This window comes from Apteryx mantelli, chromosome 14 (genome assembly GCF_036417845.1).
Source record: "Apteryx mantelli isolate bAptMan1 chromosome 14, bAptMan1.hap1, whole genome shotgun sequence".
NCBI lineage: Eukaryota > Metazoa > Chordata > Aves > Apterygiformes > Apterygidae > Apteryx > Apteryx mantelli.
In genome coordinates, this window is record NC_089991.1 from 6,712,857 (window position 1) to 6,833,727 (window position 120,871).

Below are 120,871 nucleotides of genomic sequence, written 5' to 3' on the forward strand. Positions count from 1 at the left end.
TGCTCTTTTCTCGGAAGGGTTTCTCTCCAGAGATCTCATTATAAAAAAATGTGTTTTCCATGGAAAGCATACCAGAGCGCATGGACATTGCCCTGAGCAGAGATGTGGGCTTGTCTTCCCTCCTGCAGTTCAAAGTTTGAAAGAGCAAAAGTCAGCGTTCTCCTGCTGGTCATCTGCATTTACTGCCTGCTATCTGTCAGTGCAAGTGTCACTAATGTCCTGCGACTTCTGGCTTGCTTTATTTTCCACTCACCACTTGCCAGTTTTCCAGAGGAGAATGAGATCTGAAAAGATCTACTACTAATGCTTGAAACGCAAGGACAACTCAGGCGGTGTGGCAATGTGTTAGAGAGCATTAAGAATGGAAAGTACCTGCTGAAAACGGGGGAGGCTTCTCTGCCTGAGGAACAGTCAGGGCGAGGAAAGTACCCCTACAGGGCAGTTATTCAAAGCCACCATTCGCTCATAAACTGAGGATTGCCTTTCACCTCTGAATCTGACATATTCTGAATGGGGAGCCTAAACGTCGGGCTTTTCCGGCTTAGCCACACTGCCCATTTCATGTCTTTCAGAATTTACTTCCCAAATCAGAGAACAGTGTGCTCCCCATGAGTTTATCAGTGGATCTAGACAAATCTCTTGTGGTCAAGCCTGCACACACCTAAATGGTTTTCTTTGACAATGTCGTGTTTGCTGTGTGGTCTCTGCCATCCCTCTTTCTTTCATCGCCCCTGTCCCTGGCATTCCACAGACTGGGCTAAAAATACCATGTTCTCAGCTGCCAAAGCACTTAAATCTCTGTGCATGCTTCTTCTCTTCCCTTTCTCTTTTTTTTTTTTCCGGATCATCTATCTGTCTTGTGTTGATTGCATATTCCTTTTATATAAGCTCAAACTTCTCGAAAATCTCAGTGTAGGATGTACTTTTAGCAGCTTATGTGTTTTTTTTTAACTTACAGCTATCCTCTGTGCCCCATGACAAAGCAGAACGGGCAGGAACGGGTTGCAGGGCCGCCTGCCCACCCTGTGATTCAGCAGGTTGTAAAAGGAAGGAATGTCGTCTTTTTTGGGAGAGGGTGGCAGGAGAGAGAAAGGGAGGCATGTGTGACAGGCGTGTGGGGGTATATCTGACTTCCTGGTGCTCGTGCTGATGGGAGCAATAGCCTAGTATTGTGTTATCCTGCGAGTTACGGTTAAGTAACTCACAGGCATGAATAACCTGTTTCAAAAGAGGGGCTTGAAGGCTATTTGTTGGGAAATTGGATTTTGCCTAGATTGGGGAGGGAGCCTACTAAATTATACTTCTTTGTTACCCTTTAAAGTATTCCTCTGTGGTGTTTTTAGTTTGGTATTTAAAGCACTTGGTATCTCACGTGCTATATGTTGATTGTGGCTGCTTCTCTGCTTGTCTGCCTGGCATCTTCTGTTCAGTCTCTGGGTGTAAATCAGTATACAGGGAGGTTTAGGAGCCAGGTTGGTGGCTTTCTGGAAAAAATGTGAGCGTTTGATTCCAAACTTCAGCATAAACAGGGATTTGCTGCTTTCGTTTATGCTGAGCCTTACTTCTGAACGCTGGGCTCCTGCTTGCTTTGTCCTAATGTGGTGGAAATTTCTCTGTGGGGAGACTTATGTTGCTGACTCATTGTGTCGACTCAAAACAGATTTATGTTTACAAAAAAAAAAAAAAAAATTATTTCTTTCTCCTTCCCACCCCTCTTAGCAATATTGAATTTGATATTCTTACAGAATACTTAGTATCTGCTGGAACAGGCTGCAGTCCACAGCCCATATATGAGCCTGCTTTAAACTGGCGAGTTTAGATACAGCTTTCAATTTAACTGTACTCATCTGGAACAGTTTAGATATACCTTAAAGTGGTATTACTGACAGGATAACAGGAGTCTGCTTTCCTTATCTTAGGTCCTTGTTCATCCCCACCTTACACTGTCACGTGTCAGGGGAGCAGCAGGCAGGGACTCCTCAATTTTAACCTTGTTCTGTCGGTTCCTTGTGCGTCCTGTGCAGGCCGGTTACCCTCCTCATGCCTTTCCTTCCTATCCCAAACGACTGGGACAGAATTTCCTCATTTCCCTGGGCTTCTAGAATCATTCAGACAAACAGAGGTTCAGCATTTACACAGCATTTCACTTATACAGAAACAAATTGCTAATTTTGGCAATACAGCATTGCTTAAACTTCTGATATTATGCAAGGCCTCCACACAGGAAGATGTCTGAAGGGTGCTTCATGCTTTAAACAGGTTGGAGTATGTGTTACATTTAGTGGTTTTCTTAAAACCACAGCTCACCACTGAGCAATACCAGATATTTTTTTTAAATATAAAACTCTAGTCAATATAATACAAAGAAAAACTTTAAAACCCTTTCCAATGGGTTAAAGAAATAGAAGACAGAAATAAAGATGAAATTGGTGTTTAATATTATGGAGCCTGAGCACTGGGGCAGGCAGCAGCCCATGGCCTCCCCAGCAGGACGCAGCGCGGTGCTCTCCAGGTGAGGCGCACCGGCAGACCCAGCTGCACCAGACACAGCGCTTCTCCGCTGGTGAGGAGACACTTCTGAGGGGACCAAACCCCGCTGGCGAGGTGACATTTCTGGGCCTGGGTAGCGGCAGGGCAAGAACCCTGCTCAGCCCCCTCCATCTGCAGCTCTCGGGCCAGGCAGCCCCTGGAGCAGGGGCCATGCCCAGGACCCACGGCAGAGGAGGTGTGAGGGAGCGAGCTGCGACTGACAGACCTGAGCCCGAGGGGCGGCAGCAGCAGCACCGACCTCCTTGCCGTGCCCCTCAGCAGGCGCTTTCTCGCACCGCTCTCCCTCCCCCCGTCTCCGGCATTGCCCTTTTAAGCGCCGCAGCGCCCAGGGACAAGGAATCTGTTGGGTCTCCACCCACATTTCAACGGCCTCCCTTCAGCTAGCCAATCGCTGCGCACTTCCTGCAACCCGGCCGACCAATAAAAGCGCTCCACGAAGGGAAGCGCCGTTGGGGCGGGTTTTGAGGCGGGCAGGCCGCTGAGTGGCGGCGTCCGCAGCCAATCGGAGCGCCGGACGGGCGGCGGGGCGGGCGGGCGGGCGCGCTGCCCGGCAATGGGGGAGCCGGGGCGGGGCGCAGCGGGGGTGGGGCTGGCGCGCGGTAGATAGGCGGGCGGCGGCGGCGCTGAGCCCGCGGACACGTGACGGAGGTGAAGGCAGAGGAGGGGAAGGGAGGCCCAGGGGAAAGGCCGGGGGCGCGTGGGGCTGCGGCGGTTGGCGCTGTCGGGGGGGCGCGCGGCGAGGTGAGTGCGAGCTCGCGTCTCGCGGGCTGCCTCCCCACCTCCCCAGGGACGGGGCGGCTCCATGACCGTGGGGGGAGGGGGAAGGGGAGAGCGGGCCCGCTCGCGGGGCATGCCGGGGTATTGGCGGGGTGCGGGGATGGGGGCCGCCCGCCGCGGCTGCGGGAGCCGGGCCGCCGGGGGGGGGGGGGGGGGGAGGCTGCGGGGCAGGCAGGGCCCGCCCGGGGGCGGGATGCTGGGCCTTGGGTATGGTAGGCGGCGGGGGGCCGGGCGGGGGGCCGAGCGGGCCCCCCCGGGTGGGGGGGGGGGGGCAATCGAGGACCCTGAGCGGCGGCGCCGGCGGAGCCCCGCGCGGCTCGGGGCGGGCCCGGGGCGGCGGCGACCCTGAGCAGGCCGCGGGCAGGGCTGGCTGGGAGCAGCGGGTCTTCTGGTAGCTTCTGGGCTGGGAGGCGGGTAGGGGCTGGGCAGGGCCTGGGGCAGGGCCGCAGCCGGGCGGGGGTGATGCGGCCCTCCGCTGCTTTGGGGGGGGGCAGAGAGAGGGTTTTGAGGGGGAGTGAGGAGGGGAGCGGAGGTGGATGGGTTGGCGTGTGGCTTGGGTCATATCTGGCTTGTGGCCTTAATGTGGGCAGTGAGAACAGGGAAGTAGTCTTTAGCTACCTGAAAATGCCAAAATGCCGAGCTTAAATAGGGGGCTCTGCAGCGCTGGGGGGCGGGGGGTGGTGGTGTAGACCTTAGCATGTGGCGTGATTCACGCTGTGGGAGAGGATGTAGAAGTCTCTGGAAAGGGGGAGATGAAGACGCAGAACTAGAGGCCTAACAAGTGGGGAAGATGCGATAGGTGCAAAGGAGTAAGTGAAGCCAAAGGTGAGCTACAGAAGAGGAGATTGTTTAACAGCAAAGGCTGAAAATTTTGAGGACTTAAAATGCACCCTTTGATTTAGCTCCCAAGCATTGTTTCTGTGTTGGGTGTGTGTTGCTGAGATCTTCATTCTTGTTTCTTGCCCAAATTGTGTTGTGTGCTTTCAAAAAAACAAACAAACAAAAAAAACCAAAACCCCTTTGAATTAAAGTGAGTGTAGTCTGCTGCTTTCTTGTCTGTCCTGATTCTAAAGAATGAACTTTCATGTTTGGTTTTGTGGTTGAGAACTTTCTAGGCTATAAAATGAGAGAGGTGACTTGATTGTGGAGGGAACCAGCTGTGTATTGGTGGTGGTGGTAGTAGTAGTAATGGTAAGATCCAGACTTCTCTATTAGTAGTGCAACTTAAACGTTTCTGCAGAACATCGAAGAAAAAATTTTTGGCTGAACTTATTTGGAATATGTTTGGATGTCTGAAAACTAGTCTCTAGGAGTGTAATGTTTTTCCTAAATGAAGTATGTTTACTTAACACAGTCAAATAAGCATAGCTAATAAACTAGTTTTGTGGGGCACTTTATCTACTGGGATTTGGGTTGTAGTTTAAATATCCTAAGGAATTAGGGGAGGTATAATAGAGCATAAGAAAACAGAGTAAATAAGGTATGGTACTCTACATTGGCACTGCAATTAAAATGACTTCAGAAACTCCCTTCCAAAGCCTACTGTTGGTTTGGTCATATTACATAGGCTTATCCAAAATACTGAACTAAACTAGAAGAAACTTTGAGTTAAGCTTAGTGTTTGTCTTAAGTTTCAACACTTCCAGTTCAAAAAAAAAAAAATCCAGAAAGATGAGTTATTATGAAGGGAATTGCTTCTACACTCCACATACTACATTACAAGCTGAATACAAGATGTATATTGTTCACTGGCATCTACTGTGTTTCGAAGAAGGGAAATCTAATGCAGAATACTAAGGAAGCTTGCCACTTCCATTAAAGTACCCTTTTATTTGATTGTGTCCTGGCACTTCCTCTAAATAAATAAATCCTTTACCAAGAACACATTGTAACTTGTATTTAGTCCTTCCTTTTACTTCCTTTTCTGGCCTCTAACTTTTCTGCCCCTAGTAATGATCATGACTATACCCTGTTCTCTCTGGAATTAATTCTGTTGCAGAGCAAACTAGAATTCATTTCTAGGCATAACAGTTTGAAAAATCTCAGGGCATCTCCAGATCTCTCCCCCCCCCCCCCCCAGCATAATTTCCCTAACAGCCCATCTGTTTTACGGTCCAGAAACCTTTCAGTTCTGTCTCTGTCCTCCAAGGACTTCCAGTTCTGCATGAATGATCTCTTTGCAGACAAACAGTACATGGTGTTTTCTCCTTTACTATGTCTGTGCTGATGTATGTTATTTTTAGAAACTGACATATTTGAAATGCTTATTAAAAACAAGCGTTGTTGCCGTCACCTTTCGTTACCTGGTTTGTGCTCCTTACAACCCAAACAGAAGGCAGCTCTTTCTGTGAAGCTATCCTTCTCTGCAAGAGAAGGTCTAGCTAATCCTCTCTAGGAGACTTTCATGAAGTCTTATGTAGCAGTGTATCTTAACTGCCCCCTCCTAAAAAAGGACCAGCCTCTGGCCTGTTGTAATCAAGGCAGTTCTAGTTTAGCCTTGTCTGCTGTTCACTGAGTTACCATGTTAAGGGCGAGACCTTCCCAACTCTGAAAATGTCTAACTGCAGAGCTAAGCCTTTAAATGAAAATAGTCTTGTCTGCATTATATGAATTGCTGTATACATATGAACATGAAAACTGTGTCCCTCCCAGAGAAGTGGACAGGTAACCTACTGGTTTCTGAAATGGTGGAACTTGGCCACAAATTTGGTTGTTTGGCTTGGCTGTGGATCTCCCAAGTCTGCCTAAAGACAGCTGTGCCTTTGACAAGCGAAGATGATGGTGCACATGAACTATAGCATTAAGCTGACCCTGCTGCCAAGAGCTTAATTTCCTTTATCCATGGCCACTTAGCTTGTCCTGCTTCAACTCTTTGTACCTTTGTGTGCTGGTTTGGACTAAGGGATTGATTGAGAGTGAAAATAACATGATAGAAAGACTTGTAACCATCTTGAAACAGGTGCTAGTTCACCATGTGTCTGTATAAACAGTTACCCTGGCACAGCTGAGGGACCGGGATGTGTGCAGTGAAGGGTGAGGGGAACTTGGGATGCAGAAAAGAAGGTTCCCTCTGCTCTTCAGTAATTCTGACTTCAGGAAGCCAGTGGACTATCAAGTAGGGTAGCCAAGCCTTTGCTCAGAAACAGTGAAAATCCTGTTTGAGGAGGAAAGTGGGTATCTGTCTCTCTACTTTTCTTATGTATGCTGAATTTCTTTACTTTTGTCTCTCTAGATCTTCTTCCTGTAATTCTTGCCTTGCATGATGATGCATTGTGTTTGTTTTAACTAGTATGCTTCCATTGTAAGTACCATATTGAAATCTGGTGTTTGGAACACTAGAGTTTTCTAGCAAATTTTGCTCTGCAGATACTTTAGCCAAATTCAGTTGTCATAACTTTATCAGTTGACGGCTTCTGAAATAAGATGCTGCTGAGATAGAAACCTTTGATACTCTTCCAGTTATATGGCTATGATGTAGTTCATAGTAAGTGCCCTTATTTTTAAAAGACCATTCTCTTTCATCAGGCTGTTTAATTTTTTTAAGTTAGTAAACTAGATATCTAGTGACAATGCAAATGTACAAAAACAGTTTGAAATATGTGCTGTTGAGATCTGGCTTGATGAACCACTCAAATAGATCAGTAACCAAGGAGATGATTAAACTGGTTTTGCAGGCTCTGTTTAACCTGATGAGGAAGTAGCCTTCTCAACAGCATGTTCTGGAAGTATGATAACAAAGGACTTAGCAGGTGGGTCCGTTCACTGTCTGTCCCACCCACCATATGTTAGAGACTCATGGTAATTATTTGCTTTATGGCTCAAGAGTTTTCAGTGTCATACCAATAATTAAGAAAGACTTCAGCCTTTATGCTCTATAAAAAGTTTTCTAAAAAAAAAAAAAATCTGAGGCTGCATGACTTCCTCAAAGGCTTTGAAATCCAAAGATGATGATCCCATAAAGTGAGAGTGCTGCCCTTATTGCGAGAAGCTGGTCCTGTCTCTGAATCTCACTGTAACTTGTTCTAGTTTTCACCATTGTAAAAAGTAAGTCTACGTAGGGCAGCAGTTTTGGGTGTCCATTTTTGGTGCACTGGTACATCTCCCATACTTTCCTGGAGAACATGTTTCAGCCTTCTGACATCTAGCAGTTGGTGAGCAGTACTTAAATGTAAATTACCCTTTTTATAGTGTGGAAGCTGGCTGTGGATGAACACACAGGCATAGAGCAAATAAGTGACTTGTTAGCCCTGGTGATCTTGAGCTCTTTTCCTGTTTAATACTTTGGTGTTATATCCCAGTAGTTTGCCTTTAAGCTGTGTGCCAATGTCTATAAGTGTCTGAAGGGCATATAAAAAAGGTAGATGAAGTCTTTGCGTTGCAGCAGTGTTACATGGTAGAAATGAGTTCCACTGAAGAAGAATGGAGACTTCAGAAGCTCTCGCCTGTTCTGAAAGGCTTCCATTGTTCAAAGCTTTTGGCAGCTGCCTGATCAGAAATAGAGTAACCTTCAGAAATATTACACAGTTAAACCTAGAGAACAGAAGTGCAGGCTGAGTTTCATAAATGGTTAATGATAATTGCTTGGAAATCGGGCACTTCTTCAGGGGAGAAATCTCTTCATAATAGAGAAGGTGGTGTGCTTCTGAAGGTTAGACAGCATTTTAGGTGACTAATTGAGCACATATAGTTGCTAGCAACTTAAACTTCAGGTGGAGCTTCAAATTTTTTAGTCTGTCTTGTATAATTTCTTCTGTCTCCCTCCCTCCCTCTCCTTTCAGTCTCCTCCTACTTAGGAATAACCTAATTTACTAGGGCATAATCATGTTTATATTGTGTCCCGAAGGACTGTGTGAACTGAAGTTGAAATTTTCTCTTGTAGCAGTACATCTGTTACGGGTAGAAGTAGATTTTTAAACATCAAAAAAATCTGCTTCACTAAAATTGCCCTTCTGAGAACATACTGTCTTTTATTTCTTATAATTTAGTCAGTTTGTAAATTGTTACAGACTAAGAAGCTTGGTGTGACAACCAATAGTTGCTGGAGGTGCTACCAGTTGGTGCTCAAGGTGTACAAATAGCTCATGTTGAATTTGGGACTGATTTAATATGTAGGAGGTGTCTTAAACAGCTTTCTGTAGGGATATAAACTTGTGAAAACTGCTTGCCAATGATTATAAAGAAGCAAGGACATGAAACTGGATTAGCTTCTCTTCATGCTCTTAGCTTTTTTTTTTTAAGCTTGCCTGGGAATTTGAACAGATAGTAATTTTAGCTTAAAACAAGGTTCCACAAACCTCAAACTTAGACAGTACAGTGGCTTTTTAATGGAGACCTACAGTGTAGATAGGTAGGGTTGTGCTAGGAGCTCAGCTGGAATGGAGTAGCTTCTGCCCTTGCTGTATGGGTCACTGGTGTAATTGTCTGGGTTTACTAGATTGCTTTGGAGGAATTCCAGGAGCAAGCTTGCATGTAGGAAACTGGGATATTGCAGTATCAGGCTAAGAAAATAATGATAGTCAGGCCATGGGGCTTTGCCACTTATCCACTCAAGAAGTGCTAGCACTAAGCAAAGTCCATTTGGTGCTGATAGATGTTTCCCAAGGGCCCTAGTTGGGGTGGGATTGTAAAGTAGGTAATTCTTAAGTATAAAGTTGGTGTACTGGCATGAAAGTTAGAAGGGGCAATCTAATTCTTTCACCAAACCGTACTGCTGTTTGGCTAGTGGAGAGATTACTTAAGGGATTCTTGCATGCTAAACCATTAATATCCTTTGCACAAGCTAGGGAGGAGCTATGCAAAAACTCCTTCCTCATAGAAGGAGGGGAAAGCATTGACTTATCTTAAACCCTAGTGTCTAATCTAAGATGGATTTCCTCATAACACTTCCCCAATAATGAAGTGATCATTCTACCTAAGGGATATAATTTGAAAGCAGCTGTGAAACATGGGGTAGAATCTCACTTGACCTTTCTCTGTTAAAAATGTACTTTAAGTGAGGCTCTCCTGCAAGGTAAAACAAAATTCAACTCTTCTCTTGGAAATATGTCCTTGTGTGGTCTACTCTGTAGTTGCTTCAGGCACATAGGCCAAATTCAGAGTAAGGATCACTTTTCCAAATGAAACTTCAGGCTCTGGCTTTCTATGCTGTCGTATGCTGGTGGGCATGAGCTTGTTGAGAGTGTATAGTGTATGTGCAGAAGGAACTTGCATGTCCAAGGGCTGGAAGGTGCTTGATGGTTTTCATTCTTTTGTATTGCAGTTCCCGCATTTGTAATGGGATCTATGAGTGTGTGAGGTCTGTAACTGTTTTCGGTCCTGGCTGTACACTGCATTAAAACAACAAACAGGCTCTGCTAATATGTAGCAACACTTAAAAGTTTTTATCAGCTGTTCATGCTGTGAGCTGTGTCCTTTTGGCTCCGAGCTGTTTTGGTGCGGTTGCCTGAACTGTGAGGCAGGGGGGGAGGGTTGTGGGCATGTATTTAGACCATAATCCTCGAGGCTGTCACTATTGTTAGAAAACTGGCTGCAATTGCATGTTGCTGTAGTGATAAACTGGGCATGACCTCAACACAGGTCTTTAAAATATGGTTTTGTAGTTATAAAACATCCCTTCTGCCATTAGAAGTAATTTAAAGAATAATCTAAGAACAGGAGGTCTGGTATGCAACTGAGCTTTGGTATTTTGGATAGGGTGGGTAAGAATTTGCAGCTTAAAAGCTTCTAGTTGCCTAAGCATACTTCAGAAAGTTGAAATTTTGTTTCCTAGCATGACTGTATGCCCCTATGGGCCCTGCTAGCTCTGAGCTGTTTGCAAGCCTACAGCTACAGGGCTACAGCCTTAGGCAGGAGAGTAAGGGAAGAAGAGTATGTTCAGTTTTAAACTCAGTTTAGTTATACATGTACATACCCTCAGTTGCAACTCTAATTTTTTGGAAGAAAACTTTGGAATGTAATTCAAAGGAGCAAAGGCGGGTGAAGCGTAGGTTGCTTGTGCAGGTAAGACTGTCAGCAGCCTGGTGGGAGCACTGGCAACTGCATCCACTTACAGGTACAGTAATCTCTATTATGGCAAGAAAGTCAAGTCACAGTTGAAACCCCTTTTATTTACAGAGTCCACTGTGTTTTAGGTGTGGTAATGTGCACCTTGTAGACCAGTTGAAGTGTCCCACTTCAATTGTGTAGAGCCTCTGTTACAGATTTTTTGGTCATCCCTTTAATGTAGAGATTGAGGGGAAGGGAATCAAAGTAACTGTCTACTGAGCAGCTAGGCAGGAGTCTTCTCCTGGGTCTGCTTCAGTATCTGTTTATAGACATCTGGTAGTACCAATGACTTGCTATAATTCCAGAATAAATCATGGGGAAAAGAAATGGAGGATGAAAACACCAGTGTCCCACAGGTGAAAGAAGGAAGAAAAATATTGAACAGGGCATAGAAGAATGATTGCTTTATTATGCTTGAAGGACCTTACTAACTGTGTGTAAATGCCTGAACTGAATGGAAATGTCAGCTCCTGCGTGACACTTCAAGCTCTTTACAAGCAAGAAATAGGTTTTCTGTTTAGTCTTCTGCAAGTGTAGGGGTTGTATTGCGTACATGTGTGCCTACTGTTCTGCTCATGGACTGTGGCAGTGTAAAAGCAGCAAAATTCTGACACTTTTGCAGCATCATCTGCAGAACTTGGGCACATGCCCCTCTAGTCCATTAACATCTGTTCTGCATTAAATACTTCTGCTTTGTTATATTCCTCTCCAAGAGGTTTTTAGAGCCATCTTGACCAGTCAGACATCTCTTCAATTCTCTTACTTGTTGTAAGACTGGACCTTTCTTCCCGTAGTGGGGCTAGGCAGTTCACCTGTAGTATAGGATGCTTGTTTATATACAGAGAAGCAGAGCGACTTGCTCTGTGCAGCACTGGCCTGACCTCTTTCTCCTTGTGTCTTGTGTTCAGATCATGGAGCTGAAATGGCTACTGTATGTGACACTGCTAGCTCTTGGAACTCTTGCTGTCCGGGCACACGATATGGACGATGACAATGATGTTGATGATGTGGTTGATATTGAGGATGACTTGGATGATGGCATTGAGGATGTAGAAGAGTCAAAGTCTGAAACTAGTACTCCTCCTCCAACTCCAAAGGTTTGGCATGAAAGTTCTCTTAAATCAAGTTATAGTTTGTGATGTAGGTAATGTGAGTTTGATTAGAGATATCTGTTCACATTTGTGTTGTAAATTAATTAAACTTTATCTAGGAGTAGGATTTGGAATTAAGTTTAGTTGCATCTTTTCTATTCTCTTTTGTCCTCCATCTTCCTGAAGGCTTAGATCCATGCTTGAAATCTGTGGTGTGATTATCAGGAGATAATGCTAAAGTTTCCAGCTAGATAAATCACAGAATCACAGAATCGCTGAGGTTGGAAGGGACCTCTGGAGATCATCTAGTCCAACCCCCCTGCTCAAGCAGGGTCACCTAGAGCACATTGCACAGGATTGCATCCAGGCGGGTTTTGAATATCTTCAGAGAAGGAGACTCCACAACCTCTCTGGGCAACCTGTTCCAGTGCTCTGGAATACTTCAGTTAATAAATACTTCAGTTTTAGCTGCAGACAAGAACACAATGGCTTGGCATAAGCAGCAGTATGTACATAATATTTGTATTTATGCTGCTGGAGTGTTCCAGGTAAACTCTACCTCAGTATAGAGGAGAAATGAGCTGTATATGCATTTATTTCTTTGGGGGAGAGAATATACCTTTTAAAGATGCATTAAATACCTCTTTTCTCCAATAGGTTACCTACAGGGCCCCTGTCCCAACAGGCGAAGTTTATTTTGCAGAAACCTTTGATAAAGGAACTCTAGATGGGTAAGTATAATCTGAAGGATGCTTCAGTACAACAAATAACTAAATTATTCAGTGAAAGGGAATGGAACTCCCTTCCTAGAGCCTGTGCTCTTCAAAATTGGATCAAATGGCAATGGCTGGTAGGGGGGATTAGAGCAGTGGCTGCATAATGCTGGCTGTTAAAGTGCTGAGCTCAACTAGTGTATCCTTAGGTGCTAATAACAAGGGGGCAATGTGCCATGCATGTATAATGTTTTAATCCTTCTCATCTGACTTTCTGTAATTTCTTCAGGTGATAAGTTAGGATAGAGAGGTACTAGAGATTCACTTAAAACTTTTACAAGAGCAAGGCACTCGGGCAATGATCCTACTTCATGTGGGTGAGGGAGAGATGGCAAATGCAGACAATTACTTAGGTTCAAGGAACAGAACTCCTCAGGGGATCAGTACTCTGGGACCTAGTCATAGTACATCTCTTGTAAGGGCTGTCTTTTTAAGAGCAGGTGGGAAGATTTAAAAAAAAAAAAAAAAAAAGCTTGCTTCTTCTTTTTGAGGTGGGGGGCCAGGGGGAAAACCCTGTCTTTCTGACCAGTGGATGTCTTGCTTCTAGATGGATCCTTTCCAAAGCAAAGAAAGATGATACAGATGATGAGATTGCCAAATATGATGGTGAGTGCTACCCAGGTTTTGTCTAAATGGTAGATACTTCTGATGTCTTTTGTCATTTCTAAAGAGGTGCAAGTCTTAGTGTTTTCTGTTTTCAAGATGAGATAATATTCCCTGTATAAAGAAAATAAGGGAAATGTTTATATACCTGGCTAATAATGTAAAGTGTAGTCCTGATTTAGACAAACAATCCATTTAAAGGTTTTTAAACAATTTTTAGTGAAGATGTTATGGTAATAACTTTAGAAAGCACCCTACAGGATGTGATTACAGAATGCTGACTTCCTTGTTTAAAGTTAAGTTAAACAAAGACTGTTTTGAGCAAATTTTAATAATGCTTGGTTTTCCCTCCCCCTCCTCAGGTAAATGGGAAGTCCAAGATATGAAGGACACTAAGCTTCCAGGAGACAGAGGGCTTGTACTGGTAACCCGAGCCAAACATCATGCAATTTCATCCAAACTTTCAAAGCCCTTTGTATTTGATACCAAACCCCTTATTGTACAGTAAGTAAAAGATAACTTTCAGTGTTCATTATTTCAATGGTGACATAGCAGGCTGAGGTTTTTATTCAAAAATGGAACTTTTGTTGCCTGGGGGTCTGGATGACGCAAGATATTGTTATCTATCATTATGCCATTTGGGTAACAGTAAAGTAGCAACCCAAATCCCTAAAGAGGGAAGCAGTGTCAATTTATGAACAGTATGGCTCCTTCTGAAGGAAGAGCAGTGCTGTGAAGCCTGAAAAGGAAAGTAGTCTCTGAAAACTAGACTGGGTCACCTGTCTCTAGATTTCAATTCATCTGGTTTACTATGATAACAAAGTCAGCCAACTGACTCTTGTAGTGTTAATTGTCTGAGTCCTTGTCCTTTTGGACAAGAGGCGGTCCATCTGTAAGTCAATGCACTTGGTAAACTGTCCTTTCTTTCTGAGATGGAATGGGCAGAGTGGTAAAGATGCACTTGTTTCCTCCTTCCTTTGTTTTAGTTCATCTGTCATGGAAGATGAACAGCTTGTCTAGATTTGTTGGCCATAACTGATGTAGAAGAATCTACTTGCATGCATTTTAGACTAGCAAGAGGAAAAAATCTTTCAGTGAGAACAGCTGAACTGTGGGGTATGACCCACTTTACCAGTAAAAAGAAAAGTGAGCAAAGTCACATTTGAGTTGGTCACTTTGCTTTGCATGACCATTTAGTTTTGGCTTAAAAGATGAGGCTAAAAATAAACTCAAGTGGTCACTCACTCCAGCTGCTGGCATTGAGAGAGGATCAAGCATACTTAGCCTACTCCTACAGACATGTCTTGCCTTTTTCAGACTCCTTGGTATCCCTAAATATCCTGTTGTATGCTTACAACCCTAAAGGGCTTTTGCTAGAATCTGAATGTTCTGGTTTTGGTCATCTTGCAAATTGAGTTGCCTTTGTCTGCCCTAGTGGTTATGGGGAAAATAAATGGTTTGCCTTAAACTCTATTGCAGTCTCTTACATACTGAACAGCTTTTTTTCCTCCTCCTTCTCTCTACTTCTAAATTGTAATCTTCTAGACCAGCACTCAATTCCTTTAATCTTTCCTCTCAGATTGAGTCTTCTAAATCCTTGGTTCTTCTTGTTTCTCAGGCCCTTGTGAATATCTGTTTAGTCCATAAAGTATGGTGTGTGGTTTTTATAAATTTCACTGGACTCCTGATTTAAAGGAAATGCCAACAAAACAGTATTATTCTGAATTTGTACTTGAACACTGTCATTTTGAATTATGAAAATGACCTTTTTCCTCATGTATAACACTTCTCTGTCCAAAACTAAAACTAGGTATGAAGTAAACTTCCAAAATGGAATAGAGTGTGGCGGAGCCTATGTGAAATTGCTTTCAAAAACCCCTGAACTGAACCTGGTGAGTGCTGCTACTCTGAGTATTATGCCATGAAAGAAAGCTTTTCCCTCTTGCTTTTTCCTAAAGAAACCTGTTCAGTAAAGACAGTGGTGCATACTTAGGGCCTGATCTCCAATGTACTTTGCCCTTGGTATTTTCCCACTGTGTTTTATTTGGAGGAGATAGTACTAAGGTCTTTTGGCCTCTTGTGTGAGATCTTCTGAGTTTCCTAGTAGCGAAGCAGTTCTGCCTCTTTGCTGAAGTCTGCACCACTTCTGATTTCCTTAGGTTCTAGGGCCAAGGAGGAGTAGCCAGTGTAGGTGGAGAGACCTTCATAGGAAGCCTCTGCCCAGAAGGAAAATTCCATGTGTTATCTTATAAAACAAACTAATGCCAATAACTAAAATATCCTTGCATTTATTGCCTTGACTTTGACATCTGAGGTCAGTTGTGAGGTACTGGGTATGGTTTAAAAAGAAATACCAGTTCTGTTAACATAAGCATCATCTAGGCCAGCCTTTAAGCTGCCCATAGGAGCTGTATATAACCATGTGATTTGTAAATGGCCCTTGAACGCAGTCCTTCTGCAGTGTCTTAAAAGTACAGTTAATGGGAGAGACCATACTAAGTTCCTGAGAGAAAGCGATTTGTAATCTTTCCTCTCAATCATATACCTGCCCTAAGTGTTTTAGCCTGTTCAGTCAGAGCTAAACTTGTATGGCCCATGGGTTTTCTTTAGCTGTCTTCCTAGACTTTCTATAAAGTACCTTTTATGAATTGTTACCATTCTTCTCCTTTCCCTCTGCTATCTTATTAGAGTTGTATTACCAATACAGATGCCAAATTCAATAAAATTATGTTATATAGGACACCCAAAAGACTACTTGGCTGTCTAACCAGTTTTATGTACATTGAATATCAAAGTGACATTAGCAAGAACAAATAGACTTGTTTGTAGTGTTCAAAGGTTACATTATTATGCCTAGTTAGCTCTCAAATTGAAACTAGCTTGTATAACTGTGTAAACCAAATAAGTATCAGTTCACTTTTAATGCTTATCTCCATGTGAAAGAAAATCACTGGACAAGCTAGTCATTCATAACCAGTATCATAATAGTTTTGTACTGATAGCTTTTAATCTCTTTTTCATAATATAGAGATGCACTTAAATTATGGATATCACTAATAACATATGTATCTTGTTGATAACTCTTGGACAGCCATTAATTTCCATCTGGAAAATGGAGACCAAAGGTGCAAAATCAAGAAGCTGTGTAATTCTGGCATTCGTTTTTTTTTTTTTTTAAGGCATGTAGCTGTGATGCAAGTTTTAGTGTGGGTACTCTGCTGGCTTGTGATACAAATTGCATAATTTTCTTAAATTGGAGGTTCTTATAGTGGGCAATGGCTTAGTTCAATTACTTCAAAATTACTTCAACTCAAGTTTTGCTTTGTTTTAAAGGATCAATTCCATGACAAAACCCCATATACAATCATGTTTGGCCCTGATAAATGTGGAGAGGACTATAAGTTGCACTTCATCTTCCGGCACAAGAACCCAAAGACTGGTAAATATGAGGAGAAGCATGCAAAGCGTCCTGATGCGGACCTGAAGACCTACTTTACTGATAAGAAGACCCACCTTTACACACTGGGTATGGTGACTATTAACTATGCTTGTTTATAACTACTTCTGTCCTTCTGGAATCAAAAATATGTGAAATAATCCAAATGAGCAACTGAATATGCTTGTCAACATCTCATACAACTAAAAAACACTTTAAAGCTCTGGATGCAAAAACTGGTCTTGCTATACAAAGGATACTTTTTCCTTAAAGGAAATCTTGAATCATGTAAGAAAAGTCAGGAGACCTTGAACTTAATATTATGAGCAGTTATGAATAACTTGCTATGCAGAGTATATCCAAAATCATTAGCAACATACTTAAAATACTTGAATGCTGTTTCCTAATAACTTGGGGTCTACTAGGCTTTAGACTTGGAGGGAAATAACAGTAGTGATTTAATCTCCCAAGAGACTTCCATTCTTTGGAAACAATGGCTTTGGGGCTTAATTTTTAAAGTCAGCTTTGTGCAGCTTCTATTTTTAGCTGGTTAGTTCTGTACTTAGGCTTGGATAGCTTAATCTCAGGTGGAGAGGAGGCTGTACCACCATACCAGGCAAAATTAGTTGTTCTTGAAGTATAATGTCTGGCCTACTGTAATTAGGTATGACTGAAGTCTTTCAGGGGGTACTTGGAAAGATTTCTGTAGCTAGTCTTACTACAGAGACAGCAATGGATAAAGGAGTGAGAAAGACTTAAATCTTGTGTGTCAGTAGTAGGATTATGAATGCACACAGATGTATTCTTGAGAATGGGTGCAAATGCTGTTCTTAATATTAAAGCAATACTTACTGTGTCAAAGTCAACTTGTCAGCTTGCTCTGGTAATTAATAAATCTCTCTACAAGCTTCTCTGCTTTCAGCAGACTTAAAGTAGGACTGCCGCAGCAGATCTTTTATCTCCCTAGATGAGATGTGGTATATAGTCATTATTTATACTTAGACATAAGGAGAAAGGTTCTTAATTTAAGAACAGTTTCTGGGTAGATGGTAGCTTAGATTGCTGAAATTCATGTTGCACAGTGGGGATGAGCAGTAGTTTATGAAACACCGTGTATGTGTATCTATATATATGGATGCAAAGGCTACACTGACTTTTTTCCTTCCAGTCTTGAATCCTGATAATAGTTTTGAAATACTGGTTGATCAAACGATTGTCAACAGTGGGAATTTGTTAAATGATATGTCTCCTCCTGTGAATCCACCCCGAGAGATTGAGGACCCGAATGACCAGAAGCCTGAGGACTGGGATGAGAGACCAAAAATTCCAGACCCAGATGCTGTTAAACCAGATGACTGGTAAGCTGTTGGACGTGTGGAACTGAGGGAGGCCTTAGCCTCATAATTTGGTTCTGATCAAAAAGTCCTTCTTTGACTTGTGGAAGGTACTGAGCCTCACCCTTGTAATCAAAACACAGGCAGTTTAGGCAGGTGAACCACTGTCTTGGAAGATGAAGGCAGACAGGACCCATGTTCTGTAGGAAATACTGTTTACTGCTTCTGTTACTGTGCCACAGATAAAGGTTTTTCAGAAGCATTTGAGCTAGCTGATATTTTTGTCCTTGATTAGCTCAAAAGGTAAGTTGCTGGAAGTATAAGATGCTTATAGTTTGTATAACTGGTTACAAGTGGTTGAAATATTTCACATCCTAAATCAGAAACTGATACTGGTTTTCTGTCTTTGAATCTGTGCTCAGTGAACCATAGACTTGATTTTTAAGTTCAGATGCATGTTTGCAGTGAGCATTAAAATGCAAAACTTGCTGTAATATGCCTTTTCTAGGTTGGCTTTAAAAATTTATCTTTAGGGTTATAGACATGGCTGTGCCATGAGGCAAGTCTGTGTAACATAGCATGGCAACTCCATTCTTAAGTTGTGCTGCACTTGAACATCTAAAATGAAGCTGGCTGGTAGCACAGATCAGTTGACTTGTGCAGAGTGCATAGAATCATGTAGTGAGGTTTAAACTTCTTTACATGTGTGTGTTAATATATAATATGCCATCTTCAAGGGACGAAGATGCTCCTGCAAAGGTTCCTGATGAAAATGCTGTGAAACCAGAGGGTTGGCTGGATGATGAGCCAGAATATGTAGCAGACCCTGATGCTGAGAAACCAGAGGATTGGTATGTTGACTACACTTTGTAAATGACAGCAAATACTTCACGGCTTATGCTCTGGGTTTTACAGCTATAAAAAATTGCTTGTCCATTGTTGCTCCCTAACAAAGTTGTTACTTGGGCTACCTTGCTTCAAAAGTAGAAGACAGTTGACCTAAGTAATCTTGCATTCTTGTTTTCTCTTGTGTGTATTCATCAACTCTTCTTTTGAAGATTTTAAGCTGAACAGGACAGGGATAGTCATTTTGCAGTTGTACAGTGCTTGGAAGATGGGGCCTATGTTCAGTGACCGGCTTCTTTTGAGCTTCTGTATTGTCAAGCTACTTCTTGAAATACTTATTTCCTCTGCAGGGTCCTTATCTGCTGGCCTGTGCTATGCTAAGTTTCAGTATCTCCATTTTACTGTAGGAGTGTAACTTTCTCAGAGGTCAGATGAGAAGCCCTAGTCTGTATAAAGACAAGAGACAGACTTCAAAACTGAATTTTCCTTTTCAGGGATGAGGATATGGATGGTGAATGGGAGGCACCTCAGATCGCAAATCCTAAATGTGAGTCAGCCCCTGGCTGTGGTACCTGGCAGCGACCTATGATTGACAATCCAAACTACAAAGGCAAATGGAAGCCTCCTATGATTGATAATGTGAACTATCAGGTTGGTTTTGTTGATTGTCTGTTGTTGGCCAATGCAGCATTTCTCTTCCAAAAAGCAGTATGACTTAATTTCAGCAGGTCTAATTAAGAATACAATGTGAAGGCAATGGACAGATTCAAACTGCTTTCTTATTAGGCTTCACTTTTTTGTAGCATAGATCGATTCCCAAGACATTCAGTGTTTATGGGTGCAAGTCTTCATTCATGGGTGCATGTGGAATGAATTAGTCTCTCTGGTTCAAAGCGGGATGAAAACTAAAATGCAAACTGCATGGTAGTAAGTAAGGTTGAATGTCTGTCTTTTCTAGGGTATCTGGAAACCCAGGAAGATCCCAAATCCAGATTTCTTTGAAGATTTGGAACCTTTCAAGATGACTCCCTTCAGTGCTGTGGGACTTGAGCTATGGTCAATGACCTCTGACATCTTTTTTGACAATTTTATTATCTGTACTGAAAGAGCTGTGGCTGATGATTGGGCCAGTGATGGATGGGGACTGAAAAAGGCAGCTGATGGTGCTGCTGAGGTGAGAAACAAAGGCTTAGTTGTGTGCTTCTGGCTTGAACAGTAGGAGCATTGCTTCTCTCTTCCATGGTTTCTATTAAAACATGCATGTATGTAGCAAGGCCAGAGATTATGGTAAACAACCCTATTGGAACCTCAGTAACTGTAATATGGTACTAGTTGATAAAAATGGTACTGAGTACTCACTATTTTTTTGAGGCTTTGTTCACAGCAACTGTGCTGCTAACTTAAGCCATTTTAGCTTTTGGTTTATAGACTATGGTAAGATGTCTGTGGTGGTTAGCTTTATTTTGAGGTATGAAATACAATTATGTTCAAAGTTGCATAAAGCCTATTTGAAATCACTGTAGCTGTCGACAAACTAAATTGCTACAACTTGCTGTATGGGATGAATTTTGACAGTTCACTTTATTTTATAGCCTGGTGTTGTGGGCCAGATGATGGCAGCTGCTGAAGAACGTCCCTGGCTTTGGGTAGTCTACATCCTCACTGTGGCTTTGCCAGTGTTCCTTGTTGTCCTTTTCTGCTGCTCTGGGAAGGTATGCGTTTCCTCTGATGGTAAGAAACAGAATACTTAAAGATATTTGGTTTAACATGCCTTAAATAACTGCCTGGTTTTGTTAAATTTTTTTAGAAGCAGCCAAATGCTGCAGAATACAAAAAGACAGATGCTCCTCAACCCGATGTGATGAATGAGGAGAAAGAGGAAGAAAAAGACAAAGGGGACAAAGAGGAGGAAGAGGAGGAGGAAACAAATGAGGAAAAGCTAGGTAGGCAAACAAGAAAAAATTCAAACTCTTTTAAAGATTATATCTGAAAGAATAAACCAAGAGTATTGGCAGACAGGGAATCAAGCTAATGATGAACTGAAGGTAAGTCTTAATGAAAAGAGAATGAATGAGATTCTTCCTCTTTTTAGAAGAGAAGCAGAAAAGTGATGCTGATATAGGAAGTGCTAGTCAAGAGGAGGAGGAGGAAGAAGAGGAAGAAGAAGACAGGAAACATGCATCAGAGGTAAAAACATCTAATCTTTGAAGCAAGTCTTCTGGATTTTTTTTTTTAAGTCAGTGTAAAACAAGCCTCACTGAAGTGTTAACCTGGCTCATGTGATGGAGTGTTACATGCCAGTGGAAACAGCAAGTCAGAACTTCAGAGAATTTAATTGCCCTGCAGAATCGGAATCACTTTGGCCAGATAAGCATGGCAGGAAACCCTGCTAAGGCACTGCCCTAGACCCTGTCTTGAGAGGAGTGGGATTGTGTGGTACAGACCACTTTCCAGAGGTGAAAGGCTTTATTCTGCTTTGTATGCAGTTGGGATGTGACCTTTTAAGTGTTCCACACTGACATAATGGCTAACTTAAAAAGGGGAGGAGTGTTCCTTAATCTGAAGTTAAAGGGATTCTCACAGCAGTGGAAGCTGTTTAAACACACTTAGCAAATAATGGACATCCACTGTGAAAAGTGGAGGATTCGTGTGTTGCCATGTATGGAAAGGAAGGGGTTAATAACAGCAGGAGGTCCTTTCAGAAGTTACTTTGATTTCTGTATTAGAATTTGTTGTTTGTAGATTTTTATCCCCCCCCCTTAATCTCTTTAAGAGCAATCTTGGATTAGATGTCCTTGATGCTGACACAAATGACTTTCTTGCAGGAGGAGGAGACTGTGAATAGATCACCCAGAAACAGAAAGCCAAGAAAAGATTGAAAAAAAAAAAAAAAAAAATCATAAGAACTTGATCTGTAATTTTTTCCAAACTCAGTTCTGAGAGAGGACCTTGGACACCTTACATTGAAACTTGGACAAACCTCAAGATCTCACCATCCACAGGTTTCAGTTACACTATCCAATGTAATGGAGTGTCTAGCAGTAAAATCTTTGCAATCATCTGTTTTAAAGGAACATCATTCCTGTAGAAAGAATGCATTTAATATAATGGGCTGTGGATTTTGGAATGTAACATAACTAACCTTTTCATTTTGGTTTTAAATACTCTTTTTGTTTGTTTGTTTTTAAGTAGATTGGTAGAACTTCACCAGTCTCAAACCATGGCTTAATTTAATATATTAATTAGTGAAAAATAACAATGAAAATCTTGAAAATGCTAGATGTTAAAAATGCAGTTTTATAACTAGTTTTTTTTACAAACATGTAAATTCCTAAATGCACCAGTGTCTTTATATCCCTTAAAATTTGATAATTATGCTTAAAGAAAAGTTGTCACTGTAGTTGACAACCCCTCTTCCCTCAAAGGGGGGGGGGGGGAGAACTGGGAGCAGGGTGGGATGTGTGGGAGAACTAGTAGCTAAACTTCGTAATCAACTGTGTTCTCTTGCGATGGAGGGAGAAGAGGAAGGGGTAGAAGGAAGGGGTTAGCCAGTCATATGGAATATGAACATTGCCCATGGCTAAAGCCAACTTAAGTGTTAACAAATGATCTAGGATTTGGAGTAGGTCATCTTAATGTGGCATTTAATCCTGCAGAAATTGGATTTTGTTAGTTCTTGAACTCCTCTCATAAAGCTAAAGGGTTATTGGGGTGTCTAGACTATTTTTCCTTTCCCCTCTGTTTGGCCACCGATGCTCTCCTTTCTCTGTGACTATACAGCTTTTTCTGAGTGCAGCTTTGCCTCAATTGCTGAAAAGTGCTTCATGTTCAGCTCATTGTCAAACTTCTTATAGCTAGGCCTACTCCTTTCCAGGGTCCAAACACTGGATAGGACAGTGTCCCATATCCTCTCACTGCTATCACTGTATGTCTACTCCTGTAGAAACAGGAGAGGGTCAGATACACAAGTTGAACTGAAAAATCTTTAAGAAAAAAAACAAAACAAAAATGAGATGTCAGTATTTGTAGGTGGGGAAGGAGCATGTGGAATATCTTAACTGGTATGTGAAACTGTTCAAGTCTTTTATCTGCTATTCATGTAACAAATGCATCCTAAATTATATTGTGAATGTTAGGGAGTTCCAATTCCAGCTGAATAAATTTTTAAGTGTTGAGTCTACAATATTATACTGTTTCAAACACTTTTTTTTTGTGGAATGCAGGTGATCACTACAAGAGCATACCTCTGAGGGTGAAATCTATGTAACTTCATTACACTGTACCAAATATGTTGGAGTTCGGATGTCTATATAGATAAGCTTTTGCCTTTGTTTAGAGTGAATTAAATGTCCTAAAATTACTCTTCTTGCACTGAATATAAACACTCCAGTGTTGTTTGGGCTAGGTCATAGATATCGTGTGGGGAATAATTCCCGGGGGTGGGGGAGGAAAGTGTTCTAATTTCCTTGCAAACAATCTAACCAATTACTAAAAGACTCTTGTTTTGTGGGGTTTTTTTTTTTGTAAAATACCTTTTGCTGCCTGTCCTTATGTTGTATCCCTTAGTTGTTGTGTTGGAAATACTAGAGACCACAAATGCATAGCAGGATTTCTTGCTCTTTCTGCAGTGTGCAAATAAACCATTGTAAGCAAGATACTGAAAGTAATTTCAGACTTCTGTTGGGAGCTATTGCATGTTTAGAATGCCTTTGCCTGTTGAACACCTGGTAGATACTGCTCCTTACTGCCAAAACAGCTTATACTCTGACATGGAAGATGTCATAGCTTAAGCATTGCTACTAGCTTGTTCTCAGGACTGTATTTTTATCAAGGAGCAGCTGCTATTTATGACTCTCAGTCCTTTGAGATGAAGTATATGTAAATGGTTTCAAGTCAACTAACAGTTCTGAGCACAACATAAAACTATTAATCTGATCAGTATTTTTATCTTAATATACAAATTGCCTTAAATTCCTGGACAATTCTTGTGCATACATGTTCTTTCAAAGCATCAAAAATGAACTTAAGATCTGCTATCAGCTTTTAAGTAGTATTATATTAAAGCTAACTGTAAATCTACATTTGCTTCTGCTAGATCTCCTGAAAAGGTCTCCTGTCTGCATGTTATGGCTTTTTTTGATACCTTAGTGTATGCTTTGTGAGTAATCACTACAATAAATGAAGACTTTCCAAAGCGGATAGACAACTTAAAGGTTACTTTTTATCCTGCATTCTCAATTTAACACTAGAATCACTTTTTTTATTATTATTAAAGCCTTGGAGAAAAAGTAGCTATCTCCTTCTGATTAAAGAAGGCCTGTAAAGCATGGCAGTGTTTTCCAAGTACAGAAGCTCTGCTTGGTTGCTACCTGTGAACTAGGTTCGAAACACCTTCAGGTATCTGAAGGTGTGTTTGACTGCGTGTGCGTGTGTGTGCTGCGGCTGCTGGAGAGGATGAACTCCAGAAGCTGAACTTGCTGTGTCTGAGGACCAGAGTGAGGGAGGGGTTTTAGGTGGAGACTGTTCAAGAAAGAACAAACATACAAGAGTGCTTATAGGCAGTAAGAGATCTGGAATACAGGATACTAGAAATGCTTTTCTAGTAAAAAGACAAGACTTTTTTTTTTTTGTCCTCAATGAAGGGAGTTGGTACAGATACAGCTAACCTACTAACCTGCTCTAGAAACATAATTGAATATGAACTGGCCTTCCAGCTATGATAATACTGAATTATCACAGCTTGAGAATGTGGGATGTGAAATGCACCGGGACTGTCTGTGTTTGGTCGGGATCCTCGCGGGTGCTAAGTGCTTGCAGAGGTATCGCTTGTGGTTGTCTCTTACTTTCTGTGCTCCTTCCTCGAAAGCAGTGCTCCGCTTGCCTGGTGGTAGCATGTGTGGGGCTGGTGGCAAGAGGCTCTGCACCCCCGAGCCTTCCCCAGTTAATCTGTAATTGCCAGTATTGCCTCGAGGTTTTCAAAAGAAACAAAAAAGAAGCCTTAGTGTTCCTGAACAAGGACTGTGACTTCTTTTGTGCAAAAGACCTGTCCATTTCCAAAAGGTAACTGTAGATGCAGTATGCATATATTAAAACCTGAGTAAATTAAAATGTAAAATTAATCAATAAAGAAACTTAAATCTCTTTGCCTTTTTTGTCTAATTAGCTTGAAGTGCCTCAGTCTTCATCACCTCGTTTTGTTTTGTTTTTGTTTTGAAGTGAAGGTGGGGAAACAGTGGCATTAAACCTGCCTCGGGGGGTTGGGGTAATGGGGGGCTCCCAGAACACCTCTCTCTGGGTGAGGTGGGACCAAGAGGCCGCTTCTGCCGCCATCGCGTTCGGGGCGGGGCCCTGCCCCTCCCCCTTCCCTCCGTGACTGCCGGGGGCGGGGCGTGCTGCGCCGCCGCGGCCGTCGCTCACTCCACACGCCCCGCCCTCGCCGCGCGCCAGTGGCCGCTCCCGGCCGCCCCGCCCCGCCCCTTCCCGGCCCCCTGCCTTTTAAACGCGCCGACGGCCGCGTCCTGCCAGCCGCCCTGCCTGTTCTCGCCTCCGCGCTCCGCCCGCGCTCCCCCGCCCTCCCATTGGCTGGCGGCGATGTCCCTCAGCGCTCGTGACGCGCGACGCGCCCGTGACGTCGCCCGCCACCCAGGAAGCTCCGCCTATTTATTCTCAACTCGGTTCTTGAGGGGAAAAACAATTTCAAGATGGCGGCGGCGCGGATAACAATGGGGAGTCGGGGGTTCGGGCCGGCCCGCGCCTGAGAGCGGCGGCCGCCGGGCCCCGCCGCGCCCGGGGGAGCGGAGCGGGCCGCAGGGCGAGCGGGCAAAGGCCGCTGCGCAGCGCCGGCGGAGGGGGAGCGGCGCGGCACCGGCCTCGGGGGAGAAGGAGGAAGTGGGGCGGGGGGACGCCGTGGGGAGCGGAGCGGGCCGGGCCGGCGCGCCTCAGCCGGGGCCGGGGCGGGCGGGGGAGGCCAGGTAAGGCCGGCAGCGGCGGCTGCGGGGGGGCGGCGAGGCCCGGCCAGGCCCGAGGGGAGCCCCGCGCTCGCCCTGCGCGGCGCCCCCGCCATGGCGGGGGGTGGCCCGAGGAGCCGGTGAGCGGCGGCGGCCCCCCTTGCGCTCCGGTCCATGGTGCTGCCCCCTTGCCCCATGGCGGAGTTCGTGGTGCCGCGGCACAGCGCGGTGATGGAGCGGCTCCGCCGGCGCATCGAGCTCTGCCGGCGGCACCACAGCGCCTGCGAGTCCCGCTACCAGGCTGTGTCGCCGGAGCGCCTGGAGCTGGAGCGCCAGCAAACCTTCGCCCTGCACCAGCGCTGCCTGCAGGCCAAGGCCAAGCGGGCCGGCAAGCACCGGCAGCCGCCGCCGGCGCCGCCGCCGCCTGCGCCCCCTCCGCCGGCCGCCGCCGTCGCGGGCAGCGCCGAGAGGAGCGGGGCCAACGGGCTGGACGCCGAGGCGGCGGGCGGCGAGCAGCACGGCCGCAGCAGCACGCTCATCGCGGTAAGCCGGGGCCGGGGGGCGGCGGGGGCCGGGGGCCGGCGCGGGGCTGCCACCGCCCGGCGGCGGGGGCCCGTGCCGGGGCCGCCCGGGCGGGCTGCTCTGTGCTCTCTGCTGTCATCCCTGCGCGCTGGGGGAGCGAGCGGAGAACGGTCTGTCGAGGAGGAAGCAGGGGGAGCTTGCACGTCTCTTTGCGGCTGCTACGGCCCGTGCAGCCTGCCGAGTTCCAGCTATTTCACCCAAACTGTCTCCGGAGAAGCTGTCGGGGGAACATTAGTACTGTGAGGCCTATGGGGATTTTCTGTTTTGTTTATGCCTTAGTTTAGGCGGTGGGTGTTTGGTGGGGTCGCTTTGTAAGGACACGTTTCTTACTGAAGGTGAATTTCTTTTTTTTTTTCTTCTTTTTTTAAATAATGTTTCCATTAATTCTGCTGCATATTGGAAAGAATTTTAGTGAAGTGGTGTTGGAAAGGCAGCTGCTTATTTGCCACTCTAGTGGGTGTGAACGCTACGGGAATCCCGTTCCACCCATTAAAAAACTGGCTTAACTCAAAGTCTTAATGTTTCTCTGGCTTCTCTAGCATTTCTGGTTGTCAGGATATATTCATACAGCCGTGTTTGTGTATCAAGATAGCTATTGCTTAACTTGGAGTAAGAGCCCTTTAAATATACTGTGCTGTACTAATGTGTCGGTAATGTAGGTTAGTAGGATAACCCCTTAAAGGTTACCCAGTGTCTTTCACAAAAACGGGTATTTCTGCGTGGTGACCTGCATGAAAATGATGCAGTGCTGTTGTTTTGTTGTTTTTTCCTTTCTGGGCTCTAAGTTTTTTTGTGTATGGGGCTCTAACTGTTAATAATGTGTATTTTTGTTATGCACGCACAGAGCTCTTTAACGTGTCAAATCCTGTTGCTTAAACTGCCACCATGTTTCTTCATATGCCTTTAAAATGTGATGCTGGCATCGATATGACACATTTTCAAGTTAACATATATGTCAGATCATGCTTTTATGATGGTCTGTGTGTTGGAGTTTTTGAGCATGATCAAAGTAGAACAGAAGAAGGGAGGCTGTGATTCTCTGCCGTCTTGGACCTCGCTTAGCTGCAGATTTGAAAATAGCATCAGTATAGAACTTACTGTATGCTGTTGTATGGTACATGACATGGGCACGCTGTCAGCTTTAATGGAACTAGCACTAGACAGGGGTGCATGTGGTTTATAATACATGCAACATGAAATGGAAGTGGTGTTTGGCTGAATTGTTTCTATTCTTGGTAACATACTTAGGAGAATCTAGGACATACAGATTTTTCTGAAGACTAAAATCCTGGGGATAAAGTTAGAGCACTCATATGATAGATAAAGAAAAATCTGGGAGGAAGAGTGTACAGTGATTCTGTAAAACTTTTCGGGTAGCTGTTGTTTAGTAGGCTGATCTTGAATGTAAATTTGTGTCAGAACTCAGATGACTCAAACTCATGTTTTGTTATCCAAAGACTTGATGGGATTTCTGTTTGCTTCCTTTCCGGGCTCTAAGGTTTTTTTTTGTGTATGGGACTCTAACCGTTAATAATGTGTATTTCTGTTACACACGCGCAGAGCTCTTTAACATGTCAAATCCTGTTGCTTAAACTGCCATCATGCTTCTTCGTATTGATTGATTCTCTAAAAGAAAGATGCCTCTGATTCATTGGTGGCATTTCTTTCAAATTGCTCTGGATGTGGATTTGATTTAATTAGCATCCATTATAATGAGGACTCTCAACAGCAATGTGGTTTTGAAATACAGTGCACATCTGGGGAAGCCCTTCTTGTGCAGGAAGCTGCTGCCAGCGGCCAATTTACACAACAGAAGAGGGTTTTAGTGTATGAATGACTCTTCCTCGTGCTGGCCTGCTGTTTCCTTCCTAGGATACATGACTGTAAGCTTAATTGCAGCTGCTGATTCATCATCTCGTTACTAGGGTATAAAGTTGGTTTATTTAGTAATTCAAGTTTTGAAAAAAAATGTAACATAACAACAAGAAAACTCTGCTGCTAATTACATGCCTTTAGCATAAAGGGTTCCTCTCTAAGCTAGAAGTTGATGTTTTACCACTAGCAATCGTGTAACTGTTATCAAGACGAAGCACGGGCTGTGTAGGGAAAGGACGTGGGTATGGTTTACAGTGTTCAGTAAGCTTTTGGATTACCACCAAAACTATCTTGTTTTTAAAATATCCTGGACACATTCCTTTCAAAAGAATGCTACTAGGACAATTAAACATGCATTATATCAGTAGTACTATTATAACAGCACTATTGCTGCTGTTATGAGCAAGAGTTTTCCATAAAGCTCCGTATGAATCTTCTTATAAGCTAGTGCTCTGTATTGAAAGCTAACGAAGCGTTTATTTTGGTCTTTCGAAGAGAAAGCAGCTCATGTAAATAAGGATATGCGAGCTGCCAAATTATCTAGCATCTGATGGCTTGCAGCAGAAGGCCCCGAAGCTGCACTTGCCGCAAGTGTGCGCAGTGTATGCACTCCCAGATGCTCCACTTGGCAGCTTCAGAAGGGCTGGGGGAACAGGATGAGCACCACCACTTCCTTTATAGCATATTTTATGATTTTTCACATGGCCCAAATCAAATTTTTCTTCCAGTAGTCTTTTCTCTTTTAAATCCTGCAACTGGATGGATTAGAGTTACAAACAGAAGAGACAGCTTCATCCTGTGTTTTCTTGCTCAGTAGTGCTAGAATTTGAGTGCATAGAACCCAAGAAAATACAAGTGTTGGTACAGAAGTACCTCTGGATGGTTGGTGCACCATGTAATCCTGCCCTTCATTTGATGGGAAAAAATAAAAAAATCTTCAGCTTCCTCTTTTAAAAAACAAAACCAAAGAACTTGAGGCCATTATTTAATGGAAAATGGAAAAACTGAAATATGCTTCATGTTTCTGTTTAAGATGACATTATTATGACTATGTTCAAAGCAGATGATGTTTAGTATTATGTTTTTTCCCGTGTTCTAATCTTACGTTTTTGAGAAACAGAAGTTGGAAAGAGAAAGGACTCGTCGTCTAGCACATTTTCTCCTCTTTGCCTGTTTCTGTTTTGAGAAAGCTTGTTTTCATACTTTGCTAGTTTAAATTCTGTACACCAGAAAGGTGGGCTTTCTTCTGTTTCTCTGGATAGATTGTAATGTAGTCTCCTCCTGAGCTGAGCAGAAAGTATTTTCTTGGCACATGAATGAGCAGAGTGTTAAGATCTGGATCTTCGCCCTCACTGCTCGTTTTGTGATGTGGTCTCTTGCTAGGAGAGCTGCTCGTTGTTTCTTACTGTTTTTTTCACCTGTGAACAGTTGTTGTGTAGATGGTTTGCTTTGTCTAGGACTGCCACAAAACCACAAACTATTTCTGGAACAGGCAGAGAAGATCTAGTCAGTGGCCTGTCTTGGGAATGCTTTGTGTTAAATCTGAAGAGCGTTAGTAACCCGGGATTTACTTGGGAGTGCTAGAAGTCTTTATAGTGAAAACAGCTAAGTGCTAAGTTAACCTTAGCTGAGCAAAGGCACCAAGTAAACGGTTTAAAAATGAGTTTAAGTCTGAGGAAAGTGGAGAAATGCGTGTCTTGGTTTAAAAATGCTAAGGAATAAATTTAAGGAAATGTTGCCTGGATTGTAAGGACAAGCACCAAAAACGTTCTGCTAAAAAAACTCAGATCGGTACGCTAACAGTTCAGAAGATCTGATTTTTGTGCAAGCTGTGGTACATGGGTGTTAAATTGTGAAATTATGTTTTACCACAAAAATAGCAAATTATTTCCACATTATTTATACATAACTGCAGTACGGTTGTAGTCTTGCCACCATTGTTTGTTTTTGCTGACAAGTCTGAGAGTTTGTTGCCCAACAACTCAGACAGGTTTTTCTTTGTCTCCTTTTAATTCTGTGTGAGGTATTGTTGCATGTTTGAAACATTTCCCTTACTAGATTAGTTAGATAGGCAGTGATGTTTCCTAAACTGTAAAGATCTGGGAGTGACTGCTCTGCTGCTGCTTTTCAAGTTCAAGTGAGGTGGAGGATCCGGCATTGCAGCTGAAGGCACAGCTTTTTTTTTCTTTTTTCTTTTTTGATTCAGCAGAACAATTCCTGTAGCAGAAGCTGCCCCTTGTGACTAATGCAGGCTGGGATATTTATAGACATGCATATCCACAGCCCTTCTTCACTCCAGCAGGCAGTCACCCAAATACAAAAGTCTTCTGGAATAAAAGTAAAAGTCGAAATTAAAATTAGTCCAGCAGTTTGGTTCTGACAACATGCTGGAATGCAGGAACGCAGTTGGTAATAAAATGCTTTCCTTGCAAGGAGAGCACGACTTTGGAAGCTGTATATAGGTGCTCAGTAAACGGAGAGTTCTTAGTGTGTCATGCAGGCCAAATGTCATGATTCCTATCCAATATGAATATATTGTGATTCCTGATATTCGCATTGTTGTTCCTGCTCGAGAGGTTGTCGTCTTTGTGCTTGTCCTTGGCCAGGCAGGAGAGGAGAGTCTAACCGTGTGTGTACAGGGCCTGCTGTTAGGAGCTTTGCTCCGTGGGAGCTTTCCTCTTCTAGAACACTAGCACGTCCACTGAAGAAAAAACGATATATTCTATTTTAGTTTCCCCTTCCAGGTATCTAAGCTGGAAGACATAATTGGAACTAGATTTTTATTATTATATTTGGAGATTAGTACAGCATTTGTTCCTTTGAAAATGATCAGCATTACGTTTCTCTTGGTGATATTTCACAACAAATCCTTGTAGACATAACTTGGTTCTAAGCCTGGAATGGTGAACTTAGTTCAAATAAAATGCAAAAATTTAAAGGTCTACTAAATTTTAACTTCTTTAACAGATACTTTAAGAACAACAACAAAAAATTACAAAGCCTAAAAGATGTAGTATAAAAGACAGTCTTTAAAAAGCTTTGTTTCCATAATTTTACTAGAGATTTTTCTGCAAAAATTGAACTTATGTGCAGTTTCTACAATTATTTTCTGCCTTCAATTATCGGCTTTAAACTATACCAAGTTATTGGATTTTTAGAAATGTAGTTTGAGTCAACTGTCTTCAGTTGTTTAAAATACTACAGTTTGAAAGACTTCATGCTTTCAAGAAAATAACATGAAATAATATTTCATGCTTGTTAAGTTCTAACACATTAAATTACTTTCAGATAATCATCTGAACCAACAACATTTCAAAGTATTGTGTATTTGAGGTTTATGGTTTTTGACTTCTGGAGTAATCTTTTCCTCTTTTTAAAAAAGCGGAACGACTTTGTGCCACTGTTAGTGGTAATAAGTGAACTCTTGATCAAAGGGACCCTTTCCCCTCTTCTTCCAGCGCAGTAAGAGCACTGCAAGAGAATGCTGGATTCTGAATTTTGAACTCTGCCAGTGAATTTACTAATAGGGAAAGATTTAAAACTTGATCTCCAGCTTTTCTATTTCTTGTTCTTTGGCTTCTGTGTTAGTTTGTGGCCAGTTTTTATGAAATCTGACAACTTGCCTGTGCAGCAAGACTGCAATATAGATGCATGTTGTGGTAAAACTGATGGGTTTAAGGCAGAGTTTGACTCTAGCTTATCAGAATAATTCCTGTAGCCTATCCCATGCTGTCTGTTTTTAGGAGCCTGGTGGAAGCCCTGTCATGTGACAGGGCATGTGTCCACCCCTGCGTCTTGGTCTTATGTCCCAGTCATGTAGAGCCTGCATGTGCGTTGAATCATATGATCGGACACTGCTTGTGTTGGACACCCCTTGTGTAGTGATGGAAGACACCTGCGTTTTGTTATCTGGTCACGTGTCGGTCACGCAAGGAATCCACACTTGTGGCCTGACTTGGGTTTGTACTTCTGCCAAATGAATTTATCTGTTAATCACATTGTGAAGTGTCTATTTTTGGTCAGGTGCTCAAAATGTAGCTCTGATTATGTGATACGGAGGAGATGCTGCATATGGCCCTTGAGCGCCTCTTCATGAGACTATGTCCTGTCTTGGCCCAAAGGATTGAGGCCTGTTTACGTGCTTTTTTGCATGGTTGCTATACCTATTTAAAAACTCTGGATGAATACTTTTTATGTATCAGTTTTGGGCAAGGTTAAATAGTTTTGCTGCAGAGAATTTGAAGGTTCATCTTTTGTTGGGAAGCCAAGTAGGCTGAGAGAACAGGGAAAGGCGTTTCTGTATCCCCTCTTGTGACAGTGGAAGAAATTGGCTCATGTGCTGTAAATAACATTGATCCTACTAAGAAAACTGTGAGCAGCATATCAGAGGGCCCCATGCCTAACAAAATGATGGTAGACAAAAAGCTTAAAGCTAAAAGGGTTTTCTTAGTCCAGTAGTGAATCGATTTATTTTTTCAGTGCTTCTGTTTTTTGAGTTTTGTCAGATGAGAACAGGTTTTTCTTGCCGTGAAAACTCTGTTGGGGCTGCTTGATATGTTCATGGTTTGTTGTCTGACTTGTATCTCTCAATCTCCATGCTATTCTTCCCCCAAAACTGGCTTTAGGTAGAGCCAGACACACAGTGTGAGAACTGTATTTAACAAGTTGATTTTTCTATTTAGAAATTGAGAGCTGAGATGGTATGGAAGAAATGGTACCTCCCAAGAGAAGGTTGCATTATTTGCAGTGCAGTTGTGTGAATGTATTAATTGTGAGAATTTCAGGTTCTGTCACTCGGAAAGGTAAAAATGAATAAATAAACGGTATCGGGATGTATTTCCATTGGCAGAGGAGAAGGAACTTCTAGCTTTTGGCATCTGCAAATTTTTGTAGCACTGTCTTGGGGGAAGGAAGGAGAATGGACCGCTATTACTGAGTAGTTTGTAGGCATATGTAGGTTAGTTTTAAGCTAGTTAGCTGGCTATATTGCAGGCAGTGTAACTATAGTGGCATAAACCTCAGTATAGAGGTATTGCTGCCATATCCAGGTATGCTTTTGGCTTTTGTTTTCTAATGTGAAAAATGAACTAGCATGCAAGTGCAGTTGGTAAATAGCTTCTAAAATTCAGATGTCAAGTGTACTGTTAAGAACTGGGTTCAATCTTTCCTCATATGGATAAGCAGATTGTCTTCTTGTGTATGGGTGTTATTGGCTCTCATGTATGGGTAGGATATCTTCCAAATGATCTTAGATTTGGCTGAGGTGAAGCAAGTTTGGAAGCAGTCACCCCAAATTTTTACCTCACTAGTGAAGTTATGCAAGTTTTTCTTTACTTTTCTTCCCTTTATTTTTTATTTTATTTTTGACAAATATAGTTTGAGGTGAAAGAATGACTTTGGCATCAGTTGTTCTAGACAATCAATTCAGAATCGGATATCTGAGCATTGCGATGACCACTGATGCCCGTGCAGATTTGAAAGCTCCTAGGGTGAGAGAGACAGACAGTGCGAGAGTGTGTGATGGATATTAGGGGTCTGTATCTTTATCTAGACTACAGTAAGTGCAGCTTATCAGCATGAATGGGTTAGTCTTAGACTAGTTAGCTGTATGTATTGCAAGCGCTGTAGGTGCAACAGCGAAGACCTTTGTACAGATTAATTTCTGGAATACTTGTTCAGCAACGTAGGTGGATTTTTGCAGCCCGCAATGAACTGTGTGCGATTACAGCTGTAGTTCTAGCAAAATCCTGGTTGGCTTGAGTTGTCTATGTGAATTATAATTGCAGCAGTGCCCTCAGTGAGGGCATATTCTATTTTCTTGTATAAATTTGCTTCAGCTGTGAGGAGAATATGTTCAGTGTACGAAGTAAACTTGTACGTCAGTTTTCAGGGAGCATTTTTTTCCTAATGATTTAAAGTTAAGGAGGATCCATTTCCAATCTTTGAGGGATTGACTCATCACACGACCTTGGGCAAGTTACTCATCCACCTTGAGCTTCAGTTTTCCCAGTTGGAATATTAAGCAAAGAATAGGAAACTTGCTGAAAGCCAAATGTTGCGATTGAGTTAAAGCTCCCTCGCTCTTTGTTCTTGTTTTGCCTTTTTATGAAAAAGTTAGTTTCCTGTATTCTTTCAAGTCAGTATTTGAAAAATTCTCTTTAATCTGCTACTCCAAGCTGTAGACCTAATATTCAGGTTAAAAAAGAGAGTTCCGGCCTCCTCTTCAAATGTATGCCTCCTCTTACTAAGTCCTCTGCTGATTTCACTGCTATGCTGCCATTTCCATGAAGAGTCTAAAAGATCCTGGTCTCCTGGAAGCTGCAGTCTATCCCTCAGATTAAAAATAAGATTTTGCCATTACCTGTGCAAGCATTAAACTTTTTTTTCCCCTAAGATCAGCTAACAGTAGACTGTTTAAACAAAAATTATCTGTGAAACAGCCTTCTATCCCTAAATCAAAGTGTGGTGTTGCCCAGACAAGTGCTGTAAAATTCTTCTGATAATTTGTGCTGGCTCTACATACTACCTTTTGCTCGAGTGCCGAGATCTTGAGGTTTCCCCTGTTTGTTCTTGGATGAGACGGTTTTCCCCAAGGGTTAGTGGACTGTATATGGAGACTGCAAGTAATATTAAAATAAACATACTTGTCTTGAGGTTTGTTTAATGAGCTGCTTTTCGACTATTTGAAAGAACTGTTGTGCAGCGAACCACAAGGACAGCACAAGGTGGCTTCTTGTGGGGATTCTCCTTCTGTGTCCCCCTGAGGATTGAAAAGGCGTCTCTTAGAGGCGGGGGAGCTGGTGGGAGCTCTCCCTCTTTAAACACACTGCTCCACTTGAGCAGCACCTGTGCCCTACAGGTTTGTCTGTGGTGGTGTAGCAATCCCAGGAGAAGCAAAGCAGAACTTTTTTTATAGAATGCACCTGGGGGAAGGAGAAGTTTATAGTCATTTTTGGTGTGTGTATGAATTGCGTTTTCAGGTATTTTTGAGGTCACTGGAAGGAAGTTTACACTTGAAAGACTGTTGCCGGAAACGTGAAGTTGAACAAAGGGTCCCAAACTGGCTGTAAAATTGAGATCCTATTGCTGTTCCCTCTAGTTGCTTCTAGGTGGCACTACAAGAAAAAGAATAGGAGCCTTCACTAGCAAGGAGACAAGCCGACTGGTGCTCTAGCCGTCATTGCGCATGACTAGCAGCTGGCAAATGTAGGAGGGAAAAAAAGAGGAATAAGCTAACTCTGCTGTGATAGAATTGGTGGAGCTCTGAATCACTCCTTAGATAAGCGTGAAACGGACAGCGGTCACTTGCTGACAAGCTGATCTTGCTTAGTGCCAGAAATGTGATTGTGTATGAAATTTACACAAATCTCCTCCAAAAATTATAATCACAATTAAAAGTGCTCTTTTTCTCCAAGTATTTAAACTTGTGACTGCTTTATAAAGCAGTCCTACAGCACAATTGGACTTTAAATACATTAAACAAATAAAATAGAGGTTTTTTCCTCATGCAAAATTTGAATCTTAACATTCTTCAATATTTTTGCATTTTGAAGAATAGAAGGCATATGTTCTGGTTCATAGCAATCTCTCAACTTTTTATTGTTTTCAAAGTATTTGTCAGCTTTTGTTTTTATTTGAAGGAGGTGGTTATGTTTGATCTAGTACATACTTGAAGGTTTATCTTAGCAGATTATAGTAAGAATGTCATCTTGTGTGATGACTTGTAAAACAAATCCTATCAAAGCAAAGGTCTAACCTTTTTTAATGTCCCCCCCCCCAAATGTTGTATTCAGAGTTGAACTATGTTCTGTTGAGAAATAATTATTCTAATGTATGAAATATAACTTTTACATAACTAAATAACTTCTTTGTTTTTAGCAGCTCCATGAGACTGTGAAAAGAAAGCTTGATAGTGCTGCTTCCCCTCAGAATGGAGACCAGCAGAATGGCTATGGTGATGTGTTTTCTGTGTCAAAGAAACTACGTCGTGATGATGGTCTTGGTGGAGTAAGCGGTTCTTCCAATGGAATGCCCCCTGTGTCTCCTCTGCATCATCTTGATAAGAAATCTTCCAGTGGAGATACCTTACAACTCAATGGAAAACATTCAATGGGACTAGATGGCATTAGCAAAAAGTGTCTTCCAGATTCCAACTTGCAGATGAATGGAGGTGGTGATGCTGATGACTCATTTCCTTTGAGTTTGAACAAGGAACTCAAGCAGGAGCCTGTAGATGATCTTCCTTGTATGATTGCTGGAGCAGGGGGTTCTATTTCTCAGAACAACTTGATGCCTGATCTTAATCTTAATGAGCAAGAATGGAAGGAGCTTATCGATGAGCTTAATAGATCAGTGCCTGATGAAGACATGAAGGATCTCTTTAATGAAGACTTTGAAGAGAAAAAGGATGCAGATTCTTCAAATTCAGCTGCCCAGACTCCATTGCCACAGGATATTAACATAAAGACTGAGTTTTCCCCAGCAGCCTTTGAACAGGAGCAGATGGGGTCTCCACAGGTTAGATCCACTTCTTCAGGTTCAGCATTTATTGGTGCTGCTTCTGTACCTGTAAGTGCTGCTTCTCCAGCAGTTGGTAGTTCTCAGGCTATGTTTCAGCCTTCCAGTCAGTCAATGACTGAAAATCCAAACCAGCCCATGATGCAGGCATCAAACCACTCTCAGAATGTCCAGAGGCCTCTCCCTAATGTGTTGTTACCTGGGAAGGGCACAGGAAGTGCTAAAGAAATGTCTTCTGCTCATCAGCTTCAACAGATTGCTGCCAAGCAGAAGAGAGACCAGATGTTGCAGAACCAGCAACAAGCTTCACAAGTCCACCAAACTAATCAGATGTCTAGCTGGCAACAGTCTGGGCCTTCGAGGTCGGTAGTCAATGGTTTCACCAGACTTCGGTTTCAGCAGGATCAATCCCAGTTTATGGTCTATCTGGCTCACATGAGACACAGTGCTGCTGGCAGTCTGTGAGTATGGGGTAAGCCAACAGTTGAAGTCTGTTCTGAGGCAAGGTAGCTGTAACTCCCTGTTCACATTCCAGCTTTGTAATGTGAAAGAGGGCTTGGTGTTTCCATAGTTGGAAACACCAAGCCTCTTTCACATTACAAAGTGGAATGTGAACAGGGAGTTACAGTACCTGCTCAGAACAAGACTTCCATGTTGGCTTACATACAACAACGCCAGCAGCCACCGCTGTCTCATGTGAGCGATGACCAAAACGGGATGATCCTGCTGAAACCGAAGTCTGGAAACATTGCCTACCGACCTCTCCTGCCACACAGTCAGGTGAATATGCTGATTTTTGTTACCTTTGTTCAGTAGATTTAAGGTTCTGCAAGAGGTTGTTGGATAGGTAAGGTTAGAGTACAGATTACTTAGTGATATTTCAGAACAGTTGCTGCTTGTTTTTAAAGTAGAAATTTAGACTATGCAATAAGCTGAGAAAAGAATCGAGAACTGTATTTTCTGCTGAGGTCAGTTTTTAATATCCCATTCTAAGTCATGCTGGTAACTTGTGATTTCCAGCTTAGTATACTTTGTGGGCAGCAAATTTTGTCACACTTTGTAGAAGTTACTACTTGCAAAGATAAATAGATTCTTTGTAAACTTTTGCCTAAAATAACTTGCATAAAACTGTGGTGTTAAACAACATTCTCAAAGAAGCCTTGCTTTCTTTACCTTCTTTTCAGTCCCTGACTTCTGTCAGAGTTGACTTACTATAAACAGATGTGTCTTGAGTTGCTTTTCTTTGAAGAGGGGTGAGAGCTGCATTGCTTTCTCTGGGGGATGTTCCTTGGGCCTTTTCAAATCTAAGAATTCGTACATGTTAAATCGATAGGAATTGGGGAAGCATGGGAAGGGATCTATCTTTAAGAATGAAGTTAATAGTAATGTTTGTGTGCCAAAGTAATATGCTTCAGGTTTTTTTCCATGTAAAGAGGTGTTGGTTGTGCTTGTTTGCCTTATGATATATAAAGGACTTTGCAATAGTAAATACCAATGTACACCTGGTATTGCAGGTATCCTGCAGGTGAAATCTATGCAGTGGATGGAGGGGAAGAGACTTGGAAATTTGTAATTTGTGCCTGTAGTGCACATACTGGATGACTTTTTGAGAGGGGAAGAAAGGTCTCTGTTATAAGGATTAAAACTCCTCTAGCAAAAGGTGTTGGAGCTCCTACTCTAGCTTTGTTTCCTCAGTAAGGCAAAGCAAAAAAAACAGTGACGGAAATATCTGTTAATCTGTCAGAAAGATCACACTGATGTAAAAATAAAAATGAGACTAATGTATGCTTTGTAAGACACAGATAAGTTAAATCTCCTTAAAATATATGGGAAACAAAAATCTTAATATTTTGGTGGAATACGAAGGGGAAGGGTTGTGGTGATTGTGTGTCACATCTCTCACTGAGAACCTTGAAGGTGACCTTACAAACATGTTGCCGCACTTGCACTGGAATAACAAAAATATTAATCAACACTTCTGGAGAATTTGTCAAAAGCTTGCATATAGAACAACTCAGACAACATGGCACTATCTATATTTGGCTCATGATTTCTGATGAAACTGCAAGGAGTAAAAAGCAACAGCCCAGCCCATTAGCTAAATTCTAATCTTGAAAGTGATATTTGTTAGCATAATTAGAGTTGAGGCTGAACTGCACTAAAAAAAATGACAAAAATTGCCAGTTAAATTTCAAATGGATTTGCTGGTACAGAGAGGACAATATCAAGTCTTAATTGCTTCATGTTATTTTTACTTAGTGGTAATTGATTCCCCCTCCCCCCCCCCCCCCCAATTTCTCTTCTCCTGAAAAAGCAGACACTTGTGAAGAAAAACAATAAAACTAGGTTAACTCTGTAGTAGTATTTCTGCGGAAGGTAGTAGCGATTGCGTTGTTGGAAAAGATGCGTTAGACCCTTCATTTTGGTCACTGATAAGCCTTCCTCCCCTTCGCCTGCAAATATTAAATACTGTGTTACTAACAAAAGCAACCTCAAGGGGAGAGGCATAAACACTTGCTGAATTAAATAGTGTCAGAAAAGGTAGGATTTAAATATTTTGCATAAAGATAATTTAAAACGGTGTTTGAAATCCTGCTACTGAAGTTAACTGAAGCTGGTGGATTTGAAGAGCTATTTGTAACTGGGAGTATTCCTCTTGCTGATTAGAAGCATACAAAGCTATACGCGTCTGTCTGAGTTGGAATTTGGGAATACGGTAAGTGAGATTGAAGTTAACACCTCTTTTCCTGGATGTTGTGGAGCTTGTGACATTAACTTCAAGCTCTCGCTTTTATGTCTGGCGCTTGATAAATGAGGCTTTGGCTGTCTTTGAGCTGAACTGAAAACTGTGTGACACTTTGCCTCATCCCTCAGCTTCATAAATGGAGAAGTTATTGCATAAAGATGGCAATATAGGGAACTGTTCCAATTTTTATTAAATAGTTGTGTGAATGCACAAAAAAGCAATAATTGCCATTTTTTGTTTTCTTGAGGATATAAGATGATTCCCCTCCCTGTATATACTTTATAAAGTCCATCTGCTTTATCCTGTCAAAAGATAAGAGTAATACACGTTGTGGTTTTCGCTATGAAAGTGACTTTGCTCATCTGCATAACTATGTGAGATTTGTAAAGTCTGGAGAGCTAACCTTTCTGTAACTCGTGTCACTTTTTGTATTCTGCAGGATCAAAACCCTTCTCCTAATGTTCCTCGTGTTCCCGTTTCTGTCCCGGGCCCTGGCGTCGGTGCCCAGCCTCCCACAGTGTCTATGGCAGGCAACCACAGCAGCACGCAGTATCTCAGCAATCAGCAGCAAGCAGCAGTGATGAAGCAACACCAAATGCTGATGGACCAGCAGAAGCAAAGGGAGCAGCAACAAAAGCACTTGCTCATGGAGCAACAGAAGCAGCAATTCCTAATGGGGCAGAGACAGCAACATCTTCTAGCTGAGCAGGTAAGAGGCCTCAGTCTTTTGTCTTTGCGCTGATTCACTGTGGTGGACTGAAGCAGCACTTGAAATCTTGCAGGACAGTTATCACCTTGCAAAACAGGGAATGTAAACTACAAGGCATTTTGGTGTCATAAAAGTAATTGCTGTTTTATACGCTTATATAAGAGTATCTCAAATGCATTTAACTGCTGAGGCTTAGTTTCTCTGCTATTACAAGACTCAGTTGTGAATGAAGAGTATAAAACAGGTGGAATTTCGTTGTGAGGAAATGCAAGACAGTAACTGCAGGGAGAGGAGGTATCATACCAGTGATGGTGTGATTCTTCGTGAAGGAAGACAGGCAAATGAAATCAGAGCAAAACAAAAGACAAGGTTGGGATACTGTTGATTGCTTCCATTCAGAGCTCTGGAAGCATATGAGTTTAGATGGACTCTGTAAGCTGAATATGCCTTCTGCTTTCTTCTGTGTAAGTGCCACAGCAGTAATGTTTCAGATTTTGAAATGTCTTTCATTTGTTTTTTGGGGGAAATTGATTAACCAACTAATTAACTCTGCTACCCTTTAGACTGTGCAGAAAGGTGCTTCTGTGTCTCTTGGAAACAGCCTCCTTGGGTAAACCTATCTAAGCTTTAAACCTTTTGCAAGTCTTTCTGCTGGAAATCAGCCCAGAGGGCCTTAATTCCCATTATCTGTGCTTTTCTGCGTCCTTGAAAAAAACCATGCAGGCCTGTTCCAGCTACTATATGTACAAAGAAATTACCAATGTCTAATATGGAGGAAGTGGGAAATTAATTTCCCAAAGAAGTGTGAGACCCAGGGAGAACCTGCTATTTACATCTTCGGGGGGGGGGGGGGGAGTAATGATCTGTACTGCTGAGAAGTGTTGTCTTTGAGGATAATGAAGAAAAGAGCCAATGATATAAAGAAAAGCCAATGAACTGCATATATGCCTAAGAATAAAAAAAGTACCTTGAAATACTCTGGACTCCTTCAAATAATAACGGTTGGAAATATGTCATTTCCTTAGTTTAAAGCACTGTTAGAAGCTGAGAAATTTAAACGTATTCAGCTTTTAAAGTTGGGAGTTGTCCTGGTAGGTAGGATTTTCACTATAATAATAGTGTGGAAAATAGAGATGGAGAGAGAAGGTTGGGTAATGATTGCTGGAAAAAAGTTAGCTTTTACTGAGGTAACTGTCTATCAGAAGCTTTATTTAAGAAAGGAGGAAATGACACTTTTCTCCAAACTGAAAATATATGTGAAATCTTGAATGAGGAGAGTCTGCAGCATTGTGGGGCTATAGTTATGACAAGTCCTGGCTAATCTCTTTTCTGACCATGTGTGATACTTTGGTTGGAACTAAGACTAGATTGAGCACTGTTGCTAATTTGGAGCCAGAAAAGCCCCTTCAGTTCTTGACCCAGTATAAAACATGAGATTATCACTGGCCATACATTTACTTTAATTAAAAATGCATACTACAGACTGAGCTAAAGGAATATTGTGGTGGAAAAAATACTGCGCGCTGTGAATATGCTCTCAGAGTCTGTGAAAGCCAATGCCCAAATCATCACTGAACTCAGACTTATTGTATGATTTCTGTATGATCTATTAACTCATTTATAAATCCAGCACTTTCTTTTTAGTAAATCATTCAGTTCTTTGGTGCTTTCTACGTTAGTATCAAATGATAAAAATTACCGGTACTCATACTCTCCCAAAATGTGGACAAACAGGTGCCCTTCGAAAGAAGCTGGAGAGGCAAGATGGGATGTTGGCATCCTGTTTGTATTTGTGTGGCACTGATGAATGGGTGATATGCAGCGTCTGGTTGAGCTGTGACTCGGCTTTCTTGGCTAAGTAATGCACTTAGTCTGATACTGATATCAAACCTCTGAATATCAGAGCTCTTAACAGAAATGTGGTGTATTAACAGGGTGATAAGTAACATCTCTCATAGCACTGACATTTTTTTCTCCTTCCTATTTCCTACCTCTTAGCCAGAAATACAGTATGTGTTGCTATAGTGAATATCGGTATTAAAACGTGATTTCTGTCCTAGTTCCGATGACTGCGATTAACTTGTATCTTTGTACAGTGATGCTGAGACTTGAAACCCAAATGAAGGAGCAGCTTTGCTTTGGAGCTCCTCGCGGATCAGACTTGGATACTGCATTTGTGACGTTCCTTGCTCTTGCCCTGCCCAGTCACCCTCGATCGTGTTAACATTCTAATTTGATATTTGATTCTTCAGATGCGTGTGATAGTGGAAGCAGCTTTACAAAAAGGCTTCTGAAACAGTTGGTCTCTATTTTGCAAGAGAACCATCGTTTCCAGCAACTTCAGTGCCCTTCCCTGCCGCTCTGAAGCTTTCTTTGCATTTGCTGTTCTGCAGCCTTTTCTGCTGAGCCAGACATCTTGAGTTCAGTCTTTCCTGTAGATCTGTGGCATCTCTCCCTGGCTTCTGTGGTCAGCCTCTTTCAGGTTTGACTGGTCCTGCAGGCGGCAAGGCCTTTCTGTGAAGGAGCCCGCGCTCTTCGTTCCTCTGCGTGTCTCAACAACTTCTTAGCTGTAGATGTTTTAAAAGCATGGTGGGGACATGTATCTGCTAATTTGCTACATTGTGCTAGTCTCTTTTTTTTTAAAGGCTTATTGCTTGCTCCTTTGCAAGTACTCTTGGAAGGGAATTTGTCCCCTTCTATGCCCTGTGCAGCCTTTAGATTAGCAGGCAGCTGAGCACTGTATCACTTCTTAGTTCTCCCAAAACTTAGTCTGATTGAATCTCATCTCTGGAATAAAAACCAGAAATGCTACCCCTTATGTTTCATATTGTAAAAGCAGCCTTCTGGCTGTTTAACAGCACACTAAGATCTTGATGGTGTGGTCTCATGCAGCCTTTTGCACACATGTGCTCTCTCCCTTCCTTCCCCCAAAGGCTTAAAACTTCCTTTTGCCCCCAAATATTTCTTATAGAAGGTTTGCTCGTTTTGTTTTTCTGATAGATTTATTATAACTTAGGTGCAGATTGGATACTTTGAAGAAGCCAGATTATTTTGAATCATTACTAGATTTTGTTTCAGTTGAATTAGTGAATTGTTAACAAAATGGTTTTGAACAGTGATTCCAAATCTGATAGAGCTTCTGTTACAAACTTAGTTGTGCAGTTACCCAGAATCTTCTAGGAAAACCTGTGGTGTATAAGAATGTGGGTTTGTATTTTGTTTTTTTGAAAACAAAGGCTGGAAAATATTTATATCTTCATTTTTTACTCTTCTTTGTGACACTGATATATTTGACTTGTACTTTTATTTTAGGTATCTTGTTAAAATTAAATAAATTGGTATGGGGGCAAGGAGCAAAAAGTATATGTGAATCTTTTTATATGTGCTCGCTTTTGCTCTCTTGCTTTGTACCAGTTAGTGTCTTTAGAGGATTTCTGAAAATGTCTGTTGAATATATCGCTGATTGAAAGGCTAACCTCCCTGATTTTGCAGTGTTTTGAAGAACTCAGATATGCATTGCAATAGCTTCTGCAATGCACGTTGTTGTCTTGTCTCAAAGTTTCTAGTTTTGACCTTTATCAGAGTAAACTGACTGTTTGAACCTTCAGAAAAAACAAACTTCTGAATTGACTTTTAGTGCTGCTGAAACCCCTGTAATTACCAGCTCCTCGTAAAAGTATGCAGATCTCTTGATCCTTATCTAAGGGCATGGCCCTTGGAAAAAGCTTCATTTGTTTTCTAAATCTCTTGTATTGGACCTCTCCTAGGAGAAACAGCGGCACCAGCAAGAGCAGCAGCTGCAGCGGCACCTGACTCGACCACCTCCCCAGTATCAGGATCAGCCACAGAATCCGTACCAGCAACAGGTTGGACAGTTCACAGGTAAACAGATGCGGCAATTGAATTAGTGGCAAAAATATATATATAAAAGGACTAAAAGCAAGGTTCTTCAAAGTTCCTGAACTGGATAGCTTTTAATTTAGTGCATCATCTTGCTGTGTTATTGTGCCTTAATGTTTTGAGCTATATTGCGATTCAGTTGAAAACGATCAGCCTCCTTTGTCCCTGGTACCTTGTTTAGGTCAACTTACACTGCTGATTCTTTAGTTTTGCTTTGGAAATGGGTAAAATTCTTAAGTACCTTCATTTTTCTAAAGGTCTTTTTATATTCCCCCCTTCCCTTTACAGACTGTAAATTCTCCTTAACTTTCTTGCATTTGTGTGATGTTAGGATTCATTTTTTTCTGAAACCTAGCATCACTTCTGCTTGTGTTTACCACAGACCCTCATTAACAAAAAACACATGATTTATTATTTCCTTCACCTACCAGGATGAATTTCAAACTCTTAACGTTTTACCCCTGCTGTCTTTAGAGGGGAATGCAAGCTCTAATTCTCTTCATTACATATTGGTATCCTGTGTGGGTTTTTTGTAGAACTTTGCTATGTATTTAGTGTACTAACACTGATAAATAAAAGACGTTGTTACCGTTAAGCTAAAATAGCATTATGAATGTGGAAGAACTAGAGAGCAGTAAAAAAAAAAAAAACAAAAAAAACCCTCATCTCCTTACCTGACAAATCCTTACCTAACAGGATACCCAGAAGCTGCTTCTTTCTCTTTTTTTCTGAGTAAACCAAAAGTACAGAAAATGCGCTTATTCCTGTCCTTCTATTGCCTTGCTCTTATATCCCCCCAGAAATTAACACTGAAGGTGAAAGACGCAAGTAGCAACATAACCTCATTCTTGCAGTGTTCGTGACTATGCAGTGCCTAGTAGAGCTGTAGCTGGGTTTTGTTACTTAACTGAGAAAACCTGATACCCATAGAAAGGGGATTGCGTGTTAACAGTGATAAGTATCATCCTTCAAACGCTGCACTGAAATATTTTTTTTTGCCACCAGCTTTTTTACAGAAATACAAGGGTAGGTCTGTTAGAATACATGTTGCCCTAATGAATATCAATATATTAAAATTTTTCCTGGTCATAATGATTATAACCATTCTTACATCTCACATCCTTGTATGTGTACTTCCTCTTCACTGTACCGTTCCAGTAAGACTCCTCGTTCTTTTCTGTAACACTGTTGCTTTTACAGTGTGCTTTGATAACTAATTTGAATCAGTGAAGAGCTAATGTTCTTCAATTCTCTTAAAATACAAAAATTCTGCAGTTGGAAAGAGAGAAAGTACTAGTGTAGGTAAGTTTCCCTTAGTTGACTCTAAGAGGTGTATGTTTGCAGTTAGGTGCATTTTACTTCACAGGCTTTTCTGTGTCCCCCCACCATTGGTTTCTTTAAGTACGGGGGCCCTCTTCCACAACAGGAACGCTTTTACTCAGCGTTGACAAGGGCAAAGGTCTTTTGGTTTCTTTTTGGTTTGCTGAGAAGACTTACTTTTGCAAATCATCCTGTGTGATTATCAGTCTTTGCATGTTAACACAGTGAATGATTCACCATGGAAATCCCAAAGATACTTGACAAAAAATTGCTGAAAGTTATATGAAGCAGCAGAACTTCCTGGAGTTATGAAAGTGTAGGGCTGGAAATACCACAGTGGTACAATATGAGATAGGTTGTGTATGCACAGAATAACTGACAATGTATGTGCAGTAAGGTGTTTTTAAGAGCCTGGTGTATTGTGCATGCACTTTGAAGTATGTGTGTATGCTTCTGTTCACAAAGAAATATTGGGGTCCTACTTTTAAACCTTTTTTTTCAGAATAATGCTGAACTCTCAGAAGTGACATTCAAATTTTTTAGGATGTTGTTATATCTGTGTTTGAGATCAAGTTGGAGGTGCTAACTGGGGCAGCAATTGACACTCTTTTCTTTAATTGAAGTACTGCTGTCTGTCAGTTCCATAAGTTGGTTTATATAAATGCAGCTGCACCTCCTTTCTGGAGTATAGGGTTGGCAGACCTAGACTGGCTTTGGTTGAACCAAGATAGTTAATATACAAAACATTTTTTTGTGTTTCAGGGTCATCTTCAGCCATGCCTGGGGTAAGTAATTTAGGACAGTCCAACTCGAGCAGTCCACGGATGTTTCCTCAGACCCAGAACATGATCCAGATGGGACCTGGACACAGTTCTGTTCCTCCGCTCCAGGCAGGCTCCAGTCAGCAGGATCGGGGTGTGACTCAGTATAACAGTATGCAAAACATGCAGCGCGGGGGATTGTACAACTTGGCGTCTGGTATGACGCAGATGGTTCCACAGCATGCAGCTCAAAGTGCCAACGGACAGCCACCAATGCAGAGACAAGGCAGCTTGGGCCAGGGTGCTGCTGTTCCTGCTGGGTATGGGCAGAATACTTTAGCAAACTCAAGTATTTCTCAGCAGCACAATAAAGGTGCACTGAATCCGACTTTATCTAAGCCACAGATGGCAAGAGTACCAGCTGCTATGGGGGCTCAAAATCCATCTTGGCAACACCAAGGTATCCCTAATATTAACAGCCAGACGCAAGGAAATGGTGGCTTAGGACCATTTACTGCCAGCTCCTCTTTCCACATGCAACAAACTCATCTAAAGATGGCCAACCAACAGTTTGCTCAAGGAATGCCTCAGGTAAGCCTAAGCACCAGCAGACCGATGACCTCTATGAATGCTGCTGTTTCTGGGCAGATGTTGTCGTCATCTTTAGGCGCACAGCAGCGGACAAACCCGCCTACGCAGCAGCAGGTACCCTCGCAGCAAGTCTTGCCTGGCATGAACCAAACTGTTCCAGATCTGACTGCTTTCAACCAGAATCCAAATCAGCAACTGCCCAATAGAGGTAATCTGCACTGTAGCCAAGGGTACCCTGTGAGGACAACCAGTCAAGAGCTGCCTTTTGCCTACAGCAGCCAGTCAGGCAATAATGGACTTCAGAACTTAACTGGTGACACAGATCTGATAGACTCTTTGCTGAAAAACAGGACTTCAGAGGAGTGGATGAATGATTTGGATGAGTTGTTAGGAACTCATTAAAATGGGGCTGGGGGGTACTTTTTTTTTAATTATTTCATGGAATATAAATGACACTTGGACCAAAAAACCTGTGGCATTGAGGAGACTTGCAGGCATTAGAGGTAAATGGTTGGGAAAGGGACTGGAGCTGCTTCTCAATGAGCGTTGATGTAGGGTAATGGTGCACCCAAGCAGGTCTGCAGGAATAGTGCGTTTTATCTTGATGTCTCTAGGTTGTCGCACATCTGAACAGGTCAAACAGAATCGTGCGTGTCCTAGCCAGCCTTTCAGAAATCTCACTTGCAGTGTTCTGAAACTAATTTTTTTTAATTATTTAAAAATAAAATTCCACAGAAATAGTTCAGAAAGAAAGCAAATAGTTGCACAAATTGTGGTTAGGGCTTAGTCTCCTGCAGCTATTACTTGCGATCATTATTGTTCATAGCTTGACATGCTATTACAGTACTTTCCATCGAACTTCTTACTTTTTATTTGAGAAGAGGGTGTATGCGACTGAGTACGCTTGCAAGATGTTTTCAGTTGTTTCTTTTTTCATCGCTGAAGCGTGTGCCTGTACTCTCAATAAGCAAGTGATATTTCACAGTAAATGTTTCTAGATGCTGGTGATAGATGAAAGAAAGTATTAAAACCTGGCCAGTTAGCCTAGGTAGTCTTCTTAATAGATTGTAGTCTTTTAAGCTGCAATTTGCACTCTGTTTTAGAGGGGCACAGTTCTTGGCTTATACCTTGCTGTGTTTAAAGGGGGAATTTCTTATGGGAGAACTTTTTAAACTATAGTAGGTTTAACATGAATTGTAAAGCCATTTACTTTGCACCTGTTTCTTCATAACTTATTTCCAAAGGTAGTTGTATTTAAATGAAGGCTTTGCTTCATGACAGTTCATCTTGTTGTTTCTTTGTTGTAAAAAGTAAAACTAACTTTTGAGATCAATTCATTTCCCAAAAGTTACCAGTGACATCATGAGCACAAGACTTTGTCACTTCAGGATAAAATGAGGAAAAAAGAATTTGGCTGAGAGGTGAAAAGTCCTTATCAGCAATAATAGCACAGGCAGCCTGGGAGCTTGTTGTCAGGATTGATCCAATATGGAAGTCTCCCCCCTTTAAATACCTTTTTTTTTTTTTTTTTTTTAATACTGGGTTATGAGTTTGATAATCTTTCTATTAACAGGTGGGTTTACTTCTTTAATATCCCTTGAGGCAGATGCTGGTTCTTCAGCTCGGCCCAAGGAGACCCTCTCATTCGCATGTTGGGGTCAGTCCCAGAAAGGACAAAAACACAGTGGGAGCGGTCAGCGTTCCAAAGTCCTTACTTTCTACCAAAAAATCCCCTATCCACCAACAAACCACCTTGCCTTAACGTTTATTTTAAAATGAAAATAAAGTTGAAAGCTTTTGTTTTAAATGCACAAATACCTCTTCCCTTTCTAAATCCGCTTTTTTTTTTTTGGAAAAATCCTTTAAATTTTCTAACCAAACCTAGCATTGTGATTTAAAAGCAATTTCCTTCAACACAGACTGGCTTCTTCAGGAGTTTTCTGCACTGCAGAGAAATGAGAGGATTTTTTTTTTTTTCCAGAATGGGAGAGGGGAAGTGAAGGATAACATTGAATTCGAAGAAGGAAAATATTTTACTGTATCTGCAGCTTCTTTATCAGACAATTTGCACTTTTAAAAACTGCTTTTTAACACTAATATTTTAACCCTTTCCAAATATGCATGGAACATGGTTTGTCCTACACACTTACCTAGTGTGAATTAGTTATGCTCTGTTAAACAGATTTGATATTGTATCATGTTGAACTGTTGGTGAAAAATGTGCATTGATCAGTGGATCCCACCATTGAATAGTGGATAAAACTTCACTGAAGCAGACTTAAACCCTCGTAGAGCTTTTGGAAAGATAACAAATAGTTTGTCTTTGGATGGGAAAATGGAAGTGTTAGTGACTTTGGTTGTTGACACTCTTCTGATATTTTCTAGAATAAGTAGTTGATATGCAAATAATGATGCTAATTTTTCTTATATCTGCAATCTAAGAAAAGAGCTAGTGAGTTTGGTTTACTATTAAGTTGAACCAAAAACTGGTCCAAGGTAAGTGTCATTAGAAGAGTATAGATAAACTAGCAATGGCAGGGGAAGGAGTATTTGCTGTATTTTTATTTTTAAGGGTTAACTTTGCACCAGTGTGCCTTCCCTTCCTTTTGGGGGTGCTTGGGACCTCATAATTTCAAGTGGCATCCCGCAGTGTCACTTTTTTTCTCCCCCTTACAAACACTTCAGAGAAATGACAGGGTAGCAGGACTTGGATTTTCTTTCTTCCCTGTTTAGATTGTGGTGAAATCTGCTACATACTCCAGTGGATTTTGCACGCAGACTGTATTTCTGAATACGTCAAAATACAATCCATCCAGTTGTGATTTCATAATTGGAGGGAAAGAACATCTGCTGTTTGCATTATTACTACCAAAAAGGCAGTCCAGCTAAATGTCCAGGAAAATGCAGATGTACTCTTTCCTCCACCGTTTCTGGAAGCTAAGGTGGATATTGCTCTGCTTGACCAGAGGGTTTGTTCAGGACGGTATCTAGATTTGATGACAGGGCCTTGTCTATAGTGGTCGTGGTACTGTTGAACTAAATTTAAGTGCGATTGTAGGCAAACTGGCTTGTAATGCCCATTGGTCTTTGTATGTGAACAGGATCCTAACAGTGTTTAACCTGGTAGAAAAAAAACAGCCCTTACTTCTGGTTTTGGTCCTTGTCCACATAATATGATCAGACTATTAAAAAATATGGTATCACTGTAACAATGTTGAAACAGTTCAATGGAAATGAAAATACGGTTTAGATGCGCATAGGTGCGTGGATAGGGCTGGGCTTCGCCTTTATGCCCTCTCACATGTAGCTGTCTGTATATGCACTTGGGCTTTCCATTTGCTGCAGCTTCAGAGCAATAAAACGTAGCTCCCCTGAACTTTACCTAGCCAGCCGCCCATGGCTTTATTTATAAACTGCAGTTTTGGCTGGGTAGGAAAGGTGAGAGTGTCACTGTGCAACATCCACTGCCTTCCAAAAACCACAATTCAATTGAAAAGGGTGCTCAAAATTTTGTTATACACATTTCCTTTGTGTAAATAAATGTTTACAATTTTATATTAAAGATTTGAATAAGAGTTAGATCTTCTGACTGTATATTTTTTACTTTTTATAGATTTTAAAACTATAATTCTTTATATATGTGTTTGGGGGGGTATTATGGTAAGTTTTATGCTTGTAAATGGAGAACAGTTGAATTTGCTAACCTTTATGATTTTTTTGTCATTGAAATGTATAAAGAGTCCATTAATCCCCTTATTCTTTTACTACAGTTACTGGTGCACACCAAAAAAATCCTTCACTTCTGTTTTATCATTATAAAATAAATATTTTGCTAGTGTATTAAACACATGGTGTGACTTCATACATTTGTGTAAACTGAGCAGAGTTCTGCATTGTTGTACCTAGCGAGATGGTTTCCTTCATCCCAATACAGAATTCTGGTTAGCCAGTTACTCAGATTCTTCTGCCATGTCTTACCAATTTTTATGATTTCAGGAAGTCCATTTAAACAGGCCAATACTGGATTAAAAGATAGGCTTTAAAAAGCTTTACTTCAAAACAAGGCTTAACTTTAAGCCATACCTGCTGTTTCTTGACTGTTGTCTCTTTTAATGCAATTAAAGACGTTAAGCTAGGAAATATGTCTGCAGAGGATACTGTTATTAAGCATTATTTTACTCTTATTTCTAAATTTAAAAGTGGAAAAAAAATCAACAGTTTCTCAGGACTCGCATGTGCAAAATCATAGATTAAGTAGTTCCAAAAATATGCTCAGATTCCCTCAAAATAGCAGGCCTTAAAGATTCGAATTTATTTCCATGAGATTTGCAAAAAGATAAAGATAATGTTAATTTTGAAGTAAGCAGATTGCACAAAAAAGTGAGAAATGAGACACGTACTACAGGCATAGGTTCATGTTTCTGAACAAGAGCCAAAATACATGGCAGCAAGTTACATGAAGATTTTGGATTAAAGTTGACATGTAAAGGTCACTGACTCACTATATAGGGTTGATGGGTTGAAGAAGCTGTGGAAAAATTATTCCAAAATATCTTTCAGACCTTGTTAGACTGTTGAGCCTCTGTTAAGATAGAGCTTGTGTATGTTGGTTAGAATAGAAGTAAAGCAAAAATCTTTGGCTCCATCATTGTCCAAAGGACTCTGGCTTTCGCTGCTGTAAGTTTGGATGTTAATATGTTCTTGTTATCATCAAGTAGTCATCAATTTATTACTTGATGAATTACTCCAATGAACTGAACATTTCAAAGCAATTCTCCTAACAGTGAATCACATCACTTGGAGCAGACCTAAAAATTCTTTTTTTGTGTGTAGCATTTCCTGTTTGTCAAGTGTAATTTCTAACTGATGGTATCTAGCTTTCTGAGGTTCTAAACTAGCATCTCAGATATCCAACCACAGATTTAGCAATAGTGATAAGGAAAAATTTGCGAAGTATGGCGGATGTGTTTCTTGCCAAGGTTGTATTCATCTTGCATGTTAGAGCAACTTCAGCCATCCTTCTGCGTAGTAACAATTTTAGTCAACTGCAAACACTGAAGGATCATTCCCCAAGGCCCGAACCGAAGGGTGTTATTGTATGGCTATTGTGTTTAAAGCCCCAGCTTAGAGATTTCAAACTTCTTCCACGAAGTGCACCCTGAATTGCTTGAGTGTATTTCCTTCTCCTTTACGAGTTTTGAGTTGTGTTTGGAGGGAGGAGGGGGAATGTAACTTCTAAAGCTTAGAAAGAATCAAATGCAATAATAAGTTATAATACTAATACCAGGGTGGCCACTTGTAGCCTACAGGAACTGTTGTTACTTTAACTTTTGCTTTATTGTGCCATTAAAGGTATTAAATTTTATTTAATGTTGAGCAAAATGGGAACTTCCTAAAGTGTCATCGTGTTGGAAGTACATTTGCACATACATGTTTTCCCAAAGATTTTAAGGAGTCAGTAGCAGCTTCTGAGATCAACCTCTGCTCTGAAACAAATCCCCCCCTCCTTTTTTTCTTCCTCCCTCTTGATGTGATTTTCCTGAGGCTAATACAAATCCATAATGTAAGTGATTTCTAAAGCTTGAACTGGTTGTTGAAATGGTGTAAGCCAAAGTAGACTCTCGGTGACATTCCCCCTCTGATTTTTATATTAGAGACCTCAAATGAAAATCTTGGGTCACCAATAGATTTCATGAACTAGAAATATGAATTTAGCCTCCAATCTGGGTCTGCTAGGAGACTGGAGGGACAAAAGCTGCATTGCATGAGTATTCTGCTGAGGTAGGGAGTGATTTGCTCTTTTACCCAGGTGTTTTACAAACATGTACAGTTGTATGTTTGAATTAACTGGAAAGATTACTTTCCAGAAACTTGGTAAGGTGTCACAGTGGGATTTTGAAGAGATGAAGATCTAAAATAGACATAAAACTTCTAGCATCCCACTCAAGAGAAACTGCAAGTCTCTTGCTGGTATCATGTACAAATTCTGTATCAAGATAACTGTGTTTGTGTGTGTATACATGGAGAGTCGGAGAGAAATGCAGTGGCACAAGCGGATCAAGTTTCTCAAGGGAGAAACTTAGGTTGATAATGAGTAATACCCTTTTCCTCCTTTTTTGGGTCCAAAAACTTTGAAGTCAGAGTAGCCTTTTATTTATATACCATGTTTTGGAACAAGTTTGCTAACACTTTAACCGATACATATCTTGCCTTTGTGGACTAGGGAGAAAAGTTATTCAGGGCTAAGGTACTTCCATTTTTCAAGCTTTACATTTGACAATATAATTTTAGCCTGATGTCAATTTAACATTTCTGAAGGTCAGCTTGTTTCTGCATCCTGTGCATGCCATCCATCCTGAACTAAGAACTTGTATTCTGTCTTTTAGCCAGGAAAATGCTTGTTCTGCAGAATTTGAAAACCCCAGAAAACTGCAAAAAGTGACTGAGCACTGAACAAGGACTGTACTCTATTTGGTAAACTTACAGGAGCAGTTAAGAGGCTAAACACCTGAATGCTTTAAAAAAAAAAAGAAAAAAGAAAAAAGTGTAGACTCCAGTAACAGAATTAAAGTATTGTAGCTAAAGTATAGAAGATCTTTCACATGGTCAACTATGGTACTCAGATTAAGAGGGGAAGGCCAAGTCATTAATTTCTAAATGCTGGTTTATATATATATAATATATATATATATATATTTTTTACAATCTTACACATAATTTAGATGCTTTAGAACTGATTAAAACTAGTAATAAAAGGGTTGGAAAAAAACCCATCACATTTGAATTGCCAGTAATAAGTCATTCTGACTTGGTAGAAAATCTGTAAATAAAATTGCAGGAGTTTTCAATTTTGGTGAGCACAAAAGCTCTGCTGGAAGATTGTTCTGTGGCGTGGGGAGGGTTAATGTTGTGGAGGAAACACGTGCTGCTGCAGAGCAATAAGAAGGCTGTGCTACAGAGAATGCTTTAGTGGGAGGGTGGGAGAGGGAAACAGAGAGCAGTCGTACACTCATTACACTTGACTAACTTTTTGGTCCGCAGTCAGTAGTGAGCAACATGAGAAATCAGATAGACCTGCTAGCCACCGTCACTGTTCTGGGAGTCCTGGAGCAAGGTAAATGTCCTTTATATATACTACATAGTATTAAGCTGATTGTATTAAACTTTGTGGTACTTGGTTCCTGTACTGTGCTTGTAGCCTCTGGGAATGAAAACTGCTGTTGTCCAGCATGGTAAAATAATGCAAATTGTTCAGCTCTTCCATATGGAAGTGTTACGCATGAGGAAGTTCATTATTTAATTTTAGGCTAAAATGATTTGCAAACCTCAAAGCCTGCATCCCAGAAGGAAGTGGAAGTTAAGTTTTACTTTTAAACTTAGAGCAATTCCAACAATTGAATGTTTTTAAGGTGAAATATTTTCCATGATTGAATTTTATGAGGTAATTTATAAGATTTAAAGTTGCTGCAGGTAGCCAAAATAAAGGCAAGCTCAGTGAGGACATTCTCTTAGTTAGCTGTATCGATGAAAAGTTGATGCACAAATGCATGTGTGGACATGAATAGTTTGTGACAAGAATGCATATGGAAAATAGCTTGAAGTACACAGGTATTTCTTCTCTGTGACCACTATTTATTCAATTCATATAGCTCAGTTGTGCTGAGCATGTGACAAATAAGTGTTGACAGCCCAAAGTAATTTGGAAACCAGTGCATCAATTTGGGGTGGTATGTTAGCTCAAACATCGCATTACAGAGCTGCAAGCCTTGAACTCTCTTTCGCAGGGTTCTTAGCTCATGCCCAGCTTTCTACTTAGAACGTGTTTTTGTACCATCAGAGATGCATGAAAGGTTGAAACAAGTAAATTTTTTAATTAGCATTACAAAACAAAATACCTTGATTTAAGCAGTAATGATTAAGATGAGAGTAAAATGACTGGCAGACTACGACCATCAGCAAGTGTTTGAGCTGTTTAAGCAAAGACGATGATTAAGTGAGAAGATAATCGGTGTCACTCAGGGGGTAATGAAATTAGAGATAAAAGAATCTTAGTCAGATGCCTATTTAAGCTCGATTTTTTTCTACTTTCTGTGGCATCAGTCTCTGTGTAATGAAAGGTTTCACTAACACTCCAAAACTTATTCATAAAGAGTAAAACTAATTTCTTGAGAGTTCACAGCTGGACATGTTAATTAGCTTAGAAAAAGTATTTTCTAAATGAGCCTGTGACAATATGATCTAATGTGAAACCTTTCTTTTCCATCATGGTTGTAAGAAAATTAATGCTTAAAGCTCAGTGAAAGCTTGTGCACCAACCTTGCTCTTAGGAGGGTCACTTGTGATGGTCACTCTTCACATGCTTCGCAAATAAAGACCTTCTTCCATCGCTGCTGGTGAAGAGGTCTTGTCCAGAGAACCCGTGGGAGAACTGGCCCCGTCCAAAATGACCACCCTCTCCAGTGGTCTTCAGTGTGCTGGAGACCACCTCCTGCCCTCAGTCATTTTGTGAAGGGAGTGTAGACAGATGTCTTTCTGGACACAGGGTCTGCAGGGAGGGAAACCCTCTGTCCAACTGGTACAGCTGGAAAAACTGAGCCAGCTTTTGAGCCTGCAAGCCCTTCGGGTCTGGAATAGATGCAGAAGTCTTCCAAGGAACTCAGAGCACCTGCTCTCAGATCAAGCAGATGTGTTGGTTTTGACCATTTAGCAAGAAGAAAGTGTTTCTGAGCTATCTACCTGCGGTGTGTGTTTGTGGCACCTTGGGGCGAAGCTCTCTGCCCTTCAGCACTGTGGTGCAAGTTTCTGGAGGGTGGAGGAGGTGGGTGGCTGTGCTCCTCCTGCCTGGCATGAGGGAGGGACTGGGGAAAATTGGGGTCTGGAGCAGGCATTGCTGCTGCTGAGAAGCCTCCACTGCTTCATGCACCCTGGGGAATAACCTGCGTTGTCTCCCGTGGGTTCAGGGTTGGCAGGGAAAAGTTTTTAACAACAGGGCGGGAGGGAGACCAAAGTATGTATGTAGTATCAAAGCCCGACGTGTGCATCCCTCATAAATATATTGCAGGGGTGTAATGGGAGAGGGAGGTGTGACGCATTGAATTTTAAATTTTGATTTGATAGCGTGAGTCTTTGGAATGTGCTATGTGTTCCTGGTCTAAATTGTTTTAAAATTAGCATTTTTTGAATATTCTGGGGATGAGCAGGGAGAGCTGAAATGGGCCCGTTGCGCATTTCACTTTAATTCATGCTAACGTCAACTATGCTGGAGTAAAGAATTGTTCATAAAGTACTGTAATATAGGGAATTGGATATGACCACGTGGAACTGGAAGGTTTAGTCTTGTGTTACCACAGATAGGAGCTAAAAAGCTTTTTTGACCCTAGTTACAATATTGCTCTGACTTCCAGCGTTGCCAGCTGTGGAAGTGAGCTCATTGTTGAAACAGGACCATGAAATCCCGTTTTAGTATGCCAGAGCTCAGTCTCAGCAGCAAAGTGGAAACTGTGGAGTTTAGACTCTAAATGTGCAACCACATTTTGCTTTAACTTTACGCCTCTCTGTCCATTGGACAATTCCCCATGAGAAATTTTTCAGATTTTTGAGATCTCTTGCCAAAGAGAGATCTCTTTTTGGCAAGACATAAGCATATTTAGAATGTAAGAATTAGTAAAATGGTATAAATTTTCAAATTAAAATCTTCACCTTTCTATAAGGGAAGGTTTGATCAGGAACATTTGCTTTTTTTTAATTACTGGATTTGTTTGCCTTAGAGCTCTTGAACCTCTCTACTCAAAAGTGTTTGGATGGGATTCTCTGAGCAGTCTGTATTCTTAGCCATTAGATGACAAATATCTCAACGTAAGCCTTATTTAAAACACGAATGTGCTACTCGGAGAGCAGTGTTGGAGATTGCTGAATTATCAGTAATTTCCCTCAACAATTTACTGAGAAATACCAACCAATGGAAGATTTCTTTTTTCTTACAAATCTTTTTATTGTTAAACTAAGTGGGGATGGAGGGAGTGTTGTATGCAAACAGGAAAAATATGCAAACAGAATAAAAGAGGCAAAATTTAAAATTGAAAGTTATAGAAACATTGCTGAATCCCTTCCATTGGGAATCCCTCAGTAGCCGATCTCTGAATAGCACCTTTGTCTCGGTTAAATATATATGCTTGTTTTACAGGAACTTAGTGTCTTCTAAAGTTTACCGCCCGAGGCATTTTACACTTTCATGCTCTGCAAACCACACGTAGGTGTAAAGCCATAATAGCAAACGTGGTGTCCTCTGTCTATGTTAGATTGGACAAAGTAGCCTAATCTCATGGTCTCTACTTGGGAAGCAAGGGAGCAATTACAAAATACTTAGGAATATCTCTCTTTTCTCCACTAGTAATGTGTGCGCTAATGTCACCTTGATTCAGATTTAAGATTTAATTCTGTTCAGTCTAGCAAGGCGCTGAGCTTAGCGCTGGGGAAATGCATGCTGCTGCCCTGCGTTGAACAACTGCAAGAACGCTGCTACCAGAACTGGTTCTTTTTTTCCCTTTTTAGTATGGCTTCAAAGGAAATAGAGCTTTTGCAATGTCGCTGTCTGTCAGTCCCTGCAAGGCTGGTTTGCCAGGTTCACTCAAGTGTGACAGATGCCAGTTGTAATATGGTTTGGCAAGTTTATGGACATAATCAAGTAGAGGGTGAAAGTCCTGTTGATATTCCCACCGAGAGGGAAAAACTGCAGGGAGAGCTCGGTCCTTACTAGCCATTCAACACAGCAGTTTCACCTCAAGATATGAATCATAGGAAGTTGGTTTTAAAGGTTCTGCTGAACAGATTAAACTCTTTCTCCAAAAAGTCTCCCCTGCATAGAAGACTTGTACAACGGGGTTTTTCAGCACCTCTTCCTGAGAACTGCTGCTTTTGGAGTGTCGTTCTTCGTCCTCGCGCTGCAGCGTTGCGTCAGTCCTGGAGCGCGGCGAGTCCTTCCCAGAAGGGCTCTTGCTGCTCTTGGGTGGTCGTTGTCTTGCATGTGGTCCGTCCCTAAGCACAAGGGATCTGCTGCAGCAATTGCTGGGAAATTTGCCCTGGTTAGGCAAGGCAAGATGCGGAGCATGAAGCTGATGGAGTGATTGGGTCCAAAACTACTTTCCGTGTGCTCGGCAGCAGCAGGGATGCTGTGGCAGGACGACGGCCGGTGCCTGACATTCGCTGGTTTGTGTCCCAACCCAGATCCGTGCGCAGCGCAGTAGCTTCAGCTCCATTTTTTTGGAGAGGTGCCTGGGATTGGGCGTTGTGAAAACACTGAATAATTGCACAGGAGAGATGTGCTCGTCTGATGGGAAGAGGAGGTAACGAGGCGATCGCACTTCATAATCTTTTCCCGGAGATCTGCCTGCCGCTGCTGAATTGCAGGTTTTGCATTACTTCAGACCTATCTGTCTGGTTTTACGGGGGAGATGGTGTGTTGCAGTCTGGCACATCACATGGGCAGGATGAGATCCTCAGCCACCATCGGCATGTGACACACGGAATAACCAGTATATTTGTTCCTCCTCACCTTTCTCTCCCAGCACCTCATGTTTGGGGCTGGGCTCTTCCATGCAGTGTGTAAGGCACAAGAACACATGTATATTTTCTTAAATTATTTTCTGTGTATATTTAAATGTATAATATATTGTATAATACTCATGTCACGTAACATCAGTTTATTTACATTTCTAATTCCCTCTTCCTCTACATATGCTCTAATGCTCTTCTGCAGGCATACATGGATCTGTCTTGTCTTTAATCTTGCAACATCTGTCTCTACTTTCCTTTCTCTATGCCGCTGTTCTGCTTTTAAATTCCTTGTTAGAATAAGGCAGCCGGCAGCAGAGTCCCTGCAGCCCAGCTCCTGGCCCGTCTTTCCGATGCCCCGTGAACCTGTGCCGCGTGAGGACCTTGCTGATCCGAGCGGCTTGCTTAGCTGCATGCTGCCACAATGGTTTTGTTGTAGGTAATTTAGCTGTGTACTTGTATACCAAAATCATCATTTCCAATAAAAATGTAACAGTGCACTTAAAGCATAAATACTTGCAACAGCACCAATCACCTGTGGGAATAAGGACTTTAATCAAACAGTGAAACAGCCTCCAAATCTTCATGTTAACGGATTTTCATCGTGATAAAAATGACTGTGTGTCCCTTACATATGAGTGATGTAGCAGACGCTGGACAAGTGCCTTGGCCCAAATCCGGAGCAGGCTCGCAGTCATCGCTGGCAGCGCATCCGCTCCCAGGGAACGGCTTTGAGCCTTGGGGCTGCCTGAGGGAATGGGGTGAAGAAGAAATCCCCCCCCCCCCCCAATTTCCATATAATGCCATGATTAGGAACATCCCTAATTGGCTTAATATCCCAGGGCTTCACGGCTTGGCTGATGCTGGGTGACTGGTGCGCGGGAGCTGCACGCCCGCGGGGCACCCTGCAAAGTGCTAACCACATTGCTGCTCGAGGGGGTCCTGATGCTCCAAGTACTGCGAGACTAAAAATAATAATAATAATCTTGTGATGGGGTGTGGGCTCGCTGATGTTTTCACCTGTGCTGCTGGCATTAGGGCAGGGCCCCGGGCGACGCGCGCCCTGGATGTGTCTGATCCGCTTCGAAACCGCACCGAGGGCTCAGTTGCTGCTGGTGAGATTGCGATGCAAAGCGCCGCCGCCGCTGCCACGTCCCTCCGTGCACCTCGCTTGGATAACCAAATCTGAACTTAAAGTGCAAGCATGAAATAAATAGCACACTTATTCCAGGTTGTGCATGACCTTTTTTACAGACCTGGACTGTGAACCTAGATGGTATCAGCTGTCTTCTTCTAACTCCTTGCTTGGATCCAAGCTCCATAAAGCTTGGCCAGGTGCAATGCTGCCAGACTGTTACCTTTTACGCATGTGTGTTTGTTTTTTAGCCTATTTTGCACTGCAGGTGATCTATGCCAGGCGGAAGTACAAGATCTCTCCTCCGGAGACGACGGGCCACCCTGAATTCGAGCGAATCTTCAGAGCTCAGTAAGGTTTTGACTTGGCGATTACATATCTAGATATGACTTGAGTGAAATGCTGCTGCTTCCAGGAAAGGCTGACTGAAATCACCTTTTCACTTATTCCTGCTGGTATTTGCTTTTTTTTTTTTTCTTTCTTTTTTCGACTGCAGATGTAAAAGTATGAGAGCTTGGAGCAGTGAGCAAGCGCCTTACGTGGGCTGCGATGCTGATTTTTGAGGCTGAGCATTTTGCTTTGGCTAGGATGTCTCGTTTTTGCCCAGCAATGATGATACTTGCTCTGGCATCGTGACAGACAAATTACAAATTAGTAGCCCTGCAGAAGACTCAGTAAAGGTGCTTGGTATTAATGCATTAAAATCATTGAGTAAGTTTAATATTAATGGTGGCTCCAAAGCATGAGAATAGCCAAAGTTGCATTAATAACCTGCTATTTGCTTGTATGGCTTTGCTGTTGAATTGAAGCAAAGGGCCTTGCTGGCCAAACCAACTATGAGGACTTTTTTCTTCTTTTTTCTCCCTCCCCATCGTAATGTGAAAGGCAGCACTCGGGAGCCCGTGCTGGGGGCTGCTGCTTTTTGCTCTGCTCCTATGGAGAGAGAGAGATGCTGGAGCTGAACTGGGAAGGGTTTGCAGATCCCTCGGGCTTCCAGCAAGCCCCGGGATCATCGTCCGTCTTGGTCGTGCCGATTCATCAGCAATCGAAAGAGACAGGTCGGAGCTGGTAAACTCTGAACGGAGCAGGTGTGTTTCCCTGCTGGCACGCAGGAAACGTCCGTGGAGTGGCAGAAACGCTTGCTTTGGTCCCTTTGCGATGCAGTGAAAGGCCAAGCTGCATGGGAGGCGTCAGCCTTTTCCCAGCGGGTCGCTGTTGATGCTGCTCTTAACTGAACGCGCTCAGCTGCGTTCGCGCTGGGAGACGCGGCACTGAGCGGCTCTCCGTTGCGTTCGGGGGAGGACATGACCCCAGAGGACTTGAGCTGGAGAAAGTATTTCTTTTTGTTTTGTTTTTCTCCTTCCTTTCTCCTTTCCCCTGTGGAAAAGGATGCAGATGGATCGTTTGTTTTGATATACTTGGGGGAAAGAAGACAAAGAAAAGAAGGGGGGGGGAGGAATTGATTTATTACTTACTTATGGAAACCTGGCAGCCTCACTGAGGCTCCGACTGCATTTGCAGTGTAACAGTCTTCAAACTTTTTTCCAACTCCCAATCTGGCCTGGCTCTCCAAGGCTTCGTAACTTCTTTTGTGGGGGCCAAATTTAAGATAATTCTCTAGGGAACTGTAAAATCGCAGGAGAACTTGAGAAGCAAGACTATTGTGTCTTTAACAGCGCAGCTCCCAACACGCACCAGTTCTTTCTTGCAGAAAACCTGTATTTTTGTCACTCAACAAAGAAAAAAAGGAAAGCAAGCAAGCGTGGCTGCAGACCCCATCCCCTTCTGCTGGATGAGGGCTGGTGGGACGCTCCTGCTTGGAGCACGTGACTTCTGCGTTATACCAAAATTTGGCTGGTGCTCCGCGAAGGGGAAGAGACCGCTCCTGAAATAACTTTAGGGAAACTCTCCTGGCAGCAGCGGGCACCGCGTGGGCAGCGGCTCCAGCTGCAGCACCATAGCTCTCGGATCCCCGTTTCTACTGCTGTTTGCTGCATCTGGAGCGTCAGTGTGAATTTGGGGGGAGGCAAACGCTGCCAAGGGTTTGGGGTTTTCTTTTTCCATAAAATACGGTGGGTGTTGGTTGTCCTCAGTTATAGAAAAGGCTTTTTCTCCCCAGTGTGGCACTGCCATACCCCTGACCGATCCGTTCAGTTTGCTCCAGTGTCCCCCCCTTAGCTCGGTTAACCCCACTCTCTCCGGAGCCTGGGGACGTGGTTTTAACGCTTATTTCTGGTTCTTGCTAGGGTGAACTGCTCCGAATACTTCCCGATCTTCGTCTCGCTCCTCTGGGTGGCTGGTATCTTCTTCCATCAAGGTAAGGGGGGGGGAAACCCCACACAGACCAGGGGAACCCTAATTTAAATCCCCTTGTAACGCAACAGGCTTCTCCAACTGCGGTGTCCGGGCGGAAAGCCGCATCCCAAGCAATTAGTCACCCGCGGGCTGACGGGGGGCGGATTTAGGGCGCCGGGGCCCCTTTGCAGCGGAGAAGCGAGGAAGGGCCCCGACGGCGAGGGCTGGGAGCCAAAACCCAAAGGCGACTGAAAGAAGGAACTGGGGCGGTGGGGGGGGGGAGACATTTCTGCCTTTAATAAAGAGGGAAAGGAGAAGAACTACCGAAACGCCCGGAATATCCCTGGGCTGGGGCGCGTGGCGGTGGCGGCGCGGCGAAGCGTTTCGGCTCGCGGCGCGGACTCGTGGCCGTGTCCCCACAGGTGCGGCGGCGGCCGCAGGGCTGCTCTACCTCTGTGCCCGTCTGCAGTACTTCCGCGGCTACGCGCGGGCCCCGCACGGGCGGTGAGTACGGCGGCGGCGGGGACGGCAGGCGGGCGGGTGGGTTCGCCCCGCGGCCGCCCCGCTGACCCCCTCTCCCGCGCAGGCTGGGGCCCCTCTACGCCAGCGCCCGGCTCCTGTGGCTGCTGCTGGGGCTGGCCGTCGCCGGCCTCCTCGGCCACTTCGTGTCCCTCAGCTCCGCCGTGGCGGAAACGGCGCTGGGCCGCCGGCTCCGGCTCCTCTTCGCCTGGTAGGAGAGACCCCGCGCGGCCGGCGGCGCTCCCCGCTCTGCCTCGCTCCCGGCACCGGCCCTCCTCACCGCCGTGATCCGCAGACCAGAAAACTGAACTTTTTGCCACAAGAAACCCGCCTGCGCTTGTCGGATGCTGTGGGAGCGGGCACGAGAACGCGGCGCCTTGCCGGTACTGGCTCCTGGGAGAAGAGGCGCCAGCGCGGGCAGGGCTCCGGGTGACCTTGTCCAAGACCTTCAGCCCCAAACCCTGCTTGCGTCTGTGTTTCCTCACTGACTTCTGTGACCTCGATGCGGCCCTGATGTCACCCAAAACCAAGTCGGGGTCTGGCCCTGCCCTGCCGCAGCGGCCGGGCTGCAGCGCGGCCTCCCCAGGCTCCACCGGCCTTGGAGGCAGCGGAGAGCAGCCCGCGGCCGCGCGGCTCCCTGCCGGCTCGCACGCAAGGCTTAAAAGATGCAGCGCATTTCATCCTCAAGACTATAGGTGGGGAAGCGCATTCTTCCAGGAAAACTGCAGAAAGAGTTTTCTTTTATTTTCTTCCAATAGCTGGTGTTAGTTTAAATAACTACAGTTTTCATAATTTCTTTTTTAACAACAGGTTTCTGTGGTATTAGGACAAAAACACCTGGCACCCACTAGTGCTCCAGGTGCTTTCCCCTGTACAAGCAATGCTTTTGGCCTGTGAGGTAGAGGCAAATGCTGAGGAATTGCCGCATTTCTGGTGCAGTCGGGGCTGGCACATGGGCTACGGAAACAGCAGGAAACAGCAGCACCAGGGTAGCGAACAGGAGAGGAGAAGGGGGAGGAAGGAAGGAGACGCAAAGCAAGCGGCTCCCTGCTTGTAAGGGACTTCCACTGCTGCATCAAAGGTTTAAATTTAGCTTTTATTACAGTGCACATTGTTTTATATATTTATATATATAGAGATGTACTTGAAAAATCAAATGTATCCAATAATAAAAAATACAGCACGTTAAAGTAGTATAATGCATTCCAGTGTATAGCTGAGGAGACATTGGGATTCCAGAAAATTGTTCTGAAATATTACACTAATCCCTACTATTTTCAAACTGGACTACTTTTTCTTTTTTTTTCTTTTTCCTTTTTTTCCAAAAATTCACACCAATCAATAACTGAACCAGTTATTCAAAAAGATGGAGTCTGCACTCGCTCTCACGGCATGAAGACACTGGAGACTTCACCGTGAGTTAAGGGGCTGTGTTCAATGCTGGCAGGCACAGTGTGGCTTGTTTCTTTTTTGTTTTTTGTTTTTCCCTGCCATACTCATAGCACTAACCTCCCCCCTCCGCGTTCATTGCTCCTCCACCCCCAGGAGGGTCAGTCTTTCCCCTCGCTTAACGCACGGCCGGGGGCGGCTGCGGACGGCAGCGCCCGGCTGTTTCCTTCCCCGCACAGCAGCCTGCAAAGCAGGGCTCAGGCTGTGGGACTCGGCTTTAACGGGGCCCCCGCCGGCCCCAGGGCAGCTGGCAGCAGCCTTTTCCTGGGCTGAAGGTGCTTCCAGTCTTGCTAAAGCTCGTCCCAACGCCAAACGGCCCTGCGTGTCGGCGTGCCCTGAGCGGCACGCGCCAGTGACCCACCCGCGCGGGGATTAGCGAGAGCCTGGGCCTTGCCTGGGGGAGCCAAACCAAACCTTTGCACCGGATAGCGGGGTCGGCTTGTTGGGTTTTTGTTTTTTTTTTTTCCGTTTCTTTTCTTCTGCTGTTCTTCCAGAGGAAGGTCTGTCTGGCCCCGGCAGCTGCAGCCGGTTACGCCAGCGCTGGCCTCGCTGCTGGGTCGCTGAGGCTGGTGCAGCCGGCGCGTTTCTCCTGCTGCAGCGCCGCGCGGGGACTGTGCTGCCCCCGGCTCGGCTCGGCTCGGAGCAGGCGGCAAGGCGCTGCGCTCCCGCGGCCGAGCCCCGGCTGCCGCAGACCCGGGGAGGACGTCGAGGGCGGGGAGGGAGAAGGACCGAGGAGCTACATGTGCCCGCTCTTCGTCACGGCCCTTTCACTCCGCTTTTTTGATAAAAATCTGAAGGGAGAAGGAAGTAATCAGGCTCAGGCAATTGCAGCACCGGCACGGTGTGCGATAGGGGCAGGATTTAATACAAGATAGTGGAGAAAGGCTGATTTAAAGGGCTGTTCCTGCTGTGGGGGCCTTTTCTCCCTCCCGCTGGCTTCCTCATGGGAAGGCAACGGGTCGGGCAGGAGCCTCAGCCCCTCGCCCCAGGCTAGCTGAGGGCGCCCTAGGCCCGGCTCATGCCCTTTTCCCAAGCCGGCAGCCCCAATTACCTCGCTCAGGATGATCCACACCGGGGAGTCCGTCTGGATGGCCAGCCTGATCGCCTCCAGGGGCCCAAAGGAGGGGTCGACTTCTCCTTCCGCAACGCCCTTGGAGAAGGAGCCTGGAGAGGGGGCAAAGCGGTTAAACGGGGACAGGAGCCAGGGCGCCTCGGGCAGCTGCCCGGTGAATAGTGCTGCTGGGTTTTTGGGTTTTTTTCCTCCCCAGCACTGAGGACTTTTCCCCCCCCCCCCCCCCCCCCCCCAGCTCCAAAGTCCCAGGAAGGATTTCTCAGCGCCCCAGACCAGGAATCCAGGCACTGGGATGCTCCCTTTGCTCGGGACAGGAGAGGGGCTGCGACTGCCTCCCTGAGTAACTCCAGCTGGACAGTGATTTCCCCTCCCTCCCCAGGGAAGCAAAACTCCGGTCATGTATATGAGCGATTGCTGTAAGCAGAGATGCGGTCTGAAAAGCAGAAACCTGGCATTCAATAAAGTGCAAAATGCTACACTTAGAAAAGGGGGAAAAAACAGATAAACAACAAGGAACAGGAACTATTTGGCTGGGGTCAGTGCTGTGACGGGACAGCGTGCACTGAAAGCCAAGACGCCTGCAGCACTGTCCTATATGAGACCACCAGCGTTTCAGGCTACAAAACATGGGGGGGGCAAGTAAGCCATTACAGGTGCCAATTATTATTTCCATAGTACTAGCGAGGGCTCAGCGTGTTGCTCCGTCCCATGCTGGGTGCTATTTTTGAAATAAATGTAGCTGAGAGAAACCAGATAGCATGATGAAGAATGCTTAAAAAGGCAAAAAGCTATGAATTCCAGGGACTTTCTTTTTTATTTGTCTATAAAAAAAAAGCAGTCTTAGCAGGGACACAGGGTCTTTACAATGCATCGCTGTAGGATGACGATCGATTGTTCTCGTCCAAGGGCAGGACAAGAAATAAAGCAAGCTCAAGTATCAGGAGCAATATTTTAAGCTGCAAGTGGCCTAAGTACTGAAAGAGGCTACAGGGGATCAGTGCAAAATTTCCCCCCCCTTGGTGAAGGTTTTTAAGAACAGGTCAAACAAATGTCTTTTAGGGATAATCTGAATATTTGATCCTGCCGCAGAGCAGAGACAGGCAGAAATGTAGGACTGAAAATTAACTAAAGACGACACCTACTCTAAGAAGGGAAGGAAGGCAGTGGGGCCCTATGCAGGAGAGGGCAATGATTAAAACCCATTCCGGTCTGACTTCTGGCAAGCAAAAAGAAGACTTACTTAATGACTGTGCCTCTTTTCCAAGCAAACGGAAATAATGGTCTTACTCATCTGAAGCTCAGCATCTGGAGGTGCATTATGAAGCCCAGCAGGCAGCTCGCCGCGCTGAGCGCTAACCTACCTATCTGTATGTAGCCATCTGACGTCCTGCGGTATTTGAAGGCTGTGCCTCGTCCCTCCTGCAAGGCTTCCTTATCCGACTGGAGGCTCTGCGGGAAAGAGAGCGGCTTAGCGCAAGGCCAGTGCCAAGAGCACGGGGACTCCCGCACGGGCGGGCAGGACGCAAGGGAAACGAGAGCCACCCACAACCCCCAAGCAACTGCAATAACCCCAGAGCAGCCCCCCCCCCCCCGCGAGCACCCTGGGCCATTCGGAGGAGACGCGCAGCAGCTTTTGGCTTTCCACCTCGCATTCTTCCCACTCCTCCCTGCCCCAATGCTTGATAAATCACATACGTCAAACGGCAAAACCTCCACAGTTGTATTGAAGAGTTTGTCTTCTGGGTGCTCGATGTTCCCGCTGCGGAAGAAGAACCTGCGACAGAGACCAAAGCCATTGAGACCCAAGTGCTGCTTGAGAGGGGACAAGGTGTCTTCCACCTGGGGTGAGCCATCAGACTTCTCAGTCTAACAGGCACCTTCACCTTCCCAAAAGCGCACGGGTTTTGGAAGGAGACCTTCTGAGCCAGGTTAGCAAATCGTGGATGGCTTGCATGTAAGTGCAGGAAAGCAAAGGGCTCCAGTGCACACGCCAAGGGCCAAATTATCCTCCCCTGGCAAAAGCCGCTGCTTCCTGGGGAGCCAAGCAGCAATGGAGAAGGGCAAGAAACAGATGGGCGAGTAGGAAGAACAAAAGGAAAGCATCCCTGCATGCAGCGGGCTCTCCCTGCCTCCCGCCAAGCCCCGGAGACACTGGCCTTTCGATGCGGAGTGGTTTGAAGAATCTGAATCTGATGAAGTCTCCTGCAGTGGGAGTGAAGGCCCAGAAGAAGTCCTCTCGCAGGTAAGCCTTCTCCAAGGTGAAGTGCTGGTAGGTTTTCAGGCTGGTGCTCACCTCTGCAGGAGGGTTGATGTGCTCTTTCCGCAGCGCCTGCTTTCCAAAGTCTTTGTCCTTAAGGCACACAAAGCAGAAGGGCAGAAAAGGGTCATGAGCTGCTTTCAACCCGTGAGAAACAGGGTCTCCAGCAACAAGGCAATGCAGACGAAAAGCTCTCGATTTGCACAGCACAGAGGGATGAGGGATGGAAATGATTTGGGGAAGGCACCAGACAGGGCAATTCTGGGCAACTTTTAGAAGCTGGATCCCAGGAGAACAAACCTTCAGAAGAGGCAGCAAAACTCGCAGAAGAGCCATCATTCAGTGCTCTGAACCAGCATCAAAAAAAAGGCTGTATTGTGCCAAGCGTACCACAACAGCCTGAAACCATGTCCCTACCCTAGGAGCTTTCAGTTCAAACAGAAAAAACCCTTAAACCCAGGGAAAACACTGCTGGGAGGCTGACTCTGGTGTAAAGTGACTGGACTATATGGCCTGAAGGGTCCTGCACTGGGATACGCACTGGATTCTACCATTTACCTAGCTTCAGTGGGGACCAGTTAGGCAGAACCGAGCACAGCACAGGGATGTGTGGCTGTGAGTCCATTTGCATAGCTGGGTGAGGCTTAATTTTGTTACTATTACGGTTGTTTAAACACACACACAATTTAAGCTCTTAAGCAGCAAGCTCTAGTTTGCCTAACAGCAGATCTCCAGAATAAGGAGATGAGTGGGAACGAAGTCAAACAAACCCAGGAGTTGGCCAGCCGGGGTTTTTCAGCTGGTGCTTCAAAATCATTGCCCCGTGTTTCGACACCCAGGACGCGCGGCCAGGACAGCCAGCACCCGAGCAAGGCTGCACCCGGCACCATCTGTCCGAAGCAGGACCAGGGAAGCTGGGCTGGCAAATCTTCCTTGGCCTCTTTAAAACCAGGCCAGAACCTTCCCCAATTAAAAGACCTTATTTCCTGACTGGGAACTTGTTTCCTTCCATCCATTTAAAACCTCTGGAGCAGAAGGTCCCTCCTTGGTCCGATGCCTCCCTGGAAACCCCCCGGGTGAAGCCCCCACGTCTCCCTGCCTCTCGGCAGGGGCGCTCGAACCCAGCGCCCTGCTAGGCGAGGGAAAGGCAAAGAGAGGGCAGTTTATTAAACGTCTTAAAATATTTCATTTAAGTTTGCAGGAGCTCAGGTGATGCCTCGGTTACCTGTGTCAGAAAAGCAGGTGGAGATCAGGAGCAGAGGAGCCTGTCTCCTCTCCCCGAGGGGCACGTGATCCGGTACGTGTTATCACCGTGCTGACACGTGGTAGCTACGCGCTAGTCCAGCGCAATCCAGAAAGGAATACAACTGCCGCACATAAATCCAGTGCCACAGACCTATCGGACTAACTACCGCAACTACTCTTCCCCAAAGGCGCCAGTTCCCGCGTGCACCGTGCGGCAGAAAGGCCGCGTGCTGGTCGTCAAAGCGCGCCACGCCGCAGTGCCAGGTACCTACTTTCAGCTTCTGTATCTTCCCGGCCAAGGAGGAGTGGGTTCCCACGTGCTGGAAGAGCGAGGGCTTGAAGCGGATCCTCAGGTTTGCCTTCTGCCTGTCGCAGTGTTTCTGAAACGAGAAAATCCCGCAAGGCCCCGCACTTAAACCTTGCAGTGCCCAAGCACAAGAGGAACAGACACAGGCAAGACCAGATCCCCGGGGAAAGAGAAGTGATAAACAGCCCTGACCAGCTATCAATATATCTTTAAGTTATTTTGGCTTTGATTTGGCAACAGGAGGACTTCTAATTGCGCTTTGGAGGAGTCTATCCTTGCCGCTCAGCTGGTCACCCACAGGGGTTTGGTGAGCAGCTGGACTTCACAGGTGGCAGTGCCAAAGCCCTCCTTGCCAGGCATGTCTTAGCATCCTGCTGATGAGCAAACCTCCTCTGGGCGTGCTGAGGTAGAGACACCCAGAGAATTTAGTTTCTTTTGTCCTTGGCTTATCTGGAAAGGCTTTTTCCTATTACTCAGACCTCGAGATCTCTGATATCTGAAGTTACAATAAGTTCTGGCATGATTTAGAGTCTAAACCAACAGTTACAGTCTCTTCTTTGATGGGTTGAGTGAAGTTTTCCGTTTCTTGGTAGTTTTTGTTAAGCAAATGTATGGCACTGTTAAAGTTGCTGGGCTGTCCCAAACCCATCCCAACGTATGGACCTGGAAATGCAACTCCCACCTGACCAGCCATTATCACGGTGATCTTCCATGGGGTGCAGAGGGAGAGAGAGGGAGTAAAGGACACAGGGGAAAAACGTTGAGAACATGGAGCAGAGAGGAAGTCAGAGCACGGGAAATAGCAACAAGGAGTCCTAGGGGGTTTTCTAAAGGTAATTTTTCCCCTTCCCTGTCTCACATACCGAGAACAGCCTGGCTTATGGAGCATGGGATTTATCCCAAGCATCCCACACAGGGGTCTCTAAGTGGCCAAGAAGTAACATTTTAAAAATAGTTTGTTTCTCTTAGTATGGAGGAGCAGGACAAAAATATGGGGTTAAAAACTGGAGGAAGAGGGTATTTTTCCAAGCAAAGACACACACACACGCCCCCCCTAACACCATCTGTTCTCACCCCTTCCCACCAAGGAGTGACATCCGCAGAGTCCCGCTCCCGGAGCTGCGTCACCGACTGCCCGGCACTGGACCAGGCAGCGGGCAAAGCGAGGGACCCCGAATCCCCGTGATGACCTGCCCGCACCGGCCACTGCCACCGCCTCGGGGCCGGGAAACTCCAGGCCTGTTCCCTGCACGCTGCGGAGGAGATGATCCCCTAAATCCAGCTCGTGTTACACTAGAAAACTAAAACTAGCCGTGCTCATGGGAGAGACCCTCCTCACTGTCAGCAATGACAGAAGTGACCCCACAGAGCTCGCACCAGGTCCGTCGTCTCCACGCATGGGGAACGGAGGCAGCTGGAACATTTTCCCGTTTCTCCGTCCCCACTTTGCTACTTCTGTAAAAGCAGCGCTTGCTGAAAGCAACGCTGTCTCACTCAAGCTAGGCGCGGGAATGGCTCAGTTGGTGGTAACAAGGTCATCCTTTCACACAGCTCTACCCCAGGTAAATCTAAAATTAGTGTAAAAAGTAAGAGCAGACTATATCCGGAACAGGCAAAGCGCTTACCAAAAGCTCAGGTCAAACAAACTTGCAATCAAAAAGACAAATCCTCACAGCTACCAATCTGATTCTGCACAGCGGGATTCACAAGTGAAAGTCATGTCGAAAAGGGCGCTGCACAGAGTTAATCATGCAAACGGTGCGGAAAAGGAGCCTGAAATCCGTACTGAAAGTAGGTTAATTTTTAAACGGCAACGAATTTAGGAGGTCTGCAGATTCCCCTGGGAAAACTTCGCAGGGAGTTGGTCAGGCAGGAGAAGATGAGCTAACATGGCTGCACAGCAGGAATTGCATTGAACCAATGTTCGAGGTGAAGATTTTAAAGGGGAGGGGGGCACGGACAGCAGCAGCATGCCCGGCTTCACCCCCTCGCCCTGCAGCCCCAGCTTTGCCCCTAGCTGCGAGGGCCCTGGGGCTGCCGGACAGGCCTGGGGACCTGAGCACAAGGCCCAAAGCACCGGCAGGACACGAGGGACGTCATTTGAGACTGGTCGCACCGCACGTGTGGGGTTAGAGCCGGTGCCACAGCCTCTGCCGGGGCCCAAGCCAAATTAAACCACATCCTTGCCCCAACTCTCCAGAGCCCCGAGGGTGCCCTGCTCACCCTCAACACATAAATACAGCATTTATCCCTAGAGTGACCACTTGCTCTGGCATTTGCCACCACAAAATAGCTGTGGCCACTAGGTCCGTCCTACACTACTCGTTTTGACCACGGCATCTATTCTAGGCCACCAGGACTCAACTGCTCATTCCCTGTCGGGGAGGAGAGAGAGCGCAACCATTATACAAGTAAATACAATATGTTCAGAGAGCAGACAGGAGAATATCTGGTGGTGATCTCATCTTACATTTGCTATCACAAACACTCCTCCTCTGCCCTTCCCACGCAGTTTAGTCCCTAACGCTGCTGTCGCGTAGCTGACTTAAAACACAAGCTCTGCAGGGCACGGAGACTCGTGTTGCTGCTGTTTGCAAGGCTTCATGCAAACACCCCGCGCGGCGAACAAGACTGTGGCGCCCACAACACTGCATTAAAAAAGGATCCCATTTCACCTCTCTGCACTCTGCTCGCTAAAGAGAAACTCCGACAAGATCTTTACGTGGTCGGGCTCCATTTGGGCGCACTATACAACCAGAAAGGCATGGCAGGCTTGCTCGTGGGTCATCTGAGGTGAACCCTCCGGGCAGGCTGCATGTATGCTGTGAGCGGGTACGGCGAGTACATGAGTGCAGTGGCAAAGGTTTATTCTGGGGTTAGAGTCAGTGAGCGGGGAATGGCTTCGGGGAGAGAAGCACGCTGGAACTGAAAGCAACACAGAAGAAGGGGGAATGGCTACTCTCCTCGAGGACCGCAGGAATACCCCAGGAGTGCTTGGGTGCAGAAATAATGCCTTTTCTGACAGCTGCACACTACAGCAGGCTGAACTCCCAGGTACCTTTTTTCACATGATCCACAAGGATTCCCACAGCCTGTTCCATAAAAGCAGCAAAGCTCAGTATTAAGTCGGTTGGCAGCAGAGCTCACTGAAAAGACCTTCCAAGGCCTCTGAAGATGCAGACCAAGTGTATGTTTGCACCGGCACATAAGGTTTCCTTTCATTGGAGCTCGTTTACTTACTGCATCTTTCTCAGGGTTGCAGACTTTCACCCAAAGGATGTGATCCAGAAGCCAGTCGATGGGCTTGTCCTTGTAGAACATCAGGATGAACTCCACAATCAAGCTGAGATCCAGCGACTTGAACATCTTTCCTACAGGCACAGAAAGGGAGAAGAGAGAGCAGCCTCAGTACGGAATGGATAAGGACCAGAGCTAGGAAGGAAAAGAACTGAAGGACGAGGCTGGGGAGTGTCCATCTCTCAACGTAAATGCAATAACACAGTTCTGTTTTATGTACCTGCACTGCTGGCACTGCCAGTACAGTTCTGGATTTAATGCTCATTGTACAAAGAACTGGTGTCTCGTGGGTCACAAGCATAATCAAAAGGTCTAAAACTCTTCCGTTCCACCGAGAGCAATATGTCTGAAAGACATTCAGACGGCCGCAGAACAGACCATGTCCTGCCCCCAGAACCAGACTTTTTAAGCTAGTCAAACCAGTACGCAGAATAACAGATCAAGCTGCTACTGCAACCGTGTACTGCCGTTCCCAAAATAGTTCTGGGCTGATGTAAACTTCCTTTCGCACACTGTTAGGCGATTCTAGATCCCATCCAGCCAAAAAAGCTACTGGTCACATTTAAGCTATGAGGCTGCCCGGTGGGCCATCGACCAGGTTTGTTTTTACTAAAAGTGAGTATCAGCAGTATCAGTTGTGGCTTTGAGGATCTTTATTTCTTGCGCATATAAAAGGATCATTGCAAAAATAAGGAGGGATCAAGTCCAAATATTTTACCATCTCAGGGGGACAACTTGTTGGATCAAGAGCGAAAGTGCTTACGAGTGTTTATGCCTGTGCCTGTCGGGACAGGGGTGAAAAGGGGACAATGTTACCAATAAACCCGAGCTGAGAAAACTCCAGGATCATCCACTCCTCGGAGGGCTGCTGCAGGGCAAAGTTCTTCATTGTACTGAGATAGTTTGGCTTGGCCACGATATCATCCTCCAGCTGCAAGAGGAAAGGACATTCAGCGTCAATGACACGCTCAGGTCCCCTTAATAGTCTCTCTGGGCAGAGCAATCAGGCAGGAGATCAGAAGCAAGTTTTGGCAGAGACCTCGTTTATTTTGGAAGATGCACCAAGCAGGTTCTTCTCATCCAAGCTAGCAGGTAAATGACACCTGGCTTCCTGCCCTCCCTGCATCTCCAAACCTGAGGCATCATAGGAACAGATTTTTTCAACCTATTTGGCCATTGTGAAATTCAGCAGCCATGTCTACTCCACCACGTTTCACACACGGTAGCGTACGGTGGTATCTATTCCCACCACCTCGAGGGAATGACACCTTCCCCATCACTGCAGTAAGTACCCATTGGAAGAGACTCTCCTGCAGCATTTGCCCCAGAGGTGACACCACACGGCAGTGGACTCCAGAGGGATTCATCCCTCTGCAGCCACACACTGCCCAGGGCTTCAAGCTAGCACAGTCTGTTTCTGAGGGAAGCGAGGGCCAGCGGGGACCTCCTAGGTGAGCAAGTTCAGCCCAACCAGCCAAAGCAAACCGAGTCACCCAGAAGCACAAGAAAGAGTGGAAGATTATACATTAAAAAAAAAAAAAGTATATGATTCGAAATAAAATGGGCATAAAGAGCAGCCAGTCGAAGGAAAGATGCAGGGCCAGGCAAAAAGATGGCTTCTCTGAGACCCGCTCCCCCTCCGCCTCGGCTGCGGGATGGGACACGCTCTTCGCCCTCTGACGGCACATCGGGCACCAGCTGTGCTGGACTCGCACGTGAACCCGTCTGCCCTGCGCCCCCGGCACCAAACCTACCTGCACGTAGTAAATGCCTTTGGACTGGGCGTACATCATCAAAAAGCAGTAGTCCAGGTTCTGCTTAGTCCTCCACCTGCGACAGAGAAGCGCGGTGAGAGCGCCGGTCGCTCCCGGGATGCCAGCGTGGCTCTGGCAAGCCGACGGCGGCTTGATTTAAGAAGGAAACGCGATAAAGCTCTCAGAGAAGCTGACGGCATCTCTCCCCTTTGGTTTCTCGCCGATCAGCTTAGAGCTACTGGAAAACACAAGGACTTGCAGAGTGAACGGCTTTGGGTGGGAGCGACACCCCGGCTTGGTGCTGGAAACACCATGGTGCCGGCAGCGGCACGCGTCCCCCCGCTCCGCAGCCTTCCAGCCCGGGAAACGCTGCCGTTACTTAACTCAGGGTCTGCGCGGTTTTAGGCTGAGTCTTACCTGACTCTTTCTTTGGGGTCCCCAAAGGATTCCCGCAGGTGGGAGAAATCAGGGTAGAAATGCGGAGACGGGGAAATTACCTCCAGCAGACCTGAGTGGATTTCCCTCGGGAATCTGTGGGAGAAAGGCGGCGGGAGACACGTGCCTGAGCGTCCGACGCGCCACGCTGCCGGCCGAGCCGCTGGGTGAGCGCGGGGCCGCAGAGCCAAACGCAACCCGGCTCCCGCGCGCCCACGGACGGCGGGCTGCTCCCGCGCGCCGGCCCCGCAGCACGGATTTTTCTCCCGGACGGGCGACCCGCAGGCGCTGCAGCACGCTCAGCGCCCCGAACGCCAGCGGGAGGAAACGACTCGCCGCCGTGGGAGAAACTCGACTGTTTTTCCCGCTCCCCTGAGTTGGTCCCTGTCCAGCCTCTGCTCTCCGCAGCCGGTTTGCCAGGAAAGCAGGGGACCGCCGTCGGTTTGCAGGGAAGCGGCACCGTCCTGGAGGTGGCGGAGTCCCAGCACGTGCTTTGAAGCAGGCCACACGGACGGACGTCCCGCGGTCTAGAGTGACTCCCAGGACGGCTGAGATAAAAGGCGGCGGGAGCAGCACGGCCGAAGTGGAAAAACTGAGAAACCAGCTGGATTCGCTTCTGCCCAAACAACCCACAGATCGGCCTTTGTTATTTATTGCACTTGGAAAAAAAACGGGTCAGTTTTAAAGAGAAGCCGTAAGCACCATGTACTTTCCACGGGATTAAATGGACCTGCAGACTGGTACGCCAAAAAAAAGAACTTGCTGGCATTACAGGCATTTACAGATTTTCCAAATGCATCAGTAATTAAAAGCCATTTTGCAGGGATTAGGTTATGCATCTCTGATGAGCTATTTCAAACACCGCGCTGTGCTGCAGTTAGGACAGCCAGCAGGAATTCTACCTTTTTCCTTCACGCTGATAACATCAGCATATATTTTCCATGTAACGCAGTTAAGAACCCTTTAAAGAGTCAAACTTAAAGCAAAAAAAAATCTCACTCATCTGAAAAATTTGTAGGTACGCAAGTGTTGCAAGCAAAACCCAGAGATTACTGTAAGTGCAAAGATAAGTGGGAAAAATGGTTATTTTTACTCTGCCCTTTCTGAGAGCCTCCGGTGCAAGGCTGATTTCCTCTGTTTGTCCCGGGCAGAGGGAGACAGAGCAGGGAGAATGACAACAACTTTTCATCATTTTTTTTCCCCCTTCCTTCCTCCCTCCGTGGGACGGGTAAAATTTCCAGCTAACGTTTTTGAACCTTCCCCTCCCTGGGCAGCAGCGGCTCACTGAGACGCCAGGATCCGCAGCGAAGCCGCGACCGCTTCCCCCCGCCGCGCCGCGCCGCGAGCCCAGCCTGCCGTGTCCCCGCACCACCTCCGCTCAGCTCGGGAGAAAAATAATTTAAGTGAATCTGGGGGCGGATGGGGCCGGAGGCGCTGGGGAGGGGGGGGGAGCGGGGGACAGCGAGAAATAAAATCGTTAAGTCAATTAAAGCTTCGGGCCTTCTACGGACAGGCGCTTTCTCTGGCAGCGCCCGGTAATTTCAGCAGGATACGTCAGACAATCGGGCCATTATCCGCCGAGAGCGCGTTTTCCTGCCAGCAGGCAGAAGGAGGCGAAAGCCGCCGGCCCGCGCGCGGCAAGATGGAGGGCTGCGCTCCCGCGGGCGCCGGAGCAGCGCCAGCCGCCCCGGATCGCCTCGCCTCGCCACCCCGCGTCCCGGCCCCTTTCCCACCATTGGCTCGGCGCGGAGCGGCGGATACACCACCGCTGCCGCCGCCGTTAATGCCTGGACCAGCTCGCTGCTAATCACCCGTCGCAGGCTCCTGCCTGGACGGGCTCAGGCGAAGCAACCGCAGCGCTGCGAAAGCCGCTGAGCCCCCCCGGGATGTAAACAGGAGCGACTGCGAGAAAAATGCAGCTATCGGCGAGAACAAGGGAAAAACAAACAGGCTGGAGCAGGAAGAAAAATGGGATCCGGGTTTTAGAGCAAAACGAGCCGGTGACGTCGGGCTGTGCTTATCGCCCCGTCCGGTTGCTCCGGCTTGGCAGCGCAGGCAGAGGGCTGCACTGCACGCAGACACAATTGCCAGGATTACTGTAAATCTAAATAATCCATCTTCTCGCAGCGCCAGAGGACAGAAAGAGCAAAATGAAATGGCATGGCCGTGTGCGTTAAGTACATGCAAGCACAAAGCAGCCTCTGGGAAGCTGCGGATGAAATACAGTGCAGAACGAGCAGAAACTGGAAGCAGCCATGAAAAAGCCAGGCCAGAATTTAAGAACAGAAAGAAAAACACAGCAAACAGCAAAAACACAAAAAGGGAAGCAGAAAAGCATGTGTTTGCTCTTTAATGCAGCCATTCCCTGGCCTTGCTCCATGCGCAGACCGTACCAGCAGAGTAATTTGGACGTGCTTACAAGTTTTTGATATTTTCTGCCACTCCAGTTGTGTACTGTGCATCTGTCTGAAAACAGAAGTTAAACAACGTTAGAAGGCTCGGTCTCAGTCTGCCCCAGCTTGCCCCCGAAATCACCTCGAATACGCCCCAGGCACGCTGTCAGCACCGCCGCATCGTCTTCATTTCTCTCCGTCTCCCCTTTTACCCGCTTCTCCCGCTCGAACCATCTCCCCATTCTGGCAGTTTCTCACCAGCCCCCCTCTTTGGCCAATATTAACCCAAAGCATCGCGGGTCAAAACGCACGTCGGAGATCTCGAGACACTGCGACTCTTCCCCACGTGTTCTCCTGGCACGTCTCTCTCCGCCAGGGATGTTCATTTGCCTAAAGTGTTAACTTCTGGGCCGTTTTTCCTTCTGTACACACTGGCTTTCGTCCAAATGAACACTCTTGGCAGAAAGGGATTTCCACCCCTTCTGTGAAGAGAGGGGTCTATTTATAAGCGCGCATTTACATTTCAGGTTCATTTCAACACTCTGCTTCCTAAAACAACAGTTTGCCCCTACAACCAGCCTGGCAACCTGGCACGGCTCAGAGGCCACGGTTAGCGATACTGCACAGCACTGTTTATACGCGGGATAAACACAAACTCGGGGACGGGCACGGCCCTGAAAACGTCTGCACGGTGACTGGGACAACAAAATCCAAAATAAAGGCCAGGAGATCCAGGAGCAAAACCGCGCTTGCTGCCCGGCGGCTGTGTTGCTTTGGATGGTTGCATCGATCACGGGGCAGGGACCGGGAGGCCGGGCAGGTCCGCGGACGCGGCGTCGGAGAGGTGGGAAGAGGTGCCAAGAAAACAGTGACGGGAAAAACACAGGGAGGGAGGACGGCCCTCGCTCCGGGCAGCAAACGCGCCGTTCCTCTCCACCCTCCACCGCCCTTTCCTCCTCTGCGAGAGGACCGGGCACCCAAAATATTACAGGTGCACATGTAAAGTCCGGTCCTTCAACCACAGGGCATACCATCTTTCCAATTCAGCTGGAAAAAAAAGCCCAAATTGCTCCAATGCAAACACAGGAGACAATTTTGGTCAAGCTGCTTTAAGTCTCCCATGCTTTGGCTTAGCGGCTGTGAAAGCAGACAACAAATTTGTCCTGCCTTAAAGGCAAACAGTGGCCGGGAGGAAACCTCGTCCCAGGCACGCACCACCCAGCCTGGCCTCTCCTGCAGCGCTCTGGACTGCGCCTTCTCCCGCCTAAAGAGCACATTTTCCCCTTGGATGCCAATATAAGCCAGAGACCCGAAAGTCAAATGCTACTCAAATTACTGGTAAACAGGCAGCAAAACCAGACACTATCTGTGTTCTGCTCCCAGTAACATGTCACTGAGGTTTATCTTTCTCACTGGATTTCTGGAAATTAAGACAAATGCATTTCAGGCTCAAGAAAATAATCCTGAGGGGAAAGTCATGGAGAAAAATAACCATATAAACCCATAGATAAAAGCAGATCTTGTGGATTAATGTATCGAGGCTCTTTAGCCCCTGGATTCAGCAACTGATTCTGGGCTCCAGACACTGGCACAAAGCAGCATATTGGTCTCAGCCCCAAATAAGCGGGCTGTTGGGTTTGGAGGGGTTTGGTGCTATTTTACAGGTAGGGCCGAGAAACAAAGTTACTGCAGGAGGGGTTTCGAGATCTCGCAGAGACTTGGAGATAGAGTCACACGGGCACGCTTTGGTCAACAACCGCTGGAGCATCCCGCCAGAGCCAGCACGATTCGCACCAGCAGATAAGCACACGTGCCACACGGGCAGGGGCTAACGCGACTCGTTTGCCCGCTCGCACCCCGACCTCTGCAGCCCAACCACACTTTCATTTTGGGCAGGATGCATCTAATGATCCTGGTTGGACACCAGCCCAAGGCCGGGCTTATCTGCCCTGGTAAGCAGTGGACGTGACCTTCAGACAAGCAGGCGTCCGGTTTGGCACCTAGTGCGGCGGGCAGGGGAACGGGACGGGGGCCAGCAAAAGGGGATAAACAGGCGAAGCTCTGCATTACCTCAGCGATGAGGACAACGATGACGGAGTCCTCCTTCTCCTGCTGCGTGAGCTCGGAGATGAGGGAGTTGAGGGTATCTGTAAGGTAGGAATGCACCTCCCGCTTCACGCTGGGGATTCCCATCACGACGGACACTGCTCAGAGCCAAGAGAAGATTTTAGAGAGGGGTTGTGCAGAGACAAGACATCTTGCTCAGTCCCCATGACTACTTTATGGTTTACCTGCTTGGTGCCATGCTCTGTCGTTAAAAACCAACCGTGACCAATATGTTAGTGAGTGCCTGGACTATACGGGGTTCCCTTATTCCTGTCCCACGGCCCCGGGACTGACCAACAGCATCCCCGACGCACCAGGCTGGCCGGGCACGTTCATCGGCCTCGCCTGGGACCTGGGTGCACACACGCGGTCGGACGCTTCCAGGGCACCCGGGACCTGCTGCTCACACACCGTACGTCCCCACGGACACCCGCGAGGGCCGTTAGCCAAGGCTCTCTGACATCAAGCAGCCTGGCATGAACCACTGACAGCCCGGCTGAGCCTTGATTTGGGAAATTTGTGGCATGGGAATTTCGAGGCAGAAATGGCCACAACCAGATGATAGCTGTGCCTAACTCAGGACGAGCCCAATCAGGAAAGAAGCTTGTTTTTGTGCTGTTTTATGAAAAATAGAAAGCAATCGGAGACTCTTTTCTTCCCCAAAGACTGATGCCTAAGGAAATGCCTGAAAACCCTCCCCCTCCTCGGGGCCTTTTCACCCTACGAATGGTAACTTCAAGACCAACTTTGTTCTCCAAATCCCTCCCATGGACAGAAGCACCTCAATTTAGGAGGGATAAGTCAGCTGTTTGGCTTTGGTTGGGATTTAGGGGTGGGGGGAACTTCTAGTAACCAAAGTCCTACTCCAGATTGGACTTGTCTCCTAAAACGGGTTAAACTCTCCATGAAATGCACTGCAAACTGTGCTTTTATCTGACCACCTTCCAGGTAAAATCTAAAGCACTCTGGAAACGGAAAGCAGCACAAAACACTGGACAGAAGCAGAGAACATTTTAGTGCTGGTCAGAAGCACAGAGAGCATGCCCCTGTACGCCGTGACCGCAGACGTCACATGGCTTATCCACCCCAGGTGCCACCACAACAAGGAAGCTTGCATGAAGCATGCAGCCGTTCCTCCAGTCCTGCTCACCGCCACACATCAGCCAGGCCCGGAGGAAAGGGGAGGAACGGGCACTAAGTGAGAGGAAGAGCACCAGAAGCAGCACTAATTCCCATTTACCTCCAGTGCGCCCCTGTCCTACATGCACGGCTGGCTGCAGACTGTTCTCCTTTGACAGCAAATGTGGCAAATGATGAAAGATGGTGGGAAGGTGCAGCACATTCTTGTTGGTGATATTCCACAGTTTTAACTTGGTTTCGTCTTAAAAAGGAAAAGGGAATCAATATGCAAGGAACGGTATGTAGGAAGAGACTGCAAGGCAAAAGCCTTTCTAGAGCAGTGTGGCCACCCGAGACTACTGCTGGGTTATAAAAAAAAAATCAGGCCAACCTTTAACATGCTACCACAAACCCAATTAAAGTTCAGCAGGAGCCATGAGGGCCTTAAAGAAGTCCCAAAATATTTGGGAAGGAGGGGGGAGAATGAAGATCAAATGAAGATCAAATCAGATCTTTCTGCACAGATCCAATTTTCTTCAACTGAGCAACTTAAAAGAAGTGAATAAATAAATAAATAAATAAATAGGCAAAGGGTGCTCAGCCAACCTAGCTCTTTCCTCCCCCCTCTCCTCAGATATCCATTTTCCATATGGATTCAGTACAGCCATAGGAAATGGCATGTATGACTTGCAAGAAAAAAAAGCTTGTAAGCGAGCAAGTTAGCAAATATCATCTGCAGAGGCAACTCTCAGTGCTTGATGATGCATATGCACCACTAGCTACACGGGAGTTTAAGAGTTCCCAACTCTGTTGCATTAAATAATAATTAAAAAAACTCAGGCCATCTGAACTCCCTGGTTTGCTTGCACCGGGGGAGAGAAGAGCACCGTCCTGTCTGCGCCCTACGCACACGCACGCACACGCACACCTCTCTACCTCCTCATTAGCAACAGCTTCAAAACAGCCCGAGATCCTCAACGTCTGTGTTATTCACCAGATAAGCTGCTCCAGGTCCGGTTTATATCCCGCAGGGCCTGCTTCTCGGAGATGGCTCTCTTGATCTCCTCCAGGACCAGGTTGAGTTCCTTCGAGCGCTTGAGGCTCTCCTGCTCGGCGGCGTGCAGGCGGTCTCTGAGCGCCAGGAACTCCCGCTGATAGATATCCACAACGTCACCTGCCGATGGCAAAGAGAGAGACCTTTTTACTCCTCCTTGCTCTGCGGAGTCTCAAGCCACAGGAGCGAGGCTCATCATTCATACCTTCTCCCGTAAAACGCTCACGCGCTTAGAAGGTTGTGGCCCAGCACGCGACCGGCTCCGCTAGAGAGAGCCGTTCCCCTCCGGAGACGGTCACGCTCCTCGCAGCAAGTGTCCCTGAGAGCAACAGCCCTTTCATATGGGAGACGTACGTCTCGCTCGCACGAGCGTGTTGACAACGAATGATCTAGCAGTCCCCAGCCTGTGGGCAGCTTCAGTTGCAGAACTATAATTAAAAGCCTACTTCCATTTTTCTTGAGTTTCCAGGTCATATAGAAATATGACTTGGTTATATACACATATATATGCATGTATGTAACCAAAGCATGGAGTGAAAAATAAGTTGAATGACGTACTGAGAAGAGGGGACTCAGCTGCGGGCATTAGTTTTAAGAGCAATATTCTGTATCTCTCTCCAGCTCCCGAAGCTAGGGAGCGTGAGACGCCGACCGCTGGAGCAAGCCGCCGGGAGTTTGAGTCAAGTGAAGAAGAACTGAGAGTACTGCTGTTGATGACCTGTTAAAACCAGGCTCCATTAAGGAATATACACATTTTTAATTGCCTCGCTCCCTGCTTTAGTTCCCCCGAGGTATGCAAAGGCAAGAGTTTAAGAGCACATGTCTAAGAGCATTTGAGTGGAGCCCCATGCGCCAAGCTGCTCCAAGGTGTGCAAAAACGGGAAAGAGAAGCGCTAATTAAAAAGAAAAAAAAGTAAAACCAAAAAGCATCCCATGACACTTTCACACCTCTCAGGGCAGCCAAGGAGGAGCAAGTCCGGTGTAAAAAAAAAAAAAAAAAAGAAAGAAAAAATCCTTCGCAGGTCCCAGTTTCAATGGTGTCTCCACACCAGCACCTGCAATTTCTGCTCCCAGAGGCTGGCACGGTGCCTCCATGGGAAAGGGCCCCAGGAAGGGCATGCGGTCGGAGCCGTCTCCGAGGGCGGACAAGCTCGGGAGGGCGTCTGCAAACCGGCCCCAAGCGCATGCCATCCCGGCCTTTCCTCGGCAACACACAGATCCCAGCGCCCGACCCAACGCAGGAGCCAAGGCGCCTCGGGCCCGGCTTCGGAAGAGCCTCCTAATAGATTCCAAAGCCAAAGCTTTACGCTAATCTAATCCCTCCGCAGCAAGGCAGAAGGAAGAACATCGCAGGGCAGCTCCTGCGACAAGCCGCCTGGACGCTTACAGAGCTGGAAGTGTTTGGGCACGCGCCTTAAGGCTGCATCATAAATACAATACCTAAACGAGGAACTTTTGATAGGGTAATAAAGCCGTTTTATTTCAAAGCAACATGGCATCAGCATGCCCTTTTTAAGCACTAAAGCTGCTGGGAGCCTTCAGCCGTAACTAACTGTACAGTAGCTGGGGGCGGATTCAGTTAGTCATTTATGAACCTTCCCGTGCCGTTTCTTACCCTGTTATTAATGAAACCTGCATACTCAGGCAAAAATGCACTTTTATCTCCGGTCACTCATGTGTTTACAACGAGTGCAAGGCTGCATCTCGCAGGACCATGCTCCAAGCACGGTTATCCACTGCATTTTAGACCTGTAGCCCAAACACGGCCAGGATGTCACCCTCAAAACAGGAGCAAGCTTGAAATGGTAAGAGGTTAAGAGTGACTCAAGCTTTCATAGCTGGGTGATGCTCTCGCCCATAATATCGTAACTGGGACCTGCCACTTGGGCACGAGAAAGATCCACCACCGCGCAAAAGAAAAGCTTCACTGAAATCATCGTTTTTATGAAGTTCACCTTGCTGTCGCAGCACTGAGTTAAGCAGGCTCCTCATCGACTTTCGGGGATCAGCTGGGCTCTGCAGGTCCCTAACAAGACCAAAAATGCTCTGCTGGAGCTTCCAGACACAGGGCTAAATATAAATTAGAGCCACTGAAGAAAGACACACCGACTGCATTAACAATCTCTATTTTTGTGTCTATAAAGCTAAGTAGAAAAAAAAAAGGGGGGGGGGGAGTTTTGAAGATCAAATGTACTCAACTCCAAAGCAGGGAGTTTCCAAGACAACACCACTTCCAAGTCAAGCGCTCTCCAATGCTTTCGCCCAGCGGATGTTTTCCCCGCGGGGTCTCTTCCCCCCTCCCAGGACCTTCGTGAAGATTCGCGGCTTCAAACCCAGCAAAACCCTCGCACAAGGCAGCCTGGCTGCTATTAACCTTCGGCCTTTAGGTATTTTTCCCGCAGTCCCTGGAGCAGGGGGAGGGAGCAGAGGAAGCTCCACACCGCCCATCCGACAAGGCCTTATTCAGCGAAAGGAGGGGAACAGGCAGAAATAACCGCGGCCTTTCCCTTTTCCTGCCCGATGCGTCTCGCTTTCCGCTGGCGGTGAGAATGGAAATCATTTAAAAACCACTGGAAAAAACAGGTTAACACCCAGCTGCCACGGGAATTCGCTGGAGGAGCTCGTACTTCCAACGCGCTCCAGATGTGGTAGATCTTCACCTGATGGTACCTCTCATGCAATCACAAGAATACAACTTTTAGCTGCAAAATATTCTAGCTTCTAGTTTTTACTACTTATATCTTTCAAAGTAACTAAGCTACACCTATCGACGCCGGTAAGGAGCAAACCTCTCTCCCTGTTTCTCCATGGAGCAGTGGACGGTACTGTGTTTGCGGGATGCTCGAATCACCTGGGGACCAAACAGCTGGAGACCGACGTTAGACCATGTCCCGCCCTACCCGGTGCAGGGCGAAGGCAAAGCTCGGCACTTAATGGCTTTTTCCGGAGTGCTGCGCCCGGTTCGCGTCAGGCGGGGAAGGGAAATGTCGCTGATTACTCAGTCGCTAACGACCTGCCCGCTGCAGCCCGGAGCCGCGCGCTTCCCCGCACCGCGGTGGGGACGGGCAGCCGACTGTTTGCTGCTCCGCTGGCTAACGGCAGGAAGCGAAACGGCATTTGTTTCCGGCGCTCTCGCCCCGCGGTGTCCTAGCGGCCTTGCTGTTCCTCAGTTAAAATCCCATGAAATCTGAAAGGCGGTGGCGAGCGCTCGCGGTGACGGCTCCAACGGTCGGAGGCAAAACCCGAGCCGGGCAGGGAGTTCCTCGTGGCATTGCCGTGAGCGGGGGGAGAAACCGGCTCCCGCACCTAAAAGCATATTTGGACACAGAAGTGATTTGCTGCTGACCAGGCTGAACAAATTTTTCAGCTAGTGTCAGCTCAGCCCAGACCCTCCACTTACCTTTCAAAGCAGCAATATTCTCTGTCTACATATTTATTATATTCCCTCCAAGCGCAAGGATAATAGAGCTCTTAAAACATCCTAAGACTCAAGTGTTCTAGGACAGAAACTCCTAGCTGGGACTATATTAAAAAAAGGCTCATCTCACTTCATGGTTTACTTTTCCTTGAGAGATAACACATGGCTTTGGGCTTAAAATATACCGGTTGGGCTTCGCAACACCGACCCGCTGCGATACCTCCCAGCGTTTTCGTTCGGCCACTACGGGACCCATTTAACAAAAAAAGCATTTCTCCATGGTGGCGAATCCTGCGGCTTTGCTCTTATTTAGGCGACTCTTAGTGAGAAGCACGTCTGCTCGCGGAGGCCAGGGCTGGGACGCCTGGGTGCGCTTTCAGTTTTCGAGTCAGAGCAAAACACCTGATGCCAAAACAGCAGCCAGGTGTGAAACCAGGCCCGGGCCGATAAAACCCCACCTTGAAGTCTCCCAGGGCCATCCCCATACATATTTGTCAGAAATTTTATAATTCTGCGTTCTTGGTTTTTCAAATCACACTACAACCTCCCGGGGAGCCCTCTGTGCATTTTAAATACGTCCACATTTCAGGATCAATTAGTTTTGGTTTTGTTCTTTGAAGACAACCTCTCCCAGCAGAGCGGACGGGTGGCCAAAGTCAGAGCTTTCCCTCCCCGCTCGAAAGCAAATTCAAAGGCTTTGCTAACTGCATTTGCTTCTCATTAGGAAGACTTTCGAGAGACTTTGCTTAAAAACTAAAAACAATCCCCAAACCTCTAAACTATTTGTCTTTATAAAATCTTGGCTTCAAGAGAGCAACTGTGAATTTTGACCAATCTGTTGCAAGTGTTGAAGTCAACACAAGCACACTGGTTTCCAGGGCCAAAACAGCCGAAAGAAAATTAAGTCCCTGATTCATGTGCCAAACCGAGAGCAGAAAACTAAACTTCCTACAGGAGAGTTATCTTAACAGACCATGACCCTCTGTTTTATTTAAAACGCACCTAATTAATAACCATTACACCTACAAGACTTGCACGTGGCATAAAACCGCATTTCCTGACTACGCGCTGTGCCCCGGTCCTGTAACCTGCTAACACCTAATGCGGATGCAGGTCGCACACTCACCGGCAATTCAACCGCAACTCAAGCTCTGCAACGCAGAGGACTAACTAACTCCAGATATTATTTGCTCTGGAATTACTACGTGTTTTCTTCCAGAGCGCAAAGGCCTGAGAGAACTGCAGGGTACACACACACACACACACACACACACACAAAAAAAAAGGCCCTCAGTAAAGCAGCCTACATTATCCAAAAATGCAAACGGTGAAAGACTGGAAAAGGAGCCGGCGGCGAGTAATTTGACCCCAGCTCACCCCTCGCGCCTGGTTGCAGCCGGGCTGCTTTTCTGCTGCACCCCTGCGTTGCGTTGCAAACGTCCAGCTTTGGCCCGGGCCGAAGGCGCTCTTGGAGTTAGATTACGATTAGTGATTTTATGTTTTGATGTTTAACGGTTTATACAGCCCTGGCGCGGCTTCCACACGTTACGCTCCAGATTGCCCTGACGGACCTGCAACCTTCATTAGGTATATTGCTAATGTAATTTCACAGGACCGTTAAAATATATATAAGAAGTTACTGTGCCGTGTCGGTGAATTAAATGCGGCTACTGAAATGTGAAAAAGCTTAGTCCTGTTTTAAATGGCAAGGCGACGGCTAGCGTAACAGACAGGCGTCAGGTACCCTGCAAGGTTACGCAGGCAGCAGTAAAAACTCCAAACAGACGCTCCGTGTCATCAAAAGCAAAACTTTGCCAGCTGCTAATTTGGGTGTGGAAGGAAGAAATCAGCTTTAGAGACGCACCATAAGCAAAAACGGAAAGCAACCCGAAAAGCCACAAGGAAGCAACTCTGCCGGGGCATCCGGACCTGCCGGTAACCGCTGCGACAGTCCACAAGGACAGACGGTGAGAGGATTGACTTAAGTAGGGGGGAGAGAAAAAGAGGGCGCGGGTCAGCACCCAAAATACCTCCAAAACAAAACGTCATTGCCCTTGCCAGGCAGGAGGAAGACTGAACAAGCCTTTTCCCTCAAGCAAAGTCTAAGGAAACACTAGCCGTGCTCTTACAAGTAAGATTGGAGGTATACAGCCTCTCGCTTCGTGAGCCAGCAGATTGTTTTTTCCAGTCCCAGATTCATATTTTAAAATCACATATATTTTGATCGTTTAGGATACAGGCATCCACCGAGAACTTCATTTGCATTAAGGCACCGAGCACCAAAACACGACTGGGGACAAATCAAAGGCGCTCAAGGCCCGATTTCCGGGAGTGGTCAGCATCTGCGACCAAGGCTGGAGCTCCCCAAAGGCTCCAGGAGCGACCAAGCACCGCCAGGACGCCCACGGGGCGCCGGAGAAGCAGCCAGGGCTCGCGGTGCCCCTGCTCTCCTCGCACGGCCTGCGGCTCCCTTCTGAACAAAAACCTCTCCTGGCCTTCTGCAACGCTTCCAGATCGCAGAAATTGGCTTCAATGAATTATTTATTTAGCGGGAAAGAGCGATTTGCTGTTGGTAGTCCCAGCCCAGCTGGCACGTGCGGCTCAGAGGTCTTGCACGGTCCAGAGACGTCACCTCCACCTTGGGGCAGGCTGGCAGGACGCGTCTCCATCTTGATAAAAAGAACGAACGACTGAGCAGTGACGTCGCCACATCCCAAGCAGATGCTTTAGCTATTCAGAAAACCCGATTGGACATTTACGGATTCACCGTGCGCTGAATCACCTGGATATTGTGTCAAAATAGACATTTTCTGGCCACTGCTTATAAAAATACACCTCAATTTTCTTTCTTCGTTTTACATGAGTACTGTTATAATTTGTGGTCAACACCAAACCATAAAATCACATGAAAAGTACAGTCATTAGTGCTATCATCTTTACTGGGGAAATAGTTGTAGGTGTCGAGGGAGGCAGGCAGGGAAGAAAGGAGGCAGCCGGCAGGTTTCCCAGGTCAGACCTAAACGTGCTCTGAAATAGCTGGTCAACAAAGTGATCAAAAATAGATTTGGGGATTAAAGAAAATCTAACTGGGCTGAAGGACCAATATTTCTACAAACAAAATTATTATGACAACCGTCCATTAGAAAATAACTCATTGCTTGTACAGTCAAACAGAGGCTTCAACCGAGAGCAGCTATAGCTCAGTTCCTTATGTTCTCCCACTGCCCTGTATTTAGGTTTTGTTTCAGTTTAGGCACTACCTATGGTTGGTGTACCTGAATTGGGGCCAAACAACAGATTTTGGTTAAGCCACCATCTCAAAGCATGTCGCAGCGCAGCCGCAACATCTCAACCTTCAGCAGCCCCACGCAAGGAGATGGAAATGCAATGACTCTCTTAACTGATGGTCTCCATCCAGGCAGCTCTGGCCCCCTTCAGTCACCGTTTCTTTTCACTGCGGTGGGTTTAGGATATATTCCCGTGGCACGTGTCCTCACCGGAGTTTCATGTTGTCTCAGCACGTATATCCTCCGAAGGAGAGAGGAAAATGCCCATCCACTGTGCCTCATTACTCCAAAGAAGAATCAAATGTTTACATTTCAAATCCAGTACAGAAAACATTCCACCTGGCCTTTCCAAAAATACGATTTGGGGGGTTTTAATGTCTTAAGGAATAAGATTTCAGGGATGGGGATAGGCAGCCTTCCCGCAAAGGAGATAGTGAACCACGGTGCGGCTGGTGGACGTTCAAATCTCACTTCCAAAGAGATGAGCGTGTGCAAGGGTGTGTGTGTGCACAAACATCCAGGAGGGATTCAGGCTCTGGAGTAGGAACGTAGCAATTCGGAAGTTAAAAACAAACTAGATGGTGATGTTTCACCCTTTTCTCACCTACGCCTAAGATATCTCCAGCTGAGGGAAGGGAAGGTGGCAGAAGCAGTGAGACCGCTGTCGGGTCCCTGCGGAGCAAGGTCTGGGCACTGTTGCTGCAGCCCAGCTCCATGGCTGAATCCAACCGGATGCTACAGAAAGCACAAACATCCGTGCAAATCCCCTGCTTTTTACCACGCCGCAAACAAAACTGCTGACGGATAAGGAAATCCCTGGGAGGTATAAACCGGCATCAGGTTTTGCAGAAGAAACCAGTCCCTCTGCTTTTTCTGGGATTTTATCTACCTGTTCAGGGGATTTAATGAGACTGACAAATGAGACGATGTTTCACTTTGCCACAAAAACAGGAGGAGAAGTGAGGGAAGAGGCCAAATACTGCTATTGATCAAAACAGAAAGAACACAGTATTAAGCGGTCAATTTTCATCATAGCGAAAGGTTAACTATCAAGAGGAAGCCTGAAGGTTTTGTATTAAAACTAGCATCCAATAGATTTATTAAGGATCTGGAGAAGGAGCTGAATTTGCGACGGAGCCAAATACAGCGATGGCGCAGAGATAAGTTAGTCGAAACCAGGAACGAACACAACGACCAGGCAAGAAGGCAACAGAACGGCAAATTAACGTCAAAGTTGATGGATGCAAATGAATGGGGAGGGGGTAAATCAAGCTATTTCTCACGTGGTTCTTAATTAACAATATTAACCAGGAAGGAGAGCAGAGCCCCCCAGCGCCTTCGGTGCCGGCTGCTGCTCTGCAGGTAGCAGCGAGCCCGGGAAAGGAAGGGGGACGGCAACGGGGCCGAACAAGATGTTCGGCTGCTCCGTGAACAGGATGGAGAATAAGGGTGTGAGGATTAAAACATTATTAAAATGATGCTGCCTAATCCAGGAATAGTTTTCACCTCATCCGAAAATGAGTATTATTACAGACTTAAAAGGGGCTTTAGAAAAGGGTGATGGAAATGATCAAAGGACTGAAGAAACAGTGCTCTGGGAGGAAGGAAAAAAATTTGGGATCATTTTAGCATGGGCGTAATAATAGGGCCCATGATGAAAAGCGTATAAAATGGAGTGACAGAATGAGAATATATCACAGACCTCCGTTCGCTCTGTCTCAAAACACGGAACAAGTGACCATTCATTTAAAATACTGTTAATTTGAAACTGATAAAAGGAAATGCGTCGCACGGAAAAAGCGTATTACACTGCTGCATTCACCGCCACGGAAAAACGCTGAAACCAGGAATGTAAACAGCTCTGAAGAGCTGGAAGATATTTCAAGCACGTCGGCACCAAGAGATGGGGCTGAGACCTCAAAACGTGGGATAAGTCACCTCCGCGCTGTGGCACTCTCGCTGGTCCCCAGCTCCCATCTGCCTTGGCGGGTCCCTTTTTCCCATTGGTTGGGAAGAAGCCCCGGATTTCTATGTCTCTCCTCCTGCATCTCAACTTAATTAGGAACACTGCGCCTTTCCTTCTTCAAAGCAAAGCTAATTCATTAGCAATCTAATTATTTACCTGTATAGTGTAAATCTAGATTTCTAAGCATTTTCTCTCACATGGAAAGCAAAGGCTTTGTTCTTGTTGGGCTTTTTTTAATACTCTTTATTTGATTAGGGAATAAAAACATGCTGAAAGTGAACAAAATAAAACATTACAGAAACCATGGGCCATTAAACCTGGAAATAATTGCAGCTCTACAGGATTTTTAAGGGGGACACATCACACGCGGGTACAGAATGTAACCCACAGGGTTATTTCCTCTATTTTATTTCCTCTGGTGTGGCAAAGCTGATTTAAGAGGTTCCTCGATCCCTGCCGCAAGCCTGCTGCTCTGTCCGTGGGGTGACATTAGCAACGGCAGCAGCGAGAGCAGCAACACCCCCCGCACACACCCAGGCAGACTCGGGAGCGGGGTGGAAAGAAAGGAGGGAAAAAATGGAAATGCCAAAGGATGGGAATGTATATGCATGGTCACCCTTAACGAAGCAGTCCTGTGTGCAATTTAAAAGAAGATGCATGTGCCTAATGCACTGTCCTGCCATGACACAGACAAGGCAAATGCCCTCAGATGCAGCTAAGGGGAGCAATAACAGACGCCATCCGTGATACCACCTCACAGCAGAAAATGTGTGTTGTGCTCAGGTATTGCAAATGCACTTACATTTACATTGCTTATACTGTGGCAGCCAGATAGCGTGGACGTCAAGGCACATCAGTCTCGGCGCTGGTTGTGCCATGGGTTGTTTTACTTGTCACTCGTGACTGCCAGCTTCACGGTGGATTGCAAGTGGTCACATGCAATAAAACCCAAATCACATTCACTTTGCTCTCACAACTTGCAAACCTCCTGACTGTATTTCTTTCCCTTTCTCCTTCTACAGTTCCCATAACAGGTACCAAAGCTAGCAAGTAAAAGCTCAGGAACGGGGACAACCCCAAAGAAGCTGCTGGTGCCCAGGGTGTGAAGAGGTGCTCTGTTCCACCGGCTGCTAGGAAGGTCACCTCCGGTGCTTTAAAGCAACAGGAAAACCTCAAGCCGAGCAAATGGCCTCACAAGCCAAGAGGAAACCCCTTCTTGTTTCAACCCAATTATATAAAATACGAAACAGAGACCTCGATCCACCAAAACCCAAAGCACCCATGCACCCAGCTTGGTGCCATACCACTAATGGTTCTGCTTCTCTCGCAAGTCGACCAGAGAGGAATCCTTTCAAGAAGGCAAGCTGATCTTTGCAAAGGTCAGTGTGTTAATCATCACACCCTTTCTCCAGCAGCAGCTATTGCTAATTGCCTGTGAAGGAGTCGAAATGAAATTCTTGTTAATTCTCCTCCCCACATTACTACGATCCAGCAACATCATCGCTTCCTCTCCCCGCTCAAATGAACACAAGCCACTGACACTTTGCAGCTGATGGACTAGTTTGGCCCATCTTGAGAGAGATACAGCATTAGCAGATGGAAAAAAAAAAAACAGCTCCACTCTTCAAATTTACATGTAACTTATTGATAAGCAGCAGTAAGTGCAGGGACATTGTACTTCCTCATCTCCTTTCAAGAAAGACCATTGCAGTCATCACTCCACTAACGCTACCAGCAGACTCAGAACAGCAGAAGTTCTGGAGCATGGGGAATTTGTTTAATCAATAACATATGACGCTTTTGGCAGAGCTGAGCATATGGAAGAATTTTACAACAGCAAAATAAAGTATTTCTGTATTAAAAATCAGAGAACACATATGGAAAAGTTAAAGTGATGTACTAAGTCACAGAGATATCAAGGAAATCACAGAAGTTCTGGCTGGAGTCCCTGGCTCCATTTATGTTAATAGCAGTGAACTTCAATGCAAGTCAGGTTTTACTTCTTTTTCCAAAAGAGTAACTCATTTGTAATGCATGCAACTGTACGAGAGTGAAAGGATTTTTAGAGTGTTCCCTTCACTCCACTGTCTCGCTATGTAAATTGTACATCTTGTCTACCTACAGGTACGCAGAAGCAACCCGACTACAATTTCCCTATTGTACCGATGCCTGATCAGATGCACAACAGTGCTTGTGGGTAGAAGCAGATTTTTAAACCACCTGATCATGGGATGAGCTGATCTGAATTGCACTGTGTTTTAGGAGCCTTAAGTCATTTGCAGGATGCTCAAAATAAAATGTATACGAAACCTCTTAAAAATTACTCAGCATTAATATTTGAAATATTTATTCCCCAGGGTGCAAGCTTGTAACAGGAGCACTTAATGGGGTACATTTTCTTCTCTCCAGAGAAAAAACAAGGCATTGCCATTAAAAAGCACACTCAGACCAACTATAAGTGTTGATGCTATCTTAGCTCTCGTTTCATTTTATATGCTAGGATAATCCCTGGGAAGAAAAACATACCACGAAAAGACTAAGACGACCTGCTGCTCCCTTTTCCCATTCAGCAGTCAAGAAAACATGAGGAAGGGTTATCAAATAATGCTGACGCCCCCTCCCACAAAACCACAGCGGCTAGCTTTAGAAACAGGGTGCAAAAAAACCCTTATTTCTTCCCCTTGCAGAAAACATTTCACCAGAAGTGCAAACGAGACGGAGTTCCCAACCAGCCTCTGCCAGAAACAGCACGCTAGGGTAATTTCACTTCTCGCTGCTCAAAAACACAGGGACCGAAACAGCAGTAAGGCCTGATCAGCCGTACCCGTGAGCCGATCCAGCTGAAAAATTCAGCATCCGAGCACGAGGGCTTAACTTTCGGCCCGCTCATCCCGCCGACCCGCCGGCCTTACGGCCCTCTGCGTGCCGGCGCGAAGGAAGTGGGATGTGCATCAGGGCTAGGATGTCCTTTTGGACAGCAGCCCAGACTGCGAGCAGTTTAAATGGCTTGTGAAACCACATCCATAGAGGTTTTGCTTTCCTGCAACGTCAGGTCTACACGCTGGCCTGAAGGCAATGCACCAATCCATACGGCGTGCTGCTTGCAACCTCCAAAATAGGTGTGCTTCCTACAGCCTCGGACTGCAGGACCACAGTATTCAGGCTTTATTTCATGGCCATTCCTAAAGTGCTGTTTAGTCCCTGGCTCTTGTAAGCAGAGTCCTGGGTTCAGTGCAGGATACAGATTAAATCAGAGACAGGATGCTTCTCACAAAGAAATAAAGGAAAATAAAATACAAAGCAATATGCAGTTCACACATCCCATTTCCTCAGAACACGTCTATTTAAATGCATTTGGGTTTTCAATATTTCACACACGGTTACCTTTACCGGTGGCACGTATACGGCAATGCTAATTGCTACGTGGGCTGCCGTGGCTCCGTTTTCCAGACTTTACACCGAGAGGGAAGCCATGTTACAGAGCAATTCAATTTGACCCGTTCAGCCGAATGCAAGATGGGCTTCCTGCTTCCAAGGAGGAAAAAAATCCCCATCTCCTTATGGCAGTTCAAAAGCTGCACCCAACAAGCGGTGTCAGAGCCGCGGCGAGGGCTTTCCAGGAGCAAGCAGTCGCGTCCCACGGCAGCTGCCAGCCCAGGCAGCAGCAGCGCAGCCGCCTGGGAGGTCAAAAATCAGGGAAAATCCCGCAGCCGGGACATGAGTCTCTGAACGGCACGGTGAAAACAAGCAGTGTGACTCACCCGGATGGAAACTGCCCTTCGAAACTTGCAACCCGAGCATTGAGAGCTCAATCCGAAGCCCTGTTTCCTCCGCACAAAGAGGCTCCCTGTTCGGCGGCAATGCCCGGGGGGCCGTTCCTGCACGCGTTGCGCTCTAGGTACCCCAGGCGCAGCAGAAGACCGCGTGCAAAACCATCTCTCTCCAGCCGCCTGGGCTACGCGGCGTCTCTTCTAGTATTAAAAGTTGTCGTTTGAGCAGGATTTGGGTCATCTCTTGGAGTGCCTTTGTGAGAAGTCCATAAAAGAAATTACTCTAGGTAAGTCCCCTATTAATAACTTACCTTCATATCCAGCTTCCCACTCGTAACTCAGCTTGGCTACTCAGGATCACTGCTGGGTATTGCTGTGAAAAACCCAATCCAATTTTCTTCTTCTTTAGGGATAAAACATGAGGACAGGGCAGTCAGCCTGTCAACTACAGTAGCAAGGTGGAAGAAATGGAGGCAGTAATTTTCCAGCAAACCCATTTCTCAGTGGAGGCAGTGCAGGGAGGGGAGCTCCGATTCTGTCAAGGGTTGGGACAAGCAATTCTAGACACATTGCCATTTTTGGGGAATAACTGCGATGATGACAGCAGGAAGGTTTCCCAAAGGATTTTGATATTTAGTTTTATGACCATGAAAAAAGGAAATGCATAAACTATAACGTCATGACTCTGTACATAGTTATTTACGACTATGAAGATACTTGCAGAAGACTCCCATGGCCATGTCCAAAGCCTGGTTAAAACAGTAGCATTCTGATAGCCTTATAAATCAGTATACTTGAAGAAGTATCTTAGTTTTAAATGAGGAACTGGAGGAAACCCTTCAGCTCCCAGAGTGGTGGGGTGCCAGGATGCTGAGCACCTTCGGACCCGCTGTGCAAACATACTCGGGTGATCCCACAGCTTGAGTCAGCATTTACTAACGCTAGCTTGGCACAGCCCAGGACAGGCTCCACGCAGAGCCCCTCGGGCGCGCTGCACCACCTTGCCAGTGCTGCGGGTCTTGCACGGGTGCGTTTTCTTGGACACCGCGCACGAGCGGCCAAACCACTTGCAGAGCCAAACTCGCACCAGGCGGCTGCTTCGGCATCGCTCTGCCCCAGCTACACCACCCCACCGCACCAAACCTTCCCTCTGCCAAACCAACTCCCCCCACCGATTCAGACGGCGCCATGCAGGTATAGAGGAACAGGCAGGATGCCAGGGTGCTAAAACAGCCTTGAACACCTGCAAACAGAAATAAATTCTGTACTTTAACACCAGCCAGTAGACTATAAAAGGAAGCTATAAGAGCGTATCACTATACATGAAGGGAAATTCATTGTGCTGCTAACACCCATAACCTCCCCACTGAGAATAATGAATATCAACAGGAGAACAGACATTTAAGAGTGCTTGGCTAAAATATGCACTGATTTTTTTTCTAAGCTTGCTCTGGGTACACTACATGAAATACAGAACTGCTGAGTTCTTCTTTTTCCCCCACCCTCAAGCTGATGTAAAAACCCCGTATGTTTTAATAGCAAGGGTGATTAACCGTTAGCAGAAATTACTAGGCTTATAATGAATTTGATTATTTTAAAAAATTGCGATCGTTCCTTCTGAGCAACATTCCAGTTATATACTAAGTCATACTCCAGTTTAAACAAAAAACAGCTCAAAAGAAGTCCTATGATGGGGGTCGCACACAAAGTCTGATCGCAGAGGTTCTTCCCACCTCAGAAATACCTAAACATCCGTGTTATTTATTGCCACCATCCTACGGAGACTGGCCGGTCCCATTAACGCTTTGTTCAGCTCCTCCACAGCTGGAGAGAAAGAGGAGCCACATCAGCTTTCAAGGGAGAAGGGGACGGAGAAAAGCTGGTTACGTTTTCCAGCCAGGGCAGTGATTTATGAACAGGAGCGCACTCCAGCTCCGACTTCTGCAGGAAGGAGAGCGTGTGCGCACATCTTGCTGTTCAAAGGACATCTTGTGCCTGCGAGCAAGCTGTCCAAATCGCTCTGGCTCAGGCTGCACCAGTGTGTTTAGCACTCCATTTCCAGATGTGCTTTGTATCCTAGTCAGCCAGGCTGCTTCCTAAAGCCAAGAGAGTTATATAAGCCGCGAGCTCTAATTGGATTATTTATCCCAAACCGTCGGAAGAGACTTGGCAGCGCCGTGGCTCGGGGCAGCGGGGCCGCAGCCGGCCGAGCCGAGCCGAGCCGAGCCGAGCCGAGCCGAGCCGAGCTGAGCGCCCCCCTCGCTCCCTCGGGGCCGGGGCGGACGAGTCGCTCGAGCGGTTTGGGGAGGACCGGCACCACCGCCGGCAGCAGCTGCAAACCGGGGCGTTTGAAACCCATGTTTGTATTTCGTTTTTTGTCATTATAGCTATTAAGCAAACATAAAAGCAAGGGAGCGACCTGACCCCGCAGCCCTGCGGCATTTATTGTTTCAATACCAGAAGCTGGGAATTTCGGAGGAGTCGGAGGGGGTCAGGTGCCCAAGGCTGCCAAATCCAGTCCGTCTTGGACTGCTCTGAAGATGGCATGTGAAATGATTTGAGAGTGAACTTTTTTTTTTTTTTTGGGGGGGGGGGGAAGGAACAGAAGCCAAAAAATAAATTAGAGTTCATAAAGCAAGACCGTTCTCCCCCTCTTCCTCAAATATTTTCTTGTGCCTCCTGTCCCGCTTATGAAAGGGTGCGTTAGATAGTATTTTACTAGAGGAATGCTTTTCTATTTTAACAATAATTAAAAGAAAAATGGAACAAGCAGTTAGAAGGCCCAAATACTTCCTCTGCACACTAACAAGCGTTTCCTGACTGCACAGCTCCACAAAACGGAATACATCTATCAACTTCGCTTTCCCACAATAATATTTTTCCCAAGCTTTGGCTGTTCCAGCAGCTTGTTTCCCATTTAAGGTCATAATCCTGCTTGTGGGATAACCCATCCCAGTGGGTCTTCACGGAAGTAATTATCAGGGCAAAATACTAAGAAACAAAAGTGTTGCAACTACTCTTGGGAAGAAGTCAGGAAAGGGAAGAGAAAGAAACTGAAGCGTTTCCAAATGTCGCAGCTCTCGGAGTGTGCCAGAATGGTTTGGTTCCTTTTTATTTTTAATGCAACTGGATAGTTAAGTCAGAATTTAACACAAGCATGTAAGCTCACACTCAGCTTTGAGCAGGTCACCTATTGCACTGCCTACACGTTGGTTACGTGCATGCTTGAGAATTACTTAAGCCCTTGCCGTGAGGCCCTGGATGGACTTCATATGGCTTCTCTAGAAATAATAACAACAATAAAAAAAAAAGCCAACGGGCATTCCCCTGCGCCACTGCTAAGGACATTCCCGCTCGCCTCCACCAGGCAAGCTGCCACGGGAAAATTCAAAGGACTGAAACAACCAGAAGAGGTGTTTGCACCAGACACCCAGCGCACGCCAGCACCCGGCGAGGGCAGAGCCGTCACCCTTCCGCGGGGCACAGCGAACCGCACCGCTCGCCCTGCGCTTTGGCGCCGTAAAACCCAAACCAAGAGGTGTTTATAGCGCTCCTTACACTTTACTCTTCCGCGCTGCCCGCGTTTCAGTGCCTCGGCGGGACGCGGCGCAGAGCTATCCGCGCCAGGGCTGCAAACGAGAAAGCCGGAGCGTCCTCGCCGGGCGAGCCGCGCTCCCACCCACGCTACCGGCATTAAGAGCTTCACCAAATTTGTGTAATACGCAGCATTACAGAAATGGGTTTCAAACGAGGAGAGCAGCTGGCAGGATTAAACAAGCAGAAAAGCACGCGCGCGTAAAGACCGGGGAGCTCGGAAGGGGCTAATGGAGCAAGCAGAAGACAGCCGGGCGCGCTCGCCGCGCTCCGAGGCGCCGTCCTTCGGGACGGACGGCAACGTCTCGTTACGGCAGAAACGAGCACAGCGGAGACGAATGTTCCATCGTCCCCTGGCTACGTTTTAAGTGTTAAGCCAGTACAAATTCTCAGGTCGTATTTCACAAAAAAGAGCTACTCAGAAAAAAAACAACAAAAAAAAACCCAACCCTGCTGGCAGTGCAGCACAGCAAATTGCATTTGGAAGATAATTCCTGCCTTCTTCACAGGCAGATGTTAAAATACACCAGGCTTTAGCCGAGCAGCCTCTCCCAGGACCAACGGCAGCCACAGGCTGAATTTATAACAGAAAAGTTGTTTCTTTCACCCTACCTCCCCTGTGTTGCTTAGCCCACTGCAGACAAAAGTCCTAACAAACCAGCAGCTGCCACATCTGGCTACACAGTGCCGTGGCAGCCCAGAAAGTCCATATGGAAGCACGCCAGTATCTGGGATCGTCAGTGAAACACTTGGACGGTAAAACTACATTGATGCTGCAATTACTATCATCACCAAATGACCACTCAGTTCCACTTCTCCACCGCGGCAAAACCGTCCCAACCCTCAATTTAGCAGAAACAGCGTTGTCAGGGTGTCTGGGCACTAATTCAAGCGATACAGTCCCGCGGCTGCGAAGAGAGGATTGCTGGCAATTTAAGAGCGCACTTAACACGGAGCTGAACCATCGCCGTTCCTCGGCCATTTAGCTGATGGAGGGACAAGCTCAATTCACCGCCACGGTTTCACGAAAACTCCCACAAGCCGGTACCTGAAACGGTCTTAAAGCTGCACTTTGGCGCGTTATAAATCTGGATCACCGCCGTCTCCCCTCCCACAGCACAATGTCAGGGACAGAGGCAGAACTTCACCCCCCAGAGCGTTTATCCACCTCTTGCTAGGACGGGGTAGGGAGCAAAGGAGGACGGACCTTGAACCGCTTAGAAACCAGCTTGGTCTGAGCAAGGTGGTTCTCACGGAGAAGATCCATTAGTCGCTCCCCCAACCAAAATGTACCCCCCCCCCAAAAAAAATATTGGAAACGGAGCACAAAGAAAAGTGTGGCATACCCAGAAGTGTACCGGGTATTTAAAAATAAACATGGAAACCTGTGGCCCTACAGAGCTGTTCAGCAGGGAGTTCAGCGCTCGCGTTGTCCTCGCAAGCCGGGAGGGGATGGATTTACCGAGGGGGCTTTGGCGAGGGGCTGGACTTCTCTGGGCAGAAGCAGCATTGCACACATCGGGGTCTATGAGTGGATCTCAGTCGTGTTCCTCTTGTGATCCCAAGACCTTTCTGATTCCAATGCACTTTTAATTACGGTTATTAATTTTAGGTTTAAAAACTATGAAACGGCTAATCACTTTTGCTCCTCTAACGAAAATCTAAAGGGACCTGATGTGCTTGGCAAAGTTTCCCCGCAGCAGGAATAAACCCAGTTATGACCGAAGGTGCAGCAGGACTGTGTGAGGGAAGCACTTTGGAGATGAGCAGCTTTGGCCAAACCCTGACTGCAAACTACACAAATCCTGCCGGCCAGAAGTCCTTTGAATTCAAGCCCTGCTGGCAAGGATGCACCAACAAGAAGCTGCGCCTGTGGACCACAGCTTGAGAGAGAGCTTAGGTTTTTGGGCTCGTTTATTTTAATTTGCTTACCGTATATTCACTTCATCTATAATCTCCCTTTGCCTTGCATCTCCATTTTGAATTATTTATCACCAGGTATCACATTCATTTGCATACTTTATGAGGTGCAAAATAAATGATTAGTCATCACATATTAGACTCTTCCAAACCATCTGTGCTAGGCTCAGCAGCCGTTTTCGTTTGGCTTTCTGTAATACTTAGGGGAGAAAAACCCAAGGGGAGAACTGGATTTGCTGAAAACACGTAATAAAATAGTCTACACACTTGCTGAGAGCAAAGGGTTATTACTCCCTTATAGCTGTGCTCCACAACAAACACAGACGATCCTCTTCGGTGTAATTTAACCAGTGATACAAATTGCAAGCAGCATTATTTCAAAGACCTTTATTTATTGATTAGAAACAAAGTCCTTATCCTCTTCCTGCTCCCTCCTTGAGTCGTGCTGATTGCATACAATGGAGCGCTATCACTTAAAGAGCCAATTAAGTCAACTTCTGAAAGGTAATTGAATAGCTGAAATTCTTAGTGCAATATTGTCTTGCATTATCTTGATTGCAACGAGGAAAAACAAAGCAGTCGGAGCAACAAGAATTAGAGAATGAGGCATTAGCAATAGCTAGGAATAGCAAAATGGATGGAGCTATTGCCAAAAAAAAAAGGGGGGGGGGAACAACATTTTCTTTCTTTCAGGAAACCCACCCTGGCGATGCTGGGAAGTTGGCCAGTGCAGCAAACAGCAGTTTTCTAGACCCCTCGTTTTCTCCTTGTTGGTCCTGTCCATCTCCGTGGTCTTTCCCTTCCCGCTACTCCTCCATGGTCCGACCGCAGCGCCGGCCCCGTGAAACTCCATGAACCCCAGCAAGCTGAGCAAAGCCTAGGAGGGAAACCGAGGCACGCCACGTTCCTAGAAATAATTCGGAATTTTTCTGCTCTTTTCTCGTAGGGTTTTTCTGGAGAGCAGCAAAGTGAACAGCGCTTCCAAGGGCTAACGAATCCGACGCCTTGGCATCCTGTAGTCAATTGAAAGCTTTGATCAAAGCACTTCTTGTGGCTGGGGCTTTCTTAAGATAACGGCTTGCGTATGGATTTTCTGCAGCCTGCCGGAGGAATTCATACCACAGCCGTTTCTCCAACAGACCAGCTCTTTTCTGCCTACCTGGCTATTTTCAAAAATACTTGAAGGATTTTAGATTGCCTCTGAGATTTCCATGCCCGATTTAGCTAAAACAAGACTAGAGGTTTGAAACCTGTTAGGATGAAGGGCATAAGGTTTGTTCCTTTGGAAAAAACAGGCTTAAACAACACCAAAGGAAAAAAAAAAAAGGAGAGCGTGATTGTAAGCCTGCCAATACTCAGAAGTTATATAAAATCACTCATTTAAAAGCAGTAAAAAAAACACATCACAAACAGAGAGCAGACTCCTCAAGAACCTGAATACATCAGCTGTAAGTGGTCAAAATTTACCATCACTTTCCCAGGAACTATTCAAAGTTACAGCACTCAGCCCATAAAGCCTGTGAGATTTATAAAAAGGAAGCTTTTTACGAAGTCGGAAAAGAAGTGCCGCAAAAAAACATAAAAATCTACCCCTTCCTTCTGCAACAGCAGCAGATTTTGGTGTGACCTGTAACTCCTGTCCTCCTGTCCCTTCGCTGCCCAGGTTTACACAAGGGGAGAAGCAATCTGCTCAACAGCAGAGCAAATTAACCGTTAACTGCTGCTTGCCCACAGCTGCTTTGGCAAGGGCTTTCTTACTGCACAGACCATTTGCTCAACACCAAGAGTCTTGTTGGAGGAAATATGGGTGAACGGGGCAATATCGTGCCACGCCAGCCCTGGTGCAGTTCCTCAGCACTGGGACACAGGGATGCTTCCTTGGACGCCCCCTCGGCAGCCGCTGCATGGGCTCCCTGCAAGCATGATCCCCGCCGTGAGCCCGCTGCTACCATCATCATCTTACTGCTTTGGGGCCTCTGGAGCTATCAGTCTGAACTAAAATGTCCATAAATCCATCTCGAGTTTGGCAAAAAAACATGTAACTAACCCCAGAAATACATGAGGTAACTACTTTTGCCACTCGGCAGCAGAAATAAAGCATTAGCACGTGCCACCAAGTCCGGCTCAAACTCCCGTGTTGCTTTTGTTCATCGCTCCTTGGTTTATTTTGCAAGTGTCTCTGCAATTCTTGCCGAAAGACAGGACACAATTTAAAGAACCTGAACAATTTTTTCACACTTGAACAGTCTTCACTCAAAACAAGCTAGAAGGCAGCCTAAACAGTCAGATAGACCCCATAATCCATAAAACAGGAGCTTTAAATTTGCTTAGTTGAGCAGACTGAAAGCACTCTTTAGGCAAAGAGACACCCTTCCGGTGGCCAGTCTACGCTTGTGTCTTCTTACACCTTTTCAAAAGCTCTTCTCAGTTACACGGTCAAAAAATCTTTAAGGACTATACCTAGAACAGGTCTAAAAATTGCTCGTCCTTTCCATAAGAGCTTACTCACTAGACAGAGGAGCCAAGAGAGACCAAATATTTCACATAGCAGCACTTGCACATGAATATTGCCCTTCGACACAGATCTGCCAGGAACGCAACCATATACCCACAGTATATTTCAGAAACCCTGTTAACAGAATACAAAAAAATCAATGAAGGTATGCTTCAAATAAGGAATTAGTTGGCATTCCAGCAAGCCACTTCACCTTCAAGTCATTATTTCCGTTGACACATCGTGCTGGTTCGTATTCCAGCAACACGTTCTCGTAGCTGCGCAGGCACAAGAGAGGCGTACAAATCGCGCCGGGCAAAACAACTGTCAGCAACGAAGAGGATTCGTGTCTTCCTTGTTCGCCACTGAAGAGTTACATAGATTTTAATTCCAGCCTCAAATACAATTTGGGCCGTGGCAGATGTTTCCTACAGTGCAAAGGCCTTCTTTGAAAGAGAGTTAATTCAGTTTGAAGACAGCGGCAACGAAGAAAGGGATTTAAACCAATATTTTCTGCTTACTCTCTCTAAGCTTAGTACTGCAGAGGCAAGAATGAGGGACTGCTAAATTGAACAGTTAAACCCGCCTGCTCGCACAACATTGCTTCTGACTTCAAGCAATCTCCGTAAGCCTGCATTTCTCTGCCACCAGAGATTCTCCTCTCTGCTACACCAAATTTGGTTTAAATTAAACGAAATGATTTTAACAAGGCTCTTCAGGACGCGAGAGGAGAGCATATTTCCTGTTTTCAGCTGCTTAAGTTTCACCAAAAAAAGATGCACGTACCACTGCAAAACAGCTCTTCCTCTCCTTTTGTTACCTTCTGCAGTTTTCTCCTCTTACTCCACATTAATAACGGGATCATTATTTCACCAGCTACAATCAAAACCTTCCAAAACACAAGATCCAATTGCAATCTAACATTTACATCGTTACTAATGCCAAAGAGCCCTGAAATGCTTTCAGTGAGTTCTGTGCATAAAGATCTTCACTCCACCTATCAGTAAAATGGGCTCAGAAAGTGTCAGCCGTTTAAATAGTACACAGAGAGTAGTTTAAGGGGGGAAAAAAATACTATAAATAATTGAAATCACAGAAAGAAATGCAGGCAGACCAGAAGAGAAAGAGGGTAACTCAGAGGAAGTAGGTAGCAAGAGGAGAGGAAAGGACTTCTACTGAAAACCCAACTACACAAGAGCGCATGTACAGAAAATCCACATGCTCTCACATACGCATTATGGAAGACACCAACAGACAAAATACATCCTTGACCTTTTCTACAGTGTTTGGTAACCACGGGGCATTATTTTTGCCCACCTACAAACCCTTCTCTTGCTTTCCCAGTTTCTTTCACTTTCCTCCTGCCTGCTGAATCAATAAGTCTGCCAATTATCCACATGCTCTCCCCAGGGAAGGCAGCAATCTTGGCCACTGAATTATGCTAAGTAGCAAACATGGATTTTAAATGGCCACTTCTGCCACTGATTACTGTGACACCTTGATAGAGCCACTTCTTCTACGGCATCCTTGCAAGGTAAGGCCATGTGAAAGACTTCCTGCACTCAACATATTAAAGACACACTGGAGAGGAGTCTCGAACTCAGCTGGGGCTTCTAGGTACTACAGACTTGTGATCAGGAAGAGTTATAGAAATTACTGCCTTGGGTTTGAAGCCTTTAAGAAGAATTATCTCCAGTCAGCACTCTGGATTAACAGATGAGTGCTTAAAGTTTCAGTTCCAGCAGTGAAACACTTCCTTTGATGACCATAGCTGCTATGAAGTGCTAGGGGGTCATCGTTTTGCCTGACCTTTAAAGATTATCGCAATACGTCTTGATCTGCATTTAGGAAGTTATAAAAAACAGCACAGACAACACTATTCAGGAGCCAAGCAATCTGCCACAGATTTCAAAGGAGACATGGAACATCTGTCTTTCTCAAATGAGTTGCACACTGAATACACACTTTGAAGGCTCTGCCAACATCCAGAAAAAGCCACAGTTTTTCTCTGGGTACAACTGACCTGCGCAGGGGATGGTGGAACAGTTTGTTATGCTCAGTGGAGCCTGACAATAACACTTGGCATGATCAGCTCCAAGTCCCACTTCATCTTTAGCTAGGGTTCAGCAGTGATTTGAGGAAGAGAGATTTCAGCTAGGCACCTGCAACTCAGCTAACAAGACAACTTTTAACGATTAGCATGTGATGAGATTTCTTAGTGAGTGGTTCATTCAAAGGGCATGAAGTGATATCAAGAACGAGGTAAAAATCCCAATTAAGATTTCTGCGCAATTCAAGAGCACGTAGAAGAGCTGGTGTTCTCGGAGATAAGATGGATATCTAGCCGCACACAGCAATCAATTGGTTTTTAGGAGTCAACTGCCAGACCTCACCGGCTTCCTCTAACAGAATGCAGACAGTTGTTGGGCAAAAGCCTCGGACAGGCACAACTGTTAAAACACAGCCAGGCTCCTAGACCCACAGAGCTAACAGCAGCGACCAGAACGTGTAGGAATCTGAGTTCTGAGTCTTCTATGTGAGCAATTTGGCTTAAGAGCTTCTATTCAAGAAACAGGTTACCAAATCGAGAGGTGACCACTACACTATACCTTCTAGAGGCTGCAAAGTTCATCCCTTCCTATGAATACACACCCTGTTAGGCAAGCAGCTTATCTGGGTGTGCCTAACTGCTTATCAGACTTTCTGGCCAAAACCTATGCTTGGGCATAGCAAGGCAGAGCTTCGCATGCCTCTAAGGTCACCCTCCAGCTGGACGGGCAGGTCACGGTTCTCGTTGTGTGAACAGCAAATCTCGTGTCAAAAGCAACTTCCAGCCTCTGTTCCCAAGGCAAAATTTGAGATACTGACTCCTCGGATTTCAGTGCAAGACTGGCCCTTGTAACATCTCTGCATGTCACATTGAAGAGGCTGGAAATCCAAGTCCACCTTGAACAGGGCTGCCTTTCTTCTCTGACATCTCATTAGAAGGAAGGAAGCTTGTCTGCACTTCTGAAAGATATCTGAGCCATAACTGTACTGTCATGCCAGCAAGAAAAGGAGGAGGGAACCTTGTGATTCAAGAGGGGTCTACTGCTGAGAAACTGCACTTGGGCAGTTTTCGTTTGGTGAATAATCTTTGCCCAATGGGCCAGCAACACACAGTACCTGTTCACCTTAATATTGCAAACAGCTCTTTAGACAGAATTAAAACAAAAGCACTACTAGCTGAAAAAAAGGGGGGTGGGACCAGGAAGCCTCCCACTACACCAGACCAAATAGGGGGTGGGAGGAAAAAAAGGATGAGGGAGGTTTTGAATCTGCCCTAGATAGAACATGTCACAGTTTTAACCTGCTATGGGGGGGGATAAAGGAAATAGGATAGCAGAGACCAGAAATCAGATTTATTAGGACCAAACAGGTAGATAAGAGATGGATGATCACCAAGGGATGACGTTTCTATTTTGGAGTCAAGTAACAGCTAACTTCTGAAAGCATCTAGTCAGCTTTAGCATTTCGTACACACGAAATTAGTGTCCACGCAAGAGTACTCTCATGAAACAACAGGATTTAAGGCAGCTGAGATAATTATCTAGATCCTTCTTTATCCCATTAGTGGTTTGCATTCATGTCCTGGAACACCATAAGCGGATTGTTTGAGAATTATTTGCCCTCTGCTGATTCAATCCCGATTGGAATTATCTTTATATCTCGGTACCAAGAAAAGAGATTACCTCCTTTCCAGGGCTTGCTGCAATGCCCTCTTTTCTGAGACTCTTTCTATCTTTTGTTCTGCAAGGTGATAAAAAAGAAACAGAACACAATTGCCATTGTCATGATTTTGCCCTGACCTCCTCTCCCATCCCCACACAGACGTACGGGAAGAGGGGGACACGCTCGCCCCGCTGCATCCCTTGTACGAGACAGAGGTAGGAAATGTAGCGGTGCACCTGCACAGGATGAAGCTGAACAGGCTTGGTCACCAAATTACGCAGGACGGGATCAAAAAATGATCCTGGCTTCCTTTTGTACCACTCTCCAATAATGCAAGAACAAGGATGAAACTGTTAGAGCCAATTAAACAAATCACTTCATGCACCAGAAAGAAGTGGAATTCACGGCAATGAGAGATCCCAGGGGCGTATGCTAAATGTCTCATTTCATGTTCTCCAGCAATATATGTCACTATGCAAGCTCAGATGGAGATAAAGCCAACATAATTCAAACAGCCAACACAATCCCTTGCTTCCAGGCCTAAAACAACAAGACAAAATTCTCCTCCCAGCCGCTCTAACCGCCTGCCAGGTTTTGTATTAATGGAAGAATTACATCTCCTTCCAGGACATCTCATCTCCCTTGGGCATCCACTGCAGGAAAACAGAGTCTGCATAGCAGTGAGGAAAGATCCCTGGACAACCCAAAAACTATCTTTCCTCCATATAGAAACATAAGAAAATAAGTATTCAGACCCCACATAAACAAGAATGCACGTATTTTAAAAAAAAGTATGTTTTACAGCTTTGTAATGAGATCTGTAGGAGAGTTATCTTTATAAACAAGTTATTAAAAGGGGGAGGAGGCACATAATAATAGCAGGTGCCAATTACTCAGCTCCCAGCAGAGAATTTTCAATTTCTCACCTTCCCCCAATGCAAGATGTGCCACTGTACGCCAGCACATTTATTTGCAAGTGTAACACCCTTTCAGAATACTTCTTCTCTCCCACAAAACAAAGATGCATTGCTGTTGTACCACCACTATATAGTGACAGTCCATTTCCCCACCAACCTTGCCATCAGATTTGGGACCAAAATGGCATTAAATTATTTTGAAAAGAGTGGAACAGCAGAAAATAAATAAAACAAAATTATCTTTTTATTTGGCTACAGAATCTGGCCACTCCTACTGCCAATGAGAACAGCAAATTTAGGTTTAATTGTGACTGCCAGGTTTGCATCTCTGTAAATATGTGCTTGGTTTCAGGAACAAAACCCCAGTAATTATCTTGTTATTTTAAGACACAAGCATAGCTTCAGACAGTGAATGCTCACATTGGAATTGGAGCCATCAGAGAGATCCCATCCTTTGAGGCAAGCACACCAAGGTAATGATTAATACTACAAATGTAATCTGATCCTTTAAAATCATTATTTCCAAAATCAGCAAATAATTACCAAGGCCTTCAGCAATCAATACTCAGGATAAATAGACAATTAAATTGCAAAAGAAACAGAAGAAAGTAGTTAATATTTGCCAAATACATGCCAAGCGCACTTTTTTGTGGTAACCAAATACTTCCAGTAAATAGATATTTCAGCTCACTGGAGAGGCACTTTCAGAAAGTAATAAATTAAACTAATAAAACAGACAGACAGGGTGGAACCAGACATTAATGAAACAAACTGATCTATAAGGAGCCAACTCACAATCCATGTCCTAATTACGTTCATTTACCATTCTGCTTTCTTACCCTCCCTCACCCTGGTCAGCTTTTTAGCTCAAGTGAAAACGATGTTTCATGCAACTTTACTGGAATGACAAAGCAGCAGAGAATTTCAGAGAACAAATTAAGAAGTTTGCACGCAGCTAGAATTTGCGTTTCCAATTTTTTTAAATATCTCTTGCTCCCCAAAGTCTGCAAATTAATCAGCTTTTAAATACAATTCCTTCTGCTCCTTCGATTTCCTTCAAGCTCAATCTGCAAGGTGTGGGATAAGCTCCTTCTCAGCATCGCTGTCACTCGGTGAGCTGCGTGCAGCGCCAGCAACCCACACACCCTGCCCGTGCGAACATCCCCCTCCGTGGCACACCTCGGCACTTGATGTCGAGGAGGGTTCAGCTTGGTGGGCTGCTGCAGAGGTGCACTCCCACGACCGCGCAGTATTAACAGCTCACTCTTTTTTTGCCATTTCGCTGCCTAGACCTCACCCCCAACCTCAAACACCTGCCGAGAGAGGGAATGTGCTTCTACATACCCATCCCGGCGCTGCCTTGTGGAGGAATTCGTCTTTGGTGCCACTCTGTTGATGGAGGTACTCGTTTGCATCGGCTCCATGACACGAACATGGATAAACCCTACCCTGAAAAATGTGCGGTCCAGGCACGAGACAAAAGACAAGCACAAGTAACCCGACCGATTCAGAGGGACAGGACCAACAACCCTTCGATTTCATGCAGCACACCTACTCCTTGTGTGAACCGCTCAGGTTCACCAGAAAGACATCAGAAGTACTATTGTCTATGGACGATATTTATAATCAGCCAGCACTGTGCAAGGGATGACACATCTGAACCAGTGAGGATTTATTATTACTGTGGCCACCATCTCAAGTCAATAGCTCAGCACCTCACTTGGCCCCACTCGCAATCTTCAGGGTTAGGACATGGAGGAACCTACCCAATGGACTGCCCGTTGCCTCCCTTGGTCCAAGGCTTAAGTGCACTCTGAGCAGAAGCCTCAGCTCATCTGGACCATGAGTGCCTGGAAAGCATGGCCTCCCCCCCAGCTCTTTCACAGGTCTCTGAAGGAGGATACTGCACGGGGCGAAGCCCGCTCCATCACTGCTGCAGTGGGAATTTACACTGCACTTCTGCGTCCAGCGATCAATAAAGTGCACACTCTTCCACCCTGCCCTTTTCCTGGCGTTAGCCTCAGAGGATCACCTTTGATGGCCTGCGACAACGGAGACGTCGGAGGCAACTGCTGAAGCGCTGCTGCCAGAGGTCTCGTGGCCAAGCTGATCGATCGTGCTAGCAGGGGGTTGTGAGCCTTGCGCCAGAGCTGCGCAAGAGGCACCGGCGCGCTCAGCTGAGTCTCGCAAACCACCACAGACATGCCAGAGGTGGCCTTGGCCAGGGCAGATGATGGCTCCATTGGGTCCCATGGGGCTCACACCCAGCATCCAATTCCAGGCCCGTTCACTGTGAAGACCTTTTTGTCTCCTTTTATTGCTTTCCAGACCAAACAGATGTCTGTCCTTGAATCAGGATTGCTGAAAGGAGGGGAGGGGGGGATAATTTAACAAGAAACATCAAATTTTTGCATTTACTCCAGCCAGCTCCAGTCCAAGGCACCGGACATGTGCATACTTGGACCGTGCATCATCCAGGCTGGCCATGGCTCAGGCACAAGAAGTTAACCTCCAGACTGGAGGAAAAATCTCTTCTCGACCAGTCATGAGTACACATTAGCTGGAGACAACGGACATGAGACACTGGTCTGAAGGTGGACAAGAGAGGAGACCTGGAGAAGGGACTCAGAGCAATCTTCACTCTCAACTGCAGGGGACCGGTGATACCTTCTCTCCCCAGCCACCCTGCCCTCTGCTCATCCTTCCTACAAAAACCACAGCCTGGAGTTAGGGTACCCATGTTATTTGGTAAGCATCTGGTAAAGTTCCTGGAACAGTGAATAATGCAAAACGGACAAGATTAAGAGAGGGAGAGACATGTGAGAAGTCGTCTGTCCTGCTTATTTTCCACAAAAATCAAAGGAAAGAGAAAGATCAGGAGAGGAAATAGAGGCCAGTGTAAGACAAAGAGAAATGAGATATCAAAGACAACTGTGGAGAAAACGCAATGAGATATGACACGAGAAAGGAATAGTTAAAACACGAAAGGCAAGATCAAAAAAAAGGCAAAAGATCACAGTCTGAGGCTACAGAAGAGGGAGAGGAGACCACCACACAGTTTTCACCAGCATTAATTGAATAATTCATTTGACAGGTATTTTTCTGTGGCAGTTGTTAAGTCTGAGAGAGCCTAACACCATCCAGATCCATCCGCCATACAATCAATACGGATATTTTTCTTGCTCAAATCACACGTAGTGATATGCAATGGGTACACCGCACGGCAGCTCTGCTCCTCCAAGCTCCCATCCGTTGGGGAGCGGAGGAATACAGCAGCACAGTCTTCCCTAGGAAACTTTCCCCAGCTTCTTCTGCATGAAAATCTTGTCATTAATGATGGGTTTAGTGTTTTTACAATACTTTGAACAAAACAGACTGCACAAACACGTATCCTTAGCACATGTATTTTAAGCAGGTCATACCTCAGTACTAGAAATATTTCTGTGATTACATGCAAGGGGTTTGCACAAGTTTTGTGGTGCCACAGGCCAACCATGAGCAATGACAATACATACAAGATTTATTACAGCGTACATACAAGGAGAAAGGGACAAATAAGGTCTCCAGGTTAAACCTTATTTCCAGAAAGCTCTTGCCATCACAGAGAGAGGGGGAAAAAAAAGCTATGCTATTTAAGGGAGTCTTAAAGATGTGATCGGGATGACCTTCGAGGAATACGTGTAAAGTGGACCTGGCAAGGGTCAATGCTGTAGCTCTTCCCTGGTTTGGTAACTGTCCTAATACCAACAAGTCTTAAAATACAAGTGCGACAATTATGGTGAAAAGTAAATGGACAATGCAACTGAACAAAACCCATAATGAAAATAAAAGCTAGGAGGATATTGATTTTTACACAGAAGCTCCTCTAAAACCTAACTATTTACATTTTAATGCTACTGCTGCCCACCGTAAAACGAGCAGAAACGAAAACAACTTGTACGAGTGCGTCGGGTGACTTCAAAGCACAGAGCAACCTTTGAGTAAGTATTTATACTGTGCCTAGCACAAGAGGGCAGGAATATTTAAATATTAGCAGAGTCATTCCAAGACAGGGTCACGCGGAAGAGAAGATGAAGTTACAGCGCTGTCTCTGTGCACCAGAGGCGCGTCCATGGCAATGCGCTGATCCCGGAGACAAGAACGTGACTTGACACCAGGACAGAAGCAGAAGGAGAAGCGGCCAGCGCTACAATTAACGCAGAAGGAGAGATCATTTAAAATAGAAATCCGCCCTTCCCGGATTCTCTGATTTCACAACAGAAGCCGGACACGAGCTGTTTTTAAAGTGGTGGCTCAAAAAACAAAGCAAGAAAGGTTATAACTGAATAAAAAGCCCCCCCACGCACACACACTTCAATGAAAATTAAAACGGCAAAAAAACGCACTTCCCTGTCAAAGACAACAGTCATCTCTCCAAATCAGGACATTATTGAACAGACGTTTGATGGGCAATCCCTGAAAAGCCTCTAAGAGAGTTAACCTTCGAGCCCCGGCGAAAGCCCTGTGCTTATTTTAATAGTTTTCATGATACTTTAATTCGCTCGGTAACTTCTGCCCCCCCACAACCCTTTGCAGCCCCCAAGCCCGGCCGACCTTGTAGGTCCCCGTTTGGGGAAAAACAAAAAGCCAAGATCAGAATCGCCACAACAGCAACGGCACTGAAAATCTTCATGGAAAACGTAAACCTTTATTTCCAAAAACTTTTCGGCGGGTCGCTTGGCCCCTCAGGACACCGTCAGGGAAACCTGCAGCCGCCAGCAGCCCAACTCCGAAGGGACGAACGGCTCTTCCCGGGCTCGGCTCGCGCGAGCGGCCGCAGAGCCTTCTCATTAACCCTACAGGCATTCCGGCCTCATCGCCAGGATTTTTAAATCCAACGGCTAGAAGAGAAAAGCAAGACAACGTGAGCTGCCTGGAAGAGCCGAGAGTTTCGGTGAGCTGATTTTTGTGTTAACCCTGTCGTTTCAAGCTCAGGCTTGCAAATCTCCACTTGCTTCCACTGGTGTCAACAGGGGACACGTACGTAGCCACTTACTACTTTGGAAGAAAGTTTATGTTCTTGAAACAAAGCTACGCAAAGGCTTTTTTGCAACCCAGCCCCGAGCAGGTTCACATTTTTCCATTAGTGGATATAAGCAGAGACACACCGTACTTTCCTCGTGCCGTGAGCTGGACACGCCAGCAGAAGATTGTCTTCTCTGCTCTCACCCCAAGCGGCCCCGCAGCCGTGGGTCTCGGGTCCGTACCGCGGCCTCCTGGAGATGCCTGGCCAGCACCTTCACGCGGGGGGAGATGCCTGGCCAGCACCTTCACGCGGGGTAGTGGCGCGCGGGCATGCAGCTCAGCACCGAGCCGGCCTGCCTTACGCGACACAACGGACATGTGCTAGCGTTTCCGCACGTCGTTATCGGAAACGGAGATCAGCTCTTCGGGGACTGGTTTGGTTTTTGGGAGCAGGCAGAGCCGACACAAGCCGCTGTGCTCAATTCGGGGGGAACCGAAGGCTACCTGCAGTAGCCTGCTAGCAGTTTTGCCAAATCCATCACCAAAGCAACCTCTTCGCAATTTAGGAGGCTTCAAAGCCGTCTGGAGATGACTGGCAGCTTCACTTAAGCTAGCAAGCTATAGATTTGTTTTACCTTAAACACTAAGTGAATAATCAATGAACATTCAGGATACAAGCACAAATCAATGATTTCTTTTAGATGAATCAAATAGAATCACAAATTAGAAACGGTTTTGCTACAGAACAGAAGTAAACCAAGAGCAGTGCCTGATATAATTGGGTTTATGCGTTACCTCCTCTGCCTGCTTCTCTCCTGCACCCTGCCCTAGTCGCCGTTCTCATAGGAAGCACGGCCGTCCTCCAAAGCCTTGAGACAAGAGATGCCACTATCCCTGTAACGCAGATGGGCGCTGAGGCATAAAACCAGCTGAGGGGCTTTCCCAAAATCGTGAGAGATGCAGCAAAGCAAGGACCTGACTCCAAGTCTCCTAAGCCCCAGAACGCTATTCCAGTTAGGGGAATAGCCTCGTCCTCTTCTAGTAACACAAACTCCAGCACACAGCTATAGTTGGAGCAGCGAGGGTATCTGAAAAGGTGCGCGCGAAGTACAGACCAAGAGCACAATTTAAGAGTCTAACAGAAACTACAAAGAAATAAAAACAGAAATGCTGTTGACTCCAGACAACGAAAGATTTATTCTGATAAATGCAAATCAACAGATTGCAGGGTCTCACTCACTCTTGGGATGAATTTAGTCAAATCATACGCAAGATAATTTTGCAAATGCTGCTGCATTCCAGCCACCAATTACACACGATGCACCACAAGGACCAAGTAAAGGCTCTCAGAAATGCTCACGCACATTTCTTATTCCTCTTGCGTTTTAATGACAGTCTTCTAAACTCTACAGCTCCTTAGCCCACTCCCCACCTGCACTTCCTCGGACATCAGAAGCGCACGTTGGAGCTGCTGTCCTTACTCCTACCGCTAAATGCTCCACGTGGGTGCAGGGTCAGACCTCAGCGCAGCAAGACACCCCGGCTTCAACCAGGGCTTTTATTTGTGATGCTCGACAGCACGGCAGCTGCAGCCAGTGTCCAAGGCCTCGGAAGGAAGCTGTCCAATATGGGAACTGGGTAACGGAAACGAAAAGGGAGCAGAACGCCCGGGTATTGCAGCAGAAGATGCAACCCTTATTTAGCAATATCATAAGCTTCGCCTCTGCTGCTTTGAGAGCGGATTAGTGTTCATGGGTTTTATGCACTATACAGTAAGACTGTGTAAACTCGTTCAGAGCACCTGCACCGCTAGGAAAGCACCGCTTCTTTTCGGCGATGCCGTCCCAGCCTCCCGGCTGCAAGGGGGATCAGAGCAAAGCCTGCACCACAGCTAGCGCCCTGCACCCCGGGGTCGCAAACACCCCCGTGTCCCGTCACCAGCCGCCCTCGTGAGAAATTCCCTTTGCCTCCCGCTTTCCCTGCCGCGTTCGCAAGTCAGAGGAAGACCCTCGGCTACAGCTCTCGGAAGCCGGCATTGGGAATTAAATCCTCTGCTCGACTTCAGACAGGCCCCCCCCAACATAACCCTGCAAGGCGGCGTTTTGCAGTCGTGCTTCAAGGGAAGATTAAGACAACAAAGAAGAGAGCTTTAGACGTAAGGCAGGGAGCGCTGACAAACACAGGCTTTTCTTCGCCGCCCAGCCGGTTTCCAGTTACCTACCTTTATGCACAACACTGCTCTAGCTGAATTTTGTTTTCCCCACACACACTCGCTTCTTCTGACTCAGCGCTATTACTGCCTTCGCTCCATCCACTAACTGAAGCCGCGACCACGGCTGGAATGAACAAAAACGACGTTAAGTTTTGTTCTCCCTCCCTCTTCTGCCTCCCCAAATTTGCTACTCCTTTGCTCTAAGGTCTAACCCAGGGGAGAGGGAAAGACCACACGCTCAGAAGAGTGCTGAGATACTCCCGCGGTAGGCGAACAGCGAGTCCTTAACGGAGTTGCGTATATCTATTTTGAAACACTTTCACAACTCCCACAGGAAGAACAATTCCTGGGATATGAGCATCCAAAGTACTGCACGATAAAAATTGATGCGACTGGTTTGAAGCCACTGTATATGGAGCTTCTGAAATTCCTAGGCAAATCTACATGTATAGAGATGTCTGCAACTTAAGCTTTATGATGGCACTAGACATAGAGCTGACTGGCACTGGATAACTATAAACCATTAAAATTTGAGGAAAAAAATTGCCAAAGAAGTCTGCACAGGAAACTTGGGTACGGAGCCTATTCTAAGCTATGGAGTTGCACCCCGGAGGTTAAATCTCCAACCTCAACACCCAACGTTTCCTTTGCTAAGGAGCAGTATGTCAAGAGTCTCCTAAAAAAACCCATGTTTTCCTCCTCATGCACAAGGGCTTTATCCCAATCCGAGATTCAGCCGTCCGTGAACCACAGCTGTTGGAGCTGCACAAGCACAGACGCTCATGGCAGACAGCTAGAGCCGAGCTCCTTGACGCCGCGGCTCACGCGCCAAGCAAGGAAGGGTAAACTGGATGAGCAGTTGGGGCTTCCTACAAGACAGCTGGTCTCATCTACTGTCAAGATTTAGAATTTCCTCTTCAATTCAAAAAAAAAAATCAAAATGACATAAAACACCTAAAGAAAACAACGAAAAAAATCCTGCTGCACTTATGGCTTTTAGGGTAGGCTGCAATGGAAAGCCAGGGCAAAGAGAAGGGTTGAAAAGGGATGGAGACAAGGTATGTGACCGGTCGGACAGTCAAGATGAGGTCCAACAAGGTATGTGACCGGTCGGACAGTCAAGATGAGGTCCAACAAGGTATGTGACCGGTCGGACAGTCAAGATGAGGTCCAACATTATGGAGGAGAGCTGAACAGTTTTCATCACTGGAAAGAAAAAAGAATTAACAGCAAGTAGTTTAAATTTGTCCCCTCTCATCTCATCTGCTCATGTGACTATCTAAAGTTATAAAAGCGTCTTATTTTTACTGAGCCCTCAGTAAAACATCCCTTATAATCACCACCTACTGCATGCCAGCGACTCAACTTGCCAATGCTTCCTTACGCCTTCCCAAAGGATTCATCCCCTGACTGCAGGGCACTTCCCAAAGCTGAATCCTACAGTCCCACCTGACGATCACAGGTTACAGAGGAGTTGCTTTCAAGGAGGTTGTTTGTTGAAAGTTAAATTGTACTTGAACCTAAAACCACCGAAGAGAGCAAATTAAGCTCTCGCTGCAAGACAGACGCCCACCAGTCACTGTAATTGGACTACATCAACCGTAGGATCGGGGAGCCAAACTCCGTGCTAGAATAACAAGTAATCAGGCGAAGTCCCAGCCACTCCTCCTGCCCAGCTTCTGCAGGGGTTGTGGGGCAGGGGAGAAGGGTGGAGGATGAACCCACACCGTTATGTCTCCACGCACCTCGCCAAATCCCAGCTGAGAGCCTCAATACACTGCACCGCTCTGAAATTCTTGGTGATTTTTAATGCCTTCATATATTAGCAGTTTGGTTGACCGTCTGTGTTACTTGAGCCTGCCCTTCTCCTTTCACTCCAGCAGACTGTTTCAAATCTTGTTCATAACTGGATCAAGAGAGCGGTTGTTTTTGCGGACCAAGAGGTCAAAACTTTACTAATAACCACATCAGAGCAAAACACCATTAGCAGGTACATAAACACTGAATTGGTTGTAGAGAAGCAACTCTACAGCTGGTTTGACCTGTTTTATTTTCTTTCATTTAATTGCGTTGTCCTCCCAACTGAGAGTGGGAAGACAAAGACAAGCAGGCTCTGGGATGCCTTACACGTGTTTTTAAATCATTTTATCCCCCAACTGAGGCAATTTGGGACAACTTCCCAGCCTTCGCCAGAATGCAACAACACAAACAGCTAGAGATCGCTGGGAATTGCTTCCAGTTACTCATGGGGACAGATGATGCTACAGAAGACTGGCAAACACAAAGCCTGTCTTACAAAAATAAAGGGATGGGGATGATGAGGATCCAGGAAATCACAGAATAATCAGCTTAACTCCAACTGAAGTACTTAGAAGACAACAAAGAGTTGAGCAAGACCTAACCTTTGTTTATCAAGAACAAATCACATCAAATCTATCTTATTTTCTCTTGTGACCCAGTAATAGGACTTGCAGGCAGGAGAGCAGAAGCAGATGTCTTGCCTTGCTTTTACAGAGGCCTCTGATCCTGCCTCATGTGACACCCTCAAAAAAAAAAAATTAGGGAAGCACAGTCTGGACTAAACTATCATAAGGTGGGTACAACCGTGCTGGGAAAACTGTTGGTGAATTGGTCATAGCTCTTTGAACACGGACTGGGAGAACCTTATTGAACCGGACGCCACGGGAACCTGCCCCAGATCTGATATCGTTCGGTATTTTTATTCACGACTTAGCTGATGGCACAGAAAACATGCTGATTAAATGTGAAGGCTGTACCAAGCTGAGAGGGACTGCAAGCATGCGAGAGGGCAGGATCAGAATTCAAAACAATCCTGACACTTTAGGAGCAAAAGCCTGAAGAAAAACATATGCAATTCAACAAGAACAAGTGTGAGGTAGTGCATTTTGGTAAGAATGATTAACTGGACAAATATAAGACGGAGACATGAAAAGCAAGGAAAGAGAAGAAGCATAGAAGGGATAAAAAGCATTGAACATGAGTCACCTACGGCAAAAGTAAAACACAAACACACTGGGATGCATAAACAGGATCCTTGTATATAAAAGACATGAAGTAATCCCTCACCCTCCTGAGCAGTAAGGCAGCAAATCATGTGCTGTATCCCAAGTCAAGCATCACTCTCCAAGAAAGATGATAGTGTGGAAGAGAGTCACCAGAACAACCACAGGCCAAGAATACATGACCTAAAAGGTAGGATGAAAGGAACTGGCATGGTCCAAACTACAGTAGCAAGGACTAAGAAGAGACATGGTAGTAATTTCCAAACATCTAATGAGGTCCTGCAAAGACGGAAAGAATAAACTTTTCTGCAGGTGTCCAATAAATAGAAAAACAAAAGCAATCATGAAACCAAACTGAAGGAAAAGAAATTTCATTTACATTTAAAGAAAAATCTAACGTCAGGGCTGTTAAATGTTACATAGATTGTCGGGGGAGCTTAGGCATCTCTGTCATTTGAGGTTTTTAAGAATGAATATGATAAACATCTGTCAGGAAGGGCTTAGGTATCACTGATCCTGCGTAGGGGCAGGAGATGGACTGAATGACCTCTCAAGGTCTTCTCCAGCTCTGTATTAAATGACGGCATGATACATAAATGACCATAATAGCAGGAAACCTGCTGTGCTGACACAGACTGACCCATGTTATTTGTAACCACCTGTCAGAGAAAAACATATATCCTAGGGATGCTCCTACCAAAAAGGACAGAGACAGTTGTACCCCTAGGTTATTATTTTGACACTTAAATGAGCAATGGGAAAAAGCTACTTGTTAGGAAATAAAAGCAAGTCAAAGGATAACGTGGTCCAGACATCGATTATCCTTTAAATAAAAGTTTAAGAATAATCTGTTTTCTGCAATCACTTTTTAAGCATACCTGCCTTTTGAGGTGGGCCACCCCACTTCAGGAAACAGGAATTACTGCTCAGAGTCCACGTAACACCGCACATTGGTTTTGCTTCTTTGGGGAAGCTGTAAGTGAAACAAGTGGCCAGCAGCAAGCGCAGGCAGCTCTCCAGGGCGCTCCTCCGCCTGCACGTACCTTACCCAAGGTCTAGCATTGCTCGGTGAAAGCACATATAACAAAAGCCGGTTGTGCAAACATTTTGTCCAGCTAAAATCCCAACAGCGAAGGCTAACCATTTAGACAGCTGGAGATACTCCTGCACTAAAACAACGCAAAACTCCTGTCATCCAAACCTCCGCAGGGAGGCAGCTATAATGGGATTTAAACCGTGTCAGCAACGCGGCAGGAAAACCTTTTAGCTGATGAGCACGGCAGAGGAGCCAAAGCAGCCGACCTTCAAAGCCGAGGCGCGGAGGAGCTCCCCGGAGGAGCGGCGGCCGGGGGCGCGAGCCAGGGGACCAGGCAGCCCCGGCAGCGCCCCTGCCCTGCGGCCGGGGAAGAGCTGAGCCGGAGGGTTGGTGAAACGCGGGCAGGAAGGAGGGGGCCGAGGGCCAGGCGGGCAGACGGCCTGGCTTTAGCGGCCTCCGAAACTGCAGGAACTGGAAGAGCCGAGTAACTCACGCGGGCGCGAGAGGTCTGCGCACCAACGCCCAGGACACACACAGACGCCATTGGGAAGCAACTTCTGTAATTTTTCCTCCAGGACAGGGTAAATCTGGTGCGTTACTTTAGCGAGTGACAAGATGGGGAAAAGGCACTATTATGTTGTCAGAAAAAAACAGTGGTGAGCATCTCGGGAACATCTGTGCTGGGATTCTTCTGCGGCCGAGGCAGCGCAGGGCCCCGAATCCCGGGCTCGCAGCCGCTGAACTTGATGCAAAAGCAGCATCAGTTTTGAAGTAGGGATGCTGAGAGCCCTCGCGCTGGAGGACCCGTCCCGTGTGGGAGCTGATGAGTTAGGGGCACCCGGAACCTGCCTCAAGGCGCCCGAGCTGCTTGCAGAGGGGAGGGCCCTGCCTGCAAAGGCCCCCGTGACGGCAGCAGGGCTGCGACCGCTCCGAAAACCCAACTCTCCGCTCGCCCCCCGCTCCCTCAGAAACCTCCCCAGCGCCCACGGGCCCCGAGGGCTCCTCTGAACTGCTGCGGCCGCAGCTTCTCCGCGAGGATTTAAACCGTGTGGCTCCTATTTCCCGCACAGATTTTTGCCATAAACCTGGGGGAAGGAAGGGGTGCACCATAAAAGAGAAAGCCAAGGAGCTCCCTACCCGGACAAGGCACCTGCCGGCCGCCCCCTGTCCCCAGCCCACCTGCAGCTCCGGCGGGTCCCGGCACCCTGCGCTGCTCCCCGGGGGCCGCACGGCAGCACCCAGCGCAGCGACCCCGGGCACCTGCGCCCTGCGGGGTCCGTGGGGCTGGGGTCCCACAGGGTCCTGCGGGATCCCATGGGATCCTTCCAAGTCGGGATCCCTCAGGGTCCCGTTGGGTCCCTCCAGGTCAGGATCCCACAGGGTCCTGTGTGATCCTACTGGGTCAGGGTCCCTCAGGCTCCTGCAGGGTCAGAATCCCACAGGATCCCATGGGATCCTCCCAGGTCAGGATCCCATGGGGTCAGGATCTGGTGAGGTCCCACAGAATCCTACTGGGTCAGGATCGCCCAGGCTCCCGCAGGCTCCCGCAGGGTCAGAATCCCACAGGATCGTCCCGGGTCAGGGCCCGCCGGCTCCCGCGGGGCGAGGATGCTGCGGGAGCCGCCAGGCGGGGTCCGGCGAGGTGCGGCCCCCCGGCCCGGCTGCCCCCGGGTCGCGCCGAGCTGGCCGCGGGGCGGGGGGCCGCGGCCCCGGCGCAGCCGCCGCAGAAGAGGCGGGAGGGGAGGGGAGGGCGGCGCGGTTCGGCCCGGCCCGGCCCGGCGCGGCGCGGCTCGCCCTTACCTTTGTGCCCGCCGAAGGCGCCGTACCAGGAGAGCGAGAGCAGGGCGCAGAGGCAGCCGAGCAGCAGCGTGAGCGCTGTGCCGCTGCGGAGCCTCATCGCCTCCTCGGCGGCGGGGGCGGCCGCATGTCCCGGGCGCGGCGCGGCGCGGCCTGGGCGGCCCCGGGGGCGCCGGCGAGCGCGGAGCGGGGCGCGCCGCCCGCATGCAGCAGCGCGCCGCGCCGCGCCGCTCCGCTCTGCTCTGCTCCGCTCCGCGCCGGGCCGGGCCGCGCCGCGCCGGGCCGGGCCGGGCGGGCGGGCGGGCGGGGCGGGGCGGGGCCGCGGGGCGGGGCCGGGGCGGGCGGGGCTGAGGGGCGGGGCCGGGGCGGGGCGGGGCTAAGGCGGGGGAGGTGCCGCGGGGCGACGGCGCCCCCGTGCGGGGGTCTGGGGGGCCGCGGGGCGGCTGGGAGCCGTGGGGGGGGGTGAGGGGGTGAGAGTGTGATTGGGTGAGTGTGTGAGTGTGTGTGTGAGTGTGTGTGAGTGTGTGTGAGTGTGTGTGTGTCTGTGTGAGTGTGCGAATGATTTTGTGTGTGCGTGTGGTTGTGTGTGCGCGTGGTTGTGCATGTGAGAGTGTGCGCGTGTGTGAGTGTGATTTTGTGAGAGTGTGACTGGGGGTGTGTGACTGTGCACGCACATGTGTGTGTGTGCATGTGTGTGCGCATATGTGTGTGTGGTTGTGTGTGTGTGACTGAGTGTGCGTGTGTGTGCATGGCTCTGTAGTAGCGGGTGGGTGTGCATGTGCGTGTGCACAGGTCTCTGTGCGTGTGTGTGCATGTGCACAGGTGTGCATGCATGTGTGTGTGTGCACAGGTCTGGGTGTGTGCATGTGCCTGTGTGTGCACATGCACCTCTGTGTGCAGAGGGGTGTGCGTTCGCCTGTATGTCTGTGAGTGTGTGTGCACAGGTCCCTCTCCGTGCATGGGGCGTACACCTGCCCCCCCGTGTGTCAGGCTGTGCGCACAGGCCCCAGGTGTGTGTCCTTGTGCATGCGCCTCCGTGCACGTATGGGTGCGCGTGCATGCACCCCCAGCTATAGGCGCTCTGCATGGTGCACGCGGATCCATAAGGGGGGGGTTGCACAGACCCACATGTACAAGCGCATGCGTGCACAGCCCCTACGGAGCTGTATGCACAGGGGAGCGTGCACGGCCCCTGTATTCGGCACTGCGTGCACGGCCCTGCGGACGGAGCCCGCGGCGCCGCTCTGCCCTGCTCGCTGCGGCCTTGTAGCGCGTTTGCGCTGTCATTTTTGTAATAACCTTTCGCTTTAGTTAAGGAAATGGCATCTAATGTCTATTGAGACAAAAATCGATGGCAGATGGGTATCGCCGGCGGAAGCGGCCGCCTGGGAAGCCAGCTCGCTCTTCCGAAGTGCCTGGCGTTCAGGGGTTATAGAGCTGCTGGCCAGGGCGAAGGGCAGGAAAAATCCGATTTGGAAATTAATTTGCTTGGGTTTTCTTCTGTTAAACTCACCCGCTTGCTGGGGTTTTGCAAACGCGGGGCTGCCGGCACGCCGGGGATCCTGCTAAACCGGGGGGAAACGGCAAAGGGGCCCTCCGGATCCCCCCATAAAAAGGTGATGGGAGCTCAGCATTTACTCCGCTGGGATATGGCGCGTCGCCTCCTCTCTGCTTTGACCTGTTAAAGCAGCGTCCACATAAGAGGAAAAGCCCCAAAGACACATTCCCACGGGAGGCTTCCCTGTCCCAGCTGCATCCTCCGAGCCGGTATTTTACGAGACCTTAAAATCCTGGAACGGCCCCTCCTGCATCTTTTAGGAAACCACTAAAACGAATCAGCAGAGGGAGCCCGTCGGGCGGCGCGGAAAGTTGATTAAAGCCTTGCCAGGAGCGAGCGAGGCGCCGCAGTCCCCGGGGCCATTTCCGGACGGTCCGACGCCTGGCACAGCCCCGAATTTGGGAATCGGCCCCACGTCGCTCCTGACACCGTTGCAAAGAAGGGGTCGTCCCCTGGGCAGCAAGTTGGGAGCAACGGCAACCCGCAAACCTGAGCACCGCACTGCTCTCTTCCCCCCCCTTGGAGCCACAAGTTAAGCCGGGGAAGCAGCAATAAGTCACGGGAATTAATGGAAAAAAACTCCAGAGGCAGCTGACAAGTAATAGCTACTGGTGGGAAAGGCGCACGAGATCTCTCTGCCATTACAGAGTTCAGCAAAATAACGTGACGCATTTTAGCGCGTCGGCTGTTCAGTGCTTGTTTTCAGATGTGCAAAATGCTCCTGTCGCTTGGGATGTGGGTTCATCTGCCGCGGCAGAGAAAAGAGTAACGTGAA

General features: G+C 46.2%; 4 protein-coding genes across 8 annotated transcripts; 3 read left to right on the forward strand and 1 right to left on the reverse strand.

Annotated features, from left to right (window-relative positions):
• The first annotated feature begins 3,131 nt into the window (after positions 1 to 3,131).
• Positions 3,132 to 24,595, forward strand: CANX (calnexin). Of its 3 annotated transcripts, none has more exons than XM_067304609.1 (15): positions 3,132 to 3,198; positions 11,280 to 11,468; positions 12,120 to 12,193; positions 12,783 to 12,841; positions 13,201 to 13,342; positions 14,649 to 14,730; positions 16,172 to 16,364; positions 17,443 to 17,632; positions 18,346 to 18,459; positions 18,949 to 19,105; positions 19,413 to 19,628; positions 20,047 to 20,166; positions 20,262 to 20,397; positions 20,547 to 20,641; positions 21,280 to 24,595. In XM_067304609.1, exons 2-15 carry the CDS (start codon positions 11,283 to 11,285, stop codon positions 21,331 to 21,333), a joined length of 1,818 nt encoding a protein of 605 aa, XP_067160710.1. In that variant the 5' UTR covers positions 3,132 to 3,198; positions 11,280 to 11,282; the 3' UTR covers positions 21,334 to 24,595. The 3 variants fall into 3 exon arrangements, with proteins under 3 accessions (XP_067160710.1, XP_067160711.1, XP_013808982.2); XM_067304610.1 differs by lacking the exon at positions 3,132 to 3,198 and adding an exon at positions 3,255 to 3,291; XM_013953528.2 differs by lacking the exon at positions 3,132 to 3,198 and adding an exon at positions 10,360 to 10,378.
• A 962-nt stretch (positions 24,596 to 25,557) lies between these two features.
• MAML1 (mastermind like transcriptional coactivator 1) lies at positions 25,558 to 50,247 on the forward strand. Its single transcript, XM_067304758.1, is given in 5 exon segments — positions 25,558 to 25,944; positions 35,737 to 37,155; positions 39,561 to 39,830; positions 43,598 to 43,712; positions 45,813 to 50,247. Coding segments are annotated over 5 exon segments (3,165 nt in total). The 5' UTR covers positions 25,558 to 25,575; the 3' UTR covers positions 46,805 to 50,247.
• Positions 50,248 to 53,410: 3,163 nt separating this feature from the next.
• LTC4S (leukotriene C4 synthase) lies at positions 53,411 to 63,647 on the forward strand. Of its 3 annotated transcripts, none has more exons than XM_067304761.1 (5): positions 53,411 to 53,516; positions 59,339 to 59,438; positions 61,334 to 61,404; positions 61,805 to 61,886; positions 61,969 to 63,647. In XM_067304761.1, exons 1-5 carry the CDS (start codon positions 53,459 to 53,461, stop codon positions 62,114 to 62,116), a joined length of 459 nt encoding a protein of 152 aa, XP_067160862.1. In that variant the 5' UTR covers positions 53,411 to 53,458; the 3' UTR covers positions 62,117 to 63,647. The 3 variants fall into 3 exon arrangements, 2 of the variants coding, with proteins under 2 accessions (XP_067160862.1, XP_067160861.1); XR_010885623.1 differs by lacking the exon at positions 53,411 to 53,516 and having other exon boundaries at positions 56,072 to 59,438; positions 61,969 to 62,596; positions 62,712 to 63,647; XM_067304760.1 differs by lacking the exon at positions 53,411 to 53,516 and having other exon boundaries at positions 56,072 to 59,438.
• Positions 62,979 to 118,707, reverse strand: MGAT4B (alpha-1,3-mannosyl-glycoprotein 4-beta-N-acetylglucosaminyltransferase B). The gene is made up of 15 exons (XM_067304759.1): positions 118,542 to 118,707; positions 80,330 to 80,509; positions 79,457 to 79,597; positions 78,181 to 78,314; positions 76,137 to 76,183; positions 73,700 to 73,813; positions 73,283 to 73,358; positions 72,345 to 72,459; positions 71,472 to 71,602; positions 68,197 to 68,304; positions 66,579 to 66,772; positions 66,118 to 66,196; positions 65,784 to 65,871; positions 64,402 to 64,514; positions 62,979 to 64,141 (listed from the first exon to the last, which is right to left on the reverse strand). The coding sequence occupies exons 1-15, from the start codon at positions 118,636 to 118,638 to the stop codon at positions 64,118 to 64,120; spliced, it is 1,641 nt and encodes a 546-aa protein (XP_067160860.1). The 5' UTR covers positions 118,639 to 118,707; the 3' UTR covers positions 62,979 to 64,117.
• Between the last annotated feature and the right edge of the window lie 2,164 nt (positions 118,708 to 120,871).

Coding starts and splice junctions, on each gene's coding strand:
- CANX (XM_067304609.1), top strand. CDS start 11,283: ATGGAGCTGAAATGGCTACTGTATGTGACACTGCTAGCTCTTGGAACT. Junction 19,629..20,046: donor CAGCTGATGGTGCTGCTGAG/GTGAGAAACAAA, acceptor TTTATTTTATAG/CCTGGTGTTGTGGGCCAGAT. Junction 20,167..20,261: donor TTTTCTGCTGCTCTGGGAAG/GTATGCGTTTCC, acceptor AAATTTTTTTAG/AAGCAGCCAAATGCTGCAGA.
- LTC4S (XM_067304760.1), top strand. CDS start 59,191: ATGACCTTTTTTACAGACCTGGACTGTGAACCTAGATGGTATCAGCTG. Junction 61,405..61,804: donor TGGTATCTTCTTCCATCAAG/GTAAGGGGGGGG, acceptor GTGTCCCCACAG/GTGCGGCGGCGGCCGCAGGG. Junction 61,887..61,968: donor GCGCGGGCCCCGCACGGGCG/GTGAGTACGGCG, acceptor TCTCCCGCGCAG/GCTGGGGCCCCTCTACGCCA.
- MGAT4B (XM_067304759.1), bottom strand. CDS start 118,638: ATGAGGCTCCGCAGCGGCACAGCGCTCACGCTGCTGCTCGGCTGCCTC. Junction 76,184..78,180: donor TCGTTGTCCTCATCGCTGAG/GTAATGCAGAGC, acceptor TTCTGTTTTCAG/ACAGATGCACAGTACACAAC. Junction 73,814..76,136: donor GCAGAAAATATCAAAAACTT/GTAAGCACGTCC, acceptor TTTCTCCCACAG/ATTCCCGAGGGAAATCCACT.